Source organism: Mixophyes fleayi, chromosome 1 (assembly GCF_038048845.1).
Source record: "Mixophyes fleayi isolate aMixFle1 chromosome 1, aMixFle1.hap1, whole genome shotgun sequence".
NCBI classification, from domain to species: domain Eukaryota; kingdom Metazoa; phylum Chordata; class Amphibia; order Anura; family Limnodynastidae; genus Mixophyes; species Mixophyes fleayi.
This window is the reverse complement of record NC_134402.1, coordinates 263,273,592-263,417,770: the sequence shown is the minus strand read 5'-3', so window position 1 is coordinate 263,417,770 and position 144,179 is coordinate 263,273,592. Positions and strand designations below refer to the sequence as shown.

General features: G+C 39.8%; 1 protein-coding gene across 3 annotated transcripts; it reads left to right on the top strand.

Moving 5' to 3' along the window:
• Positions 1 to 23,378: 23,378 nt before the first annotated feature.
• On the top strand, positions 23,379 to 108,795 carry ZNF462 (zinc finger protein 462). Of its 3 annotated transcripts, none has more exons than XM_075210325.1 (13): positions 23,379 to 23,906; positions 79,959 to 80,210; positions 80,696 to 86,028; positions 89,511 to 89,678; positions 90,789 to 91,063; positions 92,728 to 92,846; positions 93,656 to 93,835; positions 96,733 to 97,000; positions 97,548 to 97,684; positions 101,533 to 101,756; positions 102,762 to 102,876; positions 103,390 to 103,510; positions 108,009 to 108,795. In XM_075210325.1, exons 2-13 carry the CDS (start codon positions 79,991 to 79,993, stop codon positions 108,172 to 108,174), a joined length of 7,326 nt encoding a protein of 2,441 aa, XP_075066426.1. In that variant the 5' UTR covers positions 23,379 to 23,906; positions 79,959 to 79,990; the 3' UTR covers positions 108,175 to 108,795. The 3 variants fall into 3 exon arrangements, with proteins under 3 accessions (XP_075066426.1, XP_075066434.1, XP_075066442.1); XM_075210333.1 differs by lacking the exon at positions 23,379 to 23,906 and adding an exon at positions 49,721 to 49,875; XM_075210341.1 differs by lacking the exon at positions 23,379 to 23,906 and adding an exon at positions 77,769 to 77,847.
• The last annotated feature ends 35,384 nt before the right edge of the window (positions 108,796 to 144,179 follow it).

Sequence of the window (144,179 nt, the reverse complement as noted above, 5' to 3'; positions counted from 1 at the left end):
CAGATATCAGGGAAACATAACCATTGGTTCCTTTTTAAAAACGTAATATTCTTCACAATTTGTCACATTTTTCCAATCATGGACAGTGGAGAGGAGTTAATCACTGGATGAAGTCCTACAATACATGTCAGTGTTATTCTGTGCCTACCAAAAAATAATGTCTTGTACTTTTGGCCAAAAATATTAAATCTCAAGAAACAATGTTGCCTTTTATCTAGATCTTCCCAGTAAATTTCCAGTACTACATATAGTAGAGAGCAAACAGGCTACTAAGAGTTGTCAAATAATGTAAAAACAATTTGCCCACATTGGTTCTTTTCTACCCCAGGGTATTCCATGACAGGTTTCTATGGGTTACAGCACCTTTCCTGCAATCACTGTATATTAATCTTCATAAATGGGTCCCCTTATGTCTTGGTTCCAGGAAGTCTGAAGGTCTGTGGAAACACATGGGAGTAATAGTGTTTGCTTACAATTTTCTTTTCAAACAGCAGCCTGATTTTGATCACTTCAATGGGAAATTGAGTGCCTTTACCTAATTAGAGCTCTTACGTGCTAATATTGTTACACCACCAGGTGTTGTGATTAATCGGAGACTCTTCATGCTTCCAGAAGGAAATATTTGGTCAAAGAATTTTTTAATTGGGGGGTAAATAGCATCTCCAATTTTGAAACATGTTCTATGCCTAAAGAAAATAAATAAAACGAGTATGCTCATACTTTGGAAGGGTATTACAGGAGATTCATATTTTATATTGTACTCTGGCAGCTCCCTTAACAGAATTATTACAGAAGTCAGTCCTGAACAGTGTCCATTGTCCTAACATTTTAAAAGAAATAGAAACATGCTTTGCTAGGACCCTTGTTTTTGGCACTCAGTTCGTCTAAGAGCAGTCTTGAGTCAGGTCTTTGAGACGATATTACACCCAATTAGGTACCTAAGCCAGAAGTTCTATAATAATGAACTGATTCTCAGTGGAGTGTATATATATATATATTGACTCTTTGCATAAACTTATTGTAATTTTCAATAAAAGCCTTAAAAGATCTGAACTTAAGAAACTTCTTATTTCAGTCTCCTGGACAAAACCATGTTACAATGCAAGGGGTGCAAATTAGTATTCTGTTTTGCACATAAGTTAAATACTGACTGTTTTTTCATGCAGCACACAAATACTTGATAGCTTATTTCTACACTGAAATTTAAAGTTGACATGTGTGCCACATGAAAAAACAGTCAGTATTTAACTTATGTGCAAAACAGAATACTAATTTGCACCCCTTGCATTGTAACATGGTTTTGTCCAGAAGATTGAAATAAGAAGTTTCTTAAGTTAAGATCCTTAATGAATCAGGCCCCTGCTGTTAAGCATAACTGTTCTTTACCATTTATAATAACTTAAGTTCCACCCTCTTCCGGTTGCGAAGAAAGTTTTTGTTTTTGTGTTGTACGGGAACCCTTGTTATTAACTACCAACTTGGAGGAACAGTGTGTAGCTTGGTGTCTTACTTTAGTATCATGCTCATGACTGGAAACAGGATAAGCACTTATGTACCATTTGTGTGGCAGCAACTGTTGTTGCAAACAATGGAAATTGAATTCGCAGAGTACTGATCTTCTAAACAACCCAGTCACTGATGTAATGACACTACTCGGCACCATGTAATTTCCCACTGTATTCACAAATTTTAACCAATATTATATTTGCGCCAAGATGAAAATATGGGAGGTAGGTCACAGAGCTGGTCTAAACTTAAACTGCAGCCATCTCTAACTGCTTTCCACAATTTAGAATTGTTTATGCAACGTCCCCCCCTCCATCAAGAGGTATGAAAAACATGCCTGAAAGAGGGACCCGGCACTAGGACAGAGGAGCCACACCAAGTACGGTTGCTAGCAACATATGAGCTGCTCAGAATCTGTATTGAGAGTTTGACAGAGATCCAGCACTAGGAGTGGGGATCTCCCTTGCAATCTTGGGAGCAGGTCTGTGGCCTGCTGTTACGAGGGCCAAAGTACATCATGAGAAAGATAATATTTGAGTGAAATTGGATAGATTTAAGGGAGAAATTACTTCAGACTATGGCTCTAAGATAGAGTGAAGAGTTCAGGGAGAATGTCCTGTAATACCTCAGAATATAACAGCATAACTGAGAGAAACAGCATCTGAGTGAGTGAACCCAGAGACATGCTGCTAGAACAGAGAGACAGTATACATGGAGCTGTGAGAACACTAGGAAGTATCAGATCCCAAACATGTGAAGTGTCAATCCTGCAGGGCATGGGGAACCAGACTGAACAAATACTAGCAAGCGAGTGTCACAGCCAACATATGTGATGTCATCCCCACAGAGGAGGGGGTGAGTTGCGGTTGAGACGGCACTAGAGATAGTGCCACAGCAGAGTGAATGATATCATAACCACAGAGGAGGGATGAAACACTGCCGAGAGAGAATGGATGTATGCTGACGCAGGAGGAGTGTATATATATTTTAACTGTGATATTTGCTACTATACAACTGTTTAGGACTTTGCTGGAGAAGTAAGAAAAATTATATTCTGTAACTGTAGCCATGTCAGCAACTGTGCAGGAGGAAACAGGAGCTGTATATATAAGTATAGTGCAGGAGGAGCGTAAATAGTTTATTTTACAATACAGAGAAGGTCTGGTGCCCAATGTATTATTTGCAGTTGCATTGCACCATCACCTGTATCCACACTTAAACCTACATGTGCAGGGACTCTCTGCTCACTTATGCCTACACCTAAGGGCAATGTCAGGGCTGAAAAGAAAGTGTGAGTGAAAAGGTGCTTTACCCACTTATGTACCCCCAGGACCCCACACAGTGACAGGAGGGGTACATTTGTAAACAATGTATGTTTATACGCAATAACAGAGGCAAACGCAGGATTTGTAGAGAAGGGTTTCCACACCATGCCGACAGTGAGCGTGACCAGCACGCATGGGGGCTTAGCTATAATTTTAGACAGTGCTTGGCTGCTCTCCAGCTCTTCCTATCCCCTACACATACACGGGCAATGCTGCATGCACTACTGTTAGGTGCATGCAGCTCTCCCTTTTCGAGCAGACATGTGAAGCGGGACATACCTCCCTATAGTAAGGTCAAAGTCCTGAATGAGTGCATCAGAACAGTTGGCAGACTGTCTTGCTCTCTCCTACCTGTTCTTGCTGCATTCAATACTTGTTGCTGAAGCTCGAGTCCTAAGCTCAGTTGATCTCCTCCCAAACATTTAGTAATTAGCACTCACTTTTAAGAAATAGTTCTCCTTCTCCCCAAAGTCAGCCGCACATTCAATTAATAGCACCCAAACCACCCAAGCATTAAACGAATAGTTCCATCATCCCACCATTAATAGGTCCAAAATAATCCCATTATTAAATTAAATATCCCCCTCCTTCATCCCATCAATAAATTAAAAGCTCCCACTCTCAATCTACTATGAAATTCATATTTTACTCCCCTTCCACATCACATAAAATGCCCCGTCAGGTTTTCTCACGAAGGAATGAGTGAGATCCTGCTGTCTCAACGGGTATTGACTAGACTTCCCTAGGGGCGCGGAGTCTAATAAGATGGAAGGTATGCACTAGGGATTCCCGCAAGGGAATTTGTGCTTCAGCAGCTTTCACCCTGCAGGTCGTGGCCCTCCAGGGAAGTTCCCAGTGAGACAGGTGGAGAACCGATCTAGGCAGCATAGACAAATATACAGTTCAATAAAGGTTGAGTATACTGCAGATGATGGGTCACGGCTGTATACCAGAGAGTAATAACCGTCAGCAAAGTTCAGGAATGCAGACAAAATACATAATGAGCGTTGGTCACGGCAAGTACCACTAAAGAGTGGAACATAGTACAAAGTTCAAGGAAATGTTAAATATACTGCAGATGATGGGTCACAGCTGTATGCAGGAGAGTAGGAATCATCAGTGAAGCTCAATGATGCAGACAGAATACTTAATGAGCATTGGTCACGGTAAGTACCACAGAGGAGTGGAACATAGATACAAAGTTCAATGAAGTACTGAAGATGAACAGATCAACAGAATCCAGAGATACAACAACGATGAGCCACAGCTTACCACAAAATTGTGAATGAGTCAGCAGTAGTCAGCGGTGCAGACAGGGTAGATAGCGGGCGTTGATCATAGTGATTACCACGGGTAAGTGGAACAGGTGCACAGAGATCAGCGGAGTCCAGAGGTACAGCAATGATGAGCCACAACTTACCACAGGATTATGGAACGAGCCAGCAGTAGTCAGCAGTGCAGACAGAGTAGATAACGTGAAGGTAATAACAGCAGAGGTATCTGAACCAGGCCAGGTGTAGACTTGAAGAACCAGCAATGAATAAGCGAAAGGAGGGGTCTTATAAAGGAGGACTGACCAATGGTAGAACTGACCAAAACACAGGTAAAGAAATCACAGGTGCAAACCGTGGCTGGCAGCCTGTACTAAGAAGAGAGGTTTAAAGTGATAGTCAGTGTTTTGAAACTCGGGTAGATACCTGGAGAGTGGAGTGTGACACTCCCCTACACTTACATTAAAATCCCTCCCCCCCCCACACACTTATATTAAAAGCTCCCCACAAGCCTATATTTACAAAGGAACTATTGTACTTATACATTATTTTCACCACTTACATGAAAAGTACGAGAACCCCCCAAACCCCCGCCCACACACACACACTTACCTTCTTCATCTAGTGCTGTGCCATGTGTCCTCCTGCTGCACACACGTGACATCATCATCAGTTATTTATATAGCACCACTAATTCCACAGCGCTGTACAGAGAACTCATTCACATCAGTCCCTGCCCCATTGGAGCTTACAGTTTAAATTCCCTAACATACACATACACACACACACACACACACACACACACACACACACACACACACACACACACACACAGACAGAGAGAGACTAGGGTCAATTTTGATAGCAGCCAATTAACCTACTAGTATGTTTTTGGAGTGTGGGAGGAAACCGGAGCACCCTTAGGAAATCCACGCAAACACAGGGAGAACATACAAACTACCCACAGATAAGGCCATGGTCGGGAATCGAACTTATGACCCCAGTGCTGTGAGGCAGAAGTTCTAACCACTAGACCACTGTGCTGCCCATGAAGGTAGTGTGAGAGAGAAAGGGGTGGGGAAACACAGCAGGAGAGAGATGGCTGTGAACAGTGCAGACAGAAACGATCTGCACACAAGCTGCAAAGTGGCTGATCCCAGGTGCAGGGTCCAGCCACCTCCAGCATACAGTGTCCTAGGCTTGGAAGGGTGTTTCCAGGCACTAAGAAACCCGCCCCCTCCCCCAGGTTTGCCTATGAATAAAGAAGAGTAAAAAAATGTGTAATAAGAATATAAAATATGTCATATACTAAAATTCTCCCTCCCGGGATCTCTGCAGCTCCCTCTTCTCCTCTTTGTAGCAAAATGCTCAGTCTTCTGGGAAAGGGGGGGGGGGGTGCAGGGCTCATTGTTGAATGGGAACTAAACTACATAAAAAAATTATAATTGCTTTTATTTATTCATTTTTAAAATAAAACAAGGTAAAGTGTGGCCAGGACTACAGCAAAGTGCTAAAAAAAAAACCAACAGAACACATGTGAGATGCCCATTCTCAGTGGAGGATCAATGACAATTTCTCTGTCCCTTGTAATGTACTCAAGTCTGATCCCACCCCCAAGACGGGAGCCCACAGATTAAAAATAAACCCATGCATTTCACCTAGAATTCCCTTTAAACATGCTAAAACTAATATACTTGAATGCCATAAAAAAATTGAGGGCCCAATACAAATGAAACAGGCTCCTTAAATTCTTATTAGACCTCAACATATGTTTCTTACATGACATCAGACCTCCGACAGGCCTCTTAAAACTTAGACCAGTGGTTCCCAAACATTTGCAGTTCGCGGCATCCTTATAGTCTCCATAATTTTTTCAAGGCACCCCTCCAATATAATTACCGAGCAGTCCCGTTTTAGAACTAGTTGGGTCAAAACAACGTAATAAGTATTTAGGTCGGGACAGAAATACTTATTTAGTTGTATGCAAAAATAATACACATTAATCCAAGGGAAAATAATATTTTTATATATTTTTTTCAATTATATTTCTGTTAAAGAATAATTTACAGATAATTCACTGTGTCCCCTTCATCTCCACACACTCTGTGCCCTCCTTCATCCACACACTTTGCGACCCTCCTTCATCCACACACTCTGCCCCCTCCTTCATTCTTTTGCCCCTCCATTGCTGTTTCCTATCACCATTTCCCTTCCCCTTTCTTTACTTACCATACTTGGCCTTCTTTCTTCGATCTTTTCTTCTGTTTTCCTACCAATCTGGTGGCGCCCGGGACCCAGCTAACTCCTCTCTCCTGTCGCTTCTCATTGAATATGTAGGGCATGATGACATCAAGCGAGGAGGGAGGAGAATGCTGGGTCCCGGGCGCTGCCGGATTGGTATTTTTTTTTTAAATTTCCTGGTCTGAGCACCCCTGTGACAGTGCAGCGGCACCCCTGGGAGCCACAGCGCACACTTTGGGAACCGCCGACTTAGACTCCTTGAGACTCCTCCACAGTCATAGGTGAAATTCGATGCAAATCACAATACAGACTGTTATACTGAGATTGATTTCAGAGTGCTCCTTCCTTGCTTCACTGTACAGTGGAGGGAAGAGACATCAGATAACAACATCACTTGACTGAGACTGTCACACTAATGTGGAAGGAGCGGCTTTCCCCCTGCCAGGCTGGTGATTCACAGAGAACCTTGTATACAGTGGGGGCAGGGAATTTTCATACTAACACTGGAGATGTCACATTTGTGGCCTTCCTGTGTCCCATGACAGTTGATAGAGGGCTATTAGCATACTGGCTAAGAACTTATCAAGACCTTAGACCAGCATATCTTTGCTAAAAAAATAAAATATATAAAATGCAAACACTGTTTGTTAATGTTTTTTTATTAAAGGGGAATTAAAGCTACTATTTAATATCAAAGTGTATACTACAGAGCTAAATATTTTACATCCATCTGGAGTGTTTATACTTAATTAATATACACTCCACTGCAGCAGGTTGCTATTAATTGAGGGAGGTTCTTCTCTAACAAACAGTGACTGACAACTTGGCAGCCTTGCATTGCGGAAATACACAGTATGGATCCGTAGATTCGTACTCAGGAACACAGCGAGTGATGTCACAGAAATTTAGTTTCAGCTTTTTGACATGCATGGGATCCCCTCAGGCTACAGTCCTAAAGGTGCGGGAGGAAATTGTATGTAAGAGGATGCAGATAGTACTTTACTGTTAAATTGACGTTTCACTACAGTTCTGTTAATTATATATCTTTTTGTAGAAAAAAGGGCAGTTTGCCACAGACCATTAAGAGAGAGACTAATAAATTCTCTGACAGTCTGCAGGTTCATGCTATTAAGTCTCCACACTTCTCTACACACAAAGCACAGGATCACAGGTGGCACACATGGGTGTAATTATAATTAATGGTTCAGATAGTCAGCTAGTTAGTACTAGAAATGCTCAGGTTCAGGTCCACAAGAACCAAACACACCCAAACTTAGCAGATCCGAGTACCGAGCTTAGCCGACTCGGTATTTTTGAACGCCCTCGGAATGGACAACGAGGCAAAACATCATTGTTACATTGTCGGTTCTCGGATCTTGCGAGTTTTTTATTCTATAAGTACCGCCCTCCACGGCGATCCATTTCACGAGGGACACAGAAAGTGTAGCACAGTCTGTAGAGCACAAAGAGGAGAGCTCCATTGCTAATTATCATTGCTGAAATACAAATACTAGAGCTGGCAGGCTTGGTGTAAATCTGCAGTCACATTGTACTGTGTTATATAGGTTATACACAAAGAAGAGAGCTCCATTGCTAATTGTCATTACTGAAATAGAAATAACAGTACTGGCAGTTTTTGTCTAAATCTGCAGTTACATTTTACTGTACCATAGCTCACTCAGAAACAGGAATGGTGGCAGGGTTCAGTGCTGAAACAGAAATTGTAATAATAGGGCTGTCAGTGTTCTTAAAAGTCTCCAGTGACATTTTACTCTGCCATAGCTCATACAGAAACAGGAGGGGTGGCATTGTTCTTGTCACTCTCCAGTCTCAGTCATGATCATACTAATCCCTCTACCTCGCGTGCTAAAACCTAAGTTCAAGTACATAGTGGTTTTAAGTCAAGGAAACAAAAATGTAAATAAAAAGCTTGTACCCTTTTAAAGAAAAAAAATCCTCTCTAATAAAGGTGAAAGTTTACTGTAGGAAAACATAAAATTGCCAAGATGCCATTCTACCCAAAATTTTACCAAGCATACCAGCATCAGGTAGCTCCCTTCTCTCAGCTAGATTTCAGCACCTGCAATCTGCACTGTCATCATATTCACCCTCATCAGTGTGTACATCATCCTCAAACAATACTAATTCATCCACGCTGGAAACCACCATGACAAAAGTCTGTGTACTTTGATGTAATTGCCGGCAATGGCCTTCCTCATGGAATTTGAAGTTCATTTTATGACAAAGCTGTCATGAATTTTGGGCAATTCTTTTAGAACAGATCAAATGTCAAAATGTTGTGCTGACTCATCTGCATCACCACTGGGTGTCTTGAGAGAGCTACGTTTTTTTTCCGACAAGCAGTTGTCAGAGAAACTGAAGGAGGAGACATCATTGTGTCATGTACAACTTGAGCTGTCAGCCTGCTGACCAAGAGCTCATTGCATCTCTTGAGATCTGGGTCATTTGGAAAGAAAGAGTAGACATAGCTCTGAAACCTAGGATCCAAGCACAGTTGGCAAAACGTAGTGATCCAATTTCAAGATGTTGATAACTCTTGGATCCTGGAGAAATGAATTAAGTACTTAAACTACAATTTTAATATAGTTAGTGGATTTGCTTTGTTTCATTTCCTCCTTCAATTTCTCTAGCTGCTTCTCAAAAAGTCTAATTAGGGTAATCACTTGACTCAAGCTAAAAGTTTCTGCACTTTCTTCACAGGTGACTACTTCGCTGGACTAAAGTACATTCCCCCTCAAATTCTATTCTTCTTGCAGCTGCTGCATTCGCCTACATGCTGTTGCAGAATAACGAAAATGACCCTAAATATTTCGGGACACAGACAGCATCTCCTGCATGTCATTGTCATTTTTTAAAAAGTTCTGTACCACCAAGTTGATTGTGTGAGCAAAACAGGAAATGTGATGGAATTCCCCCTGCTGTAATGCTTTAACAATATTGGTAGAGTTATCAGAAATCACATATCCTCAGGAGAGTCCAAGCAGGATAAGCCATGTTGCAATGACATCCCTTGACATGCGCCTTGTCTCGTCTCTGATAACCTCTCACTCCCCCCTTCAAGACTTCTCCCATGCTGCTCCCCACTTATGAAATTCCCTACGACGCTCAATCAGACTTTTCCACAGCCTTCAATCCTTTAGATGCTCTTTGAAAACCCATCTCTTTTTTAGAGGGGACCTTATCCTCAATTCACACTAATGCGCCCTCACAACTATTCCAATCTCCACTCTGAGCCACACTCACTCATCTTGTTTCAGCTATGCCCTCTTCCCTTTAGAATGTAAGCTCTATAATCAGCAGGGTCCTCTATACCCTTTGTCTTCATGTCTCCATTAATTTTGTCTGCCTTGCCTGTTCTTGTATGTCTTGTTTTATGTATGTCCTTGTCTTCCTTACAGTACGGCACTGTGGAGCAATGTGGTGCCTTACAAATGTACGATAATAATAATAAATAATAATAATATGCCTCATAGTAAAGCAGATGATACACAGAGTAGCCTGTCTCTGAAAAATGTGATGTACTTGGGTACATGCTGCTGCTGTTCCTGCTGGTGTAGGCGAATCACCAACCCAGTGGGCTGTCACTGGGTTGGTGATATGGGTTGGAGTCATATAATCTTTAGTTTACCCAGTTCCGCTTGTCCACATATCTGTGGTTAAGTGTACAGTGGGTAAAATGGCATTTTGTAGCCCAATTACATTTTTCGAACCTTCTGGTAGAGGTGAGGAATAGCTTTTCTAGCAAAATGGTGTCGTGATGGAATTTGGTAACAGGGACACAAGACCTCAAGTAATTGTCTAACACCAGCTGCATTAATAGTGGATATTGGACGCAGATCTAATACTAGCATAGTCGCCATGGTGTCTGTGATCTGCTTTGGGACTGGGTGACAGCTTTTATACTTGCTAAGGATTAACAATCAATTGTTGTAAACTACTAGTAGTCTTCTTCTTGGTCTGCTTCTGGGTTGAATATCCACCCCCAGCAGCAGTGGACCTAACGATTAAGGTTTCTTCTGAGGAATCCTGGATAGTGGAGGAGTCATCTCACATTAGTAACTTGGATGCAGGACTAACGCCAATCACTTGTGAGGATATTGATGATGGAGGTGTTGGGGATGTAGATTGCAGGTCCTGGGATCTAGATGAGAGAAGGGAGGTAGCTGATGCTGGACTGCTTGCTATTTTTTTAGCATAAGCTTCTGATTTTCCCAAGAGCTTTTCATGAACTCGCTTCAAATGGCGTAACATGGATGAGGATCCTAGATGGTTAAGGTCCCTACCTCTACTGTGGCTTTACAATGCTACAAATGGCTAGACAACTGGAAAGCAAAGTTTTTTTCCTAGCAGCAGTTGACTGAGAAACTAAAAGAGGAGACGCTGTCCTGTCACGTAACACTTGAGCTGTCATCTTGCTCACAAGGAGCTCCTTGCATCTCTTGAGATCTGGGTCAGTTACAAAGAGAAGACATGGCTCTTAAACCTAGGATCAAGCACAGTCGCCAAAATGTAGTGATCCTATTTCAAGGTTTTGATAACTCTTGGATCCTGGCCAAGCGAATAAAGTACTTGATTAAGTCCGACATACTTACCGGAATGACTTTGTTTCATCTCCTCCTTCAGTTTCTCAAGATGCTTTTCCAAAAGTCTAATTATGGGAATCACTTTGCTCAAGCTAGCAGTTTCTGAATTCACTTCACAGGTGACTACTTTGAGTGGTTTCTGCACCTTGCACAACACGGAAAGTATTCTCCACTGTGCTTGAGTAAAATACATTCCCCCCCTTTCCCAATGTCATGGCTTGTGGAGTAAGCATGTATGGCTTTTCGCTGTTCCTCCATCCTCAGAAGCATATACAGGGTGGAATTCCACCTTGTTACCACCTATTGCTTCAGTTGGTGGCAGGGCAAATTAAATTGCTCTTGTAGCTGCTGCAATCTCCTACATGCTGTTGCAGAATGGCGGAAATGGCCAGATATTTTACGGGCCACAGACAGCATCTCCTGCACGTCCCTGTCATTTTTCAAAAAGCTCTGCACTACCAAGTTGATTGTGTGAGCAAAACAGGGAATGTGATGGAATTCACCCAGCTGTAATGCTTTCACAATATTGGTGGCGTTATCAGAAATGACATATCCTGAGGAGAGTCCAAGCGGGATAAGCCATGTTGCAATGGCATACCTTAGTTTTTGTAACAGATTGTCAGCTGTATGCCTCTTAATGAAGCAGGTGATACACAGAGTAGCCTGCCTCTGAGAAATGTGACATAGTTGTGTAAATGCTGTTGCTGTTCCTGCTGGTGAAGGCAAATCACCAACCCAGTGTGCTGTCACAGTCATATAATCTTTAGTTTGCCCAGTTCCGCTTTTCCACATATGTGTGGTTAAGTGTACAGTGGGTAGAATGGCATTTTGCAGCCCAATTATTACATTTTTACAAACCTTCTTGTACAGGTAAAGAATAGCTTTTCTTGTAAAATGGTTGGTGTCGTGATGGAATTTGGTAACGAGCACACAAGACCTCAATTAACTGTTTAAAACCAGCTGCATTAATAGTTGATATTGGACACAGATCTTCTGATACTAGCATAGTCGCCATGGCGTCTGTGATCTGCTTTGCAACTGGGTGACTGTTTTCATACTTGCTTCCTCTTGCAAAGGATTGTTTAACAGTCAATTGTTGTAAACTACTAGTAGTCTTCTTCTTGGTCTGCTTCTGGGTTGAATATCGACTTCCAGCAGCAGTGGACCTAACGATTAAGGTTTCTTCTGAGGAATCCTGTATAGTGGAGGAGTCATCTCACATTAGTAACTTGGATGCAGGACTAACGCCAATCACTTGTGAGGATATTGATGATGGAGGTGTTGGGGATGTAGATTGCAGGTCCTGGGATCTAGATGAGAGAAGGGAGGTAGCTGATGCTGGACTGCTTGCTATTTTTTTAGCATAAGCTTCTGATTTTCCCAAGAGCTTTTCATGAACTCGCTTCAAATGGCGTAACATGGATGAGGATCCTAGATGGTTAAGGTCCCTACCTCTACTGTGGCTTTACAATGCTACAAATGGCTAGACAACTGTTGTCAGAATTTGGGTAAAAATAATTCCACACATAAGAGGTGGATTTTTTTGGTCTTATGCCCTAGGCATGACAATGGCCTTCTCATCACTGGCAAGAACTGCTGCAGTCTTTGTTTGAAAGTGTATGAAAATAATATTGTGACCTGTGAGTGGGTCAAAATTGACTGCAAATGACTTGAAATTAGTGTTATTGATGTTAATAATAATGTAGGAACAAAAAACTAGCAAAATTATGTGATATTAGCATATTTTAGCAATTTTTCTAAAAAAAATACAGATCCAAAGCCAAAACCAAAACACATAAGGGCAGGTTTGCCAAAACCAAAACACGATGTTAATCCAGATCCAAAACCAGAACAAGGGGGTGATTGAACATCTCTAGTTAGTACAGGGGAGGAAATATAAATAGCTGGATCTATGCTGGCACAGATCTGGCTGTCAAATTTATCATGCCAATTTACTAAAACCTTGGCATTAGGTTAGTCCTGTTTCTTCAATGCTAGCTATTAAAACAGAAGACTCTGAGGTACCTATTGAGACCTCCTCGACACTGTCTCGAAGGCAACAGGCGGTTAAAATGGTGGCTTGAAACTGGGATGTCTTTTATCCTATCCCTGGGCGTACCACTCTAATAGAGCATGATTAATCACACCCCTGGGGGTAATAGTTAATCAACGGTTCTACCGTATACCCTATGCTTAATGAGCTGACGTGAATCGATAAGTTGAAAACATGGTCCAACTGGACGTTGAGGAAGAATCCACCAGTGAGTGGAATAATTCGATTGTGCTGGTCCCAAAGCCCAATGGGACAATAAGCTTTTTTAATGACTTTAGATGGTTAAATAAGGTCTCACAGTTTGACACTTATCCTATGTCTCGAATAAATGAACTGGTAGAGAACTTACCCGGGAGCGAGTATCTAAGTACTTTAGACCCTACAAAGTGTTTTTGGCATATATATATATATATATATATATATATATGAAGTACATACATTACCATTCAAATTGTTGTATCCATTTTACAATTTTTATTGAAGTTTAAGCAATTCAAGGCCAGTGAATAACCTGAAATGGCACAAAGATAAGTGATAAACTACTAGAGGTTAAAAATAAACGGTTAGGTTAGCAAAACTTGAAAAATAATTTATAGCTCTAAAATTTACAAAAGACCATATTAGGGGACCAAAGTAATGGGTTAGTAAGTTACAGCTGTTCTGAAACAATGGAAGTACATTAAGCTTAAAAGTTTCCTACACCATCAAAAGGCATTTGGGAAATGGAGGAAACTGAAAGGAAGAGGTCTGGCAGACCCAAAGCCACAACAGAATCAGAAGACAAGTTTCTGAGAGTCATAGGCAGCTCACAGGACAACAGCTTCAAGCTCAGCTTAACAGAGGTCAGAGTAAGCAAGTCTCAGTTTCAACTGAGAAGACTTCTAGCTGCGGATCTGACAGGTCAAGTGGCAGTAAGGGAGCTATTGCTAAGATAACAAAATAAGAAAAAGAGGTTTGCCTGGGCCACAGCTAGAGGACTACTGAAGAGCGGAAATCTTCGGTTCATCACGCCGGGTTTTTTTTACACCGATGAGTAGACAAAAGAATGGAACCTCAGCTTGTGACACCAACTGTCAAACATGGAGGAGGAAGCATGACAGCTGGCACTCTTTTGCTGAATCCACAGTCGGAAACTTGCACAGAGGTACTGGCACCCAGAACCAAGAGGCCTAAGACAACAGTTTGCAGCACCATACAATACCATCTAGTCTACGACTAGTTGGTCACGGATTCATCCTACAGCAAGATAATGACCCAAAACATACCTCCAGGCTATGTCAGAACTACCTTTGAGGAAAAGAACAAGACGAAAGACTTCAAATCATGGAACGGCCACCACTGTCTCCATACTGAAACCCTATGGAGCTGGTTCGGGATGAACTGGACAGAAGGGTGAACGTAAAGCAACCTACAAGTGTAATATATTTGCGGGAACTTCTGCAACAGTGTTGGAAAGAACTTCCCGAACAATATCTTTTAGAAAGAATGCCACAAGTGTGTTCTGCATTTATATCTGCAAAAGAGGGCTACTTTGAAGAGTCAAACATTTAGATTCAATTTATTAAACACACAAAATGATTTTATGATTTAATTTTTGTCTCCAGTTTATTTGTACTATGCTTTAATTTCAGAGTACATTGAGACATTGAACTGTGTAGATTTAAATAAAGACTAGAAAAATGGGGGTGGTCTAAAACTTTTGACTGGTAGTGTGTTTATATTAGGAAGTGCTACCACCCCATTTGAAAGCAAAACAGTTAGCAGTTCAATCTGCAGCTTTCAGGTTTGTGTTAACACCATGCCAAGCAGAAAAGACATCTGCGATTATCTCATAGAAGCATTTGATGCAGCTCATAAATCTGGTAAAAGTTGAAAAGCCATTTCCAAACAATTTGAATTCCATCCCTTTATAGGGAAAAAAGATTATTCACAAATTAAGAAAATTGAAGATAGCTATCAATTTTCCCAGGCTTGGGCGTCCCAGCAAATGCACCCAAAGATCAGACAATATAATGCTGAGAAATTACAAAGAACCCAAGCGCTGCTTTCAGGGATCTACCAACCTTTGTCAACATGGTAAATGTTAAAGTTCATAGACCAGATTTCATCAAGGAATGCAAAACTAATATATTGTGCTTTTTTTGGATTTAAACGAACGTAAATTTGGCATACGCATATAATGGGCACCACTATCCTGTGGCTGGGAAGTGGTATCACAGACGAAAGGCAGAGTCATATCAGGCAAAAGGGTCACTCCAGGCAGCAATACATCTAAATCGGGGGTCACAAGCAATAAGATCAATCCAGGCAATCAGGGTGATCAAGTCACAGTCAGAGTTAAAAACCATGTATCAGACAAAAAGCAGAGTATACACAAGAACAGAAGCATGGAGAAGCAAGCAAGTGAACGCTATAATCAGCAATAGTTCAGTGAACCTGACAAGTATTTAAAGCAGCATTAGTCAATCATGACAGGTGTCAGATTAAGCTGCAGGTGAGTGGAGTTCATGTCATCACACCCAGGCTGACATCAAAACTGCAGCAGCAGAAATGAAAACAGCAATTCTCTCTGTCCTCCCCCCTCCACCTAAGCATCTCTCTCTGCCTCCCCCCACATCAGCATCTCTCTCTGCCCCCCCCCCACGTCAGCATCTTTCTGTCCCCCCCATGTCAGTATCTTTCTCTGTCCTCCCCACGTCAGCATCTCTCTGTCCCCCCCACGTCAGCATCTCTCTGTCATCCCCCCCACGTCAGCATCTCTCTCTGTCCCTTCACTCTCCGTTCCTTTACTTACCTTCTTTCCTCACTTTCGACTGTCTTCATTCCTGATGTCCTCTCTGCTGCTGCTCCTCCTCACGGATGCTGTCGGACGTGTTGACGTTACGCCTGGCCATTAGTAAGAACAGTGAGGAGGAGGATCTGGTGCTGGATATGGGCAGCATGGTGGCCAAGTGGTTAGCACTTCTGCCTCACAGCGCTGGAGTCATGAGTTCAATTCCCGACCATGGCCTTATATGTGTGGAGTTAGTATGTTCTCCCCATGTTTGCGTGGGTTTCCTACGGGTGCTTACTAAAGTGATTGACAATCACCCATATAGAATTACACCCTTGAGACAAAGGCAAATCTGTGATAAAATCCATGAAATGTGGGTCCATGGAACACTGGGCAAGGGTGAAGGGATCATTTGTACCATGGATAAATCTCTGGGTATTTTCACCCTGGAACAAATTTCACAGGACTGGACAAAGTCTCTTGCATCTTTATTCACAGAAGGACCCCAAACAGAACAAAAACACAATTTTATAGTCTTAGTGATATCTGCATGTCCAGATGTTTTCCTGTCATGGACTTCAAACAACACGGATGGTCTCAGAGACAAACAACAAATTGGGAGGCTACTAATGAACTGAGTTGCAAAATCCTGAGTCAGTCCTGAGACAATAACTGGGTTGCCAAATCCTGAGTCAACCCTGAGACAATGGATTAGAATGGATGACAGAAGTAAATAAATGGGATCCTCATATTTCTGTAGGAAGCATCTGCCTTCATATTTTTAGAAACAGGGTAATATGTGATCACAAAATTGAACCGTGAGAAGAAAAGAGCCCAGCATGCCTGTCTGAGGTTCAACCTCTTGGCAGTCTAGATGTATAGGAGATTATGGTGATCAGTGCACACCGTAATAGTATTATTAGCACCTTCCAACCAGTGTCTCCATTCTTCGAATGCCCATTTAATGGCCAACAACTCGCAACTTCTTACATCATAATTTATTTCTGCCACTGAAAGTTTCTTAGAAAAGAATGCACAGGGTTGTAACTTTCCGACCAAATTTCAGACCAAGACACTTGTGACAGAACTGCCCCTACACTAACATCAGAAGCTTCCACTTAAATGATGAAAGGCAGCTCTGTGTTCGGATGCTTAAGGATAGATGCAGTAACAAAGGCCTTTTTGAGAGTCTCAAATGCTTTAACAGCTTCAGTCGGCCATACAGATGAACAAGCTCCTATCTTAGTCAATAGACTAATAGTTGCCACTATTACTGAACTATTGCGAATTAGCTCCTGTAATAATTGGTGAACACGAGAAACCTTTGGATGACTTTAAGTTAATGGGGAGACTAATCTGTGATGGCTGGATCCACAGTAAATCCATTGGCAGAAAATAAATACCCCAAAAATGCCACAGTGGGGACTTTAAACTCACATTTCTCCAAATTGGCATTACAGAAACTCTGAGATAATCACTAATGCACTTGTTCACGGTGTTGAGACAGAGATGTAGAGTAGATCAAGATGTCATCCAGATACACTATGACAAATTTAATCAGATAATCACGTAGTACATCATTGATCAAGTCTTGAAAAATGGATGGTGCATTAGATAGACGAAACACCATAACACAGTACTCGTAATGTCCAGAATAAGTATTAAAAGTGATCTTCCGTTCATCGCCCTTCTGACTAAAGCACATAATTTGATGCACAAATAAATCTATCTTAGAAAATACAGAAGCACATCTCAACTGGTCAAAACAACTGGGAAATTAGCAGCAAGGGATACTTGTTTTTCATGATGATCCGATTCAGACCTCTGCAATCAATGCAAGGTCGCAAATCTCCGTCTTTCATTTTGACAAAGAAAAATCCAGCACCAAGGGATGACCGAGAAGGACCCTTTTTTTCAAGTTCTCCGACATATAATACTCCATGGCTTTGGACTATTCAAAGGAAAGAAAATATAAACAAGTCATATGAAATTTACAACCTGGCTGAAGATCAATAGCACAGTCTTACAGGTGATGTGGTGGTAGTGTATCTGCAGCTTGTTTGGAGAAAACATCTGTAAAATCTTCATACTATTGCAGCAATAGTGTGGGACCTGGGTTGCCCGAAGCGTTAGCAATCTTAACAGGTATGGCTACGCATGTACCCTGGCAGTCTTTCCCCCATGCCACCAGTTCTCCTGCGGACCAGTCATGGACAGGATTGTGCTTGGCCATGGCTACCCCAGAACCATAGGGTACATGAGTGAATGAAAAAGGATTCTTTATGGAGTAATTCCACTATTTGGGCAAGAGAGCTGGTACTCTCTAGCACACTGCCGCCCATAAATAGATGTCCATCCAAACCACAAACATGTACTGAAACTTGTAATGGTTGAGTAGGTACAGCAAATGTCTGTGTCCAGAGATATAGCCAGAAATTTTCCAGCTATCCACAAAAGCCAAGACATCAAAACTCCCAGAGGCCAGGAAATCTGGGCAGGTAACTGGAGGGAATTTTTGTTCTGTAAAGGATATATGCTTAGATGAATTTTCCTAGAATCCCCTAGGAGTTTCAATGTTTTTTAAGGCATTCCTGTAAAAATGGCCTTTTTCACTGCAGTGGACATAATCGTTGCCGAATGCACCTAGTTCTCTCCTCAGAGTTAAGACGAGAAACAGCTATCTGCATAGGTTCAGAATCCCGTCTAAGCTGAGTTAGGGAAACCGTTCTGCGGATGAGATTCCTTTTCCAGTGTTCTTTCATTTCTTTCACCGGTCAATGTGAATTGTCAAACACATAATGGACTCCAGAGAATCAGGAGCTGGATATTGTACCAATATGTCCTTTATTTGTTCAGAGAGACCCAAATGAAACTTACTGCAGATGGCTGGGTCATTCCAAACACAATCTGAGGTATATCTGCTAAATTCTATACAGTATTCTTCAACAGAACGACATCCCTGTTTCAAAGATCTTAGTTTAGACTCTGCAGAAGTGACTTTGTCAGCATCGTCATTCAGGAAGCCCAAGGCCTGAAAAAAAAGAATCTACAGATAACAATACCAAATTGTTGGGTATAATCCAAATGCCCAGGTTTGTGGATTTCCTTGCAACAAGGATATAATACCCAATCGCTGGTGTTCAGATCCTGAAGACTTAGGACGTAGACTGAACATCTGTCTGGAAGATGAAGCTTGGGTTCTTGAACATCAATTTCCTGAGAAGAGGTAGTTCTGGAGTCCTGTTCATTAACAGACATTCTGACACTGAGCTTGCAGTTGATTCTCCAGCACTTGTGCTGGGGAGAGGAGTAGTATCCATGAAAGTAAATCCCAAGTATGTAGGTCGGTTATAATGTCACAAATCACCCTACTAATTAATTTATCAGAACCTGTTGTAAACGAGAACTACACCTTTAGCAACCCCCTATCCCATGGAACCATATATGTTTGCCAGTACTTAGTTATCCCTATGACTTAATCTTGAGTAGTGATAACTTGACTCAGGTAGGACTAGGTAGTGGGATGCTGAGTAGAGATCTCTATGGCAACAGGGATAAAGGATGCACCTGGACCAGATTAAGCAGATATAGTGAGTTGCAGTAAGGTGTCATACCAACCTTGACAGGTATAACACCCTGAATTTTTGAGTAGATGAAGGATGTAATGCTATTTGTGGCTTGTGTGATATTGGCCCTGGAGAGCAACAGATCCAAAACACGCGAGGGCGGTATTGCCAAAACCAAAACACAAAGTTAATACAGATCCAAAACACGGGGGTCAGTGCACATCTCTACTTGGTGATAAGTTTTAACAATAGTTTAGTCTTTTCTATTAGAAAGAGAGATTCAATTGAGAAAGGACAATTTGTAGTTTGTAGGGAAAAAAACAATATGAAAGTCTTAACTCACTATGAAAAATATCCTCTGCCGCTCTAAAAACTGATGACTGATGCCATGCCTCAAGGGCATCCAGTGCGCTGCTTGGATACCTGGATTAGACCTCACCTCACAGATACACAGAGTGGAGGCAAGGAGTCACCGGACAGTGAGGAAATGCCATTTAGTTCACTTCAGCTGGTCTCTGTGCAGCTCATCCACTTTCAAGCTGTCGGGAGGAGAACATACATGAGGAATTTCAATTCAAGTGCTGGGGAGGAGGGTTTCTGTGCCTAGCACTTCCAACACTACCGACATCCCCACAACTGACAGTACTGCAAGACCCACCCCCCTCACACACAAAATGAACATTGGCAGGGCTCCAGATTCTGGAGAAACTTCACGCTTGCAGATTGGGAACTGCCAATTTAGACGTGCCGGTATGTCATATCGTCTCATACTGGCACACTTCTTGCACTGGTCACCATGGTAAAATCATCACATGAATAAGTAAATCCAAGACTTATATATAGGGACCATCACCTCAACAGCAGTCCATACAGTCTCTCTTAAACTGATCCAATGTAAATATAGTGGTGGTTAACAGATTAGTATGTAAAATAGTATGCAAAAGATTCACAGATAGTCTTAAGCAAGAATACTTGCTGTGATGTGTGCTCTTCATCAGCTCTGTGAAACAATCCTCCATTGCAAAGTGATTTTTATGTGCAAGTGTCCATACAATCCGGAACTAGAACTCGGTCACAAAAATTAAATCTTCTGGAACATGTCCACTGGACAGATGAAACCAAAATAGCTATTTGGTCTTAATGATCAATCAATCACAGTTTATCACCACAAGAACTTTATACCCACCAAACAGAATGATGGAGGGCTGATGACTTGAAGTTGTTTTGCAGCCACATGACTTGGATGTCTTGCAATTATTCATTCCAACATGAACTTCTTTTTACACGAGAGTATACCTACAAAAAAAATTGAGGCCATCTGTCTGACATCTAAAGCTTGGCCAAAATTGGATCATGATCCTATGAGCTCTAGCAAATCAAGTGAATGGCCGAAAAAGAAAAAAATTAAGGTTTTGAGTTCACCGAGTCAATTCCAGACCTCAACCAGATTGAGTTATTTGGAATATTTACACATAAGGACCCTAAAACTAGAAATATAACCATTAATAGGATCATGGGTTTGTGATGATTCTACTTTGTAGATCAGGCATTTTCTGGTCTTCTTGCCCTAAGCTTGACAAGATCATAATCATTTGGCATTGATTTTTCATTGTGTAATCCCAGCTTTCCCATTGTGGTATTAGGTAGCAGCATAATTAATGGCAAAATTCCCCTTAGACTATGCTAGATGTTTAGTCAGTTAACAGGAAAAGATATATCATCAATTTTCTAGTATGTTTCAGAAGAAGTCAATTAGACTGAATATAGCAAACACAGAAACATTTACATTACAAACTAGTGGCAGATACAGTTAAAATCAGAACTGTAGAGGTAGTATGATCGTTTGGGTTTCTGAGTAGTTTGGCCAGAAAATCTAAAGTGGAAGCACAACATTCAATAAAATATTTCCAGTCACTGCTCTCTTACTGAAAACTTAACACTTGATACATTACTGACTAAAGAGTTAAACAAGATAAAAGCAAAACATTATATTCAACCGGCCATGGTTTCTTTTGTAGACACAAATCCATATTTCATAGTAGAAACACAGCTTTTCACTGGTTGGTGGAATTTGCACACAAGGATCCTCAGTGGGCTGCAAACATGCAGTATGGACATCTTGTATGTGAGCTTTTACATCTTCATAGAATTCAGCTCTAAAGTCACAATCATCACATTGAAGAAAATCCATGTTTTTACATCTGGAAATTCTGAAACACAGATGAAGGAAAGTTTACATTAAATTGAACAAGAGGATTTGCAAGGTTTTCCAAATTAAGAAATAAAAAAAAAAAAATGTTTGATGTGTTTAATGTGACATGACATGTAATTGATAGACTGCAAATATTCACATACGTTATGTTAGTGGATTCACAGTCATATGCTTAACATCCATATTACTTTGGTACAAGGGCACTGAAGAAGATGGGAGTAAAAAATTGTCTTTGAAGTCTAATAAAGCCTCGTTATACAAACAGCATTATATAAAGTAAGACTTTCAATAAAGACTTTCATTTACTTTGATAGGTCTCCGATGATATAGTGAGCATTTTTAACCTTTGAACTGCACCATATACTTTTTGTTAAAGTTTATACAAGAAAGAAAAAATATATAGGACACCAATTGGAAAAATGTTGCAAAAAAATTGATTATTATACTATGATAAAAATTGTGCTATTTTATTGGTTGTTATTATTACTATTATTACCATTTATTTATATAGCGCCACTAATTCCACAGACTAGGGTCAATTTGTTAGCAGCCAATTAACCTACTAGTATGTTTTTGGAGTGTGGGAGGAAACTGGAGCACCCGGAGGAAACCCACAGAAACACAGGGAGAACATACAAACTCCTCACAGATAAGGCCATGGTCGGGAATTGAACTCAAGTGCTGTAAGGGAGAAGTGCTAACCACTTAGCATCCGTGCTGCCATGGTTTGTTTTATTATATTCAATAGTAATTCAATATTATACATCAGTGGTTCCCAAACTGTGCGCCTTGGCTCCCTGGGGTGCCGTCGTGATCTCACAGGGGTGCCAAGGCCAGGGCCCATGGTAAGCTAGGCAGGGGATTACTTTGTAACTATTTTGGCTTAGGGGTGCCTTGAAAAAATCATGAAGATCCTAAGGGTGACTTAAACTAAGAAAGTATGGGATCCACTGTTATACATATTAAACTAAAGGTAGAACAGACCAGTGCTGGCCATATAAAAGAGGTTGAAAATCTGGTCCTCAAATCCCATGACTACATTTCAGTACAAATACAAAACTTTGTCAAGGAAGCCTGAAAAACTATAATCCTACAGAAATACATAAAAGACTCAGTTTTTGGATCTACTGGTTCATTTACAACTAAGCATCTGTAAGAACGCACAATACTGCTAAATACCCTCTTAATGTAGGTTGCATATTACATATACAATATAAATTTACAGTAACTACCCTATAAAAGGGGTTGTGTTCCAAAGAAACAATTGAGAAAGAGGAGTTAAGAATAATTACAATATTTTCCTAATATTAGTGCTAAAAGTATATATAGCTCTACTCATTTAGATAAGTAATAACTTTGAAGTTGTTAGCATGCACATACTTCAAGATGATCTCCAAAGTGATGCTTTGCTGCATGGTAAGTTCACTGTGCAGGACATTTTAAACTCCACAAAATAATAGCATCAAACTACTAAAGAAAAAAAAGAAACCTTTAGTACTTTATCAGAATTCAGCCTGCTACTGTAAATCTCTGCTAAGAAAGACAGAATGTCCTCTTTTTCACACACACTTTCACCTAAACTACAGCTTGTCTTTTCCCCATTAATATAAGTCTTTGCACTAGATACTTTCAAAACAAGCTGCAGTGATCAAGATACTTCAAGCTCTTATTTCAGAGCACAAGACTGGATTGTGTGGAAGAGGTTGCTATCTGCTGTAGGTCAAATTACAGCAGCAAATGAAGCCCCACCCCATGTTTCTTCAACACAATCCATTACATCTCAAAGCGTTTTTTTTTTACATGGTGCAGATGACTCTTGCATTCTAAGCACTTCACAGAAAAGCAGAAAGAAAAGTTTTTATCCTCCACCCATCCCCCTAAGCTTTGTCCTTTCATCTCAGCTAATGAAGGCACTGCTCTGCTGAAAATTTCTAGCACGCGTTCCAGAGCTAGGAGACATGTCTACATTTTCCTTGCTGTTAGAAAGACTTTGTGCACCCCCTGGTGCTCTTGCGTTTTGTGTGGTTGAGATTGTCTTCTCTCGCTCTCCCTCTCCCTTCTGGTTGCTCATTATTCAGAGAGAGGCAGAGACACATGCACACACACACACTCAGTGAGAGAGACGGATCTTTCAGGTCATCTGCAGCTGCAGAGCAACAGCAGCAGCCAGTGAAGGAGAGAGGAGGAGAAAAACACAGGGAAGATGGCAATCCTTCATTGCTGAGACTGGCAACACGAGAGTCAAGGAACAACTCCAAGCAGAGAGCCACCATCTCTCCACATACATAGACACAACGCCAGGACCTGAAGGAGCAGGACAACAAGAGGCTGGAGCTGCAACGTCCAGAGCACTCTGTAAGTTCTTGCATTGAAGTCATCTCTGTGTTTAATTGCTATTGTTTGCTTGTTGTTTAATATCAATCTACCAGAAGAATACTAGAGTTTAAGATCTGCAGATTGGGGTTGCTTTCACATTATTGTAGAGGGGTGGGAAGCTTCTTTGGCGTGCTGTCTGGAGAAGAAAGGAGGTGGTGGTAGATATGGCAGGAGGAGGAGGAGAAGGACGGCTAATTAATGAATCCATTAATTGACCCCTCTGCTTTTTCCAAACACCCCCATGTGGTGGATATTAAAAAGAACTTGAGCATAAAGGAAAAAGAAAGCTAGGGACTGAGGAGGTGATGTTTGCATGCACTTATATATGTGTAGCAGACAGTGAGAGACACAGTGGGGGGTTTGAAACATTACAGATTGCTCAGTGGCTGCATGACCAAAAACGAGAGGGTGACCTCTTTATGAGCTTGGTTTGGGTTTTCCCTCCACCCCTCCCTTTGCTTATCAAGAGGTCTCCTGGCACCCTTCCCTCCTAAGCTGAGTTGACATGAAAGGTTGAATTGTGGGTCGAAATATCTTGTTTGGGAGGGAGGGAAGTGGGGCTATTGTGCAGTTCTGGGCTGGTATTTCAGGAGGGTCAGCTTATAGAAGAAAGGGAGCCACTGTACATGCTGTGCATTAATAAAGAGGATATGGAAAGTCCTCACCTCACTTCATCTACCTACATTATGTAGTGGGAAAAGCAAAGCAATTCTAGATCCATTTAAAACCTTATAGCTTTTGTTTTCATATATTTTTGTATCTGTTAGCAGCCAGACTGGTTTGGTTTCAGTCCAGACTTCATAGTAAAAAAAACTGTTCCATCATGCTAAGTATCAAGCTTCCTCCTTCTGGTAACCTTTCTCTCTTCATAATTGTTTACTGTGTTTATCTCAGCAAACTAATTTCTATATTTTGAGGAGAACCTTCAAGATGGGAGTTCCCATCAGCTTGTTTATTCTCTGCATGGTTTAAAGGAAGTCATTGTATGTTTAGAGAGGAACTGGCTTTACTGGTTGCTGCAGAAAGCAATGGTCTGAGTCATGTAACTCATGTCATGCTGTAGTCCAAACAGAAAATGGAGGACAGAAGGCTTCCAAGTAGACAAAGCTGAGATGGAGCTTTGCAACAAAAACTGGGCTGTGAAACATCTCAATGGTTTACCATGACATATTCTTGTTCATCAGACTTTGTTGCAGTAATTCTTTAACATTTAGGATGGTTTCTTTGGAATTTGTTTCCACATGCATGGTTTAGAAATGATTTAATTTCATTTTCTTCCAGTAATTTCTGGTTTTCAAACATACATTACAATTATAGAAGAACATCATTCATATAAATTGATTCTAATGTTGTGCTGACAGCCCTAATTTACAAATACACTGGAACTCATATGCCTCTTTCTCCTTAGCGAGCCCTGTTATTCAACTTATAAATGTACATTCATAAACCAATTCTCCTTATTTTCATAAACATCAAATGTGTCCAACACATTTATCATAATTGAGTTATGGTATATATTTAGGCTACTCATAAAATAAATAATCTAATTACATTTACACATTCTGAGTTTCTATTGTGTTTTGACCAATGCTGAAAAAACCTGCTCTTTGCATTTCATAACCAGAGATGAAAATACATGCCAACATATGAGGTGCACCTCATCTGAACAACTTAATATGTATAAAGGAAGACCAGGTTCTAGATCTGTTTTAGTCTGTATATATTCTCAACCTCATATACTCATAAATTGGGGGCCTTGTATACACAAAATGGATGCACCATTGTGTTGGCTGAATCAGTCGGCCTATCCGTTCACAGCTAGTGACATCACTGAGACATGAGTGTACTTCCTTCTTATCTCGCCTGCTCCCGCTGATAGAAATCCTGTTGGAGATTATTGAGGACTGGAGTTGGGAAACACTGGCCTAGATGACTTAAATAGCCATGACCTCTATTTTCACAAAATGGTTCTACAGTGATCTGAAGCATATGGCTAAGTATTAAGCAAGAAACATACCAAATTTAAAAAGGGGAGCACTCACAACTCATGGACACATGCTTTAGATTCCCTTTTGTAGATGTGCTATTTCTATAGCAAGGAGTTTGTAGCTAACTCTTGTTTTAGGAAGGTTTTTACTTTATTTAGCTCACTGTTTTAGCACCTTTAGGTTTACAAACCTTTGTCCTTAGTACAACGTACTTTGTTGGAGGTATAAGTCCCATGTCTCTAAAACCAATGTTCCATATTTCTGCATATATGATCAAAATGACTGTCTGTAAGTTGGTAGTTAACAAGGTGCTGGGAAATTTAGATAGAACCAGATGTTTAAATCAGGTGCTAGTCCAAGTTGAAACCAAAGCATAAGACATATCTACACTTCTCCAAGTGCTGCAGGCGCGTAGTGGACAAGTTGAACAAGAAAATTTATGTGGTGACGAAGTTGGATTTATGGATGGTCTCCAACTTGCATAAGTATTTATAGATACAGACATTACACATAAAAGTCATGTTTGTTTCTGCTGCAAAGTGTCATTAAAGGGTTTAACACTAATCCATTGAGGACAGGAAAGCAGTTTTTGTTTAATGTCCATATTATAGGAACACTGATATTATTAAACCATGGATCCCCTTTACATCTTACAATTTAGTACTTCTTGTTTGTTTTGACCTTGACCTGTTTTCAGACCATCTGATTTTTTTTTTCTCCCTAATCTTCCTAAGCCTCATATGGCAATTTATTTAATTCATAGAGAAAGAGAAGCCCAGTGGTACAGAGAGACGCTGAAGAACTTAGTTCAAATCCCAGTTATAGCTCCTTATGTCTTTAGACGAGTCCCTTGTGCCAATATATGCCACTTATTGCTATGCATCAATTGAGCAAGTGCTTAAATTTTCGCATATTGTATGGTCTTGCATTGATATTGGAGCACAGTGCTGGACTAAGGCTATTAATCTTAAACTATGTAGCCCAATGTTGCCCACTGAGTTCCTGTTTCCGTCCACCTCATGCTCCTGCTTTGTGTACTGCCACATAATTCATACAGCTGTATGCAGCCCATTCTTCCTAAAACTGCATCCTCAAATTGTTTTACCTTTTATTTCTGATGCTTTTTGTGATGGATAATCTCCGTACCTCACACTCGCTCCCCAGGTGAACATTTTCTGTTCATAATGTTTTACTAAAAATCTTTACACTTTCTGGTGAATATTCTGTGTAACCACTCTTTTTTTCACTTTTATTTAGTGCTCTCCCTGTTAATATCTGCTCCCTTACACTGCATTGTACTGGCTGATTCAGCTACTAGTATCCAATCATTCTACTCTCATTGCACATATCCTCTTTCTTCTTGACACCTCTCTATGCACTCATTAATCCATCCTCTTCTTACTTTCCTCTACCTACCCTCTCGCCAGCATATTGGCTCTACCCTTCCCTTTCTTTGTTCCCCGCTATCCTCTTTCTTCTACTTCTGGTGATCTTTCTGCTCCCCACTATCTTCCCACATTACTACTTCCACTCCTAAATTTCCCATTCATCATGTACCTCCACCCCCCCCCCCCTTCCCCAACAATTTATCCACTTTCCCGCCTCCCCTTTTCCTGGTACTCTGGAATGCTAGATCTGTTTGTAACAAATGAGCATCGTCGACAACCTGTTCTTCTCTAATTCCCTCAATCTGTCTGGAATTTGGCTCTGTCCCTTTGACCGTGCTTCCCCTTCATCTTTCTTCTGTGGGATCTCTTGTTGACCCCGTAACAGGCAAGGTGTTGAATTGGGTAGGCTTCTTTCTGTCCCCAAGCTGTACCTTCCTTCCTCGCCAAGTTGATTCCCCTCTTCCCATTTCTCTCCACCCTCTTGTATCCAAACTACTTGAATTATTTGTTCACAACTGTCTGACCCACTATCCCTTCACTCACTGATTTCTTGACCCTCTTCTTTACACACTCTAGTATGCACTGAGACTGCCCTACATAAGGTGACCAGTAATCTACAAACAACTAGTCAATAGCTCCCTACTTCTCCCCACTCACCTTGACATCTCTGCTGCTTTCGATATAGTTGACCACCTCTTCTCCTGGACCACCTTCAATCCCATGGACTTTATGGCACTCAATTGGTTCATTTTCTACCACTAAAAAAAATTCCTCCAGTGTCTCTACTTAAAGCACATTGCCTCTATCTTTTGGGATCCCTCAGTGCTGTTTTAGACCCTTTGTCTTACCATGTAAAAATTATTGAATTGTATATTGCAATTAACTAGTTATCCATACATTTATCAACCCAATCTTTAGTATTAAAATGTAACTTTCCACAAAGCATTGCATTATTAATTTTTATTCAACATAGAGGTGTTAATTGTTGTATTGCGGAAGACCCTCTTTTCCTCTATAAGTGAAGCTTTCAGAGAACCTTCTGGTTGAAGCCTTTGTGTTGAAGGGTGTGTCTGTTGGCAGGATTTGCTAATGCAAACAGAAGGCTGGTAATTAAGAAAGGTCATTTAGACTTTGGAATCCAGCAAGCTGTTCAGTCAGATAAGGTCTTCTCTCTGCAGAAATACAACTCCCATGTGAGCAAAGGGAATATGGACCTGACCTATTGTTTACTTCAGGTTAGCGTGTTTTGTTTTTGTTGCCTGGTATTAACTCTTGATTATTTTTTTCTAAATATATTTTTCATGTTACATTCTAAAGGAACATATTTGAACCCTAACCTCCTTAAATGTTTAACAAAATGAAAGCAGGTTTTCCTAGAGATGGTTAACTCAGTTTTCTAAGAAGGAAAAAATGTGCAGCATGTACTTTATCATCCACATTCCATTCTCTAGTAGTAGCATTAATTTCTGCACAAGCAGTCTGCTGAGTCCAACATAAGAGTGGAATGGTCCCTGAAGCCATATTGTGTTCAAGCTTCAGCCTTCCAGTGTCTGCATTTAAAATGGCTGCTTCCAAAGCTCTTTGAAGCAGTGTCTCCTTTCTCTGAAACATGCTAGAAATATTCAGCCGAGCAGTGCCTCTTAGCTGAGAAGAAAGGTCTAAGCATGGGGGAAGGGTAGAGGAGAAAACCGGATGATCTTCTTTTCTGTGAAGTGCTTAGAATGCAGGAATCCTGCATCAGGAAATAATGTAGTCAGATGTAATAGACTGTATGAAGGAGACATGGTGTGGGACTTCATTTGCTGCTGTACTTTGAACTACAGCAGATAGCAGATAATAGCTTGAAGTATCTTGATTACAGTCTGTCTTTAATCATAAGTATTATAAAGGATTATATTGATAGGTGAGGGAAGACAAGCTGTAGCTTTGGTGAAAGTAAATCACAGAGAAAGTTCAGTCTGTCTTAGCAGAGGCTTGTAGCAGCAGCTTAAGATGGACAAATTCTAATGCAATACTCTTTTCTTTAGCCATCACTATATGGAGTCTGCAATGTTCTCCTCCTAGTCACCCTGACATACAGTATATCATCACAGTAGAGATGAATTTCAAGCATGTGCAAGCAAGGAACTTCAAATTTAACACTTATCTGAACCAGTAGAGCTTTATTTAGTACATCCTTTAGCTGTCACTCCAGTTGGGAATAAAGGATTTTTAGGTAAATGTTTTAAATAACAATATATTTTTTTATTGCTATAGTATTGCAGTTAAGATTGTATTCATTCTTAACTTTCATTTTTTCCTTTTGAACAAAGCAGTTTTTAGATGTTTTAATATAGACACAATAAAGTATTAAACCCTTCAGGAACTGAATATGAAGATGCAGCCATAATTATGAAAACAAAGGGAACCATTTTGCAACGATAGCAGTTCTAGAGCAGCACCCAGTCCTGCTTAGCAGTTCTAGAGTAACATTCAAATGAATGAACTCTCCAACTTGTATAGGCTAGAGTAGCCACATCCATAGGTGCGAATGTCAGACCCAGAAATGCAGGCAGTGTATTGACACAAAGTAATTAACCTGATGTGCTTTGTAGGTACTGATCAGGCAGTTATAATACCTTGTTAATACCTTAACGCTTATTCCAGTCTCTATATGGCAAGTGTAGTATGCTGCAGAAAATTACCTGGTCACATATTAAAATATATGCACTCGCTAAATTCTCTCTCTTTAGGGCCCTTTTAATAGTCAATGTTTTCTTGCTGTTGAACATCAGTCTGTATGATCAGAAAAAAAATTGTTTAATATCCATGGATTGAGGATTTACTAATTTTACAGTAAAGTGGTGAAAATCCTTTTTGGCATACGGTTTGAAGAATAATGGAAATCTGTTATCAGGAGGGGAAAGCAACCACTTAAATAAGTAACCCCATTGTTTTACACAACAGTCACTTTATGGAGGATATTAAAAAGTAGAAAAAGTGAGGAGCTGCTTGTTTAAGTGGTGGTTGCTCTTTGATTGCACTTAAATGTAGGAATTCATTTATTCACTAGGTTTACATATACACCCCCATGTTTTTGAGATGGGGGACAAAAAACTTTTGGGTAAAGAAATGAGGGAAGCTAGAGATTCCACATCTAACATTTACATGGATTTGTATATTTATAGTAAGATGTCCAGTAGGGGTATCTACTTCTTAGCTGGGTGATTTGACTTTGTTCTCCCATAGGTGCCTTATTTAGAGATTTCTTGGCACCACCTCTGTGTAAAGAGAAAAGGTCAAGGTTTGTTTGAATTCTGGGCTGTAATCTCTTCTCCAAGACTTGAAAGAGGTTGTTGTGCAGCGCAGGCTGACATTTATGGAGGACAGGGATAGTTCTCAGCTCTGTTTTCTCCCCTCTGCATAGTTTAAACAATCTACTCATGACTAGAGAAAGGAAATACAAAATCTGACTTTATTAGGTTTGGAATATCATATGTTTTTATTAGCCTGTCCTTAATTATCAGTCATTTTAGATTGGTTTATGTCCAATACAAGATTGCATATTAACACACAAGTTGGCAAGCCTATAAACATTTCAACTTGAGTTTAATAAGTGACACAAATTGCTTATTGGTCCAACCTTGTTGCAATGGTGAAAAATGAGTTTTCGAGACTATATAATCCAGTCACACCACAATGTTGATTCAAAGGTCAATAAATTGAGTATAGAAAGATATAAATGTAAGTTTTTTTTGCTTGGAGGATAGAAGATAGTCTCAGTGTATGAGGGAAGGAATTCCTCAGATTTGGTGCAGCCTGAAAGAAATCCTGCAACAGAATGTGAGCAAGCTGTGAGTGTGGATGAGAGATGCAGTTCTTGATCAGAAAGAGGAGTTGAGCTGGAAGATATTTTAGGAGTATGTAGAGAGATGTAAGTTGGTGTAGTTTAGTTGTAATATTTTCTATTGAATTCATTAAAAGTACAGGCATTGTAGGCATTAGTGAAGCAGCAGTAGAAGAACATTTTGCATGGAAAAATAGTCTGGTCACTGCATCCAAAATAGATATTAGGAGGGAAAGTCTGGTCTAAGGGAGATGAATAAAAAGGAATTTCAACAGTCAATGTGGGAGATTGAGTAGATGAAGTAATGTTTTTCCGTGTCTTATTTGAGCTATGTGAGAGTTTTCTTGGATGTATGTATAATAATTTGGTGGTACATTGGATGTGGAGATCATACAAAGGCAGCGAGTTAGGCTGGGTACAGACTATTGTGTTTTCAGCCAATTATTGGTCCAATCAGACGATAAACTGATTTGCCTGATATCACAGTAGTGCGTCTAAAGCATATTGAGGAGGGTACAACTCTCTACACATGGGCTGTTCATAGGGATCTGGCCTGCTGATTTAGCCACTTCAGCTTGATGAACTCTACCAATGATTAATTTCAGTCACATTCCAGCAGGAGTGTAGGAAGACTGATTCATTGCATCCTGATGTGTGCAAACTTTCATACAGTGACCAGAAGCCACCATACTCTTTATATATCTTTTACTGTCATGGGGATTATTATTATCCTTTATAAGGCATAGCAAGATTTCCGCAACGCCCTACACAATACAAACAGTAAACAATACAGGGTAGATGAATAAATGTATAATACCAAAATTCCAGAAGCTCAAGGCGTAGCTATTATAGTGAAGTTGGAGCAGAATAATAGGTATAGAGGCAGGAGGGAAGCGGGCCCTGCATGAATATAGCTTCCATCTTAAAAGAAGGACAGACAGCAGGCACAAAAAGGGAGTCAGTAGAGGGGATCTAATGCAGGGGGAGCGAGCTAAGGGGCAGGGAGGAGATGAGAACGAGCATGGAGAGAGAGTTAGGGGAATAGCTGGTAGGCTTTGAGGAACAGGTGAGTTTTAAGGGCCCGTTTGAAGGAGGACAGTCAGAGTGTGGGAGGTCGTTTCTGTGGAGGGGGGGAGGGAATTCTTGGATTTTGCAGTGGGATGAGGTGATCAGAGTGGAGGTGTGGCAATGGTCATTGGCCGAGCGCAGGGAGCAGGAGGGAGTTTGAATGGAGAGGAGGTTGGAGGTATAAGGAACAGTTGAGTGGGAGAGGGCCTTGTAGGTAATGATGAGGATTTTGAAAAGGATTCTGTAGGAGGAGAGCCAGTGTAAGGAAAGACAGAGGGGGGAAGCAGAAGAGCGTCTTGAAAAGAAGAAAAGTTTTAAAAGTCGCGTTGAGTATAAAACGAACGGGGGCGAGGTGGGAGTGTACGAGGCCAGCGAAAAGGTTACATTAATCAAGACAGGAAGTGATGAGTGTATGGCTAATGGGTTTTCCTGAGAAAGGAAGTGACAGATGCGGGCGATGTTGCGTAGTTGGAAGCAACAGGATTGGGCCAGGGATTGAATGTTGGGGGCAAAAGAGGAGGAGAAGTCAAGAGTGACACCCAGGCAGCGGAGATGGAGAACAGAAGAGATGGTGGTGTTAACAGTTATAGAAAGATTAAGGTGGGATGAGAATCTAGAAGGAGGGAAAACAATGAATTTGGTTTTAGCAATGTTTATTTTGAGAAAACGTGAGGACATCCAAGAGGGTATGGCGGAGACAGTCAGATACACGAGAGAGGAGGTGGGGGGAAAGATCAGGAGAATATATTGAGTTGAACCCAGGGAGGAAGTATACAGCAAATAGAGTAGATGACTGAGAACAGAGCCCTGAGGAACTCCTACAGGGAGGGTGGAGAAGGGGGAGGAATAGCCAGATGATGATACAGAGAAGGAACGGCTACCGAGGTAAGAGTTGAACCACGCGAAGACAGAGAGAGAAGGGTCTGAAACAGGTGGGGGTGGTCCACGGGGCAAAGGCCATGGAGAGGTCCAGGAGGATGAGCAGGGGGAAGTGACCCCTGAATTTAACCGAAAGAAGATCATTAGTAACTTTGGCCAGGGAGATTTAAGTGGAGTGGAGTGGAGGTGCCAGAAACTGGATTGACAGTAGAGTGACAGGTTAAAGAGGTGTGCTTGGTCGGAGCAGTCAATGGAGGAGAGGGAGCGAAGGAGGTGATAGGTGATGGGATCCAGGTGACCGAGAAAGACGAAAGAATGAGGGTGCTGACTTCTGCGATGTAGAGCGGAAGGAGCACCAGAGTTGGTTGTTGGAGGAAGGTGGAGCAATGAGGGTGGCAGGAGGGGGGATGGGAGGAGAAGATGTGGAGTATGATAGACTCAATGAAGTCTGTAGCAGTAAAGGGAGATCGGATTGGGAGCGTGAGGAGAAAGTTGAACGTGGCGAATAGGCGGCAGGAATTAGAAGACTGAGAAGAAATGAGGGACTTGACAAAGATTGTTTAGCGAGGGAGATGGTGGACCAGTAGGAAGAGAAGATAAGTTTAAAATGAAGGCAGATCCAAAGCTAAAAGAAGAAAAAGTTAAACGTCTGTGACATGCGACATGATGAACAGGTTTCATTATTGGTGGGAGAACACCCAATGGTGTCAGAATTCTCTGAGGCATAATATGTCCTCAATGATGAAGACAAGGCTTTAGATCACTCTGTTATGCTGATTGAGATAGAATAACAGACTGGAAGAATTTAAAAGATGGTGGTGCTTGAAATCATTGTTCTTTCTCTGTTAACATGGTTATCTGCAAGGAAACACGTGCAGTCATCATTGCTTTGCACAAAAAGGGCTTCACAGGCAATGATATTGCTGCTAGTAAGATTGGACCTAAATCATCCATTTATCGGATCATCAAGAACTTCAAGGAGAGAGGTTCAATAGTTGTGAAGAAGATTTCTGGGTGCCCAAGAACGTCCAGCAAGCGCCAGGGCTGCCTCCTAATCTGTGGGATTGGGCACCACAAGTGCTTGCTCAGGAATGGCAGCAGGCAGGTGTGAGTGCATCTGCACGCACAGTGAGGCGAAGACTTTTGGAGGATGGCCTGGTGTCAAGAAGGCCAGCAAAGAAGCCACTTCTCTTCAGGAAAAACATCAGGGACATACTGATATTCTGCAAAAGGTACAGGGATTGGACTGTTGAGGACTGGATTAAGGTCATTTTCTCTGATGAATCCCCTTTGAGATTGTTTGGGGCATCTGGAAAATGCTTGCCTGGAGAAGGAAAGGTGAACGCTACCATCAGTCCTGTCTCATGCTAACAGTAAAGTATCCTGAGACCATTCATGTATAGGGTTGCTTCTCAGCCAAGAGAGTGGGCTCATTCACAATTTTGTCTACGAACACAGCCATTAATAAAGAATAGTACCAAAACATTCTCCAAGAGCAACTTCTCCCAACCATCCAAGCACAGTTTGGTGACGAACAATGCTATTCCAGCATGATGGAGCACCTTGTCATAAGATGAAAGTGATAACTAAGTGGCTTGGAGATCAAAACATCAATATTTTGGTTCCATGGCCAGGAAACTCCCCAGACCTTAATCCAGTGGTTCCCAAACTGTGCGCCTAGGCTCCCTGGGGTGCCTTCGAGATCTCACAGGGGTGCCTCGGCGAGGGCCAGTGGTAGGCAAGCCGGGGGACTACTTGGTAATTATTTCGGCTTAGGGGTGCCTTGAAAAAGTTTTGGAAACCCTAAAGATACCTTGAACTGAAAAAGTTTGCAATCCACTACGTTAATCCCTTTTGAGACCTTGTGGTCAATCCTCAAGAGGCGGGTAGACAAACAAAACCCTACAAAAATTCTGACAAACTCTAAGCATTGGTTAGGCAAGAGTAGGCGGCCAGCAGTCAGTATGTGGCCCAGAAGTTGATTGACAGCATGACAGGGTGAATTGCAGAGGTCTTCAAAAAGAAGGGTCAACACTGCAAATATTGACTCTTTGCATAAACTTAATGTAATTGTCAATAAAAGCCGTTGACACTTATGAAATAAATGCTTTGTAATTTTACTTCATTATACCATAGCAACATCTGACAAAAAGGTCTAAAAACACTGAAGCAGAAAACTTTGTGAAAACCAATACTTATGTCAGTCTCAAAACTTTTGGCCTTGACTGTACAGTTAGTTGATTCGGCATTTTGATCCAGAGTTTTCTTTTCCACCGGTCGTTTGTAAAATAGCTCATTGTTAGACTTTGCATATAGTGTGTACCTAGGGTAAGATGGAGTATGGTTGATTGTCATTTTTTAACCAGAATTAGAGATATTAAGTAAGTAGCTTCTGTTAACTGGTAGAAAGATTATTAGCTCTGTTTTTTTTAAAATTTAATTTGAAGTGAGCAAATGGCATCCAAGATGAAATGACAGAATTTTATTAACACTGAGAAAACACAGATTGTAAAAGGTCTAAAGAGGATGTATACATTTGTGTCATCTGCATAGAGCGAATATAGAAACCTAAAGAAGCACATTAGTTTTCCAAGAGAAGCGCTATAGATTGAGATAAGCAGAGGACCTAGTGATCCCTGGGAGTACTACAACTCATAGAATAAATGGAGAGAAGGTTGATCCACAGAAATGAACACTGAAGTGGATATCTGATAGGTAGAATGATAACCAGGAAAGGACCGTGTCTGGAAGACCTAGGTAATGCAGCATTTGTATGATAAAATGGTGTCAAATGCATTTTAGAGAGAATTAGAAGTGATTAGTGGCCTTTAGATTGACCTCGGATCAACTGATTGATCATCTTATTCTGTACAGTCTCTGTGAAGAGGCTTCAATAGGTGGTGTGCGGAATGGAGGCATGTGAGGCAAGTGTAGGAAAACATCTCAAGAAGCTTAGAGGTGCATGCGAGTTAATAGATTGAATGCTAATCTGAGAGAGAATTTTGGTCAGAATGATTTTTTTTCCAGAACAGGGGAAAAAACTGCACAAATGAATAATAATGGAAAAATACCAAGCGGACAGGGAAGAAATTACAGATGCTGATTAAGGATGTGATGAGCGCAGGAGACAAATGGAAGCCGATTTCTGAGGGGAAAGGGTTGAGAGGACAGGTTGTAGATTGTGAGAAGAAGTGGTGACTAGAAATTTTATCTTCATTTGTGGGATCAAATGAACAGTGTGTAGGAAAGGTATCATGTAGGTGGTTGTCCAGAGAGAAGCATACTATCGTAGGCTGAATATTGTTCTTGAAGTAGGAAGGAAGACATTGAGAAGAGATTTACATACATTAAAGATGTATTTGACGTAAATTTTGGGAAAGCATTTAAAGTTCTTTTGTGTGCCAGAGATTGTGATTGATGCTAAAAAGAAAGGGTAGATGGAACCAGATGAACATATCTTGGCAACAGCCCTTTCTCAAGATGTTTGACTGCCAGATCAGGACAGGAGAATGTAGATATTGGGGAAAGAAGTGGACAGTAGTTGAAAATCAGTAGAACTGATTTCTGTGGTTATGCAGTGACAAGGTGGCGGGCGATTGCAAAGAGGTTAAAATTGTGGAAGAGACATTGTCTGAGAGAGAGTTGAAAGAAATTAGAAAGCAGACCAAGTTGAGAGAAAACAAGATCAAGGAAGTGGCCCGTCATGATGAGTAGAAGAGCAGGTTCACTGGGATAGAGGAGGTTATAAAAAATAGTCTGGAAGCAGAAAGAAAATGTGGATAATAAATTGAGTTTTAAAATTACCCAGATGATAGTGGGGGGTGTCTGAGAAGAAGAAATGAGAGAGCCAGGCAGAGAAATGTTTAAAAAGTTACTAGGGTGATAAAGGGATACCATAAATCACATGTAAATGGGCTGTAGGTAAAGAAGGGCCTGATTTTGTGAGCCATGATTTTGTCATTTCATAAAGGTTAAAGTTGTTTGAGAGGAACAGATCTTTGACACAAACAGATGATACAGTCTGTAGGGCAAATTTAAAGAGTCTTAAAAGTGATTAGAGACAGTTAATATGTTTGCAGTTTTCTGGATCTATAGTGTGCATGAATTGCAAGTGGTATGGGGGAAGTGATGATTTCAAAGGTGTGATCAGCTGGCCAATCTTATAAATAAGCCAAAGTGCAATGTTCAGTGTGCTAGTGTTAAGTGTATCTCCGATGAGACACATGGAAATTAGACAGATATTGCAGGAGATCACACAGGAAATTTCAGACATATACATGTAGATTAAGCATTGGAAACATTATTAATATGGTTAATTAGTTTTAGCCCTAATTCTTTGCAAATCACAGTGTGTATGAGCCAAAAGGACATCTGATCCGAATGAAAATCTGATTACTTCTAATTATTAATTGTGCTGCATGAGATCCAAATTAAACAAAGAGCAGATCACAGCCTAGTAGTAGTGAATAGATTGGTGCAAGGCCACATGTAGACACATTTGGATTAATGGATGGTCACCAGCATGTTTGTCTGTTTAGTGTTTTCTACACACGTATTTTATAAATGCAACATTATATGTATGCAGGTGATAAATATGTACAGAAACAGACAACACAATACTGTCATGTTTTTCTGGGTATTCTAGTCTGACAATGCTACAAAGAGCCATTTAAGTGTTCACCACTGATCCATCTGGTACACGAAATCTGCTTCTGTTTGTCTTTAATAAGCCACACGATAGAGAAGCCATATCATTTATTTACAAGACTTGTTTGTGGTACTGGACTGTCATAGTATAGACCAGAGGTGGGCAAACTCTCAGTCAGTCCTCAAGGGCTACCAACAGTTCATGTTTTTAGGATTTCTGTCTGTAGAAACAGGTGGGATAATTGCTGACCCAGCCAAATAGATTAACTCACCTGTGCATGATTAAAGAAATCCTAAAAACATGAACTGTTGGTAGCCCTTGAGGACTGAGAGTTTGCCCACCTCTGGTATAGACCATATGTCCATATTTTGAAAATGAATTGAAATTCTAAAATACAATTTTAAAAGAAGTTTACAATACTTTATTTAAATATTTCAATACCATTTGCAAATTTAATACTTTGTATTGCTAATTGTCCTTAATTTGGTATCTTGAATTTTTGGCCTTTAAGGACATCAGTTGGTTTTGAAACCTATCTGCAAAATTTTGGACATTTACTACCAATTCAAAACACAACCGTACTTCTCCATCATATATTTGCCCCCAATGTTGTCATAGAGATGTGGCTTGACCGTGTTAGTTATAAATAAGAAATTCACATTACCCTATTTGTACACATTTAATGTAATGGTGTCCTATACACAAGAGAGAATGGTGTCTTGACACGTTTGTAGTAAATGTGAAAGCTGCGTTTTCCATATATAATGTAATTAAATACAAAGCACCCTCACATTTGTTGTTTACCACTTTAGAAATCAAAGAGGAATCTTATTTCCTGCTATAGTCCAAAGGGTCCGACAGATAAGAAATATGCGTAGATGGCAGCAAATTTACTTTATGCTGCATTCATTACCCTGGACATTTTATCAGCTTCTATTTTCATAAAAATTACATCATCATGTGGATATATACAAAGCCTTCAATTCCCACAAAAGATACCTCTCTTAAGAAGCGCATCTGGGAATGCATCAAAGTCTCATTAGTTCACATCTCCACAGGGCTACATTAATGTTATTGCTCCCTTAATATACTCAAGTAACTCTTGCCTATCCCCATTTCGCCTCTTGCGGCATAAGGGAAGGCAAATTTAAAATACCAAAATCTAGATACTGGCATGTGCAGAATAGAAGTACATATAGTTAGGACCCACAAATGGACATACATCCAACATTAAATTAGGCCAGTATTGTGGTGGTGCAGTCACCCACGTCTAGTTGTCTGCACATGTACCCCATTGCTCACTTACGTAAGTGTCTTGATGCTCTGAGATTTTGAGACACACTTCTCTTAGTAAGTCCAAATCTGTATTTGTTTGTTGTCCTTGATAAACATTTCAGTTCCATAATCTGGAACCATCATCATTTCCTCTATACCACCGATTGAACACACCTTTTAGTTATGTCCTCCAGGAATAATGAAGTCGGGAAAGGCAAAGCTCATCTAGAGATTAAAAAAGGATTGCAGGAGGGGATTTAGCCAACGTGGTTATGACGATTGTCCAACCGAGTGTTTCTTTCACTAATTTCTATTCTTAAACTCGCTGTATGATTTGTCCGTGATTCTCTTGAAGACTCAAATGAGGCTTCAATATGACTGTGAACACCACTATTTTGTTACTTTTAGCATTTGTGGATCTTGTACATATCTGCCACTGTCACTTCTACAGTGAGATAATCCGTGTCTGTTTAACCACCTATTTTTATTATTGTTATAACACCAGCATCTTTAGACATATAAAATTTATGAAAAGCGGACCCTTTGAATGTATTTTTATCTGCTAACATAAACATTTCCTAACTTAATTTGTCTAATAGAACTCTTTGCTTTGCATCTTTTGTTGAGCAAAATTAAGGTCAAAATAATTTATTCTGCCCAAAGAAAGTGGAAATAGAGTTGGCACCAACTCTATTTCCACTTTCTTTGGCTATATTATTCTTAGTACTTTTTAGTGGATTGTGTGCAGGAAAATAGAGGGTAGATATCCTTCTTGGTCAGCGCAGGCATTCAAATTCTCTTTTTTTTTACATATAATTTATTCAGTCCAGGTTGTGGGGGTCTTTTCCCTTATTCATCCTGAGGCCCCACTTGCAGCACCCATTCCTTGTCCTTGTCCTCCCCTGTACTTTTTCCCTGACACCACTTGCTGCTAATCTCCTATACGTTTTCTACAAAGGTGGAAGTGCGAGTTGATGCATAGAGCAGCGAGTGCTTCCTACTGCCATTATTATAAGAGAAGGTCTGTGAAATATAGCAGGATTGCAGACGCTGTGGATAGAGGAGGGCTCCAAGCTTACTTCCACCCCAGTGTCTTTCTTACTGTATTATATAGGGGACTGTAGGCTGCAGCACGTGATAATTGGTGTATGTATCCAGGTACACTTCCTCATGCAATCAGTGTATATGGGAAAAGCAGTGACCAACTACAGGAATAAAGGTACTGAGAAGGGTAATTCTACTGGGAGCGAGGTACTATACTAGTCTTTATCGCTCCTAGAATCCTATAGTACCAAGCAATAATTATCTCTAAAAGGAGCCAGGATAGCTGCTGTGTCTGGTTCTAAACAAATTTAATGGTATAGAGGAGTAAGAGTAGAGGATAATTGTATATGAACAAAGCTTAGGTTAGTGAACTGTCCTTGATTTTCAACAGATGATAATACTGATTACCTCTCTGGTAATAGGATTTCCTGCAGATGAGGTCATTGGAAATAGTGTTGCAGCTAAGGTGGTTTCCTAGTTAAATCTTTGAAGCAATTATGTGGGGAGAACATGAGATGGGTCTGTATAGTAATCTAGATAAACTTCTAATTAAAATATTGATCTAAATGTATACCGATTTTGGACCAACTTGAGTAATTGCGTCTGAAAAGCAGAGATGTACAGATTCACTGAGCTGTGTAGTACTTGCCTTTAGAAGTATTTCCATTTAATTTTGATGTTTTGTCTTTATGTCAATCTAGAAAAAAGTGCATTCCATTTAGATCTTCTTTTGGAAATTGTAATAATTTGGATACAAAGTATAGTTGCATAGGTATCTAATTTAAGAAAACTATACTTTGTAATTGGTGACTATTTATACTATATCAATGTTTAGACCTGAAGCTCAGCCTTCCATAAATTGCATTCTTTTCATTGTTATGCTTGGTGGTTTTAAAAGCCAATTTGCTGCAGACATTTTGTTTTCCTGCACAATGAAGCTTTCAGAGAACCTTTTAGTTGAACCCTTTGTGTTGAAGGTGTATCTCTTGGCAGAAATTGCTGATGCAGACAGGCTGGTGATTAACGAAGGTCATTTAGACTTGCCGTCAGATGATGTCCTCTCTCTCTCTCTGCACAGCAGAAGGACAGCCCCCACGAGAACAGGAGCAATGAGGTTACAGTTATATTTTTTTGGCTTCACTTTTTCTTTTCCTTTTTTGTGCAGGTTCATTAAATCTAGTTGTTTCATGTTGCTTGTTTTCAACATTTTTAACATGTCTAAGCTTCACCTATAATCTTTTACCAAGCTAAAAACATGTTCTACAAATGATTAACTCTTATCCTGAAACAAAAATTTTGCAGCATGTATCTTTAACCAAGAATTATATTTACAAATGAAAGTTTTCTGCTTGAGCAGTGTGCTGTGTCCAGATAAGACTGGAATGGTGTGGAGCCATGTTGTGTTGAGGCTACAAGCTTTTTTGTTTCTGTATTCACTGAGTTAAAATGGCTGCTTCTAAAGCTCTGAGGACTTAACTGCATAGTGACAGCTTCTGCAGGCAGTGTCTCCTATCTCTGGAACATGTGCTAGAAATATTCAGCAGAGCACTATCTGCTTTTAACTGAGAAGAAAGGTCTAGGCTTGGGGGATGGTAGAGGGAAAAAAACTGGATGATCTGCTTTTCCGTGAAGTGCTTAGAATGCAGGAGTCATCTGCACCATGGAAAAAATGTATTGAGATGTAATGGATTGTGCAGAAGAGACATGGGCTGGGATTCATTTTTGCTGCTGTAATTTGATCTACAGCAGATAGAAACCTCTTCCACACAATAGAGGCTTGTGCTCTGAAGTAAGAGCTTGATATATCTTGATTACTTCTTGTTTTAAAACTATCCAGTGAAACGGATTATATTGATAGGTAGAAAGGCAAGCAGGAACTTAGATGAAAATGTTTGTGAGAGAATATTAGATCTTTCTTACCAAAGGCTTATTGCAGCATTCCTCTAGTGAACTTAATGTATGGTATAACATCAATATGGAGATAATTTTGAGGTATAAGCAAGCTCATTTTTAACACTTCTCTGTCTGAGTAGAGCTTCATTATATATTTTAGCTTCTAATGCACCACACCTGATGAGCTGCACTAAGAAGCAAAGTTACACCGGAATATACCTTTTATTTCTGTTATTAAAGTGTACCCATCTCCTACACACAGAAGACACCGCCATTTTGTGGGCGGAACAAATATTAATGCTACACTTTAATTGGGATCTAGGGGTGTTAATGATGCCTCACTGATGTGCCTAGAGAATTGATAAGCAGGCTGCATTCTCATAAGTATTGGCCCAACCCACAACATGGCTGTCTCCACTATATGCCTATGTTAGGTGAATATTAAAGAGAAGACTAATCATTCTCTGCTATTATGTCTCATTAATGTGCTATATTGTAATACAGTTACAGTAAAGTATAATGCCTTCTAGAATCTATCATAAATAAGAAGGAACAATAGAAGCTCTAGAACTGCTAAGCAAGCCCAAGAGTTTAAAAATATTGTTATCTGCATATGACATATCATTACATTTCTGTTTATATGGATAAACAGAAAGCTGTATGTATTTGTGTACCTTGGCAAACTTATACATTGCCACACATTGACATCTCTTCACAAACATAGAAACTATGTTGGGAACAATCTGTTCTGCATTGTCTACCAGGACACAATGACCATCTTTTATGACCTGTGGATTGGGGTTGCTTTCACGTTACCTGGAGAACAAAGGTGCTAATGGGTTTGGGAAGAGGAGGAGGGGAAGGGCAGCTATTAATTAATTAATAAACACCGCAGTCCCTAATGTCCCAAAATAATAGTTTACAAATAATCTAAGAAAGAAAACAAACTTGAAAGTGACATTTGAGAGGTATTGTGTGGATATTGACAAGCACAAAGGGGTATAGAACATTGCTGTGACCATATTGTTTGCTGAACTAAGACTGAAAATATTCCTCTGAAAAAGTTACCTTATTGATAAGGAAACGTGTCAAGAAATCAGTCATTCTTGCTCTGACTAACTCAAAGATAAGATCCAGAGTTTCATTTATCAATTACCATTACAAAAGTACAGCTTTAAGCCCCTTTTCCAAACGACATAATCCCAAATAAGAATCTTTCCCTGCAATATTGGAGCTCTCTTGGACAGACCAGGGATCGTGCTTATTAAAGAACCGTTGATGTCAAACTGCTGGGGTTCTATCTCGCCGCCGAAGCGCTTAGGCCAGACCTCTGAAGGGCAGCCCTAACTTTCTATTCATTCACTATTCATTAAGGAAAGTCTTTACATCAGTCCCATGAGTGAGTTCTAATAATATCTATTTGATATCTGGCTGTAGAGTTATATGTCCAGATGTACTAAAATTATTTATTTTTTATGATTCACATAAGATCTGAAGAGATGGTGCTGGACTTAATCTCCATCTACAAGCATATGGGTTTAATTGACTGTTGCCCATTGTTATATGGTCTTTATAATAGTGCTAGTAAATGATTTTAGCACAGAGAAACAATCATTACTATCCAAGTTTGGTCAGTTCATGTGTGGCATCATATGTTGAATTATATTAACAGCAAACTGTTTCGCTATCTAATATTACTTTTCATACTTTTTTTTTATTATGTGTTTTTATAATAAAATAATTTTATTTAGATTTCACTGCGTTAGTGTCTCAATATTGAAGCGAGTCAACTACAGCACTGTTTTCTTGTTTCTTTTTTTTTCTTTTCCTTATTACAAAAATTGGGGATTCACACAGCCCTTTTACAGCTGCGTTTTTGACCCAACCGTTTTATTGTTATTAGGTCCTAAGCAGGCACTGTCCATGTAAATTTCAATTTGACATGTGTAGTCCACGATTTAGACCTAGAGTGCGCGATAGGATTGTGTTTTTTTTGAGTTTTTTTTTTTTTTTGCATTCCAGACTGCTAAGTTGTTGCATGATCAAAACAACAGTGAACTTTGTTTTTGTTTTTTCATGTGTGGGTTGAATTTGTCCCCAACCGTCCTATATATTTTAAGTACTCTCTTACATTTCAAAAAACAATTAAAAAGGTAAAAACACTCAAGTATGTTTTTCACCGTACTGTCCTCTTTCCATTGTACACACCTTAAGTTAGAAGTCCTGCTGGCTGAAGTACATTGGGTTCTCCCATGTTTGGTTGAACAGGCAAAGGCACCAGACCAGGAAGGAAAAACTGCCCCCTTTCTGGTCTAAGGGATGGACTTTCCAACCTAGTTAGGCTAGGTAAATACTACTGCGTTTTCAGCAGATTATCAGGCATGTCAGATAAATGACTGATTGGCCTGATATCACAGTAGTGTACCATGAAACGATGCACAATTATCGTTACAGGACGCATAAAATCCTTGAGCAAGATTTTCAAATTGACTTGAATATCTCATTCAACGATGGAATAATGTCATTCCAATTCTGCAGTGTGTATGCACTTCGCAGAATTGGAACGACAGATGAGAAGGGGGGGTAGGCATACATACATACATACATACATACCTGGAGAGGAAACGTTAATGGCTGTCAACTGGTCAATATGTCTATCCTCAGCAGCGCTGGCACGAAATACTGGCATTTTATCTTGTTAAAGTTAGGCAAAATCTTCAGGACTAGGTGTCCGGATGCAGCCGAATGTTATGACATATGGAGAGCACAGATCTTAAGGAAATCGTGTATAGTGTGTACACATGACTTGGCATGCTGATCGGGGCTTTTTTTTTTTTTTTACCTGTCAAGTCGCCAATCGTTTATTTTTTTTCTTATAGTCTGCACCTACGGTTACCTAGGATGTGGAAATCCCTTACCCTCATCTTTTTCACTTTCATTGTATAATGACAAAAGCAAAATATTCCTAATCAAAGACATCATTTGTTCCTCCATTACCATCATGTCTGCATTATGAAGTCTGGACAGAAACCAGATCAAAGATTTTCCACCGTATTCGTTATCTAAAATTCTGGCAACCATATTCATAGCGGTTTGCTTACACGTTAAGTGGTATGTTTAGAGAAGGAACTTCCAAGCTCTGAGTTTACATGAGGTTTTATTTGAGAGGAAGTGGCTGCAGTAGTTGATGAAGAAAGCCGTAGCCTGAGTCAGGTTGACATTTAATGCTGTATCTCCACCACGAAATGGAGTCTTCATATTTGACAAAGCTAAAATGGAGGCTTGATAACATAACATTGTTTGTTAATAATACTTAATGGTCTTACCATAACTTAACATTTTGGTGACAGACTCTGTACACGGCACTAATTTAACGCATTAATTTTTCATATTATGTTAAAACCTGCATACTATGTTGTGCTCTCTCCCATAGTGCATTTGGTTTTAAGAGGATTTGTGGCCAAATTACAGATTTTGTCTCGATTTATTTTTTATAATCTGGAACACTTAACTTTCAACCTTGGCAAAACCATGTTGTATTGGATGGGGAAGTAAATTTAAAATGTGGGGACAGATTTATAGTTGGGGTACAGCATGTCCTAGATCAACTTTTAATGTCAGTGTAAAAATAAAACTATCAAGTATTTGCATCCTATACAGAGGTGAAACTAGCGAGCTGTGGCCCTGGTGTGGGGAGGAGGGAACCAGGGCCCACAGCTGGCTAGTTCCAACCCTCTGCATCTGCCATGCAAAGGGATCCATTATTTCCATGGGCCCTGGTGCACCGCACCTGCCACACCAATGGTAGTTCCGCCACTGGTCCTTCATGAAAAAGCAGTTTTGCATTGTTATTGTCCTGTCACTGAAAAAAATATTTAATATTGCATAATTTTTTTTTTTATATTCGTTAGACAATTCAGTGAGGCAAAGATGTGAACTAGGGTTTGTAGACAAACAAAATATGGATGAATAGTCTAAGAGGAAATAAAAAAAATAGCCCCTGCATTTTTACTCAATAAATCACTGTAAAAATACTGTATATACTTGAGTATAAGCTGACCCTTATATAAGACGAGGCACCTAATTTTACCAAAAAAACTGGGAAAACTTATTGACTCGAGTATAAGCCTAGGTGGGAAATGCAGCAGCTACTGGTAAATTTCAAAAACAAAAATATTGGGGGGTGGCTTTATGCATTAGATAAATACATATACAGCTAGTACCATAACTGTGCGTATTGATAAGTACATATTCCCTGAAAGTACATTCCAAAAATGACTTTCTTCTTTTAATAACTCAGGCTCTCAAAATGTCTCCAGATGTACCAAAAATCATTAAATACCTACATCAGCCCACTGTCCATGAAAGTACACAGCCAGAGGAATAAAAAACAACAAAAACGTCTTATTTACCTTCCTTGGTTGGTTAATTGGTGACCTAATGCTTTTGAGAGAGGGAGGGATTTTCTTCAGCTCTTAACTTCCTGTCAGTTTGGCATTTGGAACCCAAGTTTGCGTTCCGAATGCTGAACTTCCTGTCAGTGGAACGCACATGCGTTCCACTGACAGGAAGTTAAGAGCTGAGGGATCGGAGAAGAGGGACTCACTTGATTATAAGCCGAGGGGGGCTTTTTCAGCATAAAAAGTCGGCTTATACACGAGTATATACGGTAATAATAAATGTAATTACTTTTACAGCAAAATGTGGATGAATGTCATACAACTTGTACATTATTATATTGAAATGTTATAGTAACTGACCAAAAAAATGTTGAATAAAACTCACCAGCTGAAGTAGTTTTTATTTTGATAAGGGATGTACATAGGGGTTATGTACAGTTTGCTACATATGAAGTTAGATCATTAGTCATGGCCAAACTGTGGTTCTGGGTTTGGTAATTTCACAGATGCTACTTGTGAATTTGGTCCTTTGTCTGGCAGATGATACTTTGTCTACAGAGACCTTTTTCTTTAGCACATACACTCTTCTTATTTTCCTAACCTGAGCTGAGATGACTGAATTGGGGGTGGGCACTCAGGCAGTGAGTTGTACGATCTCACTTCCTGTCTGGCTCAAGAAGAAAAAACATGCAATTTTAAATGTAGGCACAATGGAGAGAAGATGTGAGGAAAAAAGACACATCTCTACAATGTAAAGGTTGTTTTTCCACCAATGTTTGGTTATTTAGTATCCTATGTGTTTTGTAAGCTGAATTTTCCTCACATAGTTTGCTATTGGTTTAGTATCATAGTTAACAACATGAAAGCACATAAAAAAAATTACACAGATGTAATTTTTCACACAGGGAAGTAGTGTTTTGTTGTTTTTTTTTTTGCTCAAAGACAAGCACTTGCATTCATTTAGACATGGTATTTCTTTCAAAGGCCAGTGAAGTCTATGGTACAGCATTTTAGATATTGTTCATGTTGTCTCTAACAAAAGCTAGGAAGAGAACTTCTGTATTCAGAATTAATGTATTACACTTTGTTGATTGCATTTACTGCATGGAATCTACTCAAAGGTGCATTGTAAACACTTAAAAATGAATTGTGTAACTGAAAGCATATATTCATGCATGTTGACATAGTAGTTTGAATTGTGGGTTGGAATACTGATTTGCAGCCCTAGAGTGGTTTTCTGGAGGAGGAAAGAGAAGAAAGAATATAGTTACGTAAAGTCCTAATCTCTTGTCATCTACATATAATATTTTAGACCTAATCCCTTCTCATCTATGTTTTTATCTTCGTCATTTTATTTGTAGCAGCCTGTGTTGTTTGATTTCTGTCCAAATATACAAGAACGTTTCTCCACCACACTTACTATCCAACGTGATCTTTCTGGTAAATCTCATCTCTTTTATAGTTGTTTGCTGTACTGAGCTCAGAGGAGTTAGTCTAGAACTGTAGTATAAACTATTTTAATATTATGTTCTAAGAGCTATCATTCTATGTATTCTAGTTCGATTCCCGACCATGGCCTTATCTGTGTTGAGTTTGTATGTTCTCCCGTGTTTGCGTGGGTGTCCTCCAGGTGCTCCGGTTTCCTCCCACACTCCAAAAACATACTAGTAGGTTAATTGGCTGCTATCACAATTGACCCTAGTCTCTGTGTGTGTATGTATGTTAGGGGATTTAGACTGTAAGCTCCAATGGGGCAGGGACTGATGTGAATGAGTTCTCTGTACAGCGCTGCGGAATCAGTGGCGCTATATAAATAAATGATGATGATGACGATATGTAGTTTTAAATATGCAAATTTTGTTTATAATGATAATTTAATTTCCTGTAGAACTACATGTCGGCCCACACCAATAGGTTAATCCTTAGTCATCTGAATAGGCAGGAAAATATTGATGTCTCTGGAAGGTATATAGTGTAACTCCTCATTTCCTTCCTTGTCTTCCCAAGTTTTTTTATAGACAACAATTAACAAACGTATGTAGAGGTTACAATAATTAATAGATTGTAATGCTATGATAAAAAAAATTATTTTGTTGGGTTAGTTTGTTCTATTATTTTCAATAGCAATACCATAATATTCATATTAAACTAGTGGGAGAACAGACCAATGCTGGCCATTATATTAGAGTTTTTCAATCTGGTCCTCAAGACCCATGGCTAACATGACTTCATTTCAGTACTAATACAAAACTTTCTCACGGGTGCCTGAAAAATTATAATCCTACAGAAATCCATTAAAAAACTAATTTCTTGGGTGTCCTGGTTCCTCTAGAATTAAGCATTTGTAAGAAGGCACAATACTGCTAAATACTCTCTTAATGTAGGTTGCATATACAATATAAATATACAGTAACTACCATGTGAAAGGGGTTGTGTTAAAAAGAAACAATTGAGAAAGAGGAGTTAAGAATAATTACAGTATTTTCCTAATATTTGTGCTAAAAGTATATATAGTTCTACTCATTTAGATAAGTAATAACTTTGAAGTTGTTAGCATGCACATACTTCAAGATGATCTCCAAAGTGATGTTTTGCTGCATGGCAAGTTTTCACTGTGCAGGACATTTTAAACTCCACAAAATAATAGCATCAAACTACTGAAGAAAAAAAAAAGAAACCTTTAGTACTTTATCAGAATTCAGCCTGCTACTGTAAATCTCTGCTAAGAAAGACAGAATGTCCTCTTTTTCACACACACTTTCACCTAAACTACAGCTTGTCTTAATATAAGTCTTTGCACTAGATACTTTCAAAACAAGCTGCAGTGATCAAGATACTTCAAGCTCTTATTTCAGAGCACAGTGACTGGATTTTGTGGAAGCAGTTGCTATCTGCTGTAGGTCAAATTACAGCAGCAAATGAAGCCCCACCCCATGTTTCTTCAACACAATCCATTACATCTCAAAGCATTTTTCTCCATGGTGCAGATGACTCTTGCATTCTAAGCACTTCACAGAAAAGCAGAAAGAAAAGTTTTTATCCTCCACCCATCCCCCAAAGCTTTGTCCCTTTCATCTCAGCTAATGAAGGCACTGCTCTGCTGAAAATTTTTAGCACACATTCCAGATCCAGGAGACATGTCTACATGTTCCTTGCTGTTAGAAAGCATTTGTGCATCCCCTGGTGCTCTTGCATTTTGTGTGGCTGAGATTATCTTCTCTCGCTCTCCCTCTCCCTTCTGGTTGCTCATTATTCAGAGAGAGGCAGAGACACATGCACACACACACACTTTGTTAGAGAGACGGATCTATCAGGTCCTCTGCAGCTGCAAAGCAACAGCAGCAGCCAGTGAAGGAGAGAGGAGGAGAAAAAAAAAACCCAGGGAAGATGGCAATCCTTCATTGCTGAGACTGGCAACAAGAGAGTCAAGGAACAATTCCAAGCAGAGAGCCACCGTCTCTCCACATACATAGACACAACTCCAAGGCCTGAAGGAGCAGGACAACAAGAGGCTGGAGCTGCCACGTCCAGAGCACTCTGTAAGTTCTTGCTTGCTTTTTAATCAGTCTACCAAAAAAAGTTTAAGATCTGCGGATCAGGGTTGTTTTCGCTTTACTGTAGAGGGGTGGGAAGCCTCTTTGGCGTGCTGTCTGGAGAAGAAAGGAGTTGGTGGTAGATATAGCAGAAGGACGACTAATTAATAAATTCATTAATTGACCCGTCTCCTTTACTGAAACAGCCCCATGTGGTGGATATTAAAAAAAACAAAAACCCAAAACTTGAGGATCATCATCATTTATTTATTTATATAGCGCCAGTAATTCCGCAACGCTGTACAGAGAATTCATTCACATCAGTCCCTGCCCCATTGGAGCTTACACTCCAAATTCACTAATATGCACACACATAAATAAAGGAAAAAGAAAACTAGGGAATGAGGAGGTGATGTTTGCCTGTACTTATGGATGTATAGCAGACAGTAAGAGACACAGCGGGGGGTATGTATCATTACAGATTGCTTGGAGGCTGCATGACCAAAAAACCAGAGGGTGACCTCTTTATGACCTGTTTGGTTTAGGTTTTCCCCCCACCCTTCCCTTTGCCTATCAAGAGGTCTCCTGGCACCCTTCCCTCCTAAGATGAGAAGTCATGAAAGGTTGAATTGTGGATCGAAATATCTTGTTTGGGAGGGAGGGAAGTAGGGCTATTGTGCAGTTCTGGGCTGGTATTTCAGCTTATAGAAGAAAGGGAGCCACTGTACATGCTGTGCTTTAATAAACATAATATGGAAAGTCCTCGCCTCACTTCATCCACCTACATTATGTATTGGAAATGCAAAGCAATTCTAGATCCTTTATAGAACCTTTTAGCTTTTGTTTTCATATTTTTTTTCTGTTAGCAGCCTGTCTGGTTTCACTCCATACTTCATAGTAAAAATCTGTTCGATCATGCTAAATATCAAGCTTCCTCCTTCTGGTAACCCTTCTCTTTTCATAATTGTTTACTGTGTTTATCTCAGCAAACTAAATTCTATATTTTGAGGAGAACCTTCAAGATGGCAGTTTGCATCACCTTGTTTATGTTCTGCATGGTTTAAGGGAAATCATTGTATGTTTTGAGAGGAACTGGCTTTATTGGTTGCTACAGAAAGCATGGTCTGAATCATGTAACTCATGTCATTCTGTAGTCCAAACAGAAAATGGAGGACAGAGGGCTTCAAAGTAGACAAAGCTGAGATGGAGCCTTGCAACAGTGCTGTGATTCATCTTAATGGCTTACCATGAGCTATTAATGTTCATCAGACTTTGTTGCATTATTATTAATATTGTATATTTATATGGCGCCATAGTGCTTCTCAGCGGCGTACAGTGGGGAAAATAGGACATGCATAAACTGAGATATACAATCCAGACAAATAAATGCAGACATAAAACAAAGGGTATGGAGGACCATGCTCATTAGAGAGCTTACATTCTAAGTGCACAGCTGAAACATGAGGAGTGAACGTGGCTCAGAGTTGAGATTGGGATGGTTGTGAGGGTGTATTACTGTGAATAGTATTATCCGAGATAAGGTAAGCACTAAAAATAAATGAGTTTTCAGAGAGCATATAAAGGTTTGAAGGCTGAGGGGAAAGCCAGATTGGGTGTGATAGGGAATTCCATAAGTGGGGAGCAACACGCGAGAAGTCTAGTAGGCAGGGATGAGAAGTGTTTACCAGAGACAAGACATGGTGGATCTAAGAGGGCGGGAGGAAGAGTATTTTGATATAAGATTTAAGATGTATGAAGGGGTGGTTGTGTTGAGGGCTTTGTAGGTAAGGGTGAGTAATCTGAGTTTGATTCTGCAGGACACAGGGGTCTGCAAAGTGGTGCAGCAGATGTGGAGCAGTGAGAAAGGAAGATCATTCTTGCTGCCTTGCAGCAGCATTTAGGATGAATTGAAGTGTGTATATAGGGGTGTCAGGAATGTCAAATAGCAGGAGATTGCATTAGTCAAGACAGGAGACGATGAGAGAATGGATAAGAGTTTTGGGAACATGTTGCGTATGAAAAGGGCGTATTTTGGCAATTTTTTTAAGGTGGAGTCGATAGGACTGGGAGAGAGTCTGGATGTGAGGAATAAAGCAGAGGCTGGAGTTAAGTGTGACGCCAAGGCAGCGGGCTTGGTAGACTGAGGAAATTGTGGTGTTATTGACAGTGAGGGAGATTTGAGGGGAAGTGGTAATTCCGGCAGAAGGGAAGATAAGCTTGTTTTTTACATGTTGAGCTATAGGTAGTGCTGAGACATCCATGTGGAGATAGCTGAAAGACAATTGGTTACACAAGATAGTACAGAGGGGTAGGGGTAGAGGTTCAGCGTAAAGTTGGCACTGGAGGCCGAATTAATGAATTGGTGCCCCAAGAGAACAGGTGTACAATGGAAAAAGTGAATGGCCAAGACCAGAGCCTTGTGGGAACCCAACAGATAGTGGGAATGGAGGGGAGAATGTGCCAGAGGTATAAACACTAAAGGAACGTTTAGATTGGTAGAAAATGAACCAGGAAACTGTGTCATGAAGACCAATGAAGTGAAGGGCGTGTAGGAGGAGAGGTGATCAACAGTATCAAAAGCAGCAGAGAGTAGAATGAATGAGTATGGAGAAAGGACCTTTAGACTTTGCAGTAAGTAGATCATTGATCACTTTTGTGAGAGCAGTTTCAGTGGAATGTTGAGGACAGAAGTCTGATTGCAGAGAGTCGAGAATGGAGTAAGAGGAGAGAAAGTGAGATGTGCATTTGTACACTAATTGCTCAAGTAGTTTGTAGCCAAATGGGAGGAGAGTAATAGGGTGGTAGTTGGAGAGAGAGGCTAGATCAAGGATTATTTTTTTTTTAATTGGTGCGATGAGGGCATGTTTAAAGGAGGATGGAAATGTGCCAGTGGAGAGACAGGTTGACAAGGTGAGCTAGAGGTGGGCATATAGTGGAGGTGAGGGAGCAGAGAAGTTGGGAAGGAATAGGGTTGAGGGGACCGGTTGTAGGTTGAGCTGAGATCAATGTAGAGATTTCTTCTGCAGCTACTGGAGAGAATGAAATAAGGATTGGGGAGTGTAGAAGAAGGTGGGTAGTAGAGTGGGTGAACTGTGTGGAATTTGGCATGAGGAAAAATCTTGTTGACTTTGTTTCTGAAGTAGGTGGCATAATCATAGGCTCTGAGGGAGGAAGGGGAAAGAGGTGCAGGTGGGCAGAGAAGGGAGTTGAAGGCAAAGAGGTGACATGGGTTAGAAGACTAGGTGGAGACTAGAGATTTGAAGAATAATTTATTGTTCACTGCTTCTTTTGTAGGCCTTATTTTTATTTCTACATTTATTTTATCTTTATATTCTTTATTCTATATTTTTCGCTCACTTATTTTTATTTGTATTTACTGTATTGTATTTCCATTTGCATTCCTCTGCTCTCCGTCAATTGGCTTTTCATGTCTCTTTGTTTCCCGTTCACGCCACTCTGTCTCATATTACACTGCTTGCCTTGCCTTTTTGCCACACCTCTCCCCACCTTCATTTTAGGCTATTACTTTATTTAACTAACTTATAACTTATCTCATTATCCTCTTGTCTATCTTCTGACTTCCACTGTCCTCCACTCCCGTCTCTCTGCTTCAGACGATTCTCATATTTCCTCTGTCCCTCCTTGCTCACCTCACCTCCGCCACTTGTATCACCTGCCGCCACTCTCTAATCTGCCTCCTCTTTTTCCCCGGCACCCTCCCTCCTCCCCGCCTATCTGCCCCATCCCCTTTTTCTTTACTTCTTCTGTCCCCTCTACTTCTTCTGCTCCTCCACCGCCCCTCTCTCACCTCACTATGCCTCCCTGTTCACGTGCCATACCCATACTCTCTCCTTGCCCAACTTCACGCTCCTGTCTCCGCACTCCCCCGCGCACTGCTAACCTTACCAACCTTATTCCCATCTCCCCACTTCCCTCCCTTCTTTTCTCCTGTGCCCTCTGGAGTGCTAGATCCGTCCGCAACAAACTCCCCTCTATCCATGACCTCTTCTTATCTAACGATCTTAACCACCTTGCCATTACCGAAATCTGGCTCACCGATTCCGACACTGCCTCCCCTGCTGCTCTCTCCTATGGTGGCCTCGCCTTCACCCACTCCGCCAGACCTGGAGACCGTCCAGGCGGTGGAGTGGGCATTCTCCTATCCTCCACTTGTATTTTTAAACTCATTCCTCCTGAACCCTCCTTCTCCTCTTTTGAAGTCCACTCTATCCATCTCTTCTACCCCATCCATCTGCACATCTCTGACATATACCGCCCCCCTGGTCCCTCCTCCCTTTTCCTTGCCAACTTTGCTGCCTGGCTACCTCTTTACCTCTCCTGACATTCCCTCCGTTATCCTCGGCGACTTCAACTTCCCTATAGATAACCCCACCGACCCTGCCTCCTTTAAACTCCTTGCCCTTTTATCCTCCCTTGGCCTCTCTCAATGGACCTCCTCTTCTACCCATTGACTTGGTCACTCCGTTGACCTTGTCTTCTCCCACCGATGCAGTCTGTCCGACTTTTCTCTATCTCCCCCTCTCCACTATCTGATCACCATCTCCTCTCATTCTCTCTCTCCTCTACTCCTGCACCCCTCCCCTCGCCCAAATCTACCCAGACCAGACGCAATCTCGACACCCTTGATTTTGCTATTCTGTCCTCTTCTCTCGAAACTCTCCTCTCCCCTTTCCACCCTGACCTTCCCCAATTAGACGGCCTTCCTCTATAACCAAACCCTCTCCTCCACTCTTGATGCGGTCGCCCCTGCCCAGCCCATTCACCTTCGCTGCTCCAATCCCCAACCCTGGCACTCCAAATTTACCCGTTTTCTTCAAAAATGCTCCCGTACTGCCGAACGTCATTGGAGAAAATCTTGCTCCCTGGCTGATTTCCTCCACTTCAAGTTTATTATCTCCTCCTACAGTTCTGCCCTCTAGCTCGCTAAACAATCCTTTAAATCCCTGATCTCCTCCCAGTCCTCCAACCCCTGCCGCCTCTTCGCCACCTTCAACACCCTCCTGTTCCTCCCGCCCCATCCTCCCTCTCTGCCACTGACTTCACCTCCTTTTTCTCCTCTAAAATCGAGGCCATCAGACTTGAAATCTCTTCCGCCACCCCCTCTCACTCTTCCTCCCACCTCCACTTTCCCCCCAGCCACCAACTCCTTTACTCCTTCCACCCTACCTCTAGGAAGTCCACTCTCTCATTTCATCCCCCCCTTCTATCTCAGCTTCTTCGCTCCTTTTCCCCCTCCACCTGCTTCCACCTCGTTCACCTCTTTAACCTGTCCCTTTCCACCGGCATCTTCCCCTTTTCTTTTAAACATGCTCTCGTCTCACCCATTCTCAACAAACCCGTCCTTGACCCCACCTCACTCTCTAACTACCGCCCCATTTCCCTTCTCCCCTTTGCCTCCAAAATACTTGAGACTCGTCTGCAACAGTCTCACCACCTACCTCTCTGAACACTCCCTCCTTGACCCTCTCCAATCAGGCTTCCGCCCCCTCCATTCCACTAAAACTGCCCTGGCTCAAGTTGCAAACGATCTCTCGGCTAAAGCCAGGGGCCACTACTCCCTCCTGATTCTCCTCGATCTCTCAGCGGCCTTTGACACCGTTGACCACCCCCTCCTGCTTCACAGCCTCCAGTCCATTGGCCTCTTCGGTACCGTCGTCTCCTGGTTCACCTCTTACCTTCCCGACCGTTCCTTCTCTGTTTCCACCGCTGGGTTTCTCTCCCCCTCTTCCTCCCTTCCAGTTGGGGTCCCCCAGGGCTCTCTTCTTGGACCCTTAACTCTTTTCACTATACACCTCTTCCCTGGTTGAGCTCCTCCGGCCTCATGTACCACCTTTATGCTGATGATACTCAACTCTACCTTTCTTCTCCTGATCTCCCTCCCTTCTCTCCAAGGTGTTCGCATGCCTCTGTGCCATCTCCTCCTGGATGTCCTCTAGATTTCGTAAACTCAATCTTTCTAAAACTAAACTCGTTGTCTTTCCTCCCTCTCGTACCTCCCTTCCCCTCTGACCTCGCTATCACTGTTGACAACTCCTCTATCTCTCCTGTTCCCCAACTTCGCTGCCTGGGTGTCATCCTTGACTCCTCTCTCTCCTTTGCCCCTCACATTCACTCTCTTGCCAAATCCTGCCGCTTCCAGCTACGCAACATTGCTTGCATTTGGCCCTTCCTCTCCCAGGATGCCACCAAATCTCTCATCCACTCTCTGATTATCTCCCGCTTGGACTACTGCAACCTTCTCCTTATCGGCCTCCACCTCTCTCATCTCCTCTTAGATCTGTACTCAATGCTGCTGCTAGGCTTATCTTCCTCTCTCGCCGTTTCACTTCTGTCTCCCCTCTCTACCAAGTCCTTCACTGGCTCCCCTTCCCCTATAGAATCCTTTTCAAGCTCCTTACTCTGACTTACAAGGCCCACGCCATGTCCACTGCTCCCTACATCTCCAACCTTATCTCTATTCACACTCACACTCCATCCCGCCCACTGCGATCGTCCAATGATCGTCGCCTCTCTTCCCCTCTGATTACCTCTTCTCACGCACGTATCCAAGACTTCTCCCGCGCCTCTCCGCTCCATTGGAACAGGTTCCCCAGAACTTCCCCTAATATGTCCTCTTTCCAACGAACATTAAAAAACCACCTTTTATTAAAAGCCTTCCAGTCACATGCCTAAGCTCCACCTGTCGGCTACCTCTCCCTCTCATCCCTTCGTCCCTTCTCTCCCCCCTCCTCGTCTCCGTTTCACCCGTCTCTCCGTCTCATCCTTGTGTCTCTGTCTGTCTTTTCCCTTTAGATAGTATGCTCCTTTGAGCAGGGATCTCCTACCTCCTGTTTCCATCACTTTTAACTTATCTCTCCAGCTACTCGACTCACCTCCTCTCGGACCTTCTGCCCTCCGACTCCTCTCGCTTCCCTCTGCTCCTCTCAATGGCTCTTAACCTGTCATCCGCGCCCACCCTCTTGGGCTTTAGTTACCAGCCTGTACTGAGTATCCCCTACCCTCTCTTTCTAGCTATGCTTTGAGCTCCCAGAGTTATAGTGCTTACTGTTACTTGTACTGTGCCATGGTTTGTCTTGGTACGGCGCTACGGATACTTTGTGGCGCCTTAATAATAATAATTGGCAATTATAAGGGCAGTTCTGTAAGATGAAAGGATAAATTTATAGTGGAGGAAACAGGATAGGAACGAGGTTTCCTCCAGTGGCACTATGCAGTGCAGGAGCACTTTTGCAGATAGTGTGTCTGTTTGGTGTGCCATGGTTGGAGTTTCGATCGTTTGCAGATGGTATGTATTAGCTGGAGCTGCATTGTCTAGGGCTGAGAGGAGTGGTTTGTTGTAGAAAAAGGAAGCCTGATTAGGGCAGAACAATGCAGACATAGGAGAAAATAGTTGTTTTACTGAAAATTAGGAGTGGATTGGGTTGAGTACTTAGGTGTCATTGTGTACTTATGGATTTCGATGCAGGTTGGAGGGCGTGAGCTAAGGTGAGGCTGAAGGAAAGGAGTTTGGTCGGAGAATGCTAAATTGGTGAAGGTAGAGATTGAGCAGTAGCGGGAGAAGACAAGGCCATGGGTGTGTCCATCACAGTGGGTGGGATATGAGGACCACTTAGAGAGAACAAAGGAAGGTGTAAATGAAAGAAGTTTAGTGGTAGAAGAGACTGTGGGATTATTAATGGCAATGTTGAAATCTCCTAGTATAAGAGTAGGCAGGTAAGAACATAGGAAATAAGGGAGCCAGACCGCAAAGTTGTTAAGGAATTTGGAAACTGGACCTGGGTGTCGGTCAATGACAGCAACATGAAGGTGGAGAGGATAAAATAAACGGATAGTGTGGACTTCAAAGGAAGAGAATGAATGTGAGGGTCCAGAGGGTATGACTTGGAATGTGCAACTATGTGAATGTAGAATGCTTGTTCTACCACCTTGTCTGAAGGTATGACTGAGGGAGACTCCCCCCCCATAGAAAAGAGGTGCAGGGGATGAAGTGTCAGGAGGTGAGCCAAGTTTCTGTAATGGCAAGGAGGTTGAGGGATTTAGAAATTAATAGATCATGAATGGATGCAAGTTTGTTACAAACAGATATGGAGTTCCATACTGCACAGGAAAATGGAAGAGAGGGTAGTGGAGATATGTGGATAAGGTTGGTGGGATTCCAATTACAGGGTGGATGGAAAGGTTTGGGATGGAGCAAGGATTTGTTTGATTTAAACAAGCAGTAATTATTTAACATTTAGGATGGTTTCATTGGAATGTGCACATATCCTTTATTTTTCTTTACACCTCTCTATGCACTCCTTAATCCATCCTCTTTCTACTTTCCTCTACCCACCCTCTCGCCAACATATTAGCTCTACCCTTCCCTTTCTTACTTCCCCACAATCTTCTTTCTTCGACTTCTGGTGATCTTTCTACTCCCCACTATCTTCCCACATTACTTCTCCCACTCCTAAATTTCCCACCCATCATGTACCTCCATCCCTCCCAACAATTTATTCAATGTACATCATCCACAACCTATTCTTCTCTAATTCCCTCATTCTGTTTGCCATTACTGAAACTTGGCTGTTTCTGCAGCTCTCTTCAATAGGGTCTCTCCTTGACACCATAACAGGCGATGTGTTAAATTAGGCTTCTTACTGTCCCCAAGCTGCACCTTCATTCATTGCCAAGTTGATTGCCCTCTTCCCATTTCACTCTACCCTCTTGCATCCAAACTAATTGAATGACTTGTGTTCAACTGTTTGACCCACTTTCCCTTCACTAACTGCTTTCCTGACCCTCTGCAATAGGGTTTACACTCTAGTATGCACTGAGACTGCCCTACATAAGGTGAGCAATAATCTACAATCAGCTAGTCACTAGCTCACTACTTCTCCCCACTCACCTCAAAATTTCTGCCGCTTTCACTTCTTCTCCTGGACCACACTTCAATGCCATGGACTTTGTGGCACTCAACTTGTTCATTGCCTACCACTAAAAAAAAATCCTTCAGTGTCGCTACTTCAAGTACATCTTCCATTAAATTATACATTGCAATTGCTATCCATGCATTTATAAATACATATCAACCCAATCTTTATTATTCAAATGTGACCTTCTACAAAGCATTGTATTATTAATTTTTATTAAGCATAGTGGTGTAAAATGTTGTTAAAGAAGACCTTCCTTATTAGATGGACAGTGAAGCTTTCAGAGAACCTTCTGGTTGAAGGCTTTGTGTTGAAGGGTGTGTCTGTTGGCAGAATTTGCTAATGCAAACAGAAGGCTGGTAATTAAGAAAGGTCATTTAGACTTTGGAATCCAGCAAGCTGCTCAGTCAGATAATGTCTTCTCTCTGCAGAAAGACAACTCCCAGGCTACTTCAGGTTAGCATGTGGGTTTTTTTGTTTTTGCTTTGTATTAAATTTGGTGTTTATATTTATTGTTACATTCTAAAGGGAGAGAGCAAAGGAACATATTTGAACCTAACCTTAACCTGTTTTCATTTTGTTAAACATTTTTCTTAGAGATGGTTAAAAATATGCAGCATGTACTTTATAATCCACATTCCATGTTCTAGTAGTAGAATTCATTTTTGCATGGGCAGAATCCAACTTAAGAGTGGAGTGGTCTCTGAAACAACCATATTGTGTTCAAGCTTCAATCTTACAGTGTCTGCATTTAAAATGGCTGCTTCCAAAGCTCTCTGAATCACGTTGGAAATATTCAGCTGAGCAGTGCCTCTCTTAGCTAAGAAGAAAGGTCTAAGCATGGGGGATGGGTAGAGGAAAAAACTGGATGATCTGCTTTTCTGTGAAGTGCTTAGAATGCAGGAATCCTGCATCAGGAAATAATGTAGTCAGATGTAATAGACTGTATGAAGGAGACATGGGGTGGGGCTTTATTTGCTGCTGTAATTTGAACTACAGCAGATAAGAGCTTGAAGAATCTTGATTACAGCCTGTTTTTAACATAAGTATTATAAAGGATTATATTGATAGGTGAGGGAAGACAAGCTGTAGCTTTGGTGAAAGTAATTCACAGAGAATGTTCAGTTCAGTCTTTCTTAGCAGAGGCTTGTAGCAGCAGCTGAAGATGGCAAAATGCTAATGCAATACTCTTTTCTTTAGCCATCACTATATGGAGTCTGCAATGTTCTCCTCCTAGTCACCTTGACATACAGTATATTATCACGGTGGAGATGAATTTCAAGCATGTGCAAGCAAGGAACTTCAAATTTAACACTTATCTAACCCATTAGAGCTTTATTTAGTACATCCTTTAGCTGTCACTCAAGTAGGGAACAAAGGATTTTTAGATAAGTGTTAAAACCTTCAGAAACTGAATATGAAGATGTAGCCATAATTAAAGCATAAAAACAAAGGGAACCATTTGCAGTTCTAGAGCAGCACCCAGTTCTGCTTAGCAGTTCTAGAATAATATCCAAATTAATAGTTGATTATTTATTTTTGTAGAAACCTTCATCTGCTTGTGTTCCTTGACACATGGTGATAACACATCCAGCATTATTTATCTCTCCAACTAGCATAGGCTGGAGTAGCCAAGTCCATAGGTGCTAACATCTGACCCGGAAATTCAGGCAGTGTATTATTATACATGTTGAACTGAAACAGGGATTGACTCATAGTAAATAACCTGATGTGCTTTGTGGGACTTATCAGGTAGTTATAGTACCATCAAGATTTTTCCTGTATTTTCTTCAGGGGGATGTTAATTACCTTAATGTTAATTCCAGTCTCTTTTTGGCAAGTGTAATATGTTGTCAAAATTGCCTGATCATAAGTTCACATATATCTGTTAAATCTGTTTGATTTGCACCTACATGTAGAAATAAATTAATTAATTTATTCACCAGGTTTACATATACACTCCCATGTTTCTGAGATAGGGAAAAAAAAGTTCTGGATAAAGGAATGATGGAAGCTAGAGACTCCACATGTAGGGCCTGAGTCATTAAAGAAAAAAAAAAAAGAGTAACTTTGCACTTGGGCAAAATCATGTTGCATTGTAGGGGGAGGTAAATTTAAAATGTGGGACAGATTTATAGATAGGGTAGGGCATGTCCTAGATGAACTTTAAATTTCAGTGTAAAAATAAAGCTATCAAGTATTTGTTTGCTATATGACAAAAGAGCCAATATTTTCTTTATTCAAAATAGTAAACTAATTTGCACCCTTTGCAACTTCCTCTCCTTAATGACTCAGGCCTGTATTGTCTACATGCATTCATATGTTTATAGTAAGATGACCCAGTAGGGGTATCTGCTTCTTAGCTGGTTAGTTTGACTTTGTCCTCCTATAGGTGCCCTGGCACCCCCTCCATGTAAAGAGAAATGACAAGGTTTGCTTGAATTATGGACTATAATCTCTTTTCTAAAGCTTAAAAGGGGTTGTCCTGCAATTTAGGCTGACATTTCTGTAGGGGCAGCTTAAAGGAGAAAAGTGGAAGCCAATCTATATTCTGTGATTTTCATTTAAATAAAGAGGACAGGGAAAGTTCTCATCTCCACTTTCACTATGTAGTAGGGAAAAAATAATCTTCTCATGACTAGAGAAAGGAAAGATAGATATTGGTAGATATTTTAGAGTAAGTGGAGAGATGTAAGTTGGTGTTGTTTTAGTAGAAGTATTTTCTATTGAATTCATTAAAGTACAGGCAACTAATGTAGGCATTAGTGGATTAGCAGTAGAAGAACATTTTACACAGAAAATTAGTCTGGCCACTACATCCAAAATAGATTTTAGGGGGGGGGGGGGGGGGGGAAGTATGTTGAAATTCCTTCTTATTGATCTCCCTTAGACCATTCTCAATGTGGGAGATAATGAGTACATGAAGTAAAGTTTTTGCTATGTCTTGTGTTGAGATATGTGCAATTTCTACAGATTTTCCTGGATGCATGTAAAAGAATTTGGTGGTAGATTGGTCATGGAGATCAATCTTTGTCAATAATCATTCATAGGCAGCAAGTTATATGGAGTATTGTCACTAGAAATAGAGATATTAGTTAAGTAGCTTCTGTTGACTGGTGGAAAGATTATTATCTCCGTTTCTGAAAAATTGAATTTCAGCTGAGGAGATGGCGTCCAAGATGAAATGACTAAAACAGAAATACTTTTATTAACACTGAGAAAACACAGATGCTGAAAGGTCTAAAGAGGATGTATACATTGGTGTCATCTGCATAGAGCAAATACAGAAACCTAAAGAAGCACAATAGTTTTCCAAGAGAAGCATTATAGATAGATAAGAGCAGAGAGCTACAACTCATAGCCTGAGCGGCAAGAGGTTGATCATCAGAAATGAACACTGAACTGGATATCTGATAGGTAGAATGAGAACCAGGGAAGGACAGTGTTTGGAAGACCTAGGTAATGCAGCATTTGTATGATGGTGTCAAATGCAGCAGAGATTTCAGGGAGAATTAGAAGCGATTTAGTGGCCTTTAGATTTACCTGGGATCAAATCATTGACCATCTTATTCTGTACAGTCTCTGTGAAGAGGCTCCAATAGGTTGTGGGAGGAATGGAGACATGTGAGACAAGTGTAGGCAAACATCTCAAGAAACTTAGAGGTGTATGCAAGTTTATAGATTGGATGGTAATCTGAGAAAGAATTGGTCAGAATGATTTTTATTTTCAGAACAGGGAAAATAATTGCATGCTTGAATAATAATGGAAAGATACCAGTGGAGAGCTAGAGATTACAGATGTTCATTGAGGATGTGATGAGCACAGGAGACAAATGAAACTGATTTCTGAGGGGTTAGGGTTGAGACTAGAGAGTTTGGGCCTGATTCATTAAGGAAAGGAAAGCAAAAAAAGAAATAACTTTGCACCTTGGCAAAACCGTGTTGCATTGGAGGGGGAGGTAAATTTAAAATGTGGGGACAGATTTATATTTGGGGTAGGGCATGTCCTAGATCAAGTTTACATTTCAGTGTATAAATAAAGCTATCAAGTATTTGTGTGCTACATAAAAAAAAAAAACAGCCAGTATTTAACTTGTTAAAATAATAATCTAATTTGCACTCCTTGCATTGTAACATGGTTTTGTCTACAAGAAAACTTACTCCTTTTTTGCCTTACTTTCCTTAATAAATCAGGCCCTTTATCTTCATTTTTTGTTATCAAATGAAGAGTGTGAAGGAAAAGTATTAAGTAGGTGGTTGCCCATGGAAGAGAATATTACTAAAGGCTGAATCCTGTTCTTGAAGCAGGAACAAAGACATTGAGAAGAGATTTACATGCATTAAAGAGGTATTTAAAGTAAAAAGCGTGAGTTGAGATTAGAGATTGGAAATATATTTGATTGGCTGGCCATATCCACAACATTTCAATTGGTAGATGAGAAGTAAATTTGGTAGATAAGTACTAGAATATCACATTCTACTTTGTGGGAAAGCATTTAAAATTCACAAGTTTCCTTTTTGTGTCATAGATAGTGATTGATGTTGAAAAGAAACAACACATGGAACCAGTTGAGCAAGGGCTGATGCTAGGGTATGTTCAAGATGTTGGACTGCCTGATCAGGACAGGAGAATGTAGAAATTGGAGAGAAGTAGACAGTAGTTGAAAATTAATAAAAACTGATTTCTGTCGGTATAAGGTGGCAAGATTATGGGAGTCTGTTAAGAGGTTAAAATGGTGGAAGAGACATTGTCTAAAAGAGAGAGCTGAAGGAATTAGAAACCAGACCAAGTTGAGAGAAAACAATATCAAGGAAGTGGCCATTGTGATGAGTATAAGAGCCAGTTCCCTGGGATAGAAGAGGTTATTATAAAGTAACCTGGAAGCAGAAAGACAATGTGGATAATGCTACAGCCTAGCAGTAGTGAATAGATTGGTACAAGACCGCATATAGAGACAATTGGATTCATGGATGGTCACCAGCATGTTGGCCTGTTTAGTATTTTCTACACATGTATTTTATAAATGCAATATGATATGTATGCAGGGACAAATATTCCCATAAATATGCACAGAAACAGACAATCAACACAATACTGTTATGTTTTTTTGGGTCTGACAATGCTACAAAGAGCCATTAAAGTGTTCACCACTGATCCACCTGGGACAGGAAATATGCTTCTGTTTGTCTTTAATAAGCCACACAATAGAGAAGCCATATCATTTATTTACAAGACTTGTTTGTGGTACAGGACTATCATAGTCTAAAGCATTTGTCCATATTTTGAATAATACATTGAAATGCTGAAATACAATTTTAAACGTAGTTAACAATATTTTATTGAAATCTTACAATACCATTTACAAATCTAATACTTGGTATTGGTAATTTTCCTTAATTTGGTATCTGGAATTTTTGGCTATTAAAGACATCCCTTGTTTTTGAAACCTATCTGGTAAATCGTGGACATTTACTACAGACTCAAAACACAACTGTATTTTTCCATCATATACTTGCCCCCAATGTTATCATAGAAATGTGGCTTGACAGTGTTCGTTATAAATACGCAAGTCAAATAGTCCAATTACCCTATTTGTACACAATATAATGTAATGGTGTCCTATACACAAGAAAGAATGGTTTTGTAGTAAATGTGTATATGTGTATATATATATATATATATATATGTATGTATGTATGTGTGTGTTAAATACACCCTCCCATCTGTTAAGATTCCAATTTGATTTCTAAATTGGTTATTTCCTGCTATAGTCCAAATGGAAACGACAGATAAGAAATATGAGTAGATGGCAGCAACGTCACATAATGCAGCATTCATTATCCTTGCTGGCTATTTTATTAGCTTCTGTTTTTATAAAGATTACATAATCATGGGGGTTTACACCAGGCCTCCAGTACCCACTAAAGAGACGCCTCCTTGGAAGCATATCTGGGAATGCATCCAATTCTCATTAGTTCACATCACCAAAGGGCTACACTAATGTTGTTGCTCTCTTACTGTACTCAAGTAATTCTTGCCTGTCCCCATTTCGCATCTTGCAGCATAAGGGGAGGCAAATCTAAGATACCCCAAAATTCGAGATACAGATATGTACTACAGAATAGAAATAGATATATTTAGGACCCACAAACGGACATAGATCCAACACTAAATTATGCCAGTTTTGTGGTGGTGCAGTCACCCATGTCTAGTTGTCCACAGATGTGCTCCATTGCTCACTTATTTAATTGTTCTGTAGATTTGCACCATACTCCTAGGGGGCGGGGTATATTTACTAAACTTCGGGTTTGAAAAAGTGGAGGTGTTGCTGTAGCAACCAATCAGATTCTAGTTGTCATTTTGTAGAGTGTACTAAATTAATAATAACTAGAATCTAATTAGTTGCTATAGCCATCATCTCCACTTTTTCAAACCCGCAGTTTAATAAATATACACCCTAGAGAGTTTTCTGAAGCTCCTCTTTAGATACGCAATATTTCTTCATCCAACGAATTAACTCCTTATATTCTTCTGGGGGGTTCGCAAAGCTATTTTCTTAAGGGATACTACAGTCATAAGGCTTCCTTGTAGTCATTGGATAATTACTTATTACATGCTCCACAAACATATTCATGTAAATTACTAGTTTCCTTTCCTTCCAAAGGCTCTGCAAGAGTACTGAGAATGACCTCTAGAATACAGGCCTAATCTAAATAAAATCTTATAAAGTCAAACACCCTTTACCAAAGCTTAGCAAGGATGGGTGTTCTTCGGCTTTTTGGGGCCAGCTTTCATCTCCATATTGCAAGCTGTGTCCAGGACACTGGGATGCAGAAGTTACCATGTGCAGACCACTTCCTCCTTGATCGCTGAACCGGATATGATATCAGCCACTCTGGTCACACTCTCCGATGATGCACACTTTTCAAATTTATAATGCCAACCTTGCCACATGTACGATTTTAGGTAGTAGAGAATGGCGCTTGGGATCCCCTCTTCTGTCGGTGGGATAATCCATCTGGAAGTGGCAACTGGCCCTTCTGTGTACTCTCCAGAAACATTAAGAGGCATATTCAATTAGGTTTCCAGTCCACGGTATCGCACGGAACATGCGCATTATTGACAGCAATACGGTACCGCAATAACGCAGATTTTCCTACGCATACCTTTGGGGAGCGCATGAAAATCCAAGTTATTGTGGTACCGTGGATTGACTTTGCGGCGCGAATCCCGCAGACCGGTAACCTAATTGAATATGCCCCTAAACCTTACTTCTCTGCCACTGCTTACTCACCTTTTGAAGAGACGGGAAAAAGTCAAGGAAATAAATACCTTCTGGTGGTTATAATTTTCTCCAGTCTGTACTCAGCTAACTAAGGATTAACCCATTTGTCTGGGCTGCCATGGAGTCTGAAATTGAAATTACCTTATTGTATTACAACATGGTCACACTAGATGCTTTAGAAAGCTGTGAGATAAGACTGTTAATTCATGACATGCTGTTTCTACCATAACATTGAACAGGGAATAGCTTCATAGTAGACAATGCTGAGATGGAGGCTTGCACCAGCAATGCAACTGTTGCCTATCCTGATGGTTCACTATGAAATTTATATGGATCATATATTGGACATGATTGACAGTGATTTGCTTAGGTGTGCTTTCGTCGTGCAACAGTAGGGTTGTATGTGAACCTGTTGTTTTATATGACCTGACAAATGGTAGGATCAATTTGGGCATCTTCATATGTAGCCAAATTGGACACGGGTCCTTTTGTAGGGCTCCCAATATAGAAACATACAGTAAAAACCCAATGTACAACTGAAAGTTGCAGATATAAATATAAATCCCTTGTTGCTGCACATTGATAGGACTGGTACAGCTGCTCTAATAGAGATTAGATACAAAAGTTATTGTGGGATATACTTCTGCCCAGTGTGTAATATGTTTCGATATCTGGTAAATGTAATTGTAAACTACCACTATTATACCTTTTTTTTAGTTTTGGACACAAGAAGGAATTGGGAAGTTCTGATGTCTTCAAAGTATAGTGAAGAAAAAACACATCTGAAACATTAAAATAATGTACAAATAAAATGTAGTAGACACATCATATTCATATCTATATTTCTAATGCAAGTATCTACAAGCGTACTCAAGTCTGGATAAGGTTAATGTTTTTGTTCAAAAACTTAAGGAATTGAAGAAGGTTACTAGCAATGTTATATTTTATGATCACGGAACCTGCACCTTTTTATTTGATTACTTAATGTGATCATTTGGTGGCTTTGAATCATACAGAGGCCACCCTTTGACACCACATGCTCTCTTGGGCCTATCACTGTAAATGCTTGGTAAGTTTACAACCCTTTTAACATGTTCCAATATCATTAGTAGGGTTCCTCTGCTTAGCTTTGCGAGGGAACTCTGTCCCAATACATTTTTTTTAAATTCTGGGTTAAGATTTTAATGCACTAACAAAAGAAAATTGTATTTTATTATTTTTGAGATTAAGTCATTTAATATATTGGAAACGAAACCCTACAGCACTAATGAAACCTTAGAACTGAAAATGAGATTTCTTTTTCACCTCTGTGAGACCAGTTCTGTTACTGATACCTCTACATTTTGAAGCCAGCTCCCTGAGCAGATATGGTTTAAAGCAACAGATCGTGTTCTAGAGTGGAAAATTCCATTGACTGCTTTGCAGCTCTTGGATGTACGTTATACATTGACTTTTAAGAGCAATAAATACCTTTTTTTTTTTTTTTTTCAAATCCATGTACGAGTCCATGTTGCTGCCGTGTTTCTTTGGATAACGGAAGATGCAACTTATATTATAACATAAACATGTGAAAAGTCCATAGTCCGAATACTAATTTTTTTTTTTTTGTACTTGTGTGTCTAAATTAATGAGTTTACTTGACCATTAATATAGTAGGCTAGATTATTTCTATTTACAGCTTTGGTTTACAATTGATTTGTTTACTTTTATGGAAGATTCTTTTCCACCTTGCATGAAATTCACCAAGTTTAAAACTGATAATACTTTAAAACAGTAAGTGCCCAGCACCAATTTACCGGGTGCTCCACCTGGCTTTTTTTTTACTTGCCACCCGGCTCTTGGAGCCCAACAAAGTCCCATTATAACAAAATAAACCATTCTTTCTCCTGTTATAATAGGCACTATGTGAGCACTACAGCCAGCAGTGTGTGTACTGATCACCACTCTTGAGTCCTGGCAGGTGTGGGCAATAACCTCACAACATTTTTCAATACTATTGCAAAGTATAACAACTGCACCCACCCAGCTACTTCTTAATGCCACCCGGCTGGCAAGATTTTCTATGAAAGAACACTGATGGTTGAAAGTTAGTCTACCATGGCTATCGCCAAGCCGTTTTAAGAACCGTGAAAGTTATACCTGGAGAGATTTATATGAACAGTCTAAACATAGTTGGCTCTAAATATCATGTTATAGGTGCCCTAGGTCGTTGATCGCAGCCTCCTATTTAGTCTTGTCTCTGTACTAATGCCATCTGTGTAGCATTCAGTTTATATGTTTCTACATCCATGCTCTACCTCTGTGTACAAGACTAAAGTTCTAATTTCAGAGAGCACAGAAATCCAACCTTATTAATTTAGAGCATGGTTGTCCAACCCGCGGGCCGCATGCGGCCCAGCATGCCTGTAAATGTGGCCCAGCAGGAGTTTTGGTTGTGGCAAGGGGGCAGCGCTGAAAAAAAAAAGACAATACTTACCTTGCGGTCACGTCAGCTGGCTCTCCGGCTCCCTCCCTGGTCTCCTCCTCCCTCCCTGGTCTCCTCCTCCGTGTGGCGCTCGCAGTGATTGTCGGTGGTGACGTAATCACACCCGACATCCATTGCATAGCACAGAGGAGTCACCCGCGCGAACTATCAGCAGCAGTGAAAGATTATCCAGTATCTTATTGTTGTTACTCTGAATTTGGACTTTCTACACCATGCAATTATGAACTAGCTGTGTTCTCTGTATGTATCTAATATAAATATTAAGAGATAATTGTATTTTTAATATTTTAAACCATTTTAAATGTGCAGTGCTGAGTAGGGTGAAAATATCACCCACTGTTACCCTCATCGAAGGCTGCTCCATGAGCCATTTTTCCCGCCACCCTATCTTTAAATCTCTGTAGATTTCTATTAGTCCTCCTGATGCTACCTATATCGGTGACCATTTCAAACTGGTCAATAAAAAAAATGATTCATGGGTGCAGAGAGAGAGAAAAAAAAGTTTTTGGCATTTAATTCCCCGAACCCCACTAAGGGGCAGATGCAGGTAAGTTAAATTGTAGCTGGTAATGGGACTACTGCTTTAATCATGATTCTGCAACAGGTTTCCTAACTCTTACTAACTTTATTTCCAAGTAAGTTTAATATGTTAACTATGTTTTCTATGGTTTTTTCGATGATCAGCTATCGTTAGTGTTAGAGTATTTTATGTGCGGCCCAAACCAACTCGTCGTCTTCCAATGTGGCCCAGGGAAGCTAAAAGGTTGGACACCCCTGATTTAGAGCTTTCTATGGAAATGTGTTTTTGGCTTTCTACAATGGTGGTTATATCCATTGTTTGAGTTGTACTACACATTGAGGTATAAAAGTGATGCATTCAAAATGTATTGTCTGTGTGAGTATATCCTATAAATTACATTTTTTGATGCTTTAATGAAATTGACATTTCCCTTGAGGCCAGTAGACTACTTTTGCTGGTATAATGGTAATGGGAAAAAATCTGTTTTTTTTAGAATTGCTGTTTAAAATATCTTATATGGTCCAACTATTAAGCTATACATGAGCATTGATATGGTGCTTTGATATCTGCAGTGTAAGCAGTTTATGAACAACTGCTGTAATGCAGAAGATAATACTGCTGGGCATGCAGCAACATAGGGGTGGATCTATAAAGCAGGATGTACAATGTCAACATGAAGTATTTGAGCTAGGTGCCAGAAGAAAGGGAAATGTGCCAGTTCAGGAAAAGCCTTGACAAGTTTATACCATCATTTTTAGCATTCTCTTCTGCTTATGGTATTTCATTGTATTTTTGTAATATTTAATTTCATTAACTTGTTATTGTTTTGATTTTTTTCTTTTGCATAAGGGGATAGCAGTCATCAACAAATATGTATATGCAAATGGCATTATATTAAAGCTTTCAGATATTAGCCCAGTAGACATGGTTATATACAAAACAATAATCCATACGTGCACTTTTGTCATGAGAATAATCCCATACTTTGTGTAATATTTTCAAGAACTTATTTAGAAACAGTTATTTGATTCATACTGTTTATTCTGGTGTATGTAATACAGGCTCCAATTCAGAACCTCACTTTGTCACACTAGCAGATTGAGTGGGGCAATGGATTTTCACATAATCTGCGTCTATGGAGAGATGCAGGTACAGGACATACAGACGCTTTACCAAAGCAAATGACAGGGAAATTAGAATATGCTTTAGTTTCTCTAGTCCCTGCTTCATCATTTCTCATTGGCAAAGTTTGTGTCTTTCCATAGAAATCAATTATCTCTATTATGTGCACCTGTTCCTCCTCTGTTTACCAATCTAGAAGCTGAGGAGAGGTGTATTAAAAATGATGCCAGTTTGCACATAGCCTTAAGGAAGAACTTTTTTTCTTCTATATTATGTTTAACTTAGTCATGTAAACTGAATTTCAGATCCATGAGGTCCTTAAGCAGGTCATGTTGTTGAATGTTAAAATCCTATTTTAAGATTAAATACTTTTAATTGAATTGTAAGAAACTCAAAATGTGTGTAGGCAACAATTGAGTAAATCTAATTTTATGTAGATTTTTTTAATCACGATGGGTAGTGATGACAAATGTGGATCTACTTGAAGTTCGTTGAAGTGCTTTTTATTCTGTGTTTCAAAGTCAAACAATGTTTCAATGCGTGAAGCGATCTAGAAAATTCTTTATTGTTCTTACTTATTATCTAGTGTGTATGTATAATATATATCTCTATCTTTAAAGTAAATGTATTAAAACTAGACTTTGAGACATTTTGGGGAGCTATCTCAGTAAACTCACATTTGAAGCATTTGCTTTGCAGATGAGCTTCCTGTTGTTCAGTTAATGGTTAATAATTTTATTGCCATGTGTTTCCTGGAGCATTACATAGAACAAAACTAAAATAATAATTCCCCTTTACAAGCTCATGATAGTTTATGATGGTGAAGTTTTTTTTTTTTGTTCTAACTTTAAACTCTTAGTATAAGTCTTAAGTTTATGAAAATGTGCATATATGCTTTGATCATCTGGATCACATCTGCCATTTTTCATGAATCTGAGGTAGACATAAATTATTCATAGTTGCCAATTATAATAGCACTTACCTATTGTCTTTTCTCTTTACATTATGAAGGCTCAAGCCAAGAGTCTCCATTCTTGGGAAGTCCCTGTTCCCATAGTATTTCTACAAATTTAAAATAATAGACTGGGAAGAGTAACAAACTTACCTGATGCTTTTATTTTTTTTGTATATCAAAGTGTAACTTTTGGAACCTTTTAGAGGTATTCTGTGAATGTGATACCTGAAAAAAAAACCTAGTGATCCCCCAGTGAGTGGGTTACTATAAATGTCAAGCTTTATGTATATATTTCTAGATGCATTATACTCTTTATTGATTTTTCCACCATGTCTGGACTACACATCATACCACTATGCACATCACCTCCCCAATTTTTCGCTCATGAATTCAGGATCAACATTCTTGATTAGAAAACCCTTAATTTGTTTTGCCCTCTTGCATCCTCTACTCTTATCTAGATATATTTCCTGTACCTTTCTACAAATGCTAATGGCTTAAAGCAGGGGTGTCCAACCTTTTAGCTTCCCTGGGCCACATTGGAAGACGACGAGTTGGTTTGGGCCGCACATAAGATACACTAACAATAACGATGGCTGATCATCCAAAAAACCATAGAAAGCATAGTTAACATATATATATATATATATATATATATATATATATATATATATATATATATTGAGAAAAAAAGTGATATATATATCTATATATATATCCCTTTTTTTTCAAATCCCCCTATACTTACCTTTCAATCGTCCTGTTCAAAAAATCCTCTCTAGTTATTATACTATAATCACTTTTTGTATTGCTTCGATGCAATATCAATAAAGTGCATTCTTTTCTCCAATTCTGTGCTGCTGATTGTTCTTCTCGCGCAGGTGACTCCTCTGTGCTGCGCTCTGCAATGGATGTTGGGCGTGATGACATCACGCCCGACATTCACTGCGAGCACCGCACGGAGGAGGAGACAAGGGAGGGAGCCGGAGTACCAGCTTACGTGACCGCAAGGTAAGTATTTTCTTTTCTTTTTTTTGCAGGATTTTTTTTCCATTAACAGTGCTTCCCCCTTGCCCCAACCAAAACTCCTTCTGGGCCACATTTACAGGCGTGCTGGGCCGCATGCGGGCCACGGGTTGGACAACCCTGGCTTAAAGCTTTCCACAATGTTTCCAGTCCTCTCCTTTTTCATAGGAACAAATCTTTTCTTTACAAAACACTGCCATTCTTGCTCTAAATACACATCCAATACAACTTTGTATTATACACGGGGAGAGGGATGGCAATATAGAATGTAGCTGGACAGATCGCAGATGTAATAATTTTATGGGGGCACAGGTTAATGTAATCATTTGTTGGGTTATGTGTTGTGTAATGTGTAGGATGCAGTCTGGGTATAAATTACTTGGCATTTGGCTGGTTACCATATACTTTTTTGAGTAGTCATTTGATGGCATTCAGCTGTTACCTGTCAATGTGCATAACTCCACCCAATACAATTTCTGCTTGGCTTGCATTTATTTATTACATGTGCTTGCTGCTATGTTTTGGCACTGACTTCTAACTTTACTCTAGCTGCATGCTTTTGTCCTGATAAACCTGAGAATGTGTTTCTACTAGAACTGTACAAATCAGATCAGAGATCTGTTCCAGAAGTATATTTTTGGCTCCATTATTGCTCAGCATGTAGGATTTGTCTATGCCTAGCCGGTAATAATACTGAAATTTTGTTTTATTTACCACCTCCTAGTTACTTTGCGTCCTGTGTCTTTTTTTTGGTGCTTGTGTCACTATAAAAGAATAAGACCGCTCAAAATCTTTCAACCTCCCTCCATCCAGCAGAACTATGTGGGGCTCAACATTGGGACCCTCACAGTTTCAGAAAATGCTGACCCTTGCCAGCATTGTTTAATTGTACGGACACCCTGGAAAAGTTTGAATTAACACACCGCTCAGTGCAGCAACGGGTCATCTACAAAATACGCAAAAGACAGCGCATTTAAGATTGTTCAGCATCCGTCTACTTAAATGTTCCTGTTTTTCCTCCTTTTTAAGCCACATTTACTGAGGAAATTTGGATGTCTTAATTATATGTGCCACTATTGTACATTTGTGAATGTTTCATTGGTGCACTTTGGAAGAATTGTAATTTAAATTACTTTTACCGTAGAATGATTTTTGTTTGCTGATGAGCAGCATGGTGGCTTAGTGGTAAGCACTTCTGCCTCACAGCACTGCGGTCATGAGTTTGATTCCTGACCATGGCCTTATTTGTGAGGAGTTTGTATGTCCTCCCTGTGTTTGCGTGGGTTTTCTCCCACACTCCAAAAACATACTAGTAGATTAATTGGCTGCTATCAAATTGACCCTAGTCTCTCTCTCTGTCTGTATGTGTATGTTAGAGAATTTAGACTGTAAGCTCCAATGGGGCAGGGACTATGTGAGTGAGTTCTCTGTTCCGCACTGCGGTATTAGTGGTGCTATATAAATAGCTGAAGATGATGGGTGATTTGAATATCTCAATATGATTTTTACACAGGACAGTCTCTTAGCGTTTACGAAGAATGGTGCACAAAACAAAAAACATCTAGTGAGTTTCTGTTCTGTGGGCGAAAAACACCTTGTTAATGAGAGTTCAGAGGAAAATGGGCAGACTGGTTCAAGCTGACAGAAAAGCGACAGTAACTTAATAATGCATTACAGCACTATGCAGAAGAGCATCTCTTAACACCCAACATTTCGAACCTTGAAGTGGATGGAATATAGTAGAAGACCACACAGGTCTTCTGCTGTCAACTAGCAACAGGAAACTAAGGTTACAGTGAGCACAGGCTCACCAAAACTGGACAGTTGAAGATTAGATAAGGTTCGCTTGGTCTAAGAAATCTCAATTTCTGTTCTGGCAGTCAGCTAGTAGGGCCAGAATTTGTCATAAACATGGATCCATTCTGTCTTTTGTCAACCACACAGGATGATGATGGTGGTGATATAATGGTGTGGGGAATATTTTCTTGGCACCCATTAGGCTCTTTAACACCAATTGAGCATTTTTTCAATGCCGCAACCTACCTGTCAGACGTCGCCTCCGCACTGACACTGAGTGCGAGAGGCGGGCCCGCCTGTGTCCCTCCGAACGGTGTGTCCCGTTATACTGTGTCCCGTTGCGCGGTCACTCTCTTGTCCAGTTTCTAGGCAACGGAACGCTTCTGGTTGGCGTCAGAGTCTGACCGTCGCCAATACCGCCCCCCAATCAGGGACCACACAGAGGGATAAATAGAAGTCTCTAGCACCAATAGGGTGCCAGAGTATTGGTCTCACCCAGCTCCAGCACTTTGTATCCTGCTCCTCTTCCAGTTTTGACCCGGCTATATTCTCTGACCTTCCTTTGTATTACGCTTTGTACCTTGCTGCTAGTTCTGGTTTCCTGATTCCTGGCCTGCCTATGACTATTCTTCGGATCTCCCTTTGGAGATCTGCCCTGTTGGTTCTGAACCGGATTGTTTGACTACGCTTTGTCCACTTTGTTAAAACACTGATGGCTGTCTCAGAGAACCGTGACCTGCGCACTGTTTTGCAGCAAAACCCAGAATCCCTTGCAGGGGTCCCTGGTGAGCACAGTTTGTGCATTAGGCTCCGCGTCTCCTTGCTCAGCTGCGCTAATACCAGCTAGTAACATCCTCACAGATCGTGACACTACCTGAATATTATTGCTGACCATGTGCATTCCTTCATGGGCAGCCTTCCAGCACAATAATGTGTGCTTTGTGACAAGGCACATCATTTCAACCTGGTTCCATGAATATGACAATGAGTTTTGTGTACTACAGTCACCTCCACAGTCACCAAATCTCAGTCTAATAAAGCCTTTTGAATGTGGTGGAAGGAGAGAGTCACAGCATGAATATGCACCAGACAAATAAAACAACTGTCTGATGCTGTCATGTCAACATGGACCAGAATCTCTAAGGAAAGTTTCCATCACCTTGTTGAAACCATACCATGAAAAATATATATAATCTCCAACATATCACACTGCACCTTCCAGAAATTGTTGAATTCTTCACATTAGTCACTGCCCTATTGGAGTCAGCATTCCCATCACAGAAACACACACTAGGATGTTTTTGTGAAAAGACAGTTACCCTACCAGTAGGTTTTTGGACTGTAGAAGGATATGTAGTAGACCATGCTTAAAAATCTATAATTATGTGTCGCCTTGTGCCCTTCATTATTTTTGGAATCTTAACGGAAGTAAGGAAATAACGAACAAGGAATGACCTCAAGGGCCGTGTGATGAATTAGTAAAGCATTTTAAACAATAGTGATGGTCGATTACAAAATAGAGCAATAGGATTGGAAACAGTTTATGCTTTTCACATCGTACATTAGTTTGTATCTATTTTAGCTGTTGTAATTTTCTCTTTTTGAGAAATAGATCTTTATTGCAAAATACAGCAATTACTTCTAGAGAACATTAAACATAAGTGTCGGCAAATAAAAGAAAACAATAGGATCATTGTCTGCATGACAAAAAATGCCGTTAGCAGATGTTTGAAGTACAAGTGTATAAAGCCAGTAGTTGATACTATTGCAGAACTTTTAGGTAAGGTGGTAGGGTTGACCCATGTTGCCACAATTCAGTTGTGGCAAGTAGTGGGTGGCCTGCTATCGGGTGGCCTCCGATATGCTGGTCTCGTGAAAATGCATGTTTTTTACATTATTCTATATGTGTATGTATCCATGCAGACATTATATAGAAGTGTCATCATTTCTGGGTATTCTTGTGATCTGACAGTGCTGCAAAGTGCCTTTCTGATCCATTAGGGACAGGAAACCAGTTTTTAGCAATACTACTTACAACAGAGAAGCCACATCCTTTTTAAAACTTTGTTCATTTAACTGGACTTTTATGTCCTAAAGTATTTGTCCTTTTTTTTTTCATGAACATTTGTTGCAGTACGTAAATATTATAGAACTGAGTAGAAAATGTAGTTAATAAAATGTTAAGTTGTTCAGTTATCAAGCCACTATATTAGGCAAGGAACAAAATATAGAAATTATAGCACTCAGCACAATGTTCTGAATTATTTTAAAACTATCTAAAACATATACCTAAATAATAGGTTTGCTGTTCAACCACAGTTATATCATTAGTTGTCCTTTTATGCATCGTGGTATTGAGTCTACTGATATCTGAAACTACAAAGGTGATATGTAGCACAATTCTTTGACAAAAAAGTCACTCAACTGACTGTGAAAAATGCTCTCTCAGGAATAATTCCAGAATATGCTATAACAGTCTGTTGGGTACAGATTTAGTGACTGGGAAGGCCATTGCATGTGGATAACATCAGTGTCATGCTTATGAAACCATTGGGTGACCACATTAGCTCTGTTGATGGCGGCATTGTCATCTTCAGACATCCTTCAAATCAGGCATTGACTTTGCCTTCTAAGGCAGTGGTTTCCAAACTGTGCGCCTAGGCTCCCTGGAGTGCCCCGGCGATCTCACAGGGGTGCCTCGGCCAGGACTAGTGGTAAGCAAGGTGCGGGACTACTTGGTAATAATTTTTGCTTAGGGGTGCCTTGAAAAAATTTTGGAGACCCTAAGGGTGCTTTGAACTGAAAAAGTTTGGAATCCACTGTTCTAAGGCAATGACTGCAAACACAACATCACAGAACCACATTACTGTGGGAAAGGAGAACTCAAGGCTGTACTATTCTTTTATTTGGTGCCAAATTTGAGAACACTGTTGAAGGTATCATCTTCCTCCACTGCTTGGTAGTCCATTGCCGGTTCTGTTTGCACCATTGAACTTGTAAATGTGCATTGTCTGGTGTATCCTGCTATGTTGAGTTCTTATCAGACCTTTTTTTAAACTGACTGCTTACGCCTCAGCATGAAATTTGCAGTCAGTTTATCTGCAGTTGCTCACTTGTTTTTTCTAGCACTTCAAATTAATATATGGATATCACAATCCTGGAGTATGTAGTTCCAATCATTTTAGTTTTTTGATGTTTTTTGTCCCTTGGAGTTCCATGCCGACATTACCTTAAAACAAAGTTGCTTGTGAAACATCAACAAGTAGAACGGTCTTGGACACTGAAGCTTCTGCCAAACACAATCACATAAATATAGGCAACCAGGGCAGTGTAGCATTTTTATACATGCTGAGGTGTTTATTTTACTCAACACATGAACAAAACCTGTTGGAACCTTTGCTTTTAATATGCTTGTTGCCCCAAATTAACCTGGTGTTCCATTTTTTTTTTTCTTTTTTTACAACCTGCACATTGCTATTGACTAGCTATCCATTGCTATTGACTAGCTATCCATATTCTTGCTACTCATTCTTGCTATAACTCATTGTTTAGTAATAATGTTCAAACGCTATTAATCATTGTTTCTCTGTTCTGCTCTGTGGTGTTAAAAGCTGTTTTGCTGAAGACATTTAGTTTCTCTCCAGAGCTGCACAATGAAGCTTTCAGAGAACTTCCTTTAAAAAGGCTGGTTGAAGGCTTTGTGTTGAAGGGTGTGTCTGTTGGCAGAGTTTGCAGATGCAGTCAGACTGACTGGTGATTACAAAGGTCTTTCAGACTTTGGAATCCAGCAAACAGTCAGATGGTGTCCTTCTGCAGAGAGAAGACAACTCACATGAGAGCAGAAAGGATATGAAGTCAGTTTTGGTTTCAGGTTAACCCTTTTTTATGTTAATCGGCTGTGGTGGTTTCATATGTTGGTTTTCTTTCTGTGTTTTCAGCATTTTCCCCACTAACAAAGAGAGCAGGGCAACATGTCTGAACCAGACATCCTAAAATATTTTTGTAAGCTTAAATCTTGTTCTCCTACAAAATCAACAACATTTTGCATAATGTACCATTTCATCCAGAACTGTATACACAGGTGTTTGATGTTTCTGCTTCAGCAGTGTGCTGTGTCTAAATAGGACTGGACTGGAGCCATGTTGTGTTGAGGCTACAAGCTTTGTGTGACTGTTTACTTGCTTTAAAATGGCTGCTTCTAAACCTAAAAGGACATTGCTTCACAGAAGTTGTAAGCCTCCCTTTGCAGTTGTGTCTCCTGTGTCTGGAACATGTGCTAGATATATTCAGCAGATCAGTGTCTCGCTTTAGCTGAGAGAAAGGTCTAGGCTTGGGGGATGGTAGTGGAAAAAAACTGGATGATCTGCTTTTCTGTGAAGTGCTTAGAATGCAGGAGTCATCTGCACCTTGGGGGAAAAATGTTTTCAGATGTAATGGATTGTGCAGAAGAGACATGGGGTGGGGCTTCATTTGTAGCTGTAATTTGATCTACAGCAGATAGAAACCTTCCACACAGTCCACTCTTGTGCTGTGAAGCAAGAGCTTGACATAGCTTTGCTTTAGAAGTCTTCAATATAAAATGTTATATTGGTATGGGGAAAAGACAAACTGTAGCTTAGATGAAAGTATCTGAGAGAGCATTACATTCTTTCTTACCAGAGTTATTGCAGCAGGCTGGATGGAGATGAACTTTCTTTTTCCTGTATATTTTTATTTTCAGTTGCTTGGTGCAAATTATTACATGTAGTTTTGAAATGCACTCTCTAATTTCAGACAAAGCATCATAGTGGAAATTGCTGCACTTCAAATTTAACTCTTACCTGCCTCAATATGACTTTATTACATTTACTACACTTAACTGTCAATTCAGCACATCTTACCAAGCTTCTTCACTTTACAACCTCCCACTTATAGAGGAGAATTCAATTGGCCGCGTTACTCGTGAAAGTAATGCAGCCCGCACACAAGTACCGATAGTATGGTAATTTTAATGCAGATTTCAGCACACAGCTCTCGGAGCAGTGAGCAAAAATCGGAGTTGAAATTACTGTACTAACGGTAATGCACACTTACCGTAGTGATAGTGCACAGGCCATGTTACTTTAACGTGTAACACGGCCAATTCCCCCACATAGTGTGATCAGTTTGATTTTGTTACTTATATTATAACTGCCGTTTGAGTAACATTATTATGTTACAATGACTAAATAATAATTTGCTGCTGGGGTCCCCAAGTGGCCCATGTGGCAATTTGTCACCAACTTTTGCAGTTTTAAAGCAAATTGTCCACACAGCACCATGTGCCAAAAATTCTAATCTGTTCAAACTTCGAGCAGATCAGACATGTTTATCAGGAAGTAAACACCTTTTCCTGAGAAACATATTTGCTTTTGTCTGTGGGTACAAGATCAAATTAAAGATTTTAATCCAACCACTTTAAATTAAAAATGTCACATTCATGATTAATTCAGGTATCAATATATGATCATATTTAACAATTTTTGCCACAAACTATTTATTTTTCTTACATTTCAATTAGAGACGAAGAATGGATGTTTGTTAGTGGTAATCTACGTGGCCGAATCGATTGATAATTTAATTGGAGTAGGTGGAAAATTTTCATCCAAAATGATTGAATTGAAGCTGATTTAAAGAATTTTTATTGTAATTATATTTTTCCTTGTCGGATCAGAATTGTAATGTGTGTGAAGCAATCGTCCGTTTTTCGACTTGGTGATTGAAGAACTATCATATTTAACACGGTCAGATTGCAGTGTGTGTGTGTGTGTATCCATTGAATAGTGATTTCTGATTGTATTTTGGCATAAATTCATTCAAAAACATGATCCATATGTGGCAAGCTTAAGGAATATTTCTTTAACTTAATAAGTTTGCTGTACTAGACAACTTTGCAGATTCTGTTGTACAATATAATACAACCTTGCTTTTTCTTTCTGTGTTTCAGAATTTCCAGATGTAAAAACTTAACATTAGACCATGGAAGTCCTTCAGTGTGATGGTTGTGACTTTAGAGCCCAATCCTATGAAGATCTAAAGGCTCACATACAAGATGTCCATACAGCATTTTTGCAGCCCACAGATGTTACTGAAGAGAGCTCTAGTCAGGCTAGACCTGTGGGTACAAGTTCCACCAACCAGGCGGAAGCTGTGTTTCCTACGATGAAAGATGAATTTGTCCCTACAGAAGAAACTCATGGTGGGTTGAATATATTTTTTTTGTTTTGCTTTATTCACTTTGTTTTTGGTTTTTTTTGAAACATAGTTTATTCAGATTTTTGTCAAAAATAAACGGTACAGCATTTGTTATGGTCAAACAATTCATAACGATATTAACAACAAGAGTTTGCAACACAGGTGAGGCATAGAACTCGGAGCCACCACAAACGTAGTGGCACTTTGTTTTTTTGAGTGTCCATTTATTAATTTTATCAGTTATATTATCAGATCAACCACAAATGTTTGTAACATGATCACATTGTAATGTGTGTGCCTCCATTGAATAATAATGTATTTATGCAGAAATGCAATCATTCATTCAAAAAATAAATAAATTCCTATTTCTTCCGCTTGAATAGTCACACATTTACTATATTAGACAACTTTGCAGCTTAAGAAATATTATTATTTAGGAAAATATTTAATGAATTATTATTATTTTCTGTCTCCTTTTTATCTTTTCAGGCCAGAGTACTCCTCCGGCAAACACTGTTTCATACTACAGCCACAGTCCTGGTTTTTATGGTCTGTCTTCAGGAACCAGCTCCAAACCAACCAATAAGTTTTTCCAGTGTAAATACTGCGTTCGCTATTTTCGATCTAAATACCTCCTTGTGGAACATACTAGAAAAGTCCATGGACATGGCGGTGGAAATATAGCAAACCCTGGAAATTATAACATTATGCTGCATGATGGATTTGGCAAGGTTTTCTCCTGCCAGTTTTGCACTTACAAGTCACCCAGAAGAGCAAGAATAATTAAACATCAGAAAATGTACCACAAGAATAGCCTGAAAGAAACTTTAGCACCTTCAGTGTCCCAAACTACACCTGTTTCCATGCCAATACAAGAAACCTGTAAAGAATTGCCAGCTGAAGTGGTGGAGCGAAGTATATTAGAATCTATGGTAAAACCTCTTACAAAGTCAAGGGGGAACTTTTGCTGTGAATGGTGCAGCTACCAGACACCGAGAAGGGAGCGCTGGTGTGACCATATGATGAAAAAACATCGCGGGATGGTCAAAATATTGTCAAGCTTAAGACAGGATGGACTAAACATGCCAGATATACAGAATAAAGGTTCACAAGTATCTAGTTCTGGAGCTAGCTATATGCCCCTAAACATGGCAACACATGATCTTTCCAACGCCAATCTTTCTAGTTATAGGGCTCCTATGAGTAATCTTCCAGGAGGTAATACTTCCAAGTATCAGTCAATGTCATATGTTTCAATAAAACCAAAACTCACCACAAATGCTGGCATTTTGAATTTGTCAGACCGGTCCCCTTATGGAATTCCAGAAAAGTCAAATGCCATGATTGATATGGATGACAACAGCTTGTTAAATGACTCGAGTTCTGATGAGGACTATATTGAAATAGATGGTGAAAATGGTTTAAGTCTAATTGATCATCCTGAATTGTCTGGAGAACCACTATTGGGATCAGAGAATAACAAATTGCTGGAGACAAAGGGAATTCCATTTAGAAGATTTATGAACAGATTTCAGTGTCCTTTTTGCCCATTTCTCACCATGCACCGGCGGAGTATTTCCCGTCATATTGAAAATATTCACTTGTCTGGAAAGACACCTGTTTACAAGTGTGACGAATGTCCCTTTTCTTGCAAAAGTCCACTAAAGCTGGGTGCACACAAACAATGTCACAGTGGTGCATCACCTGAGTGGGATCCATTGAGCTCACTAAGTGAAAGTATGTCTTCTTCATTAAATGAAACTTTTGAAACTAGCAATATGAATGGTAGAAAATCTGGAAACCTAACAGACTCTACTCTGCAGAACCCATACAAGTGTACTATATGCAACTACTCTACAACAACCTTGAAAGGTCTACGTGTTCACCAGCAGCACAAACATTCATTCTGTGACAATATGCCAAACAGTAGTGGCAATTTGTTACGACAAATGCAAGACAATGAACTAGATGCTAATAGTTCTGGAACAGTGAGAAAAAGTCAAACTTCTATTTTAGGATTATCTTCCAAAAATAATTTTGTTGCAAAAACATCCAGAAAAAACTTAAACGACTTTCCTTTGGACTTGTCACCTGTGAAAAAAAGAACTAGAATTGACGAAATTGCTAGCAATCTACAGAGCAAGATTAACCAAAGTAAACAACAGGAAGATGCGGTCATCAATGTGGAGGATGATGATGATGATGAGGAGAATGAAGTGGAAATAGAGGTAGAACTTGACAAAGAAGAGGATCCATCAGAACAGATGGAAGAAGGAGATCAATATCCAATCCAACAAATCTGGAATCGGGAGATCAGTATGTCCCAAAAGAATATGAACTTTAGGAACATTCAACATAATTTTTCAGCATCCAACGGAGCAGAAATTGAGTTGACATTATCAGATGATGATGAAGATTATTACTTTCAATCTGTTGGACTTAAAGATCAAGACCAAAATTCATCTGGTGCCTGCAACCAATCCAATATGTATAGTGAGAGTGACCAAAACAATGAAAATTCTGAGTATAATGAGGAGTCTGGAAGATTATATTACTGCAAGCATTGTGACTTTAGCAACAAGTCTGCCCGAAGTGTTAGCACTCACTATCAGCGGATGCATCCCTATATTAAATTCAGTTTTAGGTATATCTTGGATCCCAATGACCACAGTGCAGTATACCGATGTCTTGAATGCTATATTGACTATAATAATTTTGAGGATTTACAACAACATTATTCAGATCATCATCCAGAAGCCATGAATGTTCTCAATTTTGACCAGTCCGATCTAATTTATAGATGCCGCTTTTGTTCTTACACAAGCCCAAATGTTCGAAGCCTGATGCCACACTACCAAAGAATGCATCCAACAGTTAAAATCAATAATGCAATGATTTTTTCAAGTTATGTTGTTGAGAGAAGTCAAGAGGAGCTTAATTCTGAATCGCAAACCTTAAGAGAAATCTTGAATTCTGCTCCTAAAAGCCTGGTGACATCAACGCCATCAGGACATGGAGCTAGCAGCTCGTCAACTTTTAATAAAACTACAACAAGTACCACAAACTCTCCTCCTACAGAGAATGACAATCAGAAAAGTTCTGCTGTTAATAATGTTGTGGTATACGATTGTGATACATGTGGATTTGCAAGTCCAAACATGCATTCTGTTTTAGTTCACTATCAGAAAAAGCACCCTGATGAAAAGGCTTCCTACTTCAGGATTCAGAAAACAATGCGTGTTGTCTCTGTGGATAGTGGAACAGCCATTTCGCAACTAGCATTTGATGGAGGCTCTTCCGTAACTCCAAATTCTACCAACGTGGCTTCTCCACCAGAAGTAACTATTGAGCTATACTACTGCAAACACTGTTCATATAGTAATCGATCTGTTGTTGGTGTATTGGTTCATTATCAAAAACGGCATCCTGAAATTAAAGTCACTGCAAAGTACATTAGGCAGGCACCTCCAACTTCTGAGACAATGAGAAATTCAGATGCCCCAAAAAGCACACCTGGAAAGCAATATTTCCCAGGGCAGAATGCAAAAAAGGGCAGTGTTCAACCAAAAGAAAATGAAATGTTTTTCTGCCAGCATTGTGACTATGGTAATCAAACAGTGAAAGGAGTCTTAATTCATTATCAAAAGATGCATAGAGATTTTAAGGTAAATGCTGATGTCATTAGACAACACACGGCTGCAATAAGGAGTCTCTGTGAGCAAGGTCAAAAGAAATCTACAAAAAACACCCAAAATCTACCTTCCACTACTGAGCCTGAGAAGAAAAAGCTCAGAAGTCTGAAATGCAGGCAGTGTTCATTTTCAACCCCTTATGTTTATGCCCTTAGAAAGCATATGAAGAAAGATCATCCTAGTCTTAAGGCTACTGTAACTTCTATATTGAAATGGGCATTTTTAGACGGCTTCATTGAAGCTGGTTTTCACTGTGAATGGTGTATTTACTCTCACCCAGAACCAAGTGGTCTTCTTGAACATTACCAGAGAAGACATCCTGAGCATTATGTGGATTATACCTATATGGCAACAAAACTGTGTGCAGGACCAGATCCTTCATCAGCACAAACATCACCTGAATCAAAATCCTATAAGTGCAGAGACTGTACATTTGAAGCTCCTTCTATTTGGGATATCACTAATCACTATCAATCTATACACCCATGGGCTTTGAAAGGGGATGAATCTGTACTCCTTGAAATCATTAAGGAGAAGGATGCTGCACAAAAGTCAAATTTAGAAGAAGCTACAACTTCAAAGTCTCAGCTTACCCAGAAAAGTTTCATAAATGCAGAATCACACATGGAGAGCGCAGATGATTCTAGTATATTGCAAGAAAAACCATCACAATTGTCCTCTGCTCTGTCATCGTCACCATATCAATGCACAGTTTGTCTATCTGAGTACAACAATCTACATGGCCTCCTGACCCATTATGGCAAGAAGCATCCTGGTATGAAAGTTAAGGCTGCAGACTTTGCCCAGGATGTAGACATTAACCCTGGAGCAGTGTACAAATGCAGACACTGTCCATATATTAACACGCGTATTCATGGTGTTCTTACCCACTACCAAAAACGACACCCTTTAATAAAGGTCACTGCTGAAGATTTTGTGCATGATGTGGAACCACCCAATGAATCAGCTCAGACTGAAACGGAAGAAAATAGAATATTTAAACAAGGTTATGGTGCCTACCGGTGTAAAATTTGTCCCTATACCCATGGCACTCTAGAAAAGTTGAAAATTCACTATGAAAAATATCATCATCAACCAGAACCTGACATGCTGTCACACACTTCTCAGAAAGACGTTTCAATTGCTGAACCAGACCTTCCAATGGATGAGCAGCCACCTCAAACAGTTGTTACTCTAGAACCAGGTGAAGTGTCTGAAATGACTGGTTTCAAACCACGTAAAAACATTGCCTCACACACAATCTTTAAGTGCCAATTATGCAAATATTTCTGCTCTACCAGAAAAGGGATAGCTAGACACTACCGTATCAAACATAATAATGTACGAGCACAACCAGAAGGCAAAAATAATTTGTTCAACTGTGCACTCTGTTCTTATACTAATCCAATTCGTAAAGGACTAGCAGCACATTACCAGAAGCGGCATGACATAGATGCCTACTACACTCACTGTTTAGCAGCGTCTAGAACAGTTAGTGATAAACCAAGCAAAGTTGTTGTCCCTACTCCACGGAAAGATGATTCTCCTGAACTAAGTGATGAGTTGAAGAAGGCAATCGAAATGAAAAAATGTTCTCTGTGTTCATTTCAATCTTACAGCAAGAAAGGGATTGTGTCGCATTACATAAAACGACATCCTGGAGTTTTCCCCAAAAAGCAACATGCTAGTAAGCTTGGTGGTTATTTTACAGCGTTGTATGCAGAAGACAATGAGAGCCAAAGCTCTTCTGAGGATAAACAAGAAATTGAAGCCCCGTTTGAAGATCCAGAAACCCAAGAACCAGAATTGCTTCCATTTAGATGTATCAAGTGCTTCAAACTGTCATTTAGCACAGCTGATCTCCTGTGCATGCACTACACAGATCATCACAGCAAGGACATAAAGCGTGACTTCTCCATCTTGGGTACCTCTGGCACCCGCTCTTATACTACCACATATCAATGCAAGCATTGTAGTAGTAAATTAAACAGCATTGGTGAACTGACCTTCCATTTGAACGCGCACATTGAGGATTTTCAAAAACGTGCCAAACGCCAGGAAAGGCGGAAGCAGCTTTTAAACAAGCAAAAACATACTGAAATTTCTACTGTAGATAATAAACAAGAAAAGGTAAGAGATATAGATTTATTTTGTTATTTTTCATTCCCATTAAAGTATTCCTGTCACCCACTTAAGATGCACCCCGCCCAAAAAATAAGTTTGCAAACAACCCTTTTTTCTTACTTTTTCTGACTGTCCACTGTAGTGTCTATATTGTTTTGTTTTTTTGTTTTTTTACTGTGTAGCAGTGAGAAGTGCAAGTGCCCATTCGGCTTGGAAATCGCAAGATTTCAGCGCTTATTTGAGATACAAGACTGCCCCAAAACAGAGTTGCACAGTTGGTTCATTATACTACAGTGCAGCAAATCTTCATAGTACTACATCTTCACACTGCAGCCAAATATAAAATGAACACCATGTGTTTGGGCATTATTATATAAACATTTACCATATAAATCAGAAAGTGAAAATTTATCTTTAAAGGCTAACTCCAAGGAAATATAAAATGTACCTTTTGGGTGGAGTTAGGTGTGTGAAAATAATCTTTGGTTTTACTTAGCTATGCTCAATGGATCTAGCAATCCCATTGCTCGTCTGATGTTGGTTTGAGAGAAATCCGTTGAATTCATGCAGTGCAGGAGAGGACAATTTTAGGATTTTATTTTAACATATCTAATTCCACCCAATACACTTTTTTTTAGTTCTTCGTGAAATTAGCCTTTTAGTTTCTGAAAAAAAGCACTTGATACTGAATTTGTAATTTTTGGTTTCCTTTTATATTGTTATCAATCATCTACTGCATCATTCAATAAAAATCTGTTTGCTATTTAAGTTCAAGGCACTGTGTTGTACATAAATCCATAGCATTGTAATATTTTCTGATATACAAACACTAACAATTCCCTACCTCATGAACTCTAATACTTTGCCACCAACTTCATCCTAAAGAGTTTGGTGCAATAACTCTGAAGGGTACAGTTTGCAACCCAGGAAACTGGTGTAAAGCAAAATGTTCTGTAACCTATAGCAAACATAATTACAGTTTCTACACTAGACTTATTTGTTGCTGTGGGTTACAGCACTTTCTGTACACCACTTTTCATCTCTCCTGATGGAATCCTAAGGTTCATACAACGCTCTAAGTGATGATTAACAATGACATATTAAGTAAATATCTTCCTACACGGGAAGCTTTAGAATTTTGGGATCATACCTGTTAGTTGCTTGTCACTGAAACTCCAAAGACCTTGTTACATTCCATTGTGTGACTGACTCCTTATACTGTCACGTTTGAGCCTTTGTAAGAATTGTTTTCTTCTCAACAAATAGATGTTACCTGATGATATTCCTTGCTCAAAGCACTGATAGCAGTGGTTAAAAAGAAAGATAGATTGGCATCACAAAAGTATTAGCTTTACCAGAATATTAGAAATTTACATAAATAACATTATTCAAATTCACTGGTGAATTGCAGGAATAAATTAATTACCCTTGCGACAAAGCAGTTGAAAATGAATAAAAAAGAATCGGTGAAGATGTCAAATAAGAAGTAAATCAACCCACACATTGTTGAATACACATTTATTAAAATTGCAATGTTTTAATAAAATTAATTTAATTATCCTGAAATTGAATGCTTTGACCAGTGATAGCCAATGATGTAGGACACCTGCAGCCCTGCTGATAAATAGTAGTATTTTATTGCTCATTTGACATTAAAGTACCAGTATGTTGCATACAGACAACCTCTCTGTAATTGGATGTCATCACTGCAGAATGAACAGTCTGCTCATTTTTTTTTTTCTTTTTTGAACATGTTGCTCAGATACTATGACATCATAATGGACTACCATTGTAGCAGGGGTGTGTGAAATTCTGCCTTTAAAGTCCCCCAATGCATGTCTATAAATTTATTTTTGTGGAATTTGTCTGTGACCCTTTAAAATGCTGCACATCACTAGTTTGCATTGCTCCATTCACCATAAATCAAAGCTTTCTGATTCAGTAGTACATGAAAAAATCATTTATGCATAACTGTTTTTACAGATTCAAAGTAATCTGTGAATATGGCATGTGCAAAAGTTTGTGTACCTTTTTTAGTCTGTATTTTAACACATTCGTTGTCAGAAATAACCGCTTCCTAGCTACCTGTGTGGCCAGCTAAGACTTTCTAATGTTGCAGTTACAATTTTCGTTCACTCTTCCTAGTAGAACTATTGTAGCTCAAAGATATTCTAAGGCCTACTTATATGAAATGGGCGTTATCAGATCTCCCCATAGATTTTCAATAAATTTCAAGTTCGAGGACACCTTTGTTTTTTACTGATTTGACTTGTTTTCAGGCAGTTTTAAAGGATGGTAATAATTGTCTTTGTTACAACAGTTCCATATAAATTCCATATATTAACCATGTCTGACATTTTAAGATGCTAGTCTGTTTTTTTGGGAAATATATACATATTTTTTTTTAATATCCAACGTACTTTGTAAGCGTGAATTGACTTCAGTCTCAAATCTTGAATCGGTTGCTTAGAGGAAACAAAGTTGTTGAAAGTATACCTAACGACAATTACATTCATGAGTAGTTTAAAGGGTCAGAGTATTCAGTGAAACTTGAAGTTATTGTCATTTGAATAATTGAAGGCCTAGTGGGTAGGAGACAGATTCAGTAGAAAGAAAATGACAAATTCTACACAAGATTCACCAGTGGTGTCTAAAGTTCTATTACACCCAGAGAGTATATAAAGCCTCTTACAGAACTTTAAGGAGATGTCCCAAGACCGAAGGGACTGGTCAAGAAATGTCTAGTGAAAACACAAGCCCACCTTGTATAATCATTTGTTGGGCTCATTGCTTTTTACTATTGGCTTCCTCTGTTTGCACTATTCTGCCAAAGCTACAGACACAGCACCTGCTACTGCTAGAATACCTCCATAATTTTTAAACTGGCAAAATTGATTGAGTAGACTGACACAGATGTACGAAAAAGATATTTCCGATGAAAGATGTCTTGGCATGCTTTTATGTACATATATATTTATGTTCAGTATATAAATCTGTATGACGGGTGCACACCCCAACCATGAAGTGCTGCCTCCTGTTACAGTCAGCTGTAACATCATAATAAACTATGCACAAGAGGACCTGGTGTTTCTCTTAATATACAATAAACTACATATACACATTTTAGATCATGTTTAATCAACTGTGTATATATTTGTTTGCAATGTACTACTGAATTATAAAGTATTTGTCCTTTTGGAATTTTAATGTATGTTTGTTCACTAATGTACTCTCTGAAGTAACCTTGCATTGTTATCATGCATAATTTGTGCAGTAGAGATTTGTCTAAAACAAAAAAATGTTTGTAAATGTGATTTGTAGTGTTTGTAATCTAGTCCAGGGCTGTTGTTTTTCAGGATGTTACAAAGGCCCTTTCACTATGCATTAATAAATTTGGTGGAAAGCCACCTCCTTTTCCTTCGGAACGATGATCCTTATAGTTTTTATATATGTGTGATAATGTTGTATTTTTCTGGATATGGTTACAGACAGGAGGTGGTCAAGAGGCAGTGCATAAGAGAATAAAGGAAAAGGTAGTTGTGGGCTACAAATGTAAGTTCTGCGTGGAAGTCCATCCCACACTTCGAGCCATCTGTAATCATCTTCGCAAACACGTCCAGTATGGAAATGCTCCCCCAATTGCTCCTGAATTAAAGGTACAAATAGGGACTCCTGACACAAACATGCTGCATTGCTTGTAGCTTGGACATGTTTGGAAAGTATTTATTTAAAATGGTGCATTTTGGTTGATCAAAATAATGAGCACACAGTGAAATGACCTCACTATAGTATTAGTACTTACGTACTTTTATATGTGATATCGGCTAAATATGTGCAATCTATGTTAAAATGTACTCCTGAAACAGTTGTGTATGCATCTTAGTGTCCGTGTACAGTCTAGAAATCCTATTGATAATTGTTGGTAGGTGTGTTGACTTTACAATGGCTCATATTAAAGCATATTTTAAGTTTCAATACGTCCTCTTGTGGATGTAGGGATTCTTGGTGATCTTCATTAAAAGGTTAATAATAGCAGACTGAAATTATTTAAAGTGGGCCTTTATCTATACACAGTGGATTCATCCATTTTGCTTGGAACCAATGATGTCGCTGAAGCATTGCCTGGCCATTCAATAGGTACTGGTTCCTAGTAAGTTGAGCCCATAAAATTGGTGCCTCTTCTGGTGTAGACTGGACTACTTTAAATGTTTAGCTGTGTTATTTTCTTATAACCTTTTAGGTTACACATGTTTATAAGGAAAAGGATAACAAAAAAAATGAAATGTTACTGCAACTTACCTGTGAAATGCTTGGCCTTTAAACTTTTATGCGTTATATGAAGCTTCAGTTTTGATTTCCACTTGAAATGATATTCTCTGCAAATGCTCCCCTTTCCTATATTAGTAATTTGGTGGATGTGCCTTTTTTGACCTTTCATTGTATAGGCATATATCCAGGACTGCTGCCATTAAGCTTCGGCCGATTCAGGTCTCTCAGAGGAGGAGAGATCCGATGCAGTGCCTGGAAAACTGCTTGACTCTTACAGGAGCCATTGCTTAAAATTACCTCTGCAAACGTTCATTAATTATACCTTGCATATATGCCAAACAAACTCTGTTGATTTTGAAGTAACTGCAGAAACATTTACTTGTGCTTGTGATCAATTGAAATGTTTGTTGTTCAAGATTTCTATCTAAAAAGTCCTAGACTGCAAGAAATTATTTTCTGCAATGACAAGTATATTTTTTGTTCTTTTCCTCAATAAGGATGATACTGATCTAAAACCCAAAGATGGTGAAGAGGAGCCAGCTACTCCCAGCACAGTCACAAGAGAAGAAGCTTCTGAGGTAGAAACAAAGGATTCAAATGCGGTGGAGCCTCCCAGGACTGGTGGCTACCCCTGTAAACAGTGTGATCGCGTTCTAATGTCCATGCAAGGCCTGCGTTCCCATGAGAGGAGTCACTTGGCACTAGCCATGTTTACTCGAGAAGACAAGTACAGCTGCCAGTTCTGCTCCTTTGTCTCTGCCTTCAGGCACAAGTAAGCACAATGAGAGAGAAAAAAGAAAATGTTTTCCTATAGATTTTATGTGCATATTGTATTTCCTTTACTTCTTAGTATGTATTTGATATCTGGGATCATTTAGTGGGACTTGATTTTAAACCCCATAAAAGGTTGCCAAAAATGGCTTATTGAATAACATATTTTAAAAGTATATTTTTGTTTAAATATTCTTTTGCTCCTTATACCTTAAATTTAATTTGTGACATTCTTACAAATGTACACATTAATACAAGAAGTGCAAATAAGATATCATAATTTTTTAGAATTTAATCACAACCTATTTAGAATAAGAGTAACATGGTGATGGTTTTTGTTAAGCACCAAGCAATTTAAGTAGGCTCCTCCCACTTTACATTACACTTTAAATAATATAAATAAAAATTGTTTGTTTTTAAAGTCAAATCTCACATACTAGGAGTTTGTGTGAATTTGACCTGCTTAGTTGAAAAATGCAAGTTGGAGAATGAACCGGACAATTCTGTAATGATTAAAGTCAAAAGTTGTTTTATTGCATAAGCATGTATAATCTTTATATATGTAGGGTAAGTCCTACCAAAGCAGGCGTGCAGGTGTATGCTCACCAAGCTACAGACATAATTTATTGCTATGCAGTTTTTCTCATGCGAAAGGTGGCAGAGCGAATCCCTTGTCTATAAGGTTGTTACTTTAAAAGAAAAAATATTTTCAACAAGGTAAATCTATAGAGCAGGGTATTTGTGCTATAGTGTATTCATGGCCTTTAACTGTAGCAACATACCCTTTACTAAGATTCTAGGTGTGGTTTGTGCTTTTGTTTTGCTGAATTTGAGCTGCCAACTATTGTAACATTTGCACAGCTGCTTGAAGGAGTTTGCGTATTGACTCATCCAGCACCAAGGATAGATGTGTCATAGAGTGCTCATAGCGAAATTCAGATGTAGAGGTGTGTCAATGCAACCAGTACCTGATTGGTCATTGCTTTTTTCAATAAACAATGATCCTCCAGTCACATCACTAAGACTCAAGTATATGCTGATGTTATGGAGGTAATGCTGGGACACTCAGCGTAGGGGACATTTCTACAAACGGTGGAGGGACTGTGGGAGCTGCCAAGATGGAGAGGAACTCTCATTGTATTATAAATGTTAACCCTTTGTTTAATGGGCATGATTATTTACGGAGTTCCTTATGATATGAACATGTTTCTTGTATAATGTGATCCTAAACTTCCAGCTTCTAGGCATGCATTCCCTCAAGGATTATAACTTGAATTATTCAACCGCTTTTTCTTAAACCAACAAGTGTAAAAGTGCTTCTTACCTTTAAATGGCAAAGTACACCTAAAACTGAATTTTAATTTTATTTTTAAATTATCCAAATTCATGTTTTCAATATAGATTGAAAACTTTAAAACCTTCAGAGGAGCTAGCAATCTAATAGCCACATCAACATGTGATGGTATTGTTATATATGTTTAGCTCACCCACTTGATGATTTGTGCAACAAAATAAGGTTGACATGCTGTTAAACATTATATTTAAATGTAAAAGTGGTATATAAACCATAAAATGCATTTAGAATTATGGCTCAGATTGTTTTGTTTATATAAACATTTATGGGTTTTTTTTATTACCTTCTATTTTTTTTCCCGTCCTTATCAGTCTGGATCGTCATATTCAGGATCATCATGAACATCACAAACCATTTAAATGCAAACAGTGCCCTTTCAAATCCTCCTACAGTAGCCGCCTGAAAACACACATTCTAAAAGCGCATGGACGTAAGTTATTGTGTTATGGCAATTTTTTGGGACAGAAATTGGGATAATTCATTAACATTAAAAAGTAAATGTGTTAAGCACACCTTATTGGCCTTTAATAGGAAAGCAATCCTTTTTTAACCTAGAATACATTTTAAAGGTTTTTTTTCTTCTTAAAAGGGAGTCTTCAAAAGTAGCTTTTCTTTATATATTTTAAAAAATTTTCCTATCCTATCACAGCGTTGGAAATTTGTAGGGTACATATCTGTTTTCTACAAATGTGCCTGTGTTATTGTTTTTTAAGAAATGTTACTTCTTTTATTTTAGTCATAACATTACATTCCCAAGCATATTTTTCTTGAAAGCAATTGCTACACCTATATTAAATATAAGGACATGGATTTCAAGCCATGAAAAACCTTTTTGTTTTTCAACTTGCATACATTTAACAGTTAATTTTTAGATTCATTGATTTATATGTGCTCCGTAACTTTAATCCAAGGCCTCTGTGTAACGGAAATGCTGCTTCAATTCCCTTTTTATTTTCTGATCTAGAGAGATATACTTTAGTTTGATTTCTAATCCAAATCAGTTTTGTTCTGTCAGTTATTAGAAGGGTTCCGTTTTCTCACTATGTAAAGTTCAGCACAATTTAAATTCAGAACCAACATTGGAATAAGTATAATCTGTCGAGTCAGTGGTCGAGAACCATTTTTATATTATTATTTTTTTTAAAAGATTTTTGGGAACTTGGGAGTCTGATGCATACCAATTCCAGATTTTGTATAGAAACCATGCTAAAGTTTCTGTATTCTTGTTTACCAATACAGCTGAACATGCCTACAAATGCTCAGTATGTTCCTTTTCAACACTGACAATTAGTCAGTTGAAGGATCACTCCTTAAAAGTTCATGGGAAAACACTTACACTGCCAAAACTGCGCCCCATGCCTCCAAGTAGCCCACGCGCCAAGCAAAGCTCAAGGATTGGAAAGGAATCTGGTCTAGACGGTATGTATGCATATAGACTCCTGTGTGTGTAGAGTGGTCAAACCATATATTGCAGTGGCAATAAAACCTTTCAATCACTTTTTTCCCTCCATAATGTGCTGTAGTTTGTTTTGAGTGGCAACCAAATTCTGTTCTGGAGATAAATCACAATGGTGGAGTAGCAATGTATAAGAAGCAATACTGGTAAATTGCCCCAAATTATTTTAACTAGAAGCAAAGTTTTTGCTGACTTCAGACATTTTATGTACTATGTCCCAATGGGGTTGGTACTCAGGCCAATTAGTTCACACACGTGCTTTTTTAATCTACTTTGAATCCAATAGTCTATTCAAGCCTTAGCACTGGGCAGCACGTTGCCCTCGTCCTACTAGTTACACCACCACCAATAGCAAGCAGCTCCAGACAGTACAGAAATGGATGGTGGACATGAAAAATTGTTGCTTTTTCTCATGCTGGGGAAAAATGAAACAAATGCGGAGGTATGAATTTGCAGTATGTGTGGTCATGATGCCTGATGATCTGAATTTTAAATAATTTCAGTCCTGAAGCACACAGGTAAGTGAGGTGAGTTGTGATTGAATGTAACACAGTATGCTGCCTGACTCTCCAGCTATGTTATGTCATTTGTATACATGGTTCACTTGTTTTCTGTGCGCTCTCCCAAATGGAGGGAGCATAGGAAAGTTTCAGGGTTTTTACACTTTAATACTGCAAAAGGAACTATACAAAATTGATTTATCTTAAAAATTAAAGCTCCTATTTAATGGTATATTACACTAATGCTTCCCATCATAACAAATGCATTCACTGTAATAGTACAAAGTTGTTGTTTTTTCTCTCCACCTATAAACCCACTAAGTAAACAAAATACATTTTTGGAGGTCAAATCTAAATGATTACAACAGAGGATTGCATAAACCTGTAATAACGGAAGTTCTGGCACGGATATTGTGTGGTAATATTCACATGTTTTTTGGCATAAATATAAGCTCTTAACTGTCAGGAATTGGAAAAGCCTCTTGGATTAGCCCTTTTTGAGTGTTTTAAAGAAATAATCACTACATTTTAAGCTTTGCCTGTAAATAGATGTTCGTGTCTCGTGTTCAGAATACTGGATAAATAACCCGTTATACCTATATGTCTTATGGCTCTATAAATAAATGTTCAAATATGGCTTGCATGGGAAATATGAAGTACCCACCAACGAATGAAGCATGCCTATCTTCCTTCATAGGAACTTTTTTTTAAAATGTAGGTTGTTGCTCTACTGTTTAGTCAAATGTAAATAATTGTCAAAAAAAACTTCCATATAGGTGGCATTGCTAATATTTCTTGGAGTATTTATTTTGCTTCCCTTTACCAAGGAAATCAATGTAAATGATCTTGCAAATACGTAGAAAGTTCATGGTTCTTAGACATTATAAATTATTACATTACAAGTAAATATATATATATATATATATATATATATATATATATATATATATCTATCTATCTAACATAGTATAAAATCAAATATAAAGGAAAACTAATAATAAGTGAAGCATTTTCCCTTTTAAGCCTCCTAAGTACATTCACATACTTGTCCAGTATTTTTCAGAGTATTTAATGCAAAATTCCTGATTCAGCATATTATATGCTGGGAAATACTGGGTTCATCATAGTGTTAAAGTGTGTATCTTTAGCTACCAATTGTGCTGTTTTGTTATGGTAGCTTATTGTTTTTGTCATTAATGTTTAAACCGTGTACAGGTTTGTGCGCTATAGTTGGTGTTACAATTTATAACTTATATGCATTTTTTACTTTCAATGTTAAATCTATTGTGTTGTGTACTAGTAAGTGGAATAATATAGAGGAAAAATGGGATTGTTTATTCTAAACCACAGATGCTCTTCCAGATTCCAATGTTTGGATGGTCTTTTCTAACTAAACAGGTATAGTTTAAATGATAGAGTTGCTGTGCAGAAAATGGTTCATTCATGGACGGGGACAGTTATGTCACAGAACCTCAGATACTCGCTTTATGACCTGGGTGAGATCTTATGAGGACAATGTCCTAAAGTTGGTGGTGGGCTTCAGCTGTTTGCAATGAAGCAGAGCATTAGTTCCGAGCAATGTAGTTTACCTGCATAATTGATGTATGAAAAATGTCATTTTGGAATTTAGTAGTCTTTTAATGTATAAATTAAATAATTGGAAAATAAAACAACAAATGGCTGCATACTATTTAAATTGCTTGAAATTATAGCAGATAACTGCATACACATGTAGTAAGTACATCTTAATATTTTAAATCAAAGATATTGAATTTAGACTTTTTGGAAAATAACCGACTGCATTTTGTGATAAAAATTGGAACCAAGAAGCATGCATTTAATAGCAAATTGGTATTACTGTTTTTATTTAATTATTTTAATTTATGTTGTCTAGGTTGGTGTAGTTTGAAAACTTCTTTACTTTTAATGTGTTTGTGTTGTAGCAGCTCTGGAAGTTAAGCTGTGAATTCTTATTATACCAAGAAGAAATATTATATAGTATAATAAGAGGCACTCACATAACTTTTCCAAATTATAAATTATTTATTCCATAAAAGAAGTCGTTAACATTTCGGGCTTCACACAGCACTTTATCAAGACTAACACCACAGTGTACCAAACACCCTTAAATATGCTATACAGTGGGAGTGAACCCATCAAATAAACACCAGCTGTGCAGATTGGCTAAACAAGGTGTAAAGCACACCAAGAAGGAAGTAAAGATTTATAAATAAAAATGGCAGCACAAACAGCATTAATCAATAAAGATTATCCATAATAAATCAGTAGAGTATTACTTACTAGGTAATAAGAAATACAATGGTATGGTCCTCACCAGTTCCTTTTATCGTTGTTTATAGAATCATTGTATTCTGAGCCACCAGATGTTCAGCAGCAGCTCAATCATTACCAGTCGGCTGCACTAGCCAGAAATAACAGCAACAATAGCCCCACACCTCTTCCTGTGGTCGACTCCCCATCTGAGCAAAAAGATGAAGCTGCCCTCAACTGTGAATTTTGTGATTTTTCCTCTGGGTACATTCAGAGCATTCGCCGACACTACCGGGACAAACATGGAGGAAAAAAGCTATTTAAGTGCAAAGATTGCACTTTCTATACGTGCTTCAAGTAAGTGGAACCAAGTGACTTGGATTATGTCTATATAAAATCACTTCACCAAAATTGTGGAATGGAGGGCGATGTGATCAGTGTATATTTGTCGCAAGACAACATAATTCCCTTATGTCTGTAAATTACCGCACATTATCATATATGCTAGCAGTGCATATAAAAGTGTGTGTGGAGGATTGTGATAGGAGTTCTGGGCTCATGTGACACATTGAAAAGCTGCAGAATAAAAGCTATTAAGCTTCCATGGTTAGATATGAAGAAAAGAAAAGTGTGTCTCGCTGCTCACAATTCAAAATAATCAGTCTTTCTTACAGTATCCATAGAATCTTTATACTTCAACAAGGTAGTAATTTTACAACTTGCACTAGTATTACACATTTTTACAAATTATTTTAAGCTCTGTGTGCTACTGACTTTTCAATAATTTGTTTTATGAGGGAGTTAAAGCACTATTACAACTGATATATATATTTAAATTATAATTCTGCACTGAAGAATTATTGACTGATTGCATTTTTACTTTCCTTTTATTTTGCTTCCACAGATCTGCTTTTACTATGCATGTTGAAGCTGGCCATTCATCAACTCCCAAGGAAGGACCCAAAGATCTTCGATGTCCTCTCTGTCTGTATCATACTAAATATAAGCACAACATGATAGATCATATCGTCCTACATAGAGGTAAATTATTTTGTTAACTTACTCTCCAATGTCCTTTAACTGGAGCCACATATTATTATATAAGTACAAGTTAGAAGACTGCACAATGCCACTTTTTGTACCGAAAGAAGCATGCACAGAACATGCATCTGGTCTCCTCAAAATATTTTATAGTGCATTTTGTCATTTTGCAGTTGTGCTTTTAAAGATATTTAAATTGCATGCATACTTTCTGTTAGAAAATCCTTCCCATAAACGAAAAATGTAGTAAGTATATTAATAGGACTTATTTTTCATTAGGCCAATTATACCTATGTATTAGTTGCCTCCAGCAATTCAGCTTATGAGATACACTGCTACCCCAGCTCTTAAAAATTACTTGTAAATAGTCCTGTAATTACCATAGTTTGTATGTGCCAAGAAATATTATAAAGTGAATTAACTCCTGAAATGGAAATTTTAGTATTTTATGGCATTTAAATATATAATACAAATACAAGTATGGGGTCAAATTTCCTTTGTTGTGGACTATACTTCTTGTATTGCCACTATTTTTGCATTCTTAATGATCTGCATTCACATTAGAGTTGTTGTCTTATTCTTTTGCATATCTCTATGAAAGAAGTGTTAAACAAATGGTGCAGGTAATCTACCCTTACTTGTAAATCCATGCAACCTTTGTGGGGCTGCTGTATCATGTTTCCACACAAAGGGTCTCTGTAAAGCTTTTTTGTAGCTCTGGGGGAAGGGATGCCATTTTATTTGAGGACTTCTATGTTCATTTGGTACGATTCATTTGAGCCTATAGTGTGTCAAAAACAAATATAGAATCTTCCATTATGTTGTTAAATTAAACACCAGTCTACTCATTATTTTAGTATGGCATACATAATACTAAATATGTAAATAACAAAAATTCAATAATCCTATAAACTGTTGGAAAGCAAGATATATGGCAATGTAGAGTACATTGTATATTTGTACATCTCCCTTTTCCTCAGAGTTTCTGTGTATGTAAACATATACATTCTTATTTGTGTTTTCTGTTTTTATTTTTTGTCAGTAACTATTTAGTTTCTCACTTTACTCTGTATTTCAGCTAGAAAAATAAAAAGTACTAATATGTATTTTAAACTATTTAATATAGTTTAACCCGATTGCTTTTAAAATGCATTTTTCCTCCTATTCCTTATAGAATACACATACAACACACATAAGAACCCATTAAACAGTGTCCAAATTCAGAAAATGCATTGTTAATTTTAATTGTTTCAATGGAAAACAAATTGTAAATAAGCTTTTAAATTGCTGATATATTCCATATGTACACTTATTGTTTGTGACCTCTCTGATGGGGAATTGTAATTCTAGCAAGAGTTGGATCAGATTGCAAGATGTGGTGTATTATTATGACTCCCATGTTGGTATTATATTCTCTTGTGAGCAGTGTTGTCAGGGTGGATGTATGTTACCATCTAAACAAGCCAGCTATCCAATAGTATCAACCTTAGGATTACAACCTAGTATTTGTTTGCTGTTATCAAACTAAACTGTATTTATGACTGGTGAATTTACACAAGTATGTTTGTCAAGGGAATGTGTCAGCCTAGTTACTTTAACTTTACAGAGCTCCAATTTCATTGAATTAGAAACCGTTTTATAGAAGTCTATAATAGACGGCTACTACTGAAGATGACCAGATAAACACACACACACACGTGCCCATGGTTTGTGCACATGTAATTTTTCTCTTAAATGATCATACAATTTGAAGTGCATATTTTCATATGTGCATTTATGATAGCAGCAGTCCCAGTCTTATGTGCCATATGTACAGCCACAGCACCACCCAAGAAAGCAGTAGCTAACTTTTCACCTCCTACTTCCCAAATGAGTGATCAAAAGCATTCACTTTAAAATAAACACAGTGGTAACACAAGTATAACGTTCAATTTGCTCTCCATGTACTTTGGGCACCCGGGTCTCCCATTCTCCTGGATCTAGCATTTCAAATACATAAAACTGAAAGAAGGCCCAACAAAACTTGTATTTGCTCATTCCAATAATGGGCTTAGTCTGCAGAAGTTTGTGCATTAATACACCACATTAGAAGCTCTATCATTCACACATAGGCACACCCATCAATTATTATTATCCCCAAAATAACTCCCTTTTGCATGCAGATGACTATAACCATTTCATTTCTGCACAAAAGTGGCAACGTCACTTTCTGCTACATTTGGTAATTTATATCTTATGTCATAGGATAATTTTTAAACCTGGATCAACTTCGAAAAATCAAATAAATATTACAAGGGATAATGCTGACCTTACACAGTTTAATCTTTTCATTCAGCTCAATGCTTAGAGACAGGTTCAGAGTTTGATTTGGCCACACACATTGGTAGCAAAATTGTACGGTTTCCAACAGTCTCTGGCATCAGAAGATGACCCCACACACACATACAGGCCAGTGGCATCAGAAGATGACCCCACACACACATACAGGCCAGTGGCATCAGAAGATGACCCCACACACACATACAGGCCAGTGGCATCAGAAGATGACCCCACACACACACACACAGGCCAGTGGCATCAGAAGATGACCCCACACACACACACACAGGCCAGTGGCATCAGAAGATGACCCCACACACACACACAGGCCAGTGGCATCAGAAGATGACCCCACACACACAGGCCAGTGGCATCAGAAGATGACCCCACACACGCAGGCCAATTCATCATTTTTAACGTTATTACGGTAAACAATAATGCTCATTTTTGCTCACATCTCAAGCAAAAATGGCCGTTATTTATTTAAAATTGTGCAAGGTGTCTGGTGGCCGTTCAGGAGGGACCTCTGGCAGATTTTGTTTTTTTCAATTGAGCCCTCCTTCCCCCCCTTTACAATGTATTATGACGTAACACCTGCTATATATTTATTGGTTTTGCCAGTTTTCATTGTTTTTGACGGACATAATTAGTTAAGTTAGTTAGGTCATCTGTGATTGCACCTTGATAGTGGAGAAGAGGCCATGTAAGTTACATGTCAGGGATACATTTTAAGCTGGAGGGAATGTTGAAGCTTTTGTAGTATATATTATCTGGTGGCTGCACAGTATAAATTCTTCAGGTTTTTCTAGAAAATTCTTACTTAGGTGCCATCGCCTGACACAATTATAATGGAATACCTGTAATGGTGTCTGATTGACAAGTGCACTAATGTCAAGATTTAGCACCTGGGGAACCCTTGTGCAGGTGATGCCTTTAGTTTTTTGTTTTTTTTAGTGCAGGCAACATTTGATTATGCTGCTAGCAAATATGTGTATTGATGGGTTTTTTGTTTTTTTTTGCTTACTTTAGCTGCGACATATTTATGCACAGTTTTTGTGCCTTGGAAATTACTGTGACATTAGAAATAGCTTTTCAGGCATTAAGGAATACATTTCTCAAAAATAGTAGATAATTGCTTTTATTTACCATTTTGCAACTTCCTTTCAACATTTACTAAAACAAGATTAAGGAAAATACTTTTTTTCCTTTTTATAAATTACCAAAGTGCCACTTTCAATATCAATATAATTGAGCAAAACAGGAAAAATACTATGAAGATGAAATCTATTAATTTCAATGAACATTTCCTGTTAATTTTGTCAGTCTTTATGCAACTTTACACTTGTCTGAGGCAAGTCAGAACATTGTGTAGCACAGTGTAGTGATTACACAACCTCTTGGAATAATTGTCTAATATTCTGACCCTCAGAATGTAACAATGTGGACAAATTCTTACATAAATATAGATTTATTGTTGAACTTTTTTTTTAAGTTATATGATGATCCAATTTATTCTATCTTGATTCTAGAAGAGAGAGTTGTTCCTATCGAAGTTTGCCGCTCCAAGTTATCCAAACAACTGCAGGGAGTTGTGTTTCGGTGTGATAAATGCACGTTTACCTGCTCCAGTGATGAAAACTTGCAACAACACATAGAGAAGCACAATGAATTGAAGCCTTACAAATGTCAGCTGTGCTACTATGAAACAAAGCAAAATGAAGAACTGGACAGCCATCTAAGGAATGAGCATAAGGTGCAAATTATATTCTCTGCATATCTGTAAAACAAAAATTTTCAGATCAGTGGAATATCTACAATTTACTTTAGTCAATATGTTGCAACATAACAATGAAGAAATGAATGAGTGTCATAAGAGAAGTATAGTTGTATGAAAATGAGGATATACAGTAGTATTCTAATGGTAGAAAAATGGAAAAGAAGTATTTTGTCAGTGTTATAACTGGCAAACATGGTAATTTGTCTGAGTATATACAAAATTGGATAGTCCACATGTAATTTCAGGATTGGGTTATTACTTCAAAATGAAAATACACACTTTTTTCTTGTTGACAATCCCGAGCCAATTGGACATCCAATCTATAATTTTTAAAAAATCCCCCATACCACTCCAAGCAAGCATCAGTAATCAGATTTTGTTTTTATGTCTGCTTGTTTTATTTATTTAAACGGTGACCCTTTTTATTGAGGGTTTAAAGGATAGCTCCACTTTTTAATGGTGGTTTGGGTATAGGAAGCAATGGAGGATCCCTGACCGTATGCACTGCCATTTGCATCAAGAATCTGCTTCTCCTTGCAATCTTGGGCATGCCATGTAGAGACCTAACATGATTACAGTAACGCTTTGGATGGGTGTTTTGTATCTGAAGAATTAATATTTGTGGATATAATGTCAATAGTGATTAAATGTAGCATTATTCTTCAAATTACTGCAGCCCCTTTACTTTTACTACCCTTCAGTGGTGTTTCAATTATGGATTTGAGCATAGCATTGTGCACTCTATTCTAAAGGAAAAAGTGTGAAGAGCCCCTCCAATAATATAGATGTAAAAATATTCAATACTATTTGTAAATTAGGCTGAATTATAGAAAAGCATATGGTTTTAGTGGAAGAAAAACTCTACTTATTAAGCCACCTAATGATCTAACCTAACATGTGAAAACTTGTTCATGTTGTGTTATCCAGTTTCCCTTGCTCTATTTGATTTTTCAAACATCTGCTTCTGTTGCTGTACTAAAGGTATGCCGGAACTTTGAACTAGTTGGATTAATCAATTTGGATCAGTTGGAACAATTGAAAGATAAAACCGAGCCTTCAAGCAGTGACGAAGAAGAAGTTGGCGTTAAGCCTGAGGGTAAGTAGTTGTTTAATATCTTGCATTAGAAATGTTTTTAGACCCATTTTTATTTTTGCAACAAGAAAAAAAGAAACTCTTCTCCCCCTTAAAGCAGAACTAAATCATTCCCCAAGCCCAGATCATTCTGTTGCAGTAGAATGGTTGATTTAATTGCAATATAACTTTATTTCTAGTACTACATTTCAAAAAAAAAAAAAAAAGTTGGTGTTAATACATATTAAGAGGCAGATTTATTTTAATAAAAAATTAGCGCCAGATGTCTCGAACATCTGCGAAACACCTTATGCAGATTTTTTTTATTTACAGAAGTAACTGAATTTTGCTTGCACTCTACAGAGGTGCAAGCAAAAATCTTCATTACTTTTTACCGTAATCTCCGTAAAAAAAAATATGTGCATTTGAATCTGCCCCTAAGAATTATGTGTAATAAAAATTTGACACTGATAACAAAATGTTTTGCTGGTCAAAATAAATACGTCCAACATTATGATCATTTCCTTTTATGTTTAGATACCGTGGAGTTTTCTGATGTTAAAGATGTTCCTCAAGAAACACGCTTTCCATGTGAATTCTGTGGAAGAACCTTTGCACTAAACACTGAATGGGAGCGACATGTTTCAAGACATGGCATGTAGGTTAAGAATCAATGCTTATGTTTGAAATGGTACATAGTGGAGGCATCCATTTTGTGAGATGGACCAGTGTTCATTCTTACCATTTTCTAGAAGCCACTGACCTAACTGAGGCATTGTTTGATTATGATTTTTGAGGATCTGGCTCTTAGTGGATTGACAGGCTATATGCTTGCGACGATTCATTCATCCCATAAAATGGATGACTTCACTGTATGTCAGCGATGGATGCACTTTAATGTGACTGATTATCCCAATACTGAAAGTTGTTAGAATGCTGAGTGGCTCTGAATGTGAATGTGATTTCATGCCTGCATTTATTTTGTCTACCTTGTATGCTTCTTTCCCCCACTGTTCTGTGATCAAACAGCAACAATAATAATTGTCAGAGGTCTACTGACTAAAGAAAAAGACTAATTTAAAAAATGCGCAAGACACTACTGCAGGAAGTGCCAGACAAAAAACAAGCCCAAAGTTCAGTAACTTATTTTATGGTGTGTGTTATAATAATTGTACATTGGAAATATGCCTTTACTCAGGCAGTACTATCTATATTGAATATTTACAAACTGCACTACAGGTCCAAGATATTTGCATTCTGGGACAATAGTTAAGCAAATAGTTATTATTTTAGTGGGTAAATTATTTATTAAACAAACAACAAGTCGGACCCTAAATGACCTAGAATATATAATATAAAAACAGTGCCTGGTGAAGCTGCAGCTCTCTCAAAAAAGGTTCTGGAGCCCGTAATAGGACATAAATCATAAAAAAAATACAACAAAAGAGAGCGCTAAGCTTAAAACTCAGATATTGCCATTTAATAAAAGTTCAAATAACATATAAAACTACATTTCAACATAGTTGGAGACGTATTTTCCATATGTGACATGCATTTAACATTATATCATATACAACCCAGATGGTAAAATAAAAAAGGGTTAATCAGAGTATAATGAATCATCAGCAGCACAGAATAGATTCCTATTGTTACCACTGCTGTCAGACTTTTAATGAAGAGCACTCCTGTGTTATGGCATCCATATATCACAGCTATGTGTGAGTCCAATCTGCTGCTAGTGTGGAAGCCGAGCGTATATCCGGTTCAAAGCACTCTTAAATTGTTGCTCCTATTTAACACATCTGCATGTGAATCCAACATCATAGTTCGGGAGAAGATTGAAACTGAAACAAGTGAATAGATCCAAGGAATAAGACCGCAATCTATGCTCGTGTCAGGTTTGCTCACGAAGGATTGAGTGAGATCCTGCTGTTCCATCTGGTATTGGCTAGAATTCCCTAGAGGTGCGGAGTCTAATAAGATGGAAGGGATTCACCAGGGATTCCCGCAAGGGAATTTGGGCTTCAGCGGCTTCCAGCTTGCAGGTCGCGGCCCTCCAGGGAAGTTCCCAGTGAGACAGGTGGAGAACTGATCTAGGCAGCATAAAGAAATATACAGTTCAATGAAGGTTGAGTATACTGCAGGTGATGGTCACGGCTGTATACAGGAGAGTACGTACCATCAGTGAAATTCAGTAATACAGACAGAATACATAATGAGCATTGGTCCCAGCAAGTATCACTAAGGAGTGGAACATAGATACAAAGTTCAATGAAGTTACTGAAGATGAACAGATCAGCGGAATCCAGATATGCAGCAGCGATTAGCCACAGCTTACCACAGGGATGTGGAATGAGTCAGCAGTAGTCAGCGGTGCAAACAGGGTAGATAGTGGCCGGTGATCATAGTGATTTCCACGGGTAAGTGGAATAGGTGCGCAGAGATCAGCGGAGTCCAGAGTAACAACAACGATGAGCCACAACTTACCACGGGATTGTGGAACGAGTGAGCAGTAGATAGCGGCAAGGTAATAACGGCAGAGGTATCTGAACCAGGCCAGGTGTAGACTTGAAGAACCAGCAATGAATAGGTGAAAGGAGGGGCCTTATAAAGGAGGGTTGACCAATGGCAGAACTGACTAAAACACAGGTGAAGTAATCACAGGTGCAAACCGTGGCAGATCACAGAGAGCGACAAAGAACCACAGTCTCTCTCCGACAAGCCTACAGCAGGGGATTATCTCGAAACAACTAGGTTGTGATAGATGACTACCTCGGGGTTAAAAATGCACTGACATCCACCAATGTAGAAAACACATCTTGACGCGTTTCTCGGCTAGTATACAGCCGTTTCATCTGAGGCATAGATAATAGTTCATTAGTAAGCACTGTTTTAAAGAACCATGCCAAAGTGACATAATCCAGTTCCTTCAATCAATATGCAGCCGATCACATGATTTACAGCTGTCAATCTGACAAGGTCTTCATTTGTCAAGGTGAGTCTAAACGAGCCACCTGATCTACTCATTGTAAGGGGGGTATTCAATTGTTCCTCCGGCCGCCGGAAAAACGAGCGCGTTAAAACTATTACCGTCTATACGGTAATATTGCGCGCAAAAAACGTTAATACGGTAGTTTATTCGCTGAAATTCAGCGAGTAATTACCGTATAAACGGTAATAGTTTTAGAGCGCTCGTTTTTCTGGCGGCCGGAGGAACCATTGAATACCCCCTTAAGTGTCATGGTTACCGAATAGCAACCAAACACTTCAATATTCAAACTTCGAATGATAAATCAGAGAAAAAAAATGGAATGGGGACATAACTAAATACCATCCACACCAATTATTACAGTGAACCAAAATAACAGTGGTCAATGATACGTAATAAACAATTTTATAAAAAAAAAAATAATCTTAAAATATATACACACTCAAATGTCAATAGTACGCATCAAAATGACATCATATTGGTCCATATATTGGAACGCCCCATTGTCCAAAATAGATAAAATTGATAACTAATAAATATTTTAATACCATATGAGAAGGCTCACAATCCCTAGTAAGAATTTTACCATCTGGGTTGTTTGATATAATATTAAATGCATGTGACATGGAAAATAAGTGTCCACCTATGTTGAAATGTAGCTTTATATGTTGTTTTAATTTTTATTAAATGGCAATATCTGAGTTTCAAACTTAGTGCTTTCTTTTGTTGTATTTTTATGATTTATGAATTATTTATTGATTTGAAATCTCACTGTATCACGTTGAGTAATGTACAAATAAACCTGAAATACAGTTTACATTACATAACAAGCTACAGGGTTCAAGAACTTCTCAGAGCGGAATATATTTGAACTAAAACTGAGTGTCGGGGAATACTATTTTCCTGTATATTTCCTGTTTTTAACCTTATTGAAGGGCACAGAAGCCAACATCTCCCTGGTATAATTACTTTGTAACAATGAACTAGATTTACACAGTGTAAAAATGAGACATTTTGAGTTATCTCAAAATATGGGAACTTTTTCATATTTTTATTTTTGTTCAGTTTTACAAGATACCTTTCCCTTGTTGGATTAAATTGCATTTTTACAAATGACTTGTCAAATCTAGGTCAGTGTACATTTTAATAGGGCATTTCTTTATAAACAAACTAATTAGACAACAAAGTATGCGAAATTCAAAACCATAAACATTGTAGGCCTGAGTCATTAAGGAGAGCAAAGCCAAAAAAAGGAGTAAGTTTGCTCCTGGACAAACCATGCTACAATGCAAGGGGTGCAAATTAGTTTATTGTTATGCACATAAGTTAAATATTTACACTGAATGTTAAAGTTGATCTAGGACATGCCATCCCCCAAATATAAATCTGTCCCCACATTTTAAATTTACCTCCCCCTCCAATGTAACATGGTTTTACCCATTTTTATGCTTTGTTCTCCTTAATGACTGAGGCCATGTGAGAGAGAACCTAGACATTGGTCCATTCATATTCATGAAAGGATACGTTATTTTAGATGCTTAACATACGGTACTTGTTTTGTCTTGTTTTTTAAAACTCCCATCACAATGTACATTTTAATGATAATTGCTTTATTTTTGTAATATCACATGTTAAGGACCATATGAAGCATCATGGCCACTGGCTACTCTACTTTAGATGTCCACAGGACCAATGTCCAGTTTTTTGTTACACATGTAACAATCAGTAACACACACAGGTCAATAGCAGTGATTTATGATCATGTTCTGATTGCATTTACCAACATCCCTTATAACAAACTGCTCAGATTATTGCCTGGCATTTGTGCCATATGCTGTGCAATATTGTCCTATTACCTTCTGCTATCTTCAGTTCTCTGTGTGTGTGTGTATGTATGTATGTATGTATGTGTATGTATATATATATATATATATATATATATATATATATATATATATATATATATATATATATATATATTCTCTGTCTGTTATTAGTAACCCTTCTGTACAGTTGTAGTGATCCTTTTTAAAAATGCTAATTTTCTTTATGTAATGCATGCACACTTGGGTATATAAGGCAATGGATTATAGTCACATAAAGTCACAATGGACAGTAGATTGCTAGTAACATTTGAAATGCTGATGAGTTGTTTTTCATTACACAGGACTATTGGTGAAAACATAGAAAACAGAAAGCCAAAAGAAAACCTTGAGGACACCTGGGGCAGCATGAAACATGAAGAGGAACATGAGGAGGAAATAAAAGTAGATAATTCCCAACAAACAAGAACCTCTTGTTTTAAAAACGTACTGGTGACCAAAAAAGAATAATTACTTCAGGAGATGCTATAAGGAACTTGCTGGAACACTGCTACAACTGGGGAAAGTAAAGAAAAACCTTCTTTTTAGGACCTATAACATCTGGGGGTTTTTTTCCCCCCCCCGGATCTCTGGTACTTGTGTGTGTATAACGTTCAGCAAACTGATTCACACCATGACATCACTACCTGTCATCTTGCTTTGTTCCTACTTTCTTAAAATAACTTTATTTTGGCTTAATAGGATAACTGATCATAAATTCAGTTTTCTCCTAAGACTGACTTGTACTTTGGAAAAGCACCACTTTTGGGACAACTTTTTAAAGCAAGCTTTCTATATTGTTCTCACTGCTGTAAGAGACAAAAAAACAAAGTGTGAAGTCTTGCTCTTTAACTATTGTGGTCATCAAATTCCTAGCACCTCTAGAAAAGAAATGTTCCAGGAGAATTCTCAGCATTTTCCCAAGCTGCTTTTCCAGGCGGATGAATGTTGACGAAGTTTGTCGAAATGGTGAACAAAAATAACAAAAATGCGTGATATTGAAAATCCTTTCATGAACTGTCTTAAATACTGTGATTTTTTTTTTTTATGTTTTAAAAAATAAAAAGTGACTGAACATGGTCATAATAGGTATCTGAATGATCACATTTTTTTTAAACCTGTAGCACATTTAATGTGCTCTCAACAACGCTGAATGTCAGCAGGCTGCCATATCAATTCTATTTAGTTTAGTACTGCAGTTAGATCTTTTAACAGATTGGAATGCTTGAACTTCAAGACGAATATGTATGTTCCAAATGAATTTTCTACATATACACAATGTATGCAGAATGAACCATTTTGTTTCCAGCATGCTTATTTGATGCCTATATGAAAAAATTGAGACACTTTGCAGTGCTTAATTTTGATTGGTCTAATACATTTCATGTCCTTTAACCACCTGTTCTTTTTAGTTGTTTTTTTTTCTATTGTAGCAGAAATTATACCAAAAATGACTACCATACAATGACTCTTCTCAGCATGTTTTATTGGTACACAGATGTATTCTGTATGTGTGTGTATATATATATATATATATATATATATATATGTGCATATCTTATATACACACACACACATTATATATATATATATATATATATATATATGTGTGTGTGTGTATATAAGATATGCACATATATATATATATATATATATATATATATATATATATATATATATATATATATATATATATATATACACACACATAAGTTGAACAACATTAGAAACGTGTGTATTTTGGATGGTTAGCGGTTAGCCATGGTTTCTGCATAATTTATGGTTATTCTATTTTATGGAAACGTAGAGGGTTTTCTTTTGTTTTGTTTCTGTTCAATGTAACATGCATTGCACTTTTTTGTTAGAATTTTTCAAAGGTTTTCTGGGGAATTTTGTATTATTGCTATACTTATAACGAAAGTGATGTTCATTTAGCTTTTAGCATGGGACTCAATTTTGACTTGCTGTAATATATTCCCTACCTCATGCCTTTTACTTGTGATCAGAAATCATTTCCTGTTTACCTTGCTGGAAACTGTGTAAAACAAAACATATATCATTTCAGCCAAGCTTTCAAAATGACTAAATTATATTTGTGTAAGAGAGCCACAACTAGTTTGTACTAATTGATAAAAAAAATTACAATGAACTACAGTGTGACTTAAGCGCCAATTTGCTAACAAGTTTCTTACTGTGGAGAGTAGGTTGAATTTTCCTTGAACACCGAAACTTGCAACACAATGATTGGCCTTTCGTCAAGCTCCTTGTACTAATGGAGTGGCTACCAAAAAAACTAAGTGTTTTTGATGTGTGGTGATTTATCACTTCTTAATTTTTTAAAGAACATGTAAATATTGTAATCCATTGGACTATGCTTTGCTAACCTGTTAATTAAACTGGGACCATTATCCTTTTAAATAACTTTTTTTTTTTGTTTGTCATTTTTTTCATGTACTGTGCAAGTATTACCCAGAGAATGAATTTCTTCACCCTTATCATTAAGATGGCCACTGTGCCTAAATTATAACTTGGTACTTTCACAGAAATGTATGTAATAGGCTATATAATCTCTTACCATGTATCATCCATTCTAAACTTGAAATATCTATAGCATGCTATAGAGGGTTACGTTCTGTAACATATTTACTTTTGTAAACAAATGATATAATACAAAAAAAAAAGTCTTTTTTTAAAGATTTGTTTGTTAAAGGTCATAAACATAAGAAAAAAATGATACAACAGGTATAGGTGGGAGCAACAGAGTCAACATAGGTTATAACATGATGCAGCAAATTAAGGTTTGGATAAACTAATTAAAAAGACTGTAGTTTTTAAGTGGTCTGATAAAGGAGGAAAGAGAAAATGAAAGAATAAACAAATGAAGAGATGCACAAAAGGAGAGGAGTGAAGATGAGAGCAAAAGTTGGGGGGGGGGGAGAGAATAATTGGAGAAAGAGTAGGCAGTGTGACTAAGACTGCAGAGTGGGGGGGGTGAGAGGGAGGCGGAGGTTAACTATTCAAAGGACAATGCTTGAATGCTCTTGTTATGCCATGTGGGGGGGGGGGGGGCGCGGTATTGAAAGAAAGACAGCAAAGGGTTCCATACTTTATTGAAAGATTTAGGAGTTATTAATTATGCTGGTCATAAATTCCGTACGGTGACCATGCCATGCTCGATTGATATCCTGGAGGGAGGGAAGGAGTTGCGGCTTGTTTCCAATCCGCGGTGATTTGGCATGTGTGGCTGAAATTATGGGATGTGCCAGTTTATTTTGTTGCAGCAGGGAATCCGAGGGACAAAAGAAAGAGTTTAGGGTCGAGTGGAATGTCAATTTGAATCAGGAATTGAATTAGGGTCTTAATGTCACTCCAAAATTGGGTTGGTTTTGGGCACTACCACCAGATATAAAGGAGCGTGCCCATCCAGAGCACCCACACCACCACCCATCCGAAGCATCGGGTAATAATGATCTTAGCACATATTGAACTGGAAGCAGCATTTTCCTGTATGTCAGCCCAGACTTCATCATTCAAGTAGTTACCCAGATCACATTCCCATACCAACTCATGGGGGTTCCGAGTGGATTCGGATGGGAGAGTGAACTCAGAATATATAGTGGAAATTAAGTCAGGTGTGGATGCCCTACGTGGCACATCGTCTCAATCATTGTGAGTGGACGTGCAGTGAGGCGTGATTTGATAGAAGTATGGAAGTTGTGATTCTGGAGATACTGGTAGAAGTATTTATATGGGATACCTATGGCTGTTTGAATATCAGTGAATTGTGGAAAAAGGGTAGAGCGGGATGTATCATTTAAATAACACACCCTGAGAGTGCCAGGGGGAAAATTTGGAGGGTAGCGAATCCGACGGGAGTTCAGGAGTATGAAACAGAGGGATAGTCGGAGAAGAGTGCATAGAGAGAACGTATCGCCTAGATGCGAAGTCCCAAATTACTAAAGTGTGCGACCGTGGGATGGGTCTGTACCCACCTGGGATGGCGAGCCTCTGGGAATCAGCCTCAACGGATACCCAGACCCTGAAGGCTGCTTGGCTACACCATAAGACTCATTGAGCGAGATGGGCAAATAGTAGTGTTTGAAATTCAGGTTCCCAAGACCACCACCCTGAGAGGATCTCTGAAGGACACGCAGCCCTACTCGCGGTTAGATAAATTTAGAGGTAATGTATTTAAAAAATTTAAACACATAGAGGGGAATTCGAATAAGGAGGATCTGAAACAGATATAGTAACCGTGGGAGGATGGTCATTTTTACTGCGTTGATATGTCCTATCCAGGAGATGTATTGGCAAGACCAGGATTGGAGATCAGATTCCACTGGGAGAGGGTGTGGGGGAATTTGGCTTGAAAGAGATGGTGAAGGCGCTTAGTTAAAAAGACACCTAAATATTTGAGTTTCTGTAGTCGCCAATTGAATTCGCAAAAGAAATTTGGTAGATTGGGGAATGTAGAAGTACAATGTCTCTTTTGTCGGGATTGATTTTATACCCTGAGAAATGGCCATAAGTGTCTAGTTCAGAGAGGAGGGTAGGAAGGGATGTGATGGGTTGAGAGACACTCAGTAGGACATCATCCGCATAAAGGGACACTTTTTGGTCTGTCTTGCCAACCCGGACACCAGAAATTGCCCTGTTGGCACGCATCCTGGCAGCTAGCGGTTCCATCACTAGTACAAAGATTAGTGGGGAGGGGGCATCCTTGACGTGAACCATTCGAGATATTAAAGGGTAGCGAAGTGAGACCATTGGCTGAAACCATGTTGGAAGGGGTGCAATACAAGGAGGAGATGCCCTTCAAAAATTTACCAGAAAAGCCCACCAATCCATTTAGTACCATGAGTAGGGAGGAGATTTTGCAGTCATGCATGAAATGAATCCGATCGACAGCATGGAGCATATCAATGCATGAGTATAGCTGGTGAGGGGTCGAAAAATGAGTGTTGTTTCCTGCAGTAGTGTTTTTAAGGCACCCAGGTGTCATAGAGGGAGTGTTTTTTCAATACAAGGTCAAGGAGTCTCTAGAGGGTGGGGCAGGTGGAGTTCGAGAAGAGGTAGAGGTTTTATCTAACTGTTGATCAAGTACGACTTTAAAGTTACCCCCACCCACACTATAATATGACCTTGAGCTAATCGCTCAATGTGTCTAAGGCATAAGTTGAGACTAAAGTATTTATTATAGAGAGAAGTACCAGTACCAATAGGAAATGCCCCTCTGTGTCAGCATATGCAGAGGAGGGCCGGAAGGGGACTTTGCTATGAATAAGAATTGCAACCCGCTGCTTTTTACAATAGGCTAAGGGAAATAGAGTCTGCAAAAACAATTTATCCTGGAGCTGTGTGTGAGTATCTGTGAGATGGGTTTCTTGGAGGAAGATGATGCTGGCCTTTTCCCTCCTGCAGGTTCCCAAGAACAGAACCTTGTGGGACCCCAACAGATAGTAGGAGTGGAGGGGGGGGAGGGAAGTGTGCCAGAGGTAGAAAGATTAAAGGAGTGGTTTGATAGGTAGATCGTGAACCAGGAGAGAACTGTGTCTAGATGGACAATGGAGTAAAGGATGTGTAGGAGAAGAGGGCGTTCAACAGTATCAAAAGCAGCAGAGCGGTCCAGGAGAATGAGTATGGAGAAATTACCCTTAGATTGTACAGTAAGTAAATCATTGGCCATTTTTGTGAGAGCAGTTTCAGTGGAATATTGGGACCTCAAAGGAAGAGAATGAGAGGGAGGGTTCAGAAGGTATGACTTGTAAGGTGCAGCTTGGAGAGAGTAAAATGCCTACTCAACCACCTTGTCTGTTTCCAGGTCTGGGAGTGTGGCTGAAGGAGAGTCCCCCATAGGAGAAAGCTGCAGGGGATGTAGTGTCAGAGGAGTTGAGCCAAGTTTCTGTAATGGCAAGGATGTTACATGGATGAATGTAAATTTGTTGCCTTCAAAAAAAGAGTTGTCTTCAAAAAGGATAAATACAAAAGAAAAGGAATACAGAATGTATCCTTTGGTGGTGACGATAGGTGTGACTGGGTATTTAATCAGAAATATAGACATGGAAGACATAATAGGTCTCTTACAGATATCAACATCTTAGTGATTGTGATAATTTGAATTCAAGTCCGATACCTTTTTAAAGGAAGCATTGCTACTCGCAGCAAACAAATAAAGGGAAAAACACCCACAGAAGTGGAGGGATCAACACGGTCAAAACCGGCGAATTAAAAAGAAGTTGTTTATATTTAATTTGTCAAACTGTGCTCCCACTGAGGCAGAAATATGTAGTGTCAAAAGGGTTGTGATTTGTACAAAAATACCTACAGAATGACTTTCAGGTGGAACTATTTAATTTCCAGTCTGCTAAGACTATTTAAGTAAACATGGGAGATGTTGGTGCTTTCCAGAATTAAAACCGTTTTGATTCTCCATCTTTGAATACTTCAGTAGCTACATTTATGAGACTAGTGAATCAAGACAATTTTACAGTGTTTCACAAACAAGATATCCTATTCCAAATCACATGTTGATGGAAAAAAAGGCTTTTAAATCTTTAGATAATACTGAAATTACCATCTGTCCTGCAGATAAAGAGGGGGGGGGGGGGTTGTCTTGCTTATTCATGTTCATTACCTTAAGGAAGTGAACAGACAGCACTTGGTAACTGAATACTACAAGATGCTTAAAGATGATCCTACACAAAAAAGAGATTGATGGGATTATATAGGTAGGCCGCTTGATAAATAATTGGATGCAGGAATCCATAGTTAGGTTCTTATTATTCAAAAGTATGGTATATATACTATAAAAGATTTACAAACTGGATGCTACTCTGAAAACCGGAGGCGGCCGGTGATGTCACCGTGGCTCCCCGCTCCTAAGGAAGACACTGGGACCATTAGGGTGCCAGAGTATTAGATCCCCTATTCATCAGCGTTCCTGTGCTTCTGGTATGGCTGACGGCAAGTATCATAAACTTGTAGAACAGGTCACAGAGGTCTTCGCCTATAGCAGCCGCCTTTCCCGTAGAGCTGAACATGCTCACAAGTCTTAAGCTCAAAGTAGTACAAGTTTATAACCCTACCACAGCGCAGGCGAGGGCCAGGTGGAAGAATAGAAAACTCCAAACGGGCTGAGGTCAAGGGGTACAGCGGGCAGCGGTGTTGTAGTCCAGGCAAACGGTCAGGGCTGGCGGCAAACAACGAATCCAGGTAACAGGCAGAGATCAAGGTCACAGGCAATACAGCAGAGTCCAGTACACGGTCCAAGGTCATACACAGCAAGGTCAATCCAAAGGCAGAGAAGGGGAACAGAGCAGGGAGCAGGTAAGTATGCACTGAGTAGGAACTATAACCGGCAGTGAGGCCCAGTCCTCACTGCCTTAAATACTGTGAAGGACAAATCAGAAAGGAGGAGGACAGGGCTGACAATCAGCCTCAGGAGGCTGCTTATTAATTACTAGCTCGGAACTAGCATAGGTCATATCAAAACCCAGGAACATGTATAAATGACAAATAGAGTCATGCAAGAGTTAGAGGATGTCCCTACACCCCCCCTTCTCTGGAACGACCTCCCTCGTTCCATACGTCTCTCCCCTACTCTGTGCTCCTTCAAACGTGCACTCAAAACTCACCTCTTCCTCAAAGCCTACCAAACATCTACTTAACCCCCATCTCCTCCCTTTTGCTCGTCCTCCCTTCTCTCCTCTTGCCTCAACTGGCTCCTCTTGTGCCTGGTCTGTTTACCCTCACTAAGGATGTAAGCTCGTATGAGCAGGGCCCCCTCCCCTCCTGTCTCCATACCTGTTCTTCCGCTCCGTCTTTACTGCATATGACTGGCTGGAGCTTCTGAAGTATTGGTACTTTTTGTTCATTGTTCTGTATGGTTTCACCCTGTATAGTCTACTGTTAGTACTGTGTGCGGCGCTGCGGATACCTTGCGGCGCCTAACAAATAAATAATAATAATAATAATAATACTCTATGCCACAAGGATAACAGTGCATTGAAACTAAAGCATGTGCTCGGCTGCTACCTCACACCAGGATGCGGTGTACCGCCGCGGCTCGTAACAGCTTCCTCTACATCTTGCATTTTAACTGACTTCTTGGTTACAGATTTGGCTTCTCCTGACTACATATTTTGGTTCTCCCTAAGGCTCTTGGTATTTAACCTCTGGCTTCCTGATCACTCTCCAGGATTAACCCTGTTACTTTGCTGGTAGCTGTCCTGGAGAACCGCGACCTGCGCGTCTCTTGCAGCAAAATCCATACCTCCTTGCAGAGGTCTCTGGTGAAGACTAGAGATGCGTTAGATTCAGCACCTCAAAGTTCAGCAGTGCCAATACCAGTAAGTAGCCATCTACCAATATCAAGTCCGTGGCAGTATACTCTGGCCATGAGTACGGATGGTATGGGAGAACCTGCTTCTCCATTTAGCCCACTGGGTTGAACAACAGGAGTCCGACCAAGCTCAACTTCTGCAATGTGTACGAAGAGTCGTATCGCATCTGGATTCTCTGCAGAATTCTCAGTCCATTGCCGTTACTACTTCTGTGGCTATGGTTTCCCCCTCCTGAAAAATATGACAATTAAGAAGTGTAGAGGATTCCTGAATCAATGCGCCATTAAGTTTGATTATAATCCAGGGTCCTTCTCCTGCAAGAAAACTAAGGTGGCATTTATCATTTCCCTGCTTATGGGTCAAGCTCTTGCGTGAGCCTCACTGCTATGGGAGCATGATACATTTCTGCAGAGTTTTGCCTCTTTCATAGAAACGTTTCAAAAAATCTTTGAGGCAAGTCTAGTTACGTCCGCGGCCTCCAGCCTGTTGAACCTATGCCAGGAATTTCTTCCTATAGGACAGTGTGGCATCCAGGTTTTCACTTTGGCATCAGAGATAAAATGGAACAATGAGGCACTTGTTGCTACTTTCTAGCAGGGCCTCACTGACCACATTAAGAACAAACTTGCTTCCGGAGGGCTTCCATCTGACCTTGATGTTCTTATTTCTCTATGTATCAGAATAGATTTATGTTTCAGGGAACGTACACAGGAGAGAACCTCGGCCTGGCGCTTCTCACCCCTCTTTGATCCCTGGTTCCAGAACCATGTTTTGGCTCCTGATGAGCCTAAGCAGATCAGGCGTTTTCGCCTTGCTCCTGAGGAGCGCGAGAGATGATATAAGAATAACCTTTGTTTGTACTGTGGTGACTCTGGACACCTCTTGACCATCTGCCCAAAGAGACCAGGAAACGCTCCTTTGTAACTGGTTTCAGGGAGGCTGACCTAGGAGCTTGGATTTCCACTCCCTGTTTATCTAACAATTAAATTTTTTTAATGTCTTTTTAATCTGGACTCTCCAAGTATGCTTACCATGACTTCTGCATTCGTGGACTCTGGTTCAGCTGAGAATTTAATTTCCCCGCTTTGGTTTTGCAGCTCCACATTCCTCTATAGTGTTTTCCGCAGCCATTATCCCCGCTGTTGATGGTAACTGTGTAACCACCGGCTCCTTAACAAGCATTACCCATCCCATCCGGCTGCTGGTAGGAGTTTTGCATGTTGAGTGGATCAGATTCCTGGTATTACCACAATCCATTAATACCATCATCTTGTGGTGACCGCGAATCAGAGTCCATTCTCCCCAGTTTGACTGGAACCACTTACAAGTCACCTCGTGGGGACCATAGTGCCGCAAACAGTGTCTTATTCCAGTGAACCCCACAGAGAGTCGCACCTTGTGTTATGTTATTTCATCCAAACCCACCTTACCAGCTGTCTATGCTTCCTTCAAAGACGTCTTCATCAAAACAGTTTTGGAGGTTTTACCTCCTCATTGCTCATGGGACTGTCCTATTCATCTCATTCCCAGTAAAAAGATTCCCCAAAGTAGAATCTACACTCTCTCTCTTCAAGAGACTTAGGCAATGTCACAACATATTTCTGAAAATTTTTATGCATCTGAATGTCCTGTTCACCCACAGGTGCAAGAATCTTCTTTGTTAAAAAGAAGGATGGTTCTTTACTGCCTTGTATTGACTATCGCCAGTTGAATGCATTTACCATTAAAAATTGGTATCCCTTTCTTCTCATCTCTGAATCATTTGGTTGGATCAGCGGGGACCATCGGGGAGCCCACAGTTTGATTTGTATTCGGCAAGGGGATGAATGGAAGACCGCCTTCAATACTCAGGATGAGCATTACGAGTATCTTGTTATGCCTTTCGGCCTTTGTAATGCCCCAGCAGTTTTCAGTCCTTTGTAAATAAAAAAAATTTGGACCTCTTTTATCATTCAGTGGTGATCTATCTAGATGACATTTTGATTTTATCCCAAGACCTCCCCTCTCATCACTCTCACATAAAGGTGGTACTCTTCCGTTTACACAGTCATCATGTTTACTCTAAACTGGAGAAGTGTCTGTTCGAAGTTAGTCAAGTTCCATTCCTGGGATATTTGGTGCCTGATTCCGGCTTACAAATTGATCCGAAGAAGGTAGAGGCTATCACTAAGTGGCCTCAACCCCAGGTCTTGAAGGCTATCCAATGGTTTATTGGTTTTGTCAATTATTACCAGCATTTTATGAAAGGCTTTTTTACCCTTATAGCTCCAATCACTGCTCTCCCCCGGAAAACTGCTAACCCCAATTATTGGTCACCCGAGGCAGTCACAGACTTTGCATCTCTGAAAAGGGCCTTTTCTTCCTCTTCTGTTCTCACTCAGCCCTGATTCCAGGAACACTTGGGCTGATGCCTTGTCACGGTCCTTTGACAATTCGGATGTTCTCTCCACACCTGAACCTCGACCCATTATTGATCCCACCAACATTGTAGCCTTGACTAAAGTCTCTCCTAAAATCCTCCAGTCAGTTGTTCTTACCTGGAACCTCATCTACGTCTCAAGGCTTTTTGTTGGGAGCACTCTTCTAAGTTCACCGGTTATGCAGGAGTCAAGACAACCTTTGCACTCCTCTACCTACACTACTGGTGGCCTACTCTTCCCCTTGATGTCCACAACTTTGTCTCGGTCTCTGTGGTTTGCGCTCAGCACAGGGTTCCTAGACATCCACCCATGTGCCAAGGCAACGGCCGGATGCCGAGTGTAACTAGCGGTGTGCCCCGGCAAGTGAGGCAGCCGGGCGCATGCGCTAGGATAGCCTGTGGGCTATTTAATGTCAGGGGCATGGCCTATGATGTATTGCAGGGCTAAGCCTTGATTGGCCAAAGTCTGTATATAAGGCAGGGAGGGCTTAGCCTCCCTGCCGGTTATAGCGTCCAGTTTGCCTGTCAGCTTTACCTGCTCCTGCTTTGTATTGGTGAAAACCTGTTGGGACTGACTGTGTATGACCCCTTGCCCGGATTTGGACCCAGCCTGTGTATCTTGTGACCCTGACCTTCTTGCCTGTATCTGGACCTAGCTACTATGCCTGTGACCCTTGACCCCGGATTGTGTATTGGATTCCCTGTCTGCTGCCGGCCCTCGACCCTTGCCTAGACCTCACTCCGCTTTCCTGGGATCTCCCCAGCCGGTACACACTTCACGACCCTTTGTCAGTCTGCAGCCTAGTCTGTCCCCACCATCAGGGGCTCCAGTGAACACCTGACTGTCAGAGTAGACTCCGGGTTGTGTTGTGCCGGCTGGAGGGGTTCCTAACATAATAACCGGGCCAAAAAATACGTTTCGGAGACAAAGTTGGGATGCAAGAAAGCGAAACCAAATCGTCTCCTTTTCAAGCCCTGGCGGGTCATGTTGATGCCCAGTACCAGATGATCCGGGAACTGTCCCAGCGTTTGTCCACCCAAGAGGAGAACCCCCGGACTACACTGCCCATTTCTGGTTCGGTTGATGAACCCAAGTTAAATTTGCCAGACCGGTTCTCCGGAAATAGAGCCCTGTTCCGGAATTTTAAAGAAAGCTGCAAACTCTATTTTCGGCTGAAGCCTTTGTCTTCTGGGTCAGAACAGCAGAGAGTTGGAATTGTCATCTCCCTCCTGCAGGGTGACCCCCAGTCCTGGGCTTTCACCCTACCACAGGCGAGTCCTATCATGCAATCATTGGAAGCTTTCTTCAATGCACTAGGCCTCCTCTACGATGATCCAGATCGAGTTGCCTCTGCTGAGGCTCATCTACGGGCCTTAAAGCAAGGCCGGCACTCGGCAGAAGAATACTGTGCTGAATTCCGCAGATGGTCGCGTGACAGCGAATGGAATGATCCAGCGTTATGCAGCCAGTTTCGCTTAGGACTGTCAGAGGAGATTAAGGATTCACTTGTGCAGTATCCTTCCCCCACCTCGTTGGAGAGCCTTATGCAACTCGCCATTAAAATTGACAGGTGGATCAAGGAGAGGAGGACAGAGAAAGAGGCGTCTTTTTGTTCGTCTGCATTTGTTCCAGCTTCCACGTATGTTGAGAAGCCTACGCAGTCAGAGGCGTTTCGCCTTCCTCCGGAGGAAAGAGACAAGAGACGGTCACAAGGCCTATGTCTTTATTGTGGCAATAAGGGCCACTTCTCCTGCTCTTGTCCATACAAACCTGAAAGGGGAGCATGTCTGGGAAAGGTCCACTTAGGGTTGTAAATTGTTTCCCAAAAGAATGCTGTCCTGATTCCCGCACAAGTCACTTTTGGTGCCAGTTCCGTGGCCCTGTCGGCCTTCATTGATAGCAGAGTTGCAAGCAACTTCCTCGACATCGGATTTGCCCGTTCCGCTGGGATCCCTGTGGTCAAGCTTCGTTCTGCAGTTACTGTTTGTGGCCTAGATGGGAGTCCTTTACCTGGAGGCAAAATTGTTTGGGAGACTCCATCACTACAACTGAACATAGGAGCTCTCCATTCTGAGTCCATAACCCTGCTCCTTATTGACTGTCCGTCAGTTCCGCTGATTCTGGGTCATCCGTGGCTTTCTCATCATAACCCTGTTGTGGATTGGGTGAAAGGAGAGATTATTCAGTGGAGCTCTTTTTGTTCACAGTCCTGCTTGACCTTGCCACTCCGGATCCTGCAATCATTTCCTTCTCAATACCATGAGTTCCTGGATGTGTTCTCTAAACAAGCCGCTGATTCCCTACCGCCTCATCACGATTTTGACTGTGCCATCGAGCTGATTCCTGGGTCCAAGTTACCTAACGGGCGCTTGTATTCTCTCTCTGGTCCGGAGACCAAGGCCATGCAAGCTTATATTGAGGAGAATCTTGAGAAGGGGTTCATGAGGCCATCTAAATCTCCTGTAGGTGCCGGATGCTTCTTTGTGTCAAAAAAGGATGGTGGACTGCGGCCCTGCATTGACTACCGGGGCCTTAATCAAATTACAGTCAAGAACACCTATCCTCTCCCTCTCATCTCAGTGCTATTTGATCAGTTAAGAGGTGCCACCGTCTTCACCAAAATCGACCTCTGTGGAGCATACAACTTCATCCGCATCAGAGAGGGAGATGAATGGAAGACGGCATTCAATACACACTCTGGCCACTACGAGTATCTGGTCATGCCGTTTGGTCTCAGTAATGCACCTGCTGTGTTTCAGGATCTGATTAACGAAGTGCTACGAGAGTTCCTTCATTGTTTCATGGTCGTCTATTTAGACGACATTCTCATCTATTCCAAGTCATTAACTATACATCGGGGTCATGTCAAACAGGTCCTACAGAAATTGTGAGAACACCACCTTTATGCCAAATTAGAAAATTGTGAGTTTGAGGTGCAGAAGGTATCCTTCCTAGGCTACGTAATTTCTTCGGAAGGGTTCTCCATGGACCCAACCAAGGTCCAAGCTATCCTGGATTGGGTGCAACCAAATAATCTCAAAGCGGTGCAGAGGTTCCTGGGCTTCGCCAATTATTATAGAAGGTTCATTCGTGGCTTTGGTGATATTGTGACTCCTATTGTCACCCTGACCCGCAAAGGAATGGATTCCACTAATTAGTCGCCTCAAGCAATAGCTGCATTTGAAAGCTTGAAAAAGGCCTTTGTATCCGCTCAGGTCCTTAGACACCCAGATCCTAAAAAAACATTTGTTCTTGAGGTCGACGCCTCTGATGTCGGTGCTGGTGCTATATTGTCTCAGAAGGACTCTCATACTCACCGTCTGCACCCATGTGCCTACTTTTCTCGTAAGTTCTCTTCGGCAGAAGCCAACTATGATGTGGGGAACCGAGAACTATTGGCAATTAAGTGGGCCTTTGAGGAGTGGTGTCATTGGCTGGAGGGTGCTACCTATCAGATTTCTGTTATTACGGATCATAAAAACCTACAATATATTCAGTCGGACAAATGTCTGAACCCCAGACAGGCCCGTTGGTCGCTATTTTTCACTCGATTGGACTTTGTAATCACCTACCAACCAGGTTCTAAGAATGTCCGAGCAGATGCTCTGTCCAGAAGCTTCCTGGCAAATCATGTTCCAATTACGAATCCGGAACCTATCATTCCCCCTTCCATAATCCACGCTGGGCTGACCCAAGACCTGAGCATTACACTCCAAAGGTTTCAAAGGATAGCCTCTGATAATACCCCGGAGGGATGTTTATTTGTGCCGGTTTATTTAAGGAAGGCGGTTCTTGCAGAAGCTCACAATAGTAAGACTGCTGGACATCCCGGAATCCGGAAAACATTGGAAATCTTATCCCGTACTGTATGGTGGCCATTGTTACCTACTGATGTCAGGAGTTATGTTCTCTCTTGCGAGGGTTGTGCCAGGAATAAAGTTCCCAGGAATCGTCCGGTAGGCCAGTTGATTCCATTGCCCGTTCCTGCAAAACCCTGGACTCATTTGTCCATGGACTTTATAGTCGATCTGCCACTCTCTGCAGGACACAACACCATATGGGTTGTAGTAGATCGATTCAGCAAGATGTCTCACTTTATACCACTAACCAGGCTCCCTAGTGCTCGAAATCTGGCTGTCCTGTTCATCCAGCATATATTCCGCCTCTATGGACTTCCTGTTGACATTGTTTCTGATCGTTGGTCCAAATTCATAGCACAATTCTGGAAATCCTTCTGTTCCCTTCTTGGCATCAAGATCAGTCTTTCATCTGCGTACCACCCTCAGTCTAATGGGCAAACTGAAAGGGTTAAGCAGTCCTTAGAGCAGTTTCTGCGTTGTTACACTTCGGAATTTCACGACAACTGGTCCTCCTTGTTACCCTGGGCAGAGTTTGACGATAATAATTTGTGTAATGCATCCACTCAAATATCTCTATTTTACTGCAATTTTGGTTATCATCCCAGATCCAATTCCTTGTGCTCTCTCAAGTCCGCTGGTATTCCGGAAATTCGTTCCACAGCCAGGGATCTAAAGGTCATCTGGAGGAAAGTACAGTCATCATTGAAACGAGCCTCATTCTTTGCAAAAAAAAAATTTAGACCGTCACCGTACCACCTGCTCCCTCAAAGTGGGCCAGAAAGTGTGGTTGTCCACACGCAATATTAGGCTCCGACAGCCTTGCAGGAAATTGGGCCCTAAATTCATTGGTCCATTTCTCATTGTTAAGCAGATCAATGCCGTGGCATTTAGGTTGAAAATTCCTGGATCGTTAAGGATACCAAACACATTCCATTGCTCTTTGCTTAAGCCTGAGCTATACCCAAGTCAATCCCAGCTTCCAAGTCCGCATGTACAGAATCGGAATAAGCCTCAAAAATACATAATTCAGAAGATTCTCGATTCTGAGAACGTGCAGGGCCAGGTGCACTTCCTGGTACAGTGGAGGAATCGCGGCTTGGAAGAGCGGTCCTGGGTCCCGCGGAAGAAACTTAATGCTACAAAACTTTTAAGAGAATTCTTCAAAAAATTCCCTAAAAAACCTGGGTGTCGGGGTTCCTTAACCCCTCCTCAAGGGGGGTGTACTATCAGGAGCCGCTGCGGCCTCGGGCACCGCCGCGACTCACTTCCTGTTTCAAGTGAACGTCCCGGCCGTCTCCATGACGACCGGGGCGTCACTTCTGGTTTCTCGGGCCGACCGTTGCCAAGGCAACAGCCGGACGCCGAGTGTAACTAGCGGTGCGCCCCGGCAAGTGAGGCAGCCGGGCGCATGCGCTAGGATAGCCTGCGGGCTAATGTCAGTAGCATGGCCTATGATGTATTGCAGGGCTAAGCCCTGATTCGCCAAAGTCTGTATATAAGGCATGGAGGGCTTAGCCTACCTGCCGGTTATAGCGTCCAGTTTGCCTGTCAGCTTTACCTGCTCCTGCTTTGTATTGGTGAAAACCTGTTGGACTGATTGTCTGTGTATGACCCCTTGCCCGGATTTGGACCCTGCCTGTGTATCTTGTGACCCTGACCTTTTTGCCTGTATCTGGACATAGCTACCATGCCTGTGACCCTTGACCCCGGATTGTGTATTGGATTCCCTGCCTGCTGCCGGCCCTCGACCCTTGCCTAGACCTCACGCCGCTTTCCTGGGTTCTCCCCAGCCGGTACACACTTCACGACCCTTTGTCAGTCTGCAGCCCAGTCTGTCCCCACCATCAGGGGCTCCAGTGAACCCCTGACTGGCAGAGTAAACTTCCTATTCCTTATTATCCCTGGGCTAGCATTTCCATGGATTTAATTACAGTTTTACCCACTAGCTGCTGGTTTAACACAATATGGGTGGCGGTGGACCACTTCTTGAAGATGGCCCTTTTCATTCCATTGCATGGTCTATCGTCTGCCCCTGAGTTGGCGCACATCTTTGTGACGAAATGAGTGGGATAACCCTGTGAGCATTCGGTGTGGATTATAGTACTTTTTATAGCCCATGCTTTGTTCCCTAGCTCACCAGACTACAACTGCATTGTCCAATAACATGTGGCTAAGGGGACATTGTAGTTCAGTGTACATATGTATATTGTGTATTGTATATTGATGACTTGCAGTAAGGTTGCTATTCATTGTCTTTAAAGTGAAGCCAGGGGGATTGTGGGTAGGGATCAGGTTGCCATGTGCTGGAGTTAGAAAACTAATTAGTGTCCATTGTTCTCACCAGGCTAGTCCAGACAGGCCATCTAACAGGGGAGGTTCTCTGGAAGGACAGCTCATCTTCACTCCCCTGTCCAACCCCCCTAGTCCAGCACTGACCAATGGTTAAGTAGAATAGTCCCAGGGGTTTGCCCAGGGAGGGGAAAGACTGTGGAAATTAGACCTGAGATATACGGAGCGACTCCAGGGGGGAAGGGTGTTCATGCTGGGATTTCATTCATGAAGGGGCATCTAGTTTTGAATTATCGTTTTCTAACTAGTCTCTATATGTGGTAAACCTGCCTGGCATTTATTTACTGTGTGTACATAAGATTCTAGTGTTGTGTGTATAACAATAAATATTCTGTTGTATGTTTATAACTGCATTTTGCCTGAGTGACCATATGAATCCTAGAAGATGCTGGGTAGACTTCCCTGGCATAGGAAGGCACCCGTGGGTGGCCAGCCAGCGTGAAGTGGGTAGCATTGGGCCAGATACACCCGGTATCTTCACAATCTTTATAAGAGAGATTTTTCAGTTCCATGGTTGCCCACGGGAGATCATATCTGATAGGGGTGTTCAGTATGTTTCCCGCTTCTGGAAGTCTTTTTGTAAAGTTTGTTTTCCTCTGAATATTACCCCAAACAAATGGTCAGACTGAATGAGTCACTCAAGATCTTGAACTCTCTACATTGTTATTCCTCTGGAAACCTGTCTGATTGGAGCAATGTACTTTCATGGGCTGCAGTTTCGCACAACAACCATACCCACAAATCCACAGGCTCCTCACCCTTCTTCACTGTCTTTGGTACTCATCCCATTCTCCCAGACTTTGCTACAAATCCACATTTGGACTCTAAGGAAAGACTGGTAGAGACTTCTCAATGTTATAAGCACTCTGCAGACCAACATTGAAGAGTCTTCCCTATCCTCCATATCAGTGAAAAAGTCTGACTTTCCACTCGAAATTTGAGACTCCAGGTTCCCTCAATGAAGTTGGCCCTATGCTACATTGTCCCATTTAGGACTATTCAGATCATCAATTCGGTGACTTATCTCCCTCCCTCAGAATTCACAATACTTTCCTTATCTCTCTACATAAACCCTTGGTACTTAATTAATTTTTTCAGGATCCCTCCCATTTGAACAACATATGTGATGAATAAGAGGTTAAACATCAACTTGACTTTTGCATCTTTTGAGAGCAACCTCAGTATCTTGTCTACTGGAAGGGTAATCTCCTTCAGGTTGGGAGGTGGGGAGGGAGTACTATCAGGTGCAATCCCTGCGTCTCCTCATTTGCGCTGGGATGGCTGTCTGCTTCCTTCATCCAGGTGGTGTCTGGTTGCCAGGCAGGTTTTTCACCCGACTGTCAGGCCAATCACACGATAAACCACCTTTCGACCAGATATCGCATTATTCTCCTGCGATGACCCATTACCGTTCCAAAGCACATCATATCATTTGATATGATTTTATAAACGGGCTAAAAATCTCATTCAACAATGGAATGATGTCATTTCAATTCTGCAATGTGTATTCACGACCACTTTTCCATAGAGTTTACATAGTCACAATCTTTTCAGCCAATGGTTATGACAGATGAAGAGCACAGATCTGAAGGCAAATCTTGTGAAACATGTATAGTGTGTATACATGAATCGGCATGCTGATCGAGACTTTCATTCATTGGTAAAATTGTCAATGATATTGCCATGGGAGAAATTTCCTGTAGTGTGTACCAAGCCTAAATTGCCACTTTATGAATGTGGGTGATGCAGTTACACAAGACCAAGCTTTTGTTCAAGACTTGTGAGATCAGATTTGTAGTATACACCATTACATGTCCGTGCAAGATGATCTGTGTTGGAATGACTTCCAGAATGCTGAAAGAGTGCATGGCTTTGCATGACCTCATTATTCAGGGAAGGTATACACAATAGAATATTGTTCCAAAAGCAGCACTATTGATGCACCGATTAAATTCTTACATTTTTTAATTTTTTTGCTTCTTATGATCTTTTTCTGACATAACTAAACAATTATGGCATAGTAATGTAATATCATCAGCCCTTCATCAATGTTTGTCGAGTGTAAATAATTTGAGATTGATATTCAAAATGTTACATCTTTGTATTTTTTAATATACTGTTATTCCCACATATTAACATTCTTGCTCATTGGTGTTGAGTGGTGGAGTCAAGTCATATTAGACATACCCTGCATCCTGTGAGAAAATAAGGGTTAACTTTTACCCAGTTTTGCTGTGCCTCATTATTCACAAGGAATGTACTTTAGTCAGTGGTTGTTTTTACCTCTTCTGTTCCACATAGCCCATATACAGGCAAGTTCAAATAAGGTTAGACCCACCGAGACCCACTCTCCTAGGGATATCCTCAAATTCTGTGTTTTACTGCTGCCTTGTAATAAATATAGTGTTTACTTTAATTTCTAAGTTATGTGCACTATTGTTTTACTGTGTCTATTGAAAGTGCCATTAAGCCAAAGAACAATAAAACTGCAGTCCAGCAATGCAGGGATTATCCCAGGAATCATGGCTGATATGAATTATATACTCATATGCTAAAATATTCTAATAATGTCTGACTATGAATAAATATATATATATATATATATATATATATATATATATATATATATAGGAGGAGAATAAAAAAGAAAAAAAGGGGGAAGTTTATAATACAAAAGAAATTGAAAAATTGGTTTAATAAATACATTTATTTAATTATGGTTATCAGATCTATAGACCCAGAAAGCATGTATGATTAATTGTACCTCACAGAAAGGGATAAATAAAAATCTAAACTATAGGTTGACCCAGCGCTTCATACATTTTATATTCTTAGTTTAATAACGGGTTTGGTGAATCGTGGTTCAAGCTGCAGGGTCACCTAAATTGTACACTCTATTTAGAGATTTAGATTATAGACTGTCTAGCGCTGGGGTGGTCCTCTAGGGGACTGTATATCTTGTATTCTCTGCTCACCATTCCCCAGGCAGCTGAAACAGTAAATACAACAACATGGCCGATTTTTCATGTTATTCAGACAGATTTAATAGGAGATATCAATATTTATGCTCTTTTAGATCTGATGGTAAATGTAGTACTGAGACTAAATCGGAAGATCTCTCTAAATTATTCTATAGATCTCCTTAAAAGAGAGATGAGACACTGGTGGGACAGTGTCTCATTACACAAATATATAGATAACAAACGTATACCTAGGGGCATGAGGATAACAAAAAGTCTCTCCATAAATGATAATCTAGGACTTCAGAGCAGGTGGAATGACATTTTAGACACCTGCTCTATGTCGCTGATGAAATTATTAGTCGAATTTAGAGATCAAAAAGTAAGAGAGACTACGGAACAGATAGAAAACCTGAAGAAAATTCTAGATCCCTATAAGGAGTATAAGGAATTTAAAGAAAGAGACACTGTTATTAATAAGAGAATTGCAAGATTTGAGCATGATTTATTGGATAGGAAGACAAGAAAATTTGAGAGGGACAGGACTGATTATGAATTGGATCAAGTGAGGACCTTTAATAATAACAGAACCTCTAAAACAAACCAGGTAGAGAGAGTTCCATATAGAGAGACATGGAAAGATAAAAACAGGAGGAATAGACCACAATTCTATGGGAGAAATAGGAATCACTATAGAGAAGAGGAAAGAAACAGACAATGTAAATACAGTCCCAGATGGCCATACCATAAGACTCCTGGGCAAAGTGAAACATCAATAGAGGATAGTAAGGGTAAAGGCCCATCCCAAGATTTGGGAGCTAGACCAAAACAGAGGGACCCAGAATCCTCTAGAGATACCAACAATTTTTTAGGGAAGAGTCCAGATTGGAAAATGAGTATACATCAGAACCCCCACCACAAGCTATACCAGAGAACACCAAAAAGAAGACGCGAATCAGGGGAAAGAGAGGAAGAGGAGAGCAACGGAAGAAGAATGAGGATGAGATAGTATCTAGGGGTATATTCAACCTCTCTAAAAAAAAGTTCTCACCCCCTATCAGTCCAAATTACTATCCAGAGGCCTAAATTTTGCTCCAACAAGAGGCCCCAATATATTTGATTTGTTCGTGGAATTGAACAAATATGTTCGAACCCTATGCAGAAAGCGATACTTTGCTACAAAGAAATTAAAGAAACATTCTATAGAGGGAGTCCCTATCACCTTGGATAGAGGTGACCAGAGTTGTCTGGACACTCTTGAAACTTTATGGGAAGAGAACAGAGTAGAGAATATTGATGATATCCCTATATTTGACATTAATAAAAGTATAGAACATTCCTCAAAGAGGGCCTTCGGCTCTGCTTTCAAACGAAGTTCCAGTTTTTACCCTTTGAATCATAAGAGTGCAGCGATTACGATTTTTTATAATAAAACCTTACAGGACTTTAGGACAATATGCAATAAGGCTAATGGAAACAGGAAAAAGAATACCAATTCAGAGGATGACATTTCAGTAGGGAACCCTCGCTGTCATTCTAATTTACATCCAAAAGAAAGAAAGACAGGCGCTCAAGGAGCTACAAAATGACACTTCAGTAGTCATTAGATCAGCTGACAAGGGAGGGGGGTGGTCATCATGGATCGGGAACAATATATAAGTGAGGCATGTAGACAATTGAGAGATCCTGCATGTTATCAACTATTACCGAGATATCCAACTAGAGACTTCCAGTTGAAACTTAAAACATTGTTACTTACAGCACTAAACAATGATGTAATATCTAAGGATGAATATCTCTTTTTATTTATAGAGTACCCTGTAATCCCAATATTTTACCACCTCCCTAAAATCCATAAGACTTTAATTTCCCCCCCAGGACGCCCCATTATATTGGGCATTAGCTCTTTAACGTCGAATCTTTCATCCTTTGTGGATCATTATCTACAGGATTTTGTGCCTCTCTTTCCTTCCTATGTTAAGGACACTATTCATTTTCTGAATATAGTTAATGAGTTAGAATGGAAGCCAGATTACGACTTTTTAACACTCGATGTCCAAGCTTTATATACAAACATACCCCATGAGGGGGGGTTGGAAGCTATCAGAAAAACTTTGGAGAAAGATAATGGTATCACTAGGGCTAAATGCGATTTCATCTTAGACTCCATGAAATTCATCCTCACCCACAATTATTTTCTTTTTGACAACCGGTTTTATTTACAGATTCTCGGTACAGCGATGGGGACCAGGTTCTCGCCAAGCTTTGCCAACCTGTACATGGGATAACTGGAGGAGGAGCTTATATGGGGGGGCGGTTTGGCGCAAACCTGGTCCTATACGGCCGATACATCGACGATTTGTTTTTTGTGTGGAATGGTAATTCAGATACAGTATTAGAATTTGTAGAATTCCTTAACAACAATACATATAATTTGAAGTTTACCCACACTTACAATAAAAACACAGTTAGTTTTTTGGATGATACAGTTACAGCTAAGGGCAATAAAATTATGACTTCAAATTACAATAAGCCAACAGACGTATGTAACTATCTACACTATGAAAGCGGACATCATCGCCCATGGGTAAACAATATACCTAGGGGTCAATTAGGTAGGCTGAGGAGAAACTGTTCAGAGGATAAGGATTTCTTTGCCCAATCTGAAAAGATGTTGGTTAACTTTAACAAGAGGGGATATACCGAGAATTTACTTAGAGAGGCTGCCTCTCACATATCCACCATGGATAGGAACCTCTTATTGGAGTCTTCAGGTGAACATAAAAAGAAAAAATATTTTGATAACAAAAATTCAGCCTTTATCTCCACGTTTAATGTAAAATCAAAACAGATTGGTTAGGAGAAACTTTAGTATTTTAAAGGAAGACAATATATTAAAAATGTCTTGGATGATACACCTAAGGTAATTTTTAGAAAGAATATGGACTTAAAGAAAATATTAGCTCCAAGCCTATTAAAACAGGGACAGCCAGAGAGGGATAATACATGGCTTCCCGGTAGACCGAAGGGGTGTTACAAGTGTGGCAAACCAAGATGTTTGACATGTAGCCACATTGTAAACAGAGCAATGAAGGTGAGATCTAACTTCTGCGAAAAAGAATATTCCATTGAGCAGTTCATCAACTGCGTTACCTCATACATTGTATATATGCTGGAGTGTGGATGCCAACTCCAATATGTTGGTAGAACCACCAGATCCCTTAAAATGAGATTTCGAGAACATAAGCGGAACATTCTGAATGGCCTTTTGACACATAGTGTGTCAAGGCATTATTCTGAGGTTCATAACAAAAATCCTGAGTGCCTCAAGATTACGGGTCTTGAACATGTATTAGTGACTATAAGAAAAGGGGATAGATTCAAGAGACTATTCCTATGTGAATCATCCTGGATCTTTAAACTAGGGACCCTCTCCCCAAATGGTCTCAATGAGGCATTGGATTTTTGTGATTGATCAGGGGTCCTCCGCATTGAGATATATATCATATCCTACTTTTCTTCCTCCCCCAAACTCCGCCCCCTCCCTTTCCCCCCCTCCCCGTGCTCACTCTTTCTATACCTCCTGATGGGGACACAGAATAGATCTAGTGTTTTTTCAGGATAACATCTGTCAAATCAATTATATTCTTTGTCATATTTCTTCTCTGTGTGTCTCTTTAGAGATGTCTTATCAAATTAACAATGGGTCATTGATTATTAGCTTATGGACCCTTAAAAATATAGACAAATGTTTAACCATAATACTGGAGGAACCAGTGGTCTATATTTTGAGAAATGACATGGATGGTTTTCTATCTATACATACTAGATGTTACAATGAATACATATATAGAATAAAACATAGAAGATTTTTAAGTCATTCATTACTTTATTTCAATTGGTCCCTAATTGAGGAAAATGGAATGGTCCCTTTAAGACATGATACTCCCGATATGATGACCACTCCCATCTGTTCTATAAATAGAAATTGGAGGAGTGGAAAAAACAGCTTTGAGAAAGTCCCGATTTGTTTGGGACGAAATGCGTCAGAAAGAGAAAGCATTCTGCTTACCACTTCCTTTTGTACCTACACAGCGCTGTGTGAAGATCGTGGGACATCCAGGACTAAGATATATCTGAATTCATACTTTCATATCCAAGTGGAACGAAGAATTTGTAATATCGGTTCCCGGAACATAGAGGTGCGTGCACTGTGACATACACAAACGGAAACACGTCCGGATGTTCTCGACCATCTTGATCCTAGTCGGGTAAGCAAAATTTTCCACTCCTCGTCTGACAGCTACAGGACGAGATCAAAAAGATAGAAAAGAAGTTTGTCGATAGGTGCAGTGTAGCTTCTAATATGTATATGAGTGTTTAAGTAAAATATAACTTTTATTTTTGTATTAAAATAAGCGAAATATGTAAAACCAATTAAAAAACAATGCTGTCTGCGTATATAACCTTCAAAATGTGTGGACTTGCGCTTAGGTCGAAATAATGTCACCATCAACCTTAATCATATGTTATTCGGTGAAATTTATATCTCAAAGCGCAGTGAAGCCTCCCTTCGTTTGGTTTACTCTCAAATGGAATCAGCTGATTATTGCACAAATTTACACTGCGATAGAAACACTATCTCTTTAGCTCATATATTGGGGTTGTAGTGTATCCTGGTATAAGGATATCTGCTTTATCCAAGGCCTTGGATAAAGCAGACTCAAGCGAAACACGCGTCGGCGTCCTCGCTGTCTGCAAGATATTTACCTTCTAGATTGGCAGCTTGTATAATACTCCGATAAAACCACAATTAGTTCGGAGATATTATGTAGGTAGACAGCAATACACTCCCCGTTTTTGCCAGGAGACACTATAACCCTAATATATGGGTTAATAAGATAGTGTTTTCATTGCAGTGAAGCCGTGTGTTATATTCAGCTGAATCTATTAGAGGAATAACTTAATGAAGGGAGGCTTTATTATAGTATACTCCCTGTTTTATACCAGGATACACTACAACCCCAATATATGGGCTAAAGAGATAGTGTTTCTATCGCAGTGTAAATTTGTGCAATAATCAGCTGATTACATTTGAGAGTAAACCAAACGAAGGGAGGCTTCACTGCGCTTTAAGATATAAATGTCACCGAATAACATATGATTAAGGTTGATGGTGACATTATTTCTACCTAAGCGCAAGTCCACACATTTTGAAGGTTATATACGCAGACAGCATTGTTTTTTAATTGGTTTTACATATTTCGCTTATTTTAATACAAAAATAAAAGTTATATTTTACTTAAACACTCATATACATACTAGAAGCTACAGTGCACCTATCGACAAACTTCTTTTCTATCTTTTTGATCTATGTACAATAAGTTAAGGTGACACCCCATATCGAGATAATTTTGATATATGGAATATTTTGGGTAGTAAGCTTCTACTAGTATGATTTAGTGCGACAGTACCCTTTGTTTCAAAGCTACAGGACGAGGTAAGAACTATTTTGTGGCCAGATATCGCTGTATACAATACAGATGGAGCTATACACATCAACATATGTTTAAAAGGAGGATTTGATAACCACGCTGCCTAAATATAGGTTAAGCGCTCCTCGACATTTAAACCTTTTGGGACTAATAGTTCTTTCTTGGGGCTCTCTTCTTCGACCTGGCGGATCGATAACGGACTAACCATCTATACCATGCCTGTCCAACCTGCGGCCCTCCAGGTGTTGTGGGACTTGTAGTTTCACAACATCTGGAGGGCCGCAGGTTGGACAGGCCTGATCTATACCATTGCTCTCATATCGGATGTTTATCTTCATTTTAAATTTTTATTTTTATTTTCATTCTTTACCTCACGAATCATGCATGTATTCGTTTTTTAGGTTTTAGACTGATCTCTTCAGTAATACCATCTTATACTAATGTAGTATTACCAACATAAGCACATAGCCTGTCTCTAAATTTGGGAACTGTATGAACGGTATAGGAATTGGGCCCACCCTACAATATATATATCTCTTGAAGGGAGACCTATATCGATGTTCATCTGTACCCATTAGAGTATGAAACAATATCAGATGGAGAAGTTAATATAATTACTGTGGTTTTTTACCCAGTAACATTTTTTAATAATTTGAAAATATATGGTGTATGCTATATGTTATATGGAATGACATTATATGGTGTGTTATATAAAAATAAATTGTTTTAAAATTCATGCATGTATGATAGATTGTACCTCACAGGAAGGGATAAATAAAAATCTAAACTATAGGTTGACCCGGTGCTTGATACATTTTATATTCTTAGTTTAATAACGGTTTGGTGAATCATGGTTCAAGCTGCAGGGTCACCTAAATTATACACTCCATTTAGAGATTTAGATTATAGACTGTCTAGCGCCGGGGTGGACCTTTTTTAAAGAAATAACAAGTGCTGCCTCATTGCCTATTTTCCTTCTGAAGAAAGTGCCTTCAGCACAGAAACGCGTCATGTCCAGTACAGCAAACTATATCATATTGGAATAATAACCTTTACTTACATTATTGAAAGAGTCAGTATAACACTGGACTTTAGACACAACTGTGGGACTCGTTACTCTCTTGGATAATGAGACACATCACTCACCATTCCTCTGGTTAGGGGGACATTGTATCTGGAGTGGATCTATATATTAAAGGCGAGACTGATTACTTGTCCCGCAAAAAAATTGATTAATTCGGTAACTGGACATATTAATTCTATTATACTATTAAGAACAGCTTATTTGGATGTCCTTCAGAACATACTTTGCATTATCCCTATATTATACAAATCATTTTAACAGCTTGTCTATATTGCTATATACTGATAGAGTTCTGATAGTGTCTGATTTCTCATATATCCTTTATCATGCATTAATTTTCTGCTTTTGGGAAGTGTGTATGGTTGATATAATTATTGTTTTTTAATTGTATTATTACAAATGTTAAATATTTTAAGGTATGCGACAATTGCTTTTTATTTAGATTTTTGTATTTTAACAGAGATTTCACCATCTCCATGAACAGCTGCTGACTTACTGATTAGTCTATAGCTAATTAGTATAGCGCCCAAAGGGGTTTTCTCGTTCTGTGATTCTGTGATGTGTGGATAGCTAATTTATCTCTCCACAACAGAGACACATTAAGAGCTCTTTTTAATGCCAAGAACACTGGCCTTTCTAATGACCTCACCAGGGATTAGTTTTCCACAGTTGAGATCTAACTACAGGAGGTGAGACCCTCTAATTCAGTAGGTATAGGAGAAAAAAGCTGAAGGATGGGCAGGGCCGGATTAAGGGAATGGAGGCCCCTGGGCTAAGGGGGCCTCCATTCCCCCGTGAGGGCCCCCCCCGTGATCCGAGCCGGCCCTCCCCCCCCGGTGATCCGAGCCGCCCCCGGCACATACCACCTTCTCCTCCTTCTCCTCCTTCCCCGGCGCGCTGTACACTCTTTACTGAGGAGATCTCGTGAGAGTGAGACTCACGAGATCTCCTCAGTAAGGAGAATACAGCTTGCCGGGGAAGTACTGCAGTGAAAGTGCTCAGCAGCACTGATCGAGCTGGGGGCGCCCCCGCCCCCGACCGATCAATACTGCTGCTGAGCACTTTCAAGGGCCCCCTGGATGCCATAGGCCCCTGGGCTGTAGCCCAGTTAGCCCTATGGTTAATCCGGCCCTGAGGATGGGGCAGAAGACTGAATAAAAGCCTGATTTTGGAGACCAGTACGATTGAGTGACTTGGAAGGCCTGAGTGTCAAGACTAACTAGGTTTCATGTGCCGAACGTTCCGTCTTACTTACCAGAGTGTGGTGCGCAGGGCTTGCCTCCTCTAATGGAATCCTCCATGGTGATGGCCTTCCTACAGTGGCCGCTAGCTTGTTTTATGGGATTGCGTTAATCTTCCCTTCTCCCCCATTGATAATTACCTTTCACTATTCCTTATCCAGAGGACTATTGAAGGAACCTGTTGTAACAATATGGTCCTACATCTTCATGTCCTGGTATCCTGTATCCGCTCCTCCTTGGGGTCCCTAGCAAAAACATTTTCCATATTAGACTCTGTGCCCCTGTGGTTGGTAGAGCTAAACCAGGAAGGTTTTAAAAATCCTACCATTTCTTTGTTTCATGATAGTAGGTATTATGGTTCCAATAGACTGACTGAAGATTGGCGCCCTAAAGGAGGACTGCAAAGATCATCTAGACTTCTTCGTCAAGATACACTGTGGGTCTGATGAAACTGTGATCGCCAAAAGCGGAGTGATTGGTATACTAGACATAGGTATACGATAGGTATGCAGAGTGATAGGTATGCCTTTCCAGCTGCATCAGAAGGGGAGCTCCAGCAGTGGGGGTTCAAGCCCGAAGAAGGAATCTTTAAGAGGGACATCCATAGAATGATTTAGCGTGTTTTATATGCAAGGTTTTAACTATGGTCTTAACTATGCAGTGTGAGTTAATGTAATATTGTTTAAAAGTGCTATACTTACAATTGATGTAACTTCTTATTCAAGTAAACTGTATTTTATTCATCGGGATACTTGCTTGGGTGTGGATTGTTTTCCCACATTCACAATACTGGTGAAGGGAAGTGGGCTGAAGGTAGCCCCGTAAGTGTGCTGGTCTTGTGTAGGAGAGGTTGTTAGTTATCCTGACACATTTCCTTCTGGTTAGCCAGGGCAAATAGACTGGGTATCTTATTATCATGACAATTTCCTTATGGGGCTGAACTTTAGTATATATTTTTTAATTTCGCGATTTCTAATTAATGATCTGCTTTATGATTGGCTATACATGTTGTATTACACCTATCGTTGGGCCGATTGCTAGCAGTTAAAAGTTTGCTGGTTTGTTTATAAATATTGGCAAAATTAGGTTCCCATGATTTTGGGCCTCTCGCTTCCAGTTTCAGATAGTGACAAATGCACCATTCAAGCACTTTGTTTAAAAACGCTGCAGCATCTTTTTATAAGATAAGCTTTTGGTTACTTTGTCACCATTGCGTCACGTACCTATTCATTTTGGGATTTTTTTTTCGCTAGGAGATGATAACGTTTCATCTGGTCTTTGGTTAATACACCTAATGTGCACACGTGGAACTATGGCGTCTCGGGACTAGTTCTATATTATGTTAGTGAGTGCTGCTAATTATTCAACACTTAATTGCTAATTAGAAGAGGGGTTTGATTTGACTTGGCACCACCATTGTATTTTAAATGCATCATGCAGTTTTTATTAAGTAGCAGCTCTTCAGGAAGGGGCTATGTTAGAACTAAAACACACGTGTATTGCTGTTTATCTGTACCTTTTTCATGAATTGAATAGCAAGAATGCTGTCAGTTTTTAGTAATTAGAGGACATGCTGGCTACCTATTCTCTTTGTGCCACAAGGACCAGGGTGGTTTGCTGTTAATCCATTTTGGTCATGTACCCTTGATGATAATAGATATATATATATATATATATATATATATATATATATATATATATATATATATATATATATATAAAATATATATATATAATTTTACGGGACTGCTATCAGAAATTGTTGAGCCCAAACAAGTGAAACAATCGTCTCCCTCCTCCAAAAAAACCCCATTCCCATCCTCCCCTTACCAAAAATCACCTCCCCCCACCTCACTTCTATTAAGGAATAGGAATTCACTTGCTTTAAAGCCATATACATCTTCAAAAATGTGATTTTGTACTTATGTTGAATACTTTGAGTCCAATGAGGGACACTGTATATGCTGGATATAGAGTGCGAGAACAGGAGTTTGGGCACTTTTAAATTTGCCTCTATAAACCTAAGCTCCTCTCCCCTCTATGCTCCGGAAGCCTGGGGGGGAATTCAGTATTTTTGTAATAAAACACAGAGGACAGAACAAGGAGTACAGAACAAGGGGGAGAGGAGAGAACAATGTTCCCACAAAACAACTGGAATGAGAACCTCAACAAGGAGAATAAGAAAAGAACAAAGAGCGGAAAAGATTGGTATCCAGTATCCCCCATAAAAAAAAATAAAAAAAAATAACATTTTCTCTGTCATCCTATGGGTATACCTTGGGGACATCTTTAAGGCAGGATACACTTAAAATTCACAATGGACACCTTCCTTACAACGCTGGCATTTTGGAAACCAATAATATTGCAGTAGAACTCATAAAAAAAGACCAATGATACTATATCACCCTGCTGAAAATGACCCTCCACAAGGAAACCTGAACTTATCCACCCAGAGTTGGATGTCCAGGAATAACTGATTTACAAAAGGTAGAGATTGTTTTGCTCTTCTGGGACCGGAACCACTACACTTGTTCCTCGCATACAGACATCTGTGATGGTATTTGCCGCTGATCCAGGATAAAAGCAGATGGCTATCAACAGGCGAGATCCCAAGTGGGTAACCTGCCCATCATGCTGACTTTATGTCAGCAGGTATGGGACTTGGACCTCTGGCTGTCTAAGCATGTTTAGCATTGATAACCTCTCCCTCTCTGCCTGACAATAAGCATGAAACCTAGGGCGCAGAGGTCTTAAAACAAGAACTGTGATAAAGGAACTGTGGCTAGTATAATAATCCTGCTCATGGACTCAAAAGTTATTTCGGACTCTACATTCACCGACCAAGCAAAATTGCGTGGTGTGCAAAGACTGCTGGGGCTGAAACCCCAAGGAACCCTGCATTGATGGCGGCTTCATACAAATATTCTGAAGCCTGAATATGCTCTGCTTGAATGAGCAATTCTTCTCAGGGTCTGCCAGACTACAGACCTTCCGGCAATATTTCTGAACACTTCACTAGCTAATAGACCCAAGCCAAGCTAAGAAGGGTCTAAGGGAGGCCCCTGTTGCCATGTGAATCGTCTTAAGGGAGTGTCTCTATATGTGTATCCATGCTATCCTTTAAGGCAGCAATACAGAATGGAGGTGGTCTAAGGGATGCGATCTATGGCAGCATATATCAAAACTTCCCATTTTCCCACATATTCTCAAAGAAGAGAATTAAAGTTCTGCAACCTGTGGAAAACATTAATTTGCACCTTGCATAGAAATGTCATCAAACTGATGGAAAGAGAGGAAGGAAATAGTCTGTTAATCTGGTCTCTGAAACAGCGCATAGATGGGAATCAATTATTCCTGCTGTCCTGAATATTTAGTGTCTGCCGGATGGCTTGCACTTTGTCTGTTTACTCACTGCTTCCTGTTTGAGTCCACTTCAGGGCATGAGGACACAACAGGTGTTATGCTGGCGGGTCTTTTCATAAACTTACAGAACTGGTGGTAGAGGGCTTCGCCTATAGCAGCCGCCATTCCCGTAGAGCTTGATGTGCTCACAGGTACTCGGATGCCTCCAGGTCTTATCTCTAATGTAGTGTAAGTTTATGCGTACCACCACAGCGAACAGGTAGACGGAGCCTATCCGAAAAGTAGCGAGAAGTCTGAACACAGGGGTCCGAAGCAGACATGATGGTCAGGGATAAGCAATAAGGTCATCAGCAAACAAGCAGAGTCCAGATAACGAGCCAAAGGTTACAACGGAAAGGTCAATCCAGTGAATAATAGGGCACACAGTACACATGAGCAGGTCAGCAAACAGGAATCCAGAAGCTTTAACTGGCAGGGAAGCTAAGCCCTCCCTGCCTTAAATACAGAAACTGACCAATAGAAGTTAAGGGGAGGGAAGCCCCCATAATGTACTTAATTAATTAGCACATTTTGCGCACACGCCCGGCTAGCCCAGATGCCGGCTGTTGTCATGGCAGCTGGCATGCAGGTAGGAGTTGGCAGCAGAAAACCGTCGCTCATAACAACAGGAGAAGGGTCTTTGATCACCTCACCTTCTTTTTGGGGGGGAGCTCCTTATACAATATAATAGGAAAGATATGGGGAGATAGAGAGGACAGCTGCCGTGCTCAATGACAAGCTGAAAGTGGACTACAAAAAACAGACGAAAAGTGCAGAGCAAAGCTGAAGTGCATAATAGTAAGCTGGCTGTGGACAGCACAGAGCAAAACAAACCAAATTCAAAACAAAGCTTTAGTGAACAAGACAGGCTGACTGTGACTGTAAAACAGGCACCAAATTCAGAGTAAATATGAACTAACCCTATATACCTAAGGAAGGGAGACTTGCTGGGTCTATTTCTGGCGGGCTTGCTCTGCCAAGGAGGTTCTGAATAGGGATAGCATCCTTACCCTTATTACAAAAAATTGTATCAGGTCTTTAAATTTCAATTGCTGTGCAAGTTCATGCTCAATGGAGATATGTACAAGGCTGTTCAAACATTGTTCACTGATTGTTGAGTGGCGATAGGTTTTAATCTATGCTATTTTTGCAAAATGCTTGTTGTCCTTCAGCCACAGAATGTGGAAAGGTGGTGAAAATTCAAATAGCGATGCAAACTTCTGCAAATATTCGTTCAAGCTTTAGGCTGTATATGGTATTCAGCAAGTCAAGTGGACATAAGTGACTCCTAAATATGGCATCATAGACTTTTCAAAGGTCTTGAAGTTCACTTAATAAAGATGATGTAAGATCTTCTGGGTGTTTGCAGACTAGAGCTTGAGTGGATGTCACCAGCTTGTTCTGGCATAGTCCTCAATTTTTTACATTGGAGCAAAACGCTGGACCAGCTCACTAATGATGGAATCAAGTTCCACAAGAAACACTTTTACCTTGAATGATATTTCAGCACCTGCTTCATGACGCAGGTCTCTGCTGTGCCTCTTTTTGAACCATTCAATAATGTGGGTTCAGGTCCTTCAGAGTGAGGGGATTCCCATACTATCAGCAACAAGATTTAACCTCATAAAGTAGAACAAACCACTTTCCCAAAGGGCCTGCTTTTCTGTAGAAAGAGCCTTATTGTTTGATGCTCATCTTTCCATGGAAAGAGATCTTAAGTGAATATATAATAATAATAATAATGTTCTCTCCAAAACTTTGCAGGATCTTGATCCAGAATGTTTAAAGCAGTATAGATTTGAAAATGAAGAAGTAATCTCTTAGGCCTTCTTCTTCAGAATGAGCATTACTTGAAAATGTTCTGGATAAAATTATTATCTTTAATGCTTCAATGATACCTGGTAGTTTTTGAATTACTTGGTGAACAGCTTCCATTCTTCCGCTCTACCTGGTGTTACTTAAACCATGCAAGGAACCTCTGATTTCTTCTTTAAAAATGTGCCACCTCAATGAGTTGAACTGAAAAGGTCATATAAAATATTTACACAACTGAAAAACATCTTCACATCAGAACAGCATGACGTTGCATGCACACCAACAAAATTCATGGAATGGGCAGCACAAGGGCAAAATATATCCGTTGGATACTTCTCCTCTGTATGAGCTCTTAATCCTTGTTCTGTCACTGAATCTCTAAGGGCATATCATAGAACATGAATGTTCTGTTCTGTATGTGAAACATCTAGTGTATCATGACATATCACAAAAATAGATTGCCTTTTCGGACAATATGGTGTTCAGAACTTGTATTCCACATAGATTTATAAATTAATTTTGGGTGGCTCACGATAAATAACCTGCCTGGTTTTTTTACCTTTTTGCTGACTGTGCTTCACATTTTCCAAGTGCTCTCTTAAGAGTGGATCGTAATGTGAAACCAGCTCCAATGTAACAAGGAAATTTGCATTGTTTTAGTCTCCAATCCTTTGAGAGCTCTGAATGCCATATTCCATAATGCCAAATAAAAGGTCATGTCCAATAGGTTTTCTAGTAAATCAGCAAACTTTTACATTTCCATTTCCAGATTTCTTTGTATGTCAGAGTAATGTCCATGTCCTCCAAGAGATATCTGCAGTATTCCTCAGCTCCAATAATGTTGCTTGTACTTAATAATTTATTTATGTTCTGGAAGTCTATTGTATAGTTGATGCCACTTTAAAAGGATCAAATGTTTCTTCCTGCAGAGAAGACTGGAAGTCTTCCCATAGCCCAAAGCAAATGCAACCTAAGTGCAATACAATCGATGGTTTTTACTGCTCCATCTAAGTCAGTCCCTAATAAAGATCTCACATCCATTAGATGATTTTGCTTATAAAAGAAAATCACTAAATAAATGCTTGGGCGTATATTTGATAATTTCCTTTAATTCAGCTTTGTTGCTTAAGCTACTGAGTATCCTTTCTCTGTCTTTACCCTTCAGTATACCTGGCAACCGTTATAGATCCTTACAGCATCAGGTGCTACTTGAAGCCGAGGTCTTCTACCTTAGGCGCATCTTCTAGATTTGTAGATTTGCAGTAGCTATAGACTCCCTAGAAAGAGATGCACTGCAGCGAGGACTGTCTTCTTCTACAACTTCAAAACATCTGCCTCAGCAGATAAATTCTCTTCCACAACATCTTGCTGTTCAGGGGGAGGCTTTGTTTTGTTAATATACTTGTAAATCAGTTCATCAGGACACAGAAGCATGGGTGGGCACTGCTGAGCTCTTTATTCAGCCATTTGCAGACTCCGGGTACATTGCACACTGCCCCACACCCACTTCCCAGCATTCCCCATGGTCTTAGGGACCATCACTAAAGATTCAAGCTTAAACATATAAGGGAGTGTCTACAAACATTAAGCATATCTAATGCAATAACATCACATCTTCTTTTCTTTAAAGATAAGCCCTGTATCCTTCAGCATAACAATTCAACGATATAACATTAAGAACATCATCTAACACGTTTCAATGAGTCTCTCAGGTCTGCGTATTTCTCTTATGGGTCTTTCACACAAAGTCTGTGTTTCGTCAACCATGTTGGACCTTTCTTCCATCATGGTTTGTTCACCATTATCAAGTCCATCATACATGTCAGATGAAGGGTATTCTTCTGTCGTGTTGCCATCACTATGGTTGGGTTGAGATCTTAAATTGACCCGATTTCTTCTTACTTCTGTTCCACGATCTGTACGTACAATATAAGATCTTGGTGCTACTTGTGCTTGCACAATACCTTTCTGCATCCAAATGGCTTTCTCATGATCTCGGAGACGGACTTGGTCACCTGATCTTAGATCAGATAAGCTTTTTGCTCGCCTATCATGGTACAGTTTCTGTTTCTCCTGTTGACGTACCTTACTCAGTCTAACCAATGCTGAGTTATGCGTATTAAGCAGTTCATCACTTATCGGAAGATTTGCTCTAATCCTCCTTCCCATCAGCATTAGTGCAGGAGAGAGTCCATTCTGTAGAGGTGTACTGCGGTAGATTAAAAGACTTTTGTAGAAATCTTCTTTGCCGTCTTGTGCTTTTTTCATTAGACTCTTTACAGTTTCTACTGAACTTTCCACCAACCCATTTGACTGTGGATAGTGGGGACTTGATGTTGTATGGACAAGTTCCCACTCTTCAGCAAATTGTCTAAATTCAGCGCTGTTAAAACTGAGGTCCATTGTCAGTGAACACTTCCATAGGAACACCATGCCTTGCAAAGATTGACTTCATGCAACTTATTACGGCTTTACTAGTAGTTGTAGGTAGAGTCTGCACCTCAGGGTAATTAGAATAAAAATCAGTCACGACAATGTGTGTTTTTCCAATACAATCAAACAAATCTGCGCCTACCTTCTGGTATGGTCTCTCTGACACTGCATGAGGACTCAGCGGCTCGACTTGTTGCTTTGGTCTGTACATAAGACACAGTTCACATGTAGCTGTTGTCTGTGCTATGTCCTGGTTCATTCTTGGCCAATACATCACTTCAAGCACCCTCCGTTTACATTTCTCTTCTCCTAAGTGGCCTTCATGTATCTTGCACAGCATAATTTTTCTTAGTCGTGCAGGTATAACAATTCTATTGCCTTTGTAAATAATACCATTGACAACTGTAAGGTCAGTGCGGTACATCCAATAATCATGAATAGACAGTGGGCACGCATTTTTTTCTGCTGGGCATCCTTTCAGAATGATGTCTTGTAACACTTTCATTGTGATGTCTGTCTCTGTTTCTTTTCTTATCTGTTCTTGTCTTGCAAGAGACACAGGTAGAGAAGCTACAATCAAATTAACATATGCGTCTATCTCTTTATCCATCAGACTTTCAGAACCTTCACTTTTGTTCACAGCACGGGAAAGTGTGTCAGCAATGTACATGTATTTACCAGGACAGTACAGCAATTGGACATCATATTTCTGTAGTCTTATAAGCATTCGTTGAATTCTCATGGGACAGTCATGTAACGATTTAGCCATGATAGCTACCAATGGCTTGTGGTCAGTTTCCACTGTAAACGCTTGACCATACACAAATTGATGAAATCGCTCACATGTATATGTGATTGCTAGAAGTTCTTTTTCTATCTGAGCATATCTTGTTTCAGCACTTGTCAATGCTCTTGATGCATAGATTACCGGTTGCCATGTATCCTCATGTTCTTGTAACAACACTGAGCCTAGGCCAAATTGCGAGGCATCTGCTGAAATTCTTATTCTTTTTGTAGGATCAAACAATCTTAGTACCGGTTGCTCTGTGATGGTCCCTTTTTAAGTTTTGCCAAC

Bases quoted from the DNA above. Each gene is read 5' to 3' on its own strand.
- ZNF462 (XM_075210325.1), top strand. From the start codon at position 79,991: ATGGAAGTCCTTCAGTGTGATGGTTGTGACTTTAGAGCCCAATCCTAT. The intron at 91,064-92,727 runs GTAAGCACAATG...CGTCCTTATCAG, and splicing joins GTCTCTGCCTTCAGGCACAA to TCTGGATCGTCATATTCAGG. The intron at 102,877-103,389 runs GTAAGTAGTTGT...TTTTATGTTTAG, and splicing joins AGTTGGCGTTAAGCCTGAGG to ATACCGTGGAGTTTTCTGAT.